The sequence below is a fragment of the Numida meleagris genome, chromosome 1, assembly GCF_002078875.1.
Source record: "Numida meleagris isolate 19003 breed g44 Domestic line chromosome 1, NumMel1.0, whole genome shotgun sequence".
In the NCBI taxonomy this organism is placed as follows: domain Eukaryota; kingdom Metazoa; phylum Chordata; class Aves; order Galliformes; family Numididae; genus Numida; species Numida meleagris.
Genome location: NC_034409.1, coordinates 137,112,953 through 137,257,131, shown reverse-complemented (window position 1 = coordinate 137,257,131; position 144,179 = coordinate 137,112,953). Strand labels below are relative to the sequence as shown.

The 144,179-nt window shown below is 41.2% G+C and overlaps 1 protein-coding gene and 1 long non-coding RNA gene across 7 annotated transcripts in view; both read right to left on the bottom strand.

Moving 5' to 3' along the window:
• ARHGEF7 (Rho guanine nucleotide exchange factor 7) lies at positions 24,023 to 136,324 on the bottom strand. 6 transcript variants are annotated; one of them, XM_021415447.1, is made up of 22 exons: positions 135,999 to 136,324; positions 124,493 to 124,579; positions 92,334 to 92,418; positions 89,068 to 89,198; positions 86,382 to 86,583; positions 80,554 to 80,642; positions 74,068 to 74,162; positions 73,669 to 73,764; positions 65,882 to 66,004; positions 56,203 to 56,341; positions 55,265 to 55,324; positions 53,887 to 54,033; positions 52,452 to 52,538; positions 49,860 to 49,938; positions 48,715 to 48,854; positions 47,856 to 48,080; positions 45,849 to 45,942; positions 42,506 to 42,595; positions 39,103 to 39,279; positions 30,627 to 30,726; positions 29,960 to 30,014; positions 24,023 to 27,540 (listed from the first exon to the last, which is right to left on the bottom strand). In XM_021415447.1, exons 1-22 carry the CDS (start codon positions 136,161 to 136,163, stop codon positions 27,418 to 27,420), a joined length of 2,589 nt encoding a protein of 862 aa, XP_021271122.1. In that variant the 5' UTR covers positions 136,164 to 136,324; the 3' UTR covers positions 24,023 to 27,417. The 6 variants fall into 6 exon arrangements, with proteins under 6 accessions (XP_021271122.1, XP_021271091.1, XP_021271107.1 ...); XM_021415416.1 differs by lacking the exon at positions 39,103 to 39,279 and having other exon boundaries at positions 135,999 to 136,320; XM_021415432.1 differs by lacking the exons at positions 39,103 to 39,279; positions 135,999 to 136,324 and adding an exon at positions 124,652 to 124,778.
• The window catches only part of LOC110407576, a 13,925-nt gene continuing 11,596 nt past the window's right edge, over positions 141,851 to 144,179 (bottom strand). Inside the window, exon 2 of the long non-coding RNA XR_002443940.1 lies at positions 141,851 to 144,179. This exon is cut by the window's right edge and continues 1,055 nt beyond it. This is a non-coding gene — a long non-coding RNA (uncharacterized LOC110407576).

The following is a 144,179-nucleotide window of genomic DNA, read 5'->3' as shown; positions in this document are numbered from 1 at the left end:
AACGATGACAAATAGGAACCTCTGCCTCCCCCACTCACTGTCCCTTGTCTTTCTCAGTGCATCCCTGAAAAGAAAAAAGAAAAGAAGTTAAAATAATTGCAACAGGTTTAAACATTTTGTGCAGCTAGACTTAGAAACTAGCATTGCAAATGTTTCAGTCCATTATCTTATGTAAGGTCAACAATCACCATGCAGTGGTTAAGGACAGGAAGTTCAAAGTACTCATTAGAGAACACATAATTGGACATTTACACTCAAAATTAATGTTTTAATGCTACAGCCACCTTCTGAGTTCACTGCTGTTTGACTCTGGACAAATGCTAGAAACATCCCATTTTCCATGATAAAGCCCCCTGGGAGCCTAGTGTGACAAGCCTGCCCTTATCTGAGAAGCCCTTTCCATGGCAAAATGCTGCAGTCTGAAGCCTAGAGACAGATATCCTCCCTTTGTAACCTTCAAGATTTAGGATATGTCTAAGAAACCCCAACACAGCTGTGCCAAATATTATGTAATTTGTTGCTTTATTTTGAAGTATCTTTAAAAAAAACTTTTGAGGTTAAAGAGCAGCCATCTTCTAAATGTTGATAATAGAGAACAGAATAAGAAAACACAGCTTAGGAACTCGCTTTCATGAATGATGATAGACTAGTTCTCAGCTGGAGAATGCTTCAGAACTAGATGTAGAACAAAGGCTCAACTTGGTAAGCCAACTAAACTCTTCCCTATGTCCTGTGGTAGGCATTTCCGGGGCTGCTCTTTCCTAGAATTATAGAACCATAAAATGGTTTGGGTTTGTAGGGACCTTAAAGATTACCTAGTTCCAACTCCCCTGCCAGACAGGGACACCCCTCATTCAGTCACATTTTCCAACCTGGCCTTGAACACCTCCAGGAGTGGAGCATCCATAACCTTTCTGGGCAGCCTGTGCAAGTGCCTCATCACTCTCCTAGTGAAGAATTTCTTCCCCACAACTATATCTATTCTATTTTAGTTTAAAGCTATTACCCCCTGCCTTGTCTCCACACTTCTTGTTGAAGGATCCTTCCCTGTCTTTCCTGTAGGTCTCTGTAGGTACTGGAGGGATGCCATAAGGTCTCTCTGGAGCCTTCTCTTCTCAAGGCTAAATAACCCCAACTTTCTAAGCCTTTCTTCATAGAAGAGATGCACCAGCCCTTTGATCATTTTTGTGGCCTCCTCTGGGCTTGAATAAAAAGGACATGGACCTATTAAATTCTGGGGATCCTAGAGCTGGATTCAGTACTGCAGGTGGGCCCTCATGAAAGCAGAGTAGAGGGTAAGAGTCACCTCCCTTGACCTGCTCACTCCACTTTGGATGCAACTGAGAATAAAAGTTACCTTTTTGGACCTGCAAGCACACATTTCTGACTAATGTCAAGATTTTCATCCAGAAGTACCTCTAAGTTCTCCACAGGGCTGCTCTCTCTATATATATTCATGTTTAGGATTGCCCTGAATCAGGTGTAGGACTTGCACCTGCCCTTGTTTACATACATGCTGTTCACACAAGCTTACCTCTTGATCCTGCCATGGTCTCTCTGTATGGCATTCTTTCCCTCCAGCGAGTCAACTGCACCACTCAGTTTTGTGTCACCCATTAACTTGCTGAGGGTGCACTCAATCCCACTGTCCATGTCACTAGCAAAGATGTTAAATAGCACTGATCCCAATACATATCCCTGAGAAACCCTAATTATAACTGGTTTCCACATCAAGTAGTCCGTGGTTTGAGTCTCTTCCTGACACACCATCAGATGGACTGCCCTGAAGGGGATTCCTTTCATTTGATCTTGAATATCTAGAAGTGCCATGGCCAAATCTGTGCTAGTCACCTCCAGCTTCCTTTATAACCAATGGAGAGAGCAATTACACACAGAGCAATTCAACTGACTAAAATTTGCCTGCTAGGGTATGCAATAGAAGTTCACACCCACAAAGGATTAAAAAAAGAGAAACAATGGCAAATGAAGACACCCAAATAATACCTTCCCTGGTATGGACCTACCAGAGTTCCATTCTAGGAGACATCAGCACACCAAAGACTGACTTCCACAAACTGTACCTAAATCCAGGTAAACAATATCCACTCCTGCTTCATCTACCAAGCCAGACATGTAATTATAGAAACGTATCAGGTTGGCGAGGCAACAACTTGGTCAACCCATGCTGCCTACTCCTGATGATTTTCTTGCCATTCACGTGCCTGAAAACACCTCTTTCCAGCAGCCCTTGATCCTCAAATAGGTTCCATCATCATAAAAATCCAGTTTCCTTTTATTGTTACCAGCTACAGAACTGGAAGATTCATAAATAGATAGATCTCAGCTGGTTCCCACGTTTGTCAGGACCACTATATAACTCCTAATCTTTCTTTCAGACCTGTTATTAGAAGAGCCCCTTCTCTTCTCAATTCTGTATTAGGGAACAGAAACATATGCTCTCTTTTTCTATCCTACTGCTGATCCTACCTTTATCATTGTGAAGATGTCTTCCTAGGTTTACTTGTCTATATAACAAATTATATCTCCTAGACATGATACAACTCCACAGATAAACATTCTAGGCAGATACTGTGCAACTTTTAGTATAGCTAGAAACAAAATTACAAAAATCTCTCTGATATCTGATACCAATAAATAAATATTTGAAATTTTGGACTTATTGACACGAGTCTCTCTGTTGATATATCACCACCTCTTCCAAGAGTTTCCTAAATAAATAAAACAAAGAAACTCAGGACGTCATCAGGCAGGCAAGCAGTGTGATTGACATAGCTGTTAGCTCATGAATACAAGTTAGTTTTAGCAGCAGTCACATTATTTTCTTTTCCAGCTATCATTTAAGTGACTTTAAAAACAACAATTTATTTGGATAAACAGTTGAAGTCTCTATGCATAATTTAATCAGGCATTAATGACCAGTTTCTAATGAGTACATTTCATGCTCCCAGTGTTACCATGTTAGTTTGATCTGATACAGCTCTAAGACTGTTTGGATTATTTGACTTTTTCAATGTCAGCATACATTTGATTAAAACATATCATTGGAATGCTTGCTAATGCATGCCACTGTGAAATGAATTTTGATTGTGAATTTATGATCATCTATAAAACAGGTTTCAGTAATTTAATTCCCATGCAAAGTTTTTTAACCAAAATACTTCTCCCCCTTCCATAAACCTGTTGAGCAATGCTTCAAAGATACCTTTGTGCTGAAACTAAAAGGACTAAAATTTTCAAAAGTAAAACTTTTGTCAGAAAGGACAAAGTTGAATTCAGTCAATGCAAGAATACCTTCTTTAGAATCCTTCTGAAGTGCCAAGAAATCCTTTCTAGAAATGCTTGAATTTACAGCATCCACAATATCCTAACTTGCATTCATCCTGTAATGACTCTATGCAACTCCTGGTTCTCCAAGCCATTGTACAAATATTAGTGACTTGCAACTTCTGGTAAGAGTTTATTTTTAGGTTGGTATCAATTGTCATCTGTTGTTTTACCTTCACAGTCTCTCCTCCTCTGCCCTGAACCAGTCAGGCTCAGACAGAACATTGCTGAAGTCAGGCTCACAGGTCCAGCCTTTCAGATTGCATAAGCTTCTACTAGCATTGCACTGTCTGCACACACCTGGAGGAGAACTAGTTCTAAACTGAAATCGGTAGATTCAGGTGTCTGTGTGTGCTGCACCTTTACGATACTACTGCACACAAATGAGATCTAGTTAACACAGTCCTAACTACTTACCATGAAGTAGTTGCCTAAATGTGGATAACTAATTAAAAGCCCTAAGTGGAGCAGTCAGTGTCAAACTGACCAAACATAGGTGTCCACATTCAGTAGAATAGTGGTACTGGGGGTCCTGAAATACTTGCAAACACAAGCAACTATGTCCCAGCAAGACTGCCTAAATTGGTACCTCTGTCACTTGTATGACTTCACAGCACTACGCTTAGCGATGTGTCTGGCAGGTCTTCATTAAGGGATACAAAGCGTTCCGGTTTTTCACCCACAAAAACTTAGTGCCATTTGAGGCATCCATACAGAGCAAGCAGGTAGGATGAGACCTGCAGGACATGAGTCCTGCTGCCCACTTCTGAATTGATCAGCAAGGATGTGGAGGGAACTGGGTTAAGCCTTATGTTGACCGTCCCTCAGTGACTAGACAGGGAACTTAGATATAGGCTTATATGGAGAAACCTGTCTGAACACATAGAGAGCGCTGCCCTTGAGCTCAGAAGATGCAGCTTGCCAAGAGCCAGGATGTCACAAGAGAAAGGAAGGGCCTAAATTCTCTGACGACAGATTGAAAGATGACAGATTAGATGACTTTCAGGTTTTTAAAGCTATAAATAGTTATTACAGAGAGTTTTTGTATTCTTTGAAATGTGATAAGAATGGAATTTTAGGAAGCAAAGCCTAAAGTTATCTATCTTTCAGAATTACCATTTATGATTACACAAGGACCAATTTATAAATGCGAAGAAATGCATGATGTCCTAGGGAAGGGGAGATCCCTCTGGACCACAGACTGAGATTTCTGAACCTCACTTATGAGATGGACTTGTGTCCCTTGATGTCTGCTCAAATATTTACACAGACCAGAAGAGTATCCTGGACTGGACTGCAAAGGCACTGACAGAAGATCAGAAACGTTAGGTTTACAGAGCAAGGTTAATTCCAGCCTTCTATCAACAGAAAATCAGCAGATTTCCAGACAAGGGATTGTCAGGCACCTCGCATGTAAAGCGATCTACAAATCAGAAACATGAAAATTCAGTTTCTGCAGTGGTTCATAGAATGAAATTACACAGGAGAATAAAAACATCTTCAGTTGCTCGTGTTTCAATAGCATGCTATGTAAAATAAATGGGAAAAACAATAATATTGAAAACAAGACTATGAACAAAAAGGAGGAACCTTCAGGAGACAAGAGGAAAGTGCCAACATCGGAAACAGCATGGGAGAAGACACCAAAAAGTTCGCCATCCCCAAAACCACATCTGAGATTGCAAGAACCACAAAATTTCACTTCAAAAGAAGAGTTCATGGCCTTCAAAAAGTGAACTCAAGAGGAACAGGAAAGGGGACTGAAGTGCAGCTAAGGCCTTTGTGATTCTTCTCTCCTCATAAAGCATGGGATGCGTTCAATATCATAAAATCCCCATCTTGGTCTACGCAAAAAAGACTGTTTAAACAGAGCAGATGTTCTTCCAGAAAAGAGACAACAGTCAAATCATGACCTGAAGGCTTTACAGATTTTGACAAATGTGGGTTGTCCTCCTTTTTCCTGTATGTATTTGACATTTCATCAAGGTAAGATTTCTGAAGAAAAATATTATCTTTTAGGACATTATCTGAAGTATCTAAAGAAGAAATAGAGTGTTAGAAACCCAAAACCCACTCCAGGTCTGAAGAAGCATCACACCTGAGGCTAAGGACAGAAGGAGCAGAAGGCCTGGGAGCTTAAATTAATTACATTAATTAAATAGTCAGAAACACTTAGCTGGTACCTGTGCAGCAGAGGGAGGCAGCTAGCAAAAGCAATAGCCTAGGGCACAGGGGAAAGTCATGAGGTAAATACTGCCTACAGGAAACAGACCACAAGAGTAGAATAGCTTGGCAAAATTACAATGTTGATAAACGCAGAATCTTTGTCAGTATTTGGCCTAAGCTGTGTACGAGAAGAAATAACTTCAGCTACCACTGAGCCACAACTCAACAGCAGAACACAGTTTTTTCACAGCCCTGTAGTAGCCCACCTCTGAGCTGTTTCAATGCCAGCAGAAGACATAACCAAGTTCACAGCTTTTTCCCTTTCAAGAATACTCCAAAATATTTGCTGAAATAACTATCCATCTCACTTCATATTTTTCATAAATAATAATACAGAAAACCTCTGCACTTATGAGCTCTCAAAAAAGTCCATAAAGTTGATATGTATTCCCACAAGCCCAGTCATTAATATACGTCCTCACAAAACCCAGAGAATTCTATTTAATGGGATCACTTAATAGTGGTGGCCACTAGCGTATAGCCAAATGCCTTTTACAAATGAGTTAGGAAAATTAGAATATTTTTAATAGATCACACTGCTGCTGGGGATACAATGGGAGCTCTGCAGTCAATAAGACTGTCAGAAGATTCAAAATGCTGATGTGTACCTTTGTGCTCTATAGAAATATAGGATTTCATTATCAGTGATTGTTCATTTCTTCTTCTGATTCTTCCTACACTATATTTCTGCTTTCTGCAAATAAACAAAAAATACAACAGCACTGTTAGAGGAGAAAAAGCCTCCTCGCTAAGATTTGCCTTCGTATATTAGTAAACTGAATTGGGCTAGGATGTCAGTCTTTGGACAAGTCCTGGTCTGAAGACTGATTGCACCTGGGCCTCCCCCAGCTGCAATCAAAGGCCTGAGACAGACAGAAATACTCTCCACATCCACATGAGAGGAAATTTTAGGGCAGCAGCTGCATCTGCTACCATGAAACTCTGGCTTCAAGAGCTGGTAACTCTGCCCAGCTCTTGTGCAAGGGTGTACTGGACTGCCCTTGCTCTACATACCTTTGAAATCTAACTCATAACTTATACGAACGTGCACAAGTTTAGCCTACTATAATTTGCATGAAGAGCAGCAAGTCAAGCCACAGCATTGCTAAGTTACTGGGGAACAAGAAGTAGACACTAGGAAAGGAAAGATTAGAAGGGATTCAGTCTTAGAATCGGTGACCTAAATGAGTAACATGAGCTAGGTGCCTAAGATCCCATTACAGACCATGGAAAGATAAGGCTTGGTTCAGTTGCTTACATGTGGATATCCAGTATTGTTTAAGATGAGCTGGGTTTTCTGACCAAACTCCAGCAAAGCAGAGGTACTATAAGACTTCTATACAAGGCTGACAGGCATCTTAATACTCTAGGGCACCAGATTTGGCAAGATATGTTTATATTTAGGCAACTGAATCAAGTCCCACTCATTGACAGAATAACTGGAGCCCAAAGCAAGGTTGAGTTCATCCCCAAAAGCAGACAGCAAATGTCTGCATGCCTGTCTGGGCTCCATAGACCATGTTGAACTGATCCTGGGACAGCTTGGATACTCAGCTCACACAAAGGTGATTTATATGTCTTGACTGTAGCTGACCTTCACAACCAGGGCAGGATCCAGCCGCCTAAGCAAGGATCCTGTCAAGCTCATCCAAAAAGACACAGACAATTTTTCTCAAAACCTCTGTTCAGTGGAATAAAATTACAATCAGGCTGTCACTCTTTTTCTATGGCTGAAAGGAGTTAGTCACATCAAATCACCATCCAAGTTTGCAGAGCAGGACACTCAAAATGGCTTTGTTGTGCTTCACCACACAAATAATTCTCATCCGCTACCTTTCCTTTGTATTCAATGAGCAGGCAGGCAGAGATGTTCCTCAGGAGAAAAAAAAAAGAAGAAAGGAAAGAAGTTCAATACCTGTGAAAGCCCCTCTATACTCAAAACAAAGTTACGGAAAAATATTAATTCAGATTTGTCAAAGCCGATAGAATTAAATTCCCTTAATGAAGTAAAAGCACTCACCTGCTGTACATAAAGGCGATGAAGGCCACCAGCAGAAAAATTATCAACCTGGTGAACACATTCATGTGGGCTGAAAAACAACTGCACTTCGCCATCAGCAGCTCCTCAGCATTATTTCTTCCACTTCCTCTAAACAATGACAGCAGCAGCCCTCAGACTGCATACAAGAGTGGCACAGACAGCAACACACTTCAAGACATGATGAATGTTAGGTATCACTCACAGTGCTGGAAAAGATAGTGGTAGAGTAGACCAGTAGCTGGGACTTCCTTTTAGTTTTCCTTAAAGGAGGAGAGGAGTCTCTACTTTTGACTTGAATCAGTAGAGTTATCAGTAAGTAAACAAAGAGAAATGGGGAAATGCAGAGAAGTAATTTTTACGCAGAGTGAAATAACTCAACAGAAAAGGAAAGAAGAACATGCACATGCATATGAGTGTTTCATGCTTGTATCACATAGAAGAAAGAATTAGAGGGAAGAAAAAAATTATGAGGAGTAGATGAGGGAAGGGAAGCTTGTAACTCTGTGACCTGAACATGAAGACATGACCACACAGTTCACTGTCCACTGTTCCTGGACTATCCTGAAATGTATGTCAGATGCTTTTTTTCCCACTCTGGAATTAAAATCTGTTGAGCAAAGATATTGTTTTCAGACTACAGAGGTGTAAGCCAGTAATTGCCCCCACTTTGGGTTTCATTTATTCATTATCTAACCATTCCCACACTGGTACTACAATTGGCTTTACAACACTTTTTAAAATTCTTCATTATTTTTTTATCCAGGCTTTTCACATTGATCTGATTTAATTTTACCCTGTTCAGTCAGTCCAGCTCACCTTTTCATCTGAAAAACAGATCTTTTCATCCATAACATTTTTAAGAGGACAGCATTCCATTTATCTCTGGATTGCATCAATACACATCCAAATGACACATGTACAACCAATGCAGACAAAGTCAAAGGAAAATCACCTCTCCCACTTCTCTCTGAATGTGCTCTTTCACAGATTTCTCTCTCCCTTACGAAGAGGTATTGCTTGCCTTACATTTATACATGCTTCTTCCATAATTCTTCTGAGTATATTTATTTCTACCCCATTATTCATAAAGATCCTGTTTTCTAATGTGTCTCCTCCTTCTTGCCCTGTGGGAAGCTGAAAACAATCCTATGAAATTCAAGTGCAAGTCAATCTATGAACACTTGCTTGAGTACTTGAGATGCCCTGAGCACCAGCCAATCCTTAGCTGTCTCCAAATAAACTGATTTTTCAAAGATTAACATACTCAGCCCCTCTTGAATATTTTTATAATAAGCTTTCAAACAATTTCAATTTGATATTGAGTATTATTCCTGCAAATTCTCCTCCTACATTAACCACATCATCAAAGACAGCTCTCTTAGTTCATCTAGTATCAACAATGAGATGCCGGTCATCAGAGAAGGGCACGTGGGCAGCAGGGCATTATCCTACTCAGAGAACACACATTTGGCACACTGTTCTGTTTCAGGAGGCACAGACCTGTATCTTCCTGCCTGAGACAGGCGCACTACAAACACAATCCACAAACAGAAGTAAACTCCAACATCAGGAGCAAAGTCTGAGATCCAAGCAATGGTACCCAATGTTTTTTTAAATACTCACGTGGCACATGGTCCAGATGACAAGTTTGCTTGTAGATGGAGCAGTCTATGGTTACATGCACTCCTCTTGGCATGTCATGATATGTTTTGTAAAGATGTATTTCATGAGCCACTAAACAAAAAAAATCAAGCAGGGAATTTTACATTAGCTTTTCATTTAATTCCATTGAAAACAGTTGCATTATTTGAATAATCACTAGAAGCAAACAAAACAAAAGTAGAATTGACTATTCACAGCAACACAGTCCTCAAGTCATAACACACTTCAGTGGAAGACTTTGGGTGATGCCAGTCTGAGAGCCAAGGAGAACACAAGACAGACTGAATACAATAGAAATGGTGAGGTTCCATCTGTAACGTATAATTATTTCATATTCAAATATACAATGAGTTTGAATTATCCACATCAGAACTCAGGATTTCAAGACTGTGTAACGTAACAGAAATTTTTACTCCCAGTTTGACAGGAATAATGGACCACAGAATCATAGAATCAGCTAGGTTGGAAAAGAACTACAAGATCATCCAATCCAACCATCCACCTACCACCAATAACCCCACTAAACCATGTCTCTCAGCACCATATCTAAATGTTTCTTGAACACCTCCAGGGACGGTGACTCAACCACCTCCCTAGGCAGCCCATTCCAGCGCCTGACTACTCTTTCAGAAAAGTAGTACTTCCTAGTGTCCAGCCTAAATCTCCCCTGGCGCAACTTGAAGCCATTCCCCCTCGTCCTGTCACTAGTTACAAGAGAGAAGAGGCTGACCCGCAGCTCACTACAACCTCCCTTCAGGTAGTTATAGAGAGCGATAAGGTCTCCCCTGAGCCTCCTCTTCTCCAGAATGAACAATCCCAGCTCCCTCAGCCACTCCTCATAAGGCCTGTGCTCCAGACCCCTCACCAGCTTCGTCGCCCTCCTCTGAACACGCTCCAGGGCCTCAATGTCTTCCTTGCAGAGAGGGGCCCAAAACTGGACACAGTACTCGAGGTGCGGCCTCACCAGGGCTGAATACAGAGGGACAATGACTTCCTTACTCCTGCTGGCAACACTATTTCTGATACAAGCCAGGATGCCATTGGCCTTCTTGGCCACCTGGGCACACTGCTGGCTCATGCTCAGCTGAGCATCAACCAATACCCCCAGGTCCGTTTCCTCCACACAACCTTCCAGCCACTCTGCCCCAAGCCTGTAGTGTTGCCTGGGGTTGTTGCGGCCAAAGTGCAGGACCCGGCCCTTGGTCTTGTTAAACCTCATCCCATTGGCTTCAGTCCAGAGATCCAGCCTGCCCAGATCTTTCTGTATGGCTTTGCCACCCCCAGGCAGATCGACACTTCCTGCCAGCTTGGTGTCGCCTGCAAACTTACTGAGGGTGCTCTCAATGCCCTCATCCAGGTCATCAATAAAAATATTGAACAAGACAAGCCCCAGCACTCACCCCTGAGGAACACCACTAGTGACCGGTTGCCAGCTGGGTTTAACTCCATTAACCACCACTCTCTGGGCCCGGCCCTCCAGCCAGCTCCTTACCCAGCAAAGGGTGTACCTGTCCAAGCCACAGGCTGCCAGCTTCTCCAGGAGAACACTGTGGGAGACAGTGTCAAAGGCTTTGCTAAAGTCTAGGTAGACCACATCAACAGCCTTTCCCTCATCCACCAGATGGGTCACTTGATCATAGAAGGAGATCAGGTTGGTCAAGCAGGACCTGCCCTTCACAAACCCATGCTGGCTGGCCCCCTGGTTGTCCTGCAAATGCCGCGTGACCTCCCTCAGGACAATCTGCTCCATAACCTTCCCTGGCACCGAGGTCAGGCTGACAGGCCTGTAGTTCCCCATGTCCTCCTTACGACCCTTCTTGTAGATGAGAGTCACACTGGCAAGTCTCCAGTCTTCTGGGACCTCTCCAGTTGACCAGGAACACCAATAGATGATGGAAAGTGGCCTGGCTATCTCCTCCTCCAGCTCCCTCAGTACTCTCAGGTGGATCTTGTCCAGCCCCATGGACTTGTGGCAGTCCAGGTGGAGTAGTAAGTCTCTGACTGTTTCCTCCTGAATCGTGGGGGATTTATTCCGCTCCCCATCCGAGACTTCCAGGTCAGACAGCAGAGTACTCTGAGGATAACTGGCCTGACTTTTAAAGACAGACGTAAAGAAGGCATTGAGAACCTCAGCCTTTTCATTGTCCTCAGTGGCCACATTCCCAGCCGCATCCAGTAAAGAATGGAGATTCTCCTTGGTCCTCCTCTTACTGTTAATATATTTGTAAAATAATTTCTTATTCCCTTTTATCCCAGCAGCCAAGCTGAGTTCGAGCTGGGCCTTTGCCTTTCTAATTTTTTCCCTGCACATCCTAACAACCTCTTTGTACTCTCTCTGAGTTGCCTGTCCCTTCTTCCACAGGAGGTAGATTCTCTTTTTCTCCTGGAGCCTCAGGAAAAGCTCCCTGTTCATCCACCCCGGCCTCCTTCCCCGCCGGCTCATCTTGCGGCTCAGGGGGACAGCCTGTTCCTGCGCCTTCAGGACTTCCTTCTTGAGGAGCGACCAGCCTTCCTGGATCCCTTTACCCTCCAAGACTGAATCCCAAGGGATTCGGATATGTACTGTAGAGGAAGATTAAAGAAAAGCACCAATGCTGTGACTGACCATTTTCAATGCACTTACAGTAAGTAACCCTAAGATTTTCATCAGGCTTTTTATAATGTGAAATGAAAAGGGAAATGCAAAATGATTACAGCTAGAAAAAAGCTGAAAACTGAGAGCAGGCTCTGTGCTGGCACACAGAGTGGCTTACATGGGATGCTGCCTGGAGCCAAAAAGATGTTGAACTTACAGTCGGATGCTTCCCAGATGCAGAGCTGATTTTAATTGAGCACAAACGTTAGAAAGCCAAAATTAAAGGAGCTGTTTCTCATCAGATGTTCTTCAGCAGCTGCTCCTTTGGATGTGCCTGTGGTGCAGAGCCATAGATAGGAGCTGCATACCTGCCTCCCCTACAGTGAGTAAAGGAAGAGACTCAGCAAGCAGTAGTAGAGCCCAAGGGCTCCAGGACAGCTGTTTCCATTAGCCCTGTCTCACACAGCACATACAAAAAGATGTCTATATTAAAGATATCTATATAATCTATATTAAAGAAGTGCAGGCATTGCAGCACACCACTGTCTCAGAGCAATTTTATGCTGCAGTACACAGTGTGGTGGCAGCACAGGAGCATGCCATGGTGCTCAGCCAGCAGTTGGCTGCACAGAGTATCATTTAGTTCTTTGGGCTAGGACCTGCAGCAGCTGCCCTTCAGCCTTGGACACTTGCCCAGGCTACCTCTAACCCAGCAGTGTGCTTAAGCACACTGGGTTCTCTGGTTAGTTTTTCATCCTTGGGGTTTCCAAGACTTGAGCAACCAGATCCGAGCTCAGGAAGGACCCTGCTCACATCAAGGGGTTAAACTAGAGACCTCCCCACATTCCCTCCAGCCTGAACAGTTTTAATCATGTCAGTAGCCCACTCTGAGTCCGTACCACTTTAGCTGACCCCCTACCATCAGTGCTCAGACTGAGATTATAAGATGATTAGCCTCGGGTGTGTTTCTCTTTGCTACATCAAATCCTTAATTCCATATAGGAACATAGGCTCTGAAATGTATTAACTGCGACAAAGCTGAGTAAATACCCATTTAAAAACAAAACAGACAAACAAAAACACATGCAACTGCCCACCCAGAAAAGAACAGCCCATTTCTCCCATCTTTCTCCTCACCATTTTGGAAACTTTCTGAAGGTCCAACAGGGTTCAGGTACCTAGATCTTCTTGAGCAGAAACAGCACCCTGAGCCTGGAAGGACTTATTGCGTTATTATTTTTTTAGAAACATAGAATCATTTGAGTTGGAAGGGACCCTTGAAGGCCAGCCAGTCCAATCCCCCTGCAGTGAACAGGGACACCCACAGCTAGATGAGGTTGCTGAAGGCGTGATCCAATCTGACTTTGAGCATCTCCAGGGATGGGGCATCCACCATCTCTCTGGGCAACCTGTGCCAGTGCCTCACTGCCCTTGCAGTAAAAAGCTTCTTCCTTGTATCCAGTCTAAAACTCCCCTCTTATTTTGAAACCATTTCCCTTTGTCCTGTCACAGCAGACCCTGCTAAAGAGTCTGTCCCCTTCGTTCTTACAGCACGCAGCCAGACATCAGGCTCACAAGGCTTGGACTCATGCGAACAAACAGTTCCCTCCCCGCCTGTGGAGTTTCATTGCTTTGTAAAAAAAATACCGGAGAGAGTAGAAAAAACACCTATGGGAAAAAAAAAAAAAACTGGGGGGGAAGGGGAGGTGGAGGGAAAGAAAGAAGGGGGAAAGGCTCAATCATGCATCGAACCAAAGCCAAGACGGTCCTGGGAAGCAGCGCGGCCGCCGGAGCGGAGGAGGAGCCAGCAGGAGGAGCTCCGCCACCGCTAACGGTGACCCCGCAGCTCCTCGGGACAACGCACCCAGCGAAAAATAGATACATGAACATGAAGCAACGGCGTAAAAGTCCCGCTGCACACCGCAGACTTCGTTCTTTTCCAGGTGACAAAGAGCTCCCCTTTACCAGGAGGGGTAAAATGCCGTGGGAAGTCCCTAGAACCATTCTGCTTGGATGGCTGTGGGTTTCCCCCAAGCAATGCTGCTCTGCCACTGCTGAATGATGATTTATTTTACTCTGTAAGCTACCTTTAATTTATACCTTTTCGTGGCTTCTCCTCTCCCCACCAGCACTCTCACCTGCTCCCATGTGTGCTGTGCTGAAAAGGGTTTATTTCTACAGCAGCCAGTGAGCTTTCATGCTTAGAATCACCTCTTTTACTGCAGGTGATCACAGAGCCAGAGCTACAGAGCATGTTAAGGGACACAGGGAGCCAAGAATACATTCAGCTCTATTCCACCCAGGCTCGGTGCTCTCAGGTGTCAGTACCAAACCCCAAGTTCATCACCTTGGACACAAATAATGTAATGTTGCAATAAATGCAAATGGGAGGAGAGACACTAATAGGCTTCTGGCTCCCCAGTCAGTGCTCCTACATCCCAGCTATAGGCAGCTCTTGCTAGGATTGTGTCTGTTCCAGACATAATACAGTATTTATGGTAAGCTCCTCTGGATCTAGTTTTCTTTTTCTGCAAATTTGCCTGTACTGGATAACGCACTGTATGTGACTACCCATCAAACTACACCATCTTCCTACAATATAAAGCCTCGTATAGCAAAATAAGATAAATTTGAGCTTTGAAACAGAACAGAGCTGACAGCTCTTTAAGGACACCATTCTGAGAGAGAGAAAGAGCACAAGAACTCTCCATCCACCAGCACAGGAAATCAAGCAGAGAAGTCAGGAAACTAGCATGGCTGAGCAAGGACCTGCTGGTCAATCTGAAGGAAAAGAAGGAAGTGTACAGATAGTGGATCAGGGACACGTGGCTTGGGAAAAAAAAAGGGATGCCATTGAGACTTGCAGAGGTGGGATCAGGAAAGCCAAGGCACAGGTGGAACTGAAGTTGGTGAGAGGTATAAAAATAACAAGAAGGATTCTACAGGTACATTGGTCAGAAGAGACAAGCAAAGGAGACTATACACACACGTGTATAGACATGTATACAGACAGAAACCTGTTGTAGGTGTCCAGAGGAGGGCCACAAAAATGATCCAAGGGATGGAACATCTCTCCTATGAGGACAGAGAGCTTGGGCTGTTCAGCCTGGAGAAGATAAGGCTCCAAGGGAGACCTGATAGTGGCCTTTCAGTATCTCCAGGGGAGCTACAGGAAAGAAGGGGACAGACTCTTTAGCAGGGTCTGTGGTGATAGGATGAAGGGAAATGGTTTCAAACATAAAAGGGGAGATTTAGACAGGATGTAAGGAAGAAATTTACTTACAGTAAGGTTGGTGAGGCACTGGCACGGGTTGCCTAGAGAGGTGGTGGATGCCCCATCCCTAGAAACACTGATCAGGCTGGACAGGGCTCTGGGCAACCAAACTGAGCTGTAGGTGTCCCTGTTCATTGCAGGGGGGTTGGACTACATGACCTTTAAAGGTCTCTTCCAACTCAAATGATCCTATGATTCTACATTAGGAAGAAAACCTTCACTCAGAGGGCGGTGAGGCGCTGGCACAGGCTGCCCAGAGAAGCTGTGGTGCCCCATCCCTGGAGGCGCTCAAGGCCAGGTTGGATGGGGCCCTGGGCAGCCTGAGCTGGTGGGGGACAGCCCTGCCCATGGCAGAGGGCTGGAACTAGATGGGCTTTAATATCCCTTCCAATCCAAACCATTCTATGATTAGTGAGGAATTCTGTAAGCACTAGCTTTTAATCATGTTTAAAAATCTAATAAATTGCACCTGATTTGCCAAAACTCTTTTGTATTCTTCTGGTAAGTATGGTACTGAGCTGTGCCTTAACACATCCAAACATTGTTTACTCATTTACCACACTGACGTGACTCATCTACAATATGTACAACTTTGTGGTGAAACGTTACAGCACTTTGTTTATATGGCAGAATTACCTCTAATCAAACATGTTTTTCTAACCCTGAAGTCAGGTTGTTTACTCCCCTGGGACCTCACATAACACAAGTACGCTCTTCATAGCTGTAAGTACATAAATCCAAAGCAAATATTTCCAACTAAAGCACTATGTTTTCTGCATGACAATTTATGGAATAGTAACAACTTGCCCCATCTATCACTATTTCAAAGGTGAGTATTTTGGAATAACTTACCTTGAGTCACTCTCCAAAGTGTGGCAGAAGATACAGTTTATGGGGCCGTCAGCAATGTGTTCTGGTTACCCAATCATCCATTTCCCTTAGCCTCTGTTTTGGCCAAGGAGAGGCAGATGTTGACCAGTCTGACAGTCTCAGCTGTGGCAAATTGCTAGGCTCAGCCAAGCAATTTCTGTCCCCCAAGCACGTTCTTTTTGCAGTTTTTGTCTGTGCAGGCAGCACTGACAGAGGTCAACCCCCCCAACACCCAGAGCTGAGGGCAGAGCTCCGTCAGACAGGGAGTTGTTTTCTCTGTTTCACACAACTTCTCGCTCCCATCTCAGCTTAATATTGATATAGACACAGTCACGTTGATTTCATATCCATACAGTAAACCTCATTGAAAAGATTGACCTTTCTTTCAGGTAGTGGAGCTGCAAATCCAAACAACCCCTTAAGAACAAGAGCTGCAGCCATGGGAGCGCAGCAGGGAGTGCTTGGTTCGGAGCAGCGTGCTCTCATGGGCAGGATGGAAAGAGCTGGGTCTGAGTAGGCCTGACCCGATCAGGGCTGCCTGAGAAATGGCCTTTGCGGAGCCACCATTGGGCTCAAGAACTGATTGGCCATGAGCACACAGCCAGCATGAAGAGCATGAGCTCTACGCGGTCAAGAGCCAGCAATGCGGGCATCAAAGGAAGAAAGGTGTTTGGGAACAGCGACAAACACGTGCCATGAGCAGGAGCAACAAAAGCACTGGAAATAAGAGTGTGTGTCTGGGACAAGATCACAGAGTGGGGTGTTGGCGACAAAGCTCAGTTTTGCTCTAGTCTTCTTTGCTCGGGGTACAGAGGGTGTCTGTAACTCAGTGAGCTTCCCTTTATCAGCGTTCCTCAGATTTTATAGACATACATATCATAAAAATTTAAAATATCCATGACACCACTCCACCAGTGACCAGAACCTAATGGGGTTCAATCATCGAGGGGAGAGATAACAACACAGAGGACAAACAGGGGGACAGCAGTCCAGCAACACTATTCCAAAATTATCAGGCAGCTGTTCTTAAAGCAGAATTTGGCAATTAAACAAGCAAAGCACTATTGGCTTTATAAAGGGATTTTTAGCAAAACTGGCACAACCTGTGGCCATCAGGGGGTTTGGCTGGGCTGGACAGAAGGCACTGGTACACAGGCACGGGGTGCTGAGCTGTGTGCTACTGGGAGTCATTTCTGCTTGCTGACATCCCCAGACAGCACTGCCCTGCTAGGTGCTGCATTAAGTCTTGACTCATTGCTTCTTGGGGAAAAATGACGCTTCAGAACAAAATGTGAGTGAAAATGGCATTTTCAATAAAATACAAAATGGCAATAAAAATGACAACTCTTTCAAACATACAGTTGCCCTCTGCCCCATGAAACAGCTGCGTCTGATGCAGACCAGATCTGTCATATTATTTTTAGTTGTTTCAAGAGCAATGAGCAATTACAGCCTCCATTCCAACTCTGTACACATCATTTCTACACTACCTTCCTGAGGTACCAGGTTTTTGGGTAACGCCCATTTTGTTTCCTTTCCTCTAGCAGCCAACCTGCTCCTCCATCCCAGTGCCCTTCCAGGCAGAGGTCCCACAGCAGCACTGCCTTCTGGGTGGGAACTGCGAAATCCTTTACACTAGCACTGATCACAGCTTTCACTCGTCATTAGCATTGCACCATTGCTGACGCTCTGGCTAAACTCTGTACAACCCTTCTGCAGGTGGTATAGACAGACAGATCCCTATCAGGCTGCTGGTGCAGCTGGGAGCTCTGCCATCAGTCTCTGGCTGCCAAGGGTGGTTCCACCACAGCTATCTGATAACTCACTGTGGTACAATCCATCATCCAGACGGATCACTCTGGTGAGGAAGCAGCTGAGACTTGTGATCTTCTGGCCCTAGAGCCAGGTCAGGTAAGCTGAAGGGATCATATCTCAACGATTAATTGGAAAAAATAAATCAGAAAACTACCACATCCCCTGGCTATTCGAAGTACAGAAGGATATTTCAGCCCTGGGAATGGAAGTTTATGAATGAAACGCCCAATTGGCTTGTTCAAATAAACACCAGAAAGCACTGTCAGAAGATACGATCAGGAAACAAAACTACATAGCAAGGATTAGCAATAAACACTCAAATCTCATTTGCTTTCTGTAACCAGGAAAACCATATTTGAGTGGTCACTTAAAGCACATCTATGCTTGACTGAGGAACACAGCTCTTTACAAATGGAAACCATATGATGAAGCCTTAAAGGAAACATAGAATCAAAGAATGTCCGGAGTTGGAAGGGACCCCCAAGAACCATCGAGTCCAACTCCTTGGCTCCACACAGCACCACACAAAGCAAACACCCATTGAACTCTGGCCCTTGGGGCTGTGCCCACTGCCCTGGGCAGCCTGTTCCATGCCCACCATCCTCTGCTGAAGAATCTTCTCCTAACCCCCAGCCTGAAAGGAGCTTGAGCAGCTAGGTGTGAAAAATACAATCTAGTACTGATGACAGTAAATACCCAGTTTCATTATTTCCAGCAAACAATGCGAGGTCACTCACACTGAGGGCTGTACTGAAGAGATAGATGTTTAGATCACCAAGATGACAAACTATTTTGCTGAGGCAGAGAAGCAACTTGCTTGCAATCGTTTCTGCTGCTAATGAAGTAATAGACAAAAAGTATGTGTTCTCTCACAGAATCCATCCATCATTTAAGTCAAGAAATTGCATGCACCTGGACTGAGATAGAACAGGGCCCTGGAAAACTTCATTCAAAGTTCACAAAAAAAGGTAATGTCTTCCCATTTACAGATGACTACACTGGTCACAAATCCAGCAGAACCTCTGGAAACAAACAGGGAGGGAAACGCACTGGGCAGAACCTGAGCTGAGCATCAAGCCCAGGACATCTTACTGGTTTCTGTAACAAAGGAGTGACCACACTCAGAATGTCAATCTGCACCTCCTGCCTGCAGCTCAGCTCCCATTTGAGAGCAAAGACCAGCTGCTGCCCATTAAATGCCCTTTAAACCTCCACTCCTGTGTGAAGACAGGAGTTGGACTCAATGATCCTCATGGGTCCCTTCCACCTTGGGAAATTCAAAGCTCACGAGCACATGGAAGAACATCATACCATGCAACCTAGTTGTCAGGGCTCAATGCAGCAGCAGGAGGATGTGAAACCTGCCAGCATCATTAGGATATGAATGACAACTGATTTTTACAGGGGAAAGGCTTTGTCAGGCATCACACCTAGAAACATCTCAATGAGCTCTACAGACTGTGTTGGACCAAAGCAATGTATTTCCTACTTAAGCTAAAGGGATCACAGCATGACATAGTGTGACTCAGAAAAAATAAAATATCCTTTGACATAAATCTTTTTAAGACACAGGCAAGAAGGTAGAAAGAAGGAATCGGAGGCTGCAACTCCCTTTTCAGAATTTTGTACATCCTAGTTCTCTGGAAAGCCTGAAGGATGTGCCTTTTTATTCATAATGACAGAAATGTAATGATAGTATCACAGAACGGTTTGGGTTGGAAGACACCACACAGCCCACCCAGCCCCACCCCCTGCCATGGGCAGGGCTGCCCAGGGCCCCATCCAACCTGGCCTTGAGCTCCTCCAGTGATGGGGCACCACAGCTTCTCTGGGCAGCCTGTGCCAGCGCCTCACTGCCCTCTGAGTAAAGAGTTTCTTCCTTATGTCTAAACCTGTCCTTTTTAGTTTAAAACACTACCCTTTGCCATACCACTATACACTCCGGTAGGGACCCTCTCTATCTTACCTGTGGGCCCCCTTTATGCACTGGAAGGCCTCTATGAAGTCTCCTTGACACCTTCTCCTCTCAAGGCTACAGAAACCCCCTTCTCCCAGCTTTTCTTCATAGGAGAGGTGCTCCAGCCGTATGATCATTCTCACGACCCTCCTCTGGACCCACTCCAATAACTCCATGTGTCTCTTGTACTGGGAGCCCCATAGCAGAACACATTACTGCATTCCTGTGACTGTGTGCTTCCCCTTGCCCCCTTGCTCTTTCCAGCCTCTCCATTTCATCATCACTCTTTTTTTGGGCAGGCAGCAACCACAATACTTGTTGCATTCCAGCCCAGGCTAGCTGATGGAGAACGTGACAGCTGAGGACTAGCTGAGCTAGCACCAATCTAACCACAGTGACGAACAGTCCGATATAAGGTAGGTTTCTGAGGAACTAACACCTAGCTCTAAACTGCAAGCAATATCCAACATGAGTGAGACCCCCAGACTTGGAAGCAGTACTCCAGATGGAGCCTAGCAAGGGCAGAGTAGAGGGAGACAGTCACCTCCCTTGCTCTGCTGGCCCCCCCTCTTCTCATGGAGCCCAGGATATGGATAGTTTATATTGTTGGTTTTCTGGACACCTACTGCACATTTTCAGCTTTTCATACACCGACCTCTAAGACCTTCGCCACAGGGCTGCTCCCAAGCCATTCATCCCCCAGTCTATATTTATGTGTGAGATTGCCCAGACCCAGGTGCAGAACCTTGCTCATAGTCTTGTTGGAACATGGTTGCACAGGCCTGCCTCTCAGGCCTGTCCAGGTCCCTCTTGATGGCCTCCGTTCCTTCTGTTGTATCAACTGCACCACTCAGCTTGGTATCACCCACAAACTTGCTGAGGGTGCACTCGATCCCACTGCCTGTGTTACTAACAAAGATGCTCAGTGATAGTGTCAACAAATACATGGAACCAGGTCAGAACACTGAGGCACAAATCCTTCTGAAGTACTGGTGTTCCAGTAGCATCAGTTTCCTGAACCCATAGTTTCACATCCTTAGTGGACAAGCTTCCCTCATTCTACTAGTTAAGACCACCACACAGTGTTTTACCCAGCACAGGTAAAACAGTTCTGTATCTTCAAGTACCAGCAGAAATATCACTTGACAAAGTAGATATCAACAAGAGAGAGTAGTGGATGGAGCAAACATGGCAACAGAGGTCCTTTGGGAATGGATGAGACTTGTCTTACAGCAGTGAATATTTTTCAGTTCCTCTGAAATTCTGCCTGCCTCATAACAAGGTCTGAGATTAAGTGTGCCGCTGATCACAGCACGTTACCTCACCACTGCATTGCCCAAGAGAACCATTATGACACCAGGTGTGCAGATGCTACAATGATTCACATGTGCCCAAAACACAAAAAAACCATAGTCATGGCTAAGTCAAATGTTAAGCGAACAGTTTTAGCCCCGGTGACTGGTAAGTTTTGTCCAATGGGACCAGTAGGCTCATAGAATCATGGAATGGTTTGGGTTGGAAGGAACCTTCAAGATCACCTCGTTCCAACTTCCTGCTCTAGGCAGGGACACCTCTCTCTAGACCAGGTTGCTCAAAGCCCCATCCAGCTTGGCCTTGAATGATTCCAGGGAGGGGGCATCCACAGCTTCTCTGGGCAACCTGTTCCAGTGTCTCACCACCCTCACAGTAAAGAATTTCTTCCTAATATCTAGTCTAAATCTACCCTCTTCCAGTTTAAAACCATCTTCCCTCATCCTGTCACTACCTGCCCTTATAAAAGTCCCTTCCCAGCTTTCCTGTAGGCCCCTTCAGGTACTGGTAGGCCGCTATAAGATCTCCTCAGAGCCTTCTCCTCCTCAGGCAGAAGAGCCCCAGCTCTCTCGGCCTGTCCTCATAGGGGAGGTTCATAGATGATATTATTTCCCTGGAGCTTGAAAAACATATTCCAAAAAATATTCCAAGTAAAGCACACGTGTTAAGGTCTACCATGCACAAAGACAATTAATGAAGAGCTCAGAAAGCTGATTTAGCTCCAAGCTCCAGCTCAACTAGCCTCCCAAAATTATGCTTGGTTCATGCCAGGAGAAAGCTGAAGTGCAGAGCACCCCAGGTGAAACACAGCAAGTCTGCATTCCTTCTCTGAATTGCAGAGCATGCCTTGCAGAGCAAATCCATCTCAAATTTTATCTCAGCATTTCTCCAAAGGGCAGACTCTGCAATTCCATGATGGCTCAGCATCAGCACATGCAAACACATACACATTTCATCTACATCTCCCATTTCACCCAACATCTCCCCCAGTGATTTTAGGCCTCTCACTCCTATAATTAACAGCAGTTCCATGTTTCCTCTTTTCCCATCCCTTGCCCTGTCAGATGGAGCAAAAAGGTCTAAAGCAAGAGGCTTACACCAGGTTCCGCACCTAAATTTCTGAGTCTACTGCATGCAGCAGATCCAACAGGACACAAATCGGATACCCCCTGGACAGACAGCAGCAGATTGGAGAGGCACAGCCTTAAATTAGAAATGCTAGCAGCTGCAGTCATTTGTAGTGAAAAGCATCTCAAGATCTTTTTAGACTTTCCTCAGAAACCCATCACAATGTGAGCAGAAATAACTTTGTGCTGTGCTGGCAGCAGCATATCTTTAATCTGCTGTATTTTCAATCTGCAGCTTCTGCCAATGCAGCCTGCAATATCATTATGATCTTCAGCCCCAGGTTCAGCACTGCCTGAAGGAAGGGCAGCCAGCACGGCCAATGCATTTTCCTCTGCATTTCAAAGCACTGCTGCAGCTCTCCCCTAACACCATTAACATCACTGCTTTATCAAGCTTCACACCCTCCCAAATGCTGAAGACCTTCCACTGACATACTCCCATAGCTGCTAAAGCATACAACACATTGGCAAACACTCCTGATCCCTCTGAGCAGGTAAGTGACAACTACCTGGCAGCAACAGCACAAACATAAAGTAGTTGGTGATGTCTATGGAAAGTTTTGTTTTTTTTTTTTAAACCAATTCTTTAATACAGCAACATCACTGCAATGTCATTGCAAATTTTACCTGTTGGACAACTTACATTGTGACCCTGAGGAAGTTCTGTAGGTGACTAAAAAAAAAAATGGGAGGTAAGGAGCAAGGAAATGTAAACCAAACATCTGACAAAGAGATGAGGGAGAAAATATTTTCTGTTCCTATCAGACTATTACTTCCCATTCACATCTGCCATAAGGAGCACCTACATACCAAACTTGCTTTGGTGTACTATACACAGGTTCCGGGAAGCTTTCCCTATCCCCGTGAACCCACTCACTCCTGGGTGTTACTAAATGCACTGGGTTTACACAGCAAGTTGGTTTCACTGGGGCCTGCAGGGGTGATCTCTGTGTAAGAGGCCAGGGGCTACTCCATGATGGATGGATACAGTCAGTTCTGGCCAGCTCCACAATGGCCCCCCACAGGACACAACGAGCCCGTCAACCACACTGGTAGCACCTCTGGCAGAACATATTTAAGAGTGCAGCAGTGACGAAAAGACTAAGGAAACAACCCTGCAAACATACAGATCAGAGGAGGGAGGGGAAGAGGTGCTCCAAATGCCAGAGTGGAGATGGCCCCACAGGCTGTGAGACCACTGTGGTGAAGCAGGCTGCCTCCCTGCAGCCCATGAAGACAACATCAGAGCAGACCTCCATGCTGCAGTCCATGGAGAATCCCACATTGAAGTAGGTAAAAGCATGAGGAGAAAGAAGTGTGGAAGAAACTGCTATGGACAAACAGCAACTTGCGACTCCCTGCCCAATCTGTGCCAACTAAGGACAGCGGGGGGAAGGTAGAAGAGCCAGGAGCGAAGAAGCAAAGTTGAGCCTGGGAAGAAGGGAGGGCTTGGGGAAAGCTGTTTCAGTTTGTCCTTGTTCCTTATCACCCATCTCTATTTTTAATTGGCAATACATTGATGTTCCTGAAGTGACTGGTAAGCAATCCCACTGTCTTTATCTCAATCCATCAAGCTGCTCCATCTTACCCTCTCCCCCTTCACCTACTGAACAGCAATAAGAGTGACTGAGAGGGGATCTGGCAAAAAAGTAAGGTCAACCCACAACCATAAAAGACACACAAAAAGAGGATGACAGGAGGAACAACACAGTAAGTAAACGTGGATTTCAAATTGTGGTAAAAAAAACATCAACAATCTACTTTTACAATAAAGAACCAAGACAAGAGTTGGAAAAAAAGAAATTTCTTCAACCAGAAGTACAATGCTCCATTTCAAATCCTGTTTATTCTTTAAGTATGCCTTCTTGATCAGCTGAGCTGAAATCAATGTATTATTTCACAAATCTAAGCTCAGTTATTAACCCCTTCAAATGTCTTTTTGAAAGACTGATACTGCTTTCTTAAGCAAATGGCTCACACCCCTCTAAACAACTGTTACTTGGTTTTGTTTTCAAGGCATTGATTTGCTAGTATAAAAGATGATGAAAAGGCCCTTTCATGACAGTATTCCAGCTACCAAATAGCAGTTATTTATATGAAAAGTAACTTAAGAAATCAAAACCAACAAGTATTCCTTCTTAACCTCATAACCCACGCATTAGATGAGATGTAACACTTCATTAGGTGGGGGGAAAAAACATGGTTTAATTACAACAATGTAGCATAAACACTTTAGTAGTCAATACCAGGATATTATTGTGATGTCTAAACTAAACTTGATTTCTCCACAGATACTGTAAACAGACACCCTAAATGCACTAAATAATTGGCATTAAGAAACTTTATACAAAGGCAGACAGTTGTTTAATCTTTAAGATGCCATGACATGGTGAGACAAACACGCACACATCAATAAGTACAGAGAAATGTTATGCTACATTTTGGACAGTTTAGAACTGAAAGTGCTTCACATCTACAGGATAAGAAATGGCTTCATCTCCTCATCCCTAAATGATGAGAGCAAAGAAATAACCCTTTAATAGGTTAAATAAACAGTGCCCCTTTTATCCATGCTTATATAAAGTTTCCAACAATTCAGAAGGTCCATGGTGAAATTTACACTCTATATACAGTATAACAAATTGTAAAAGAAAAAAGTTCAGATATTCCTTGGTTCCCAAAAGCCTGAATCTCACTCTCTCCACTAGAGCTAAGGACAAGAGCTACATACAATATTAGGTGGGGGGTTTTTTGTCTTTTTTTTTTTGTAAAAATTCATCATCCCAATCCACCTCAAATAAAATCAGTCCCCAAGTCCTGGTCATATTTAACAACTGCTTGATCCCAGTGTTTAAGGCATGTTCATTAGATATCAGTATAGGGGTACTGTCAGAAATTATTATAATCACAGGTACTACGTGTCAGCGAATTTACATAGCAATGCTACTCTTTACAATATGATGTAAAACAAAGTCATGTTATGATCGAAGTTGTTCCTGAGTTAAAATTTACTAAATACTGCTAAGATTCATGTTCCCCTTTTGTACTTCCTCTGGAATGTCCTTTCACATATGCTCAATTGAAAGTTAAAATTCAATCTGAGAATGGCCTTAATGTCAGAAGTAAAAGTGTTAGCAAAATTTTAATTATATATATGCCGTTCTCGACCCTAAATTTAGCCAATTTGCCATGAATTTGCAGGGCTTAATATCATTCAGCTTTTAGCAAGACTATTTTCTAAATATGAAGATCACTGTAAATGTCAGCTCACATTTTTGTGCAATGGCGAAGATTTCGCTAGGAAAAGATTTTGCTATCAAGAATTGCCAAAAACCTAAAGTTCACTGAGTATATGTAACTAGATATTGTAGACATTCTTAAGTTTTCTTACCCAGTCTGCTCCTTTAGAACTAAAGGAAGACATTTTTAAAATCAGAGGAACGCAGATGAAAATACTACAAATCTACTCAACTTTTAAAATCAGACAACTAGTTCGGATTAAGTACCCATTCTCACAGAATTCTTTCTGTAGTAATGTAATCATTAATGTTCTCTCCTATTAAAAAAAAAGAAAGCCGTCCACATTTTTCCCACCAACAGCAGCTTTAAAAACATTTTTTCATCAGGTTCACAACGTACACAATTATTTTTACCACCCCAATCATTTTGGCATCAATTCATTACAGTTTATATAAACATTTGCTTACATTTAAAGAGAATTAATGGGCAGTAGAAAATCAAGAGGGCATAGTGTTACCTGGGTCTGCTCTATACCTGAACCTCCGCTGTCAAGTGTAGAAAAACTCCTGAGAAAGTTGTACCACCTACACTTTGATCCACAGTTTGCTGAAATCAAGGGGACTCTTACAATGAGCTTGAATGGGCTTCGTATTTTAAGTGCTCCAAACAAAGCTCAACATCTGCAGTAATGTAGCATCTCCTATTTTAAAGATGGGAAAGGATTGCAGTCGTTGCACCTATCAGACTAGGGAATAAACATTTTCAGTTATGCTCATGATATGTATTTTCCAATCTGTCAGTGATGCAAAACATGGATTACAGTATGATGAAAAAAATCTTATTTCCAGATTGTTTCCATTTAACTCCTAGCAGGACAGAAACCAGCAGTAAGCTGAGAAAACAGGGTGGGAAAGGAATGACTGCTTGCACAGTTTGGGAATTCCAAACCAAGTCTTACGTAGTGGAAAAAAAACAAAGCTCTGAACGAAGTTTGCCCTGGCCCATGCATCTTATGCAAAAAAAAAAAAAAAAAGAAAGGTTAGCTAGATTTTAATTGTTGTGACTGTAAAAAATAAATAGCAACAATTTATTCACAAAATTCTGGATTAGACTGTTTTTTTTTGCTTTAACAAACTGCATGATCCATTAAATTATCAGCCAGCTGTATGCTTAAGCACAACAATAAAAAATGTAGTACATAAACACGTAAAAATCACAGTCAAAAAAGCAGGCAAGTACATCGGTCTTCTGGTGGCCAAAGCACAACAGATTAGTCTGCCAAATAAGAGTACATGAACATAAATTGTGGGCATTAGTATCGTTAAAATTTGTTTCTACTATCAATAAACAATTTTCTGTAGTTTAATACTGTTTCTAAACAACTGTAAACTGTTTCAAATGTATGTGCAGACATAAATAACAGTAAAGGACTTAAATACAGTGGTCAATCGGAAAAACAAGTTTTTAAATTTGCATGTGTGATGAGTGAGTAATTTGGAGCAAATCCATAATTAGCCACAAAGAACTCTGACCCTTCTTAGCTAAGACAGTACTGCCATCATTTCTAACACTTGTGACCATTGTAAGAACAAGAAAAAAAATAACATATCAGCCCTGATATACCAACCACATATGCATTCAAAATTACAGATATTTACAAGAAAAATATATATATTTAATTAAAAAGCCACTGAAAAACATGGACTTTTAGTCAGATGCTGCACTTTCTGCAAAATGAGGTAATTTAGATGCAAACAAATTAAGTTTAGTAGAGTTCAGGATCCACAGTCTCCACACTTAAAGTACAGATTGCTTCAGTGAATGGCTTGACTGTTTCTATGTGTTCAGAGCAAGAAATCACTAGATCCAGTTAAATCCTGTTTTGTAGTGCTCTTGATGCAACACTGACTAATGTCAGAAGGCTTCCCAGCTCAGTTTTACAACTGGTCTTTCAATAGAAAGAAAAAAAAATAGTTATAAATTGGTTTCATCCCAAGATGGATCATTCATGTTCTTTAGAACTTTTCTAACAAGCTTCTCCAAGTCCTTGCGAGCTCTTTGTTCCTCTTCTAATGATTTCTTCATCTTTTTGTTATCCTGTTTAACAGAGACAGAACTATTAGTTTTGGGTTGGTTTTTTTTTGTTGTCAGAAAAGATCTTTTCTGACCACACACACACTATCAATTACAAATTCAGAAGTAAGCCTGTTATTAGCTGTTCACAAGTACAGTCTTTGAATAAAATTTAACACGTTACAGTTACTTCACACAGTGAAACTAAAAATAGCAGAGATCGAGCTATTTCCTATTTATTTGGGCGACTTAGGGGTCCTTCATAATGCAAGCGCCAGTAACAAATGGCCAATAATCTTGAATTCTTCTGGCCGAAGTTTATCAACAAACACCAAAATATCCATTGTCAATGGAGAAGGGAAACAGAACAACAGTAGAATAAGTATCCCTCTAAGAACGTCCTGTAACTATAACTAGCGTTAAAATCCTAGAAAAGCATCTGAAAACTTACTTACAGAAAGAAACTAATATGCAGTAAGTAAATAATTGAAAGAAGTATCTCAAAAACCATTATGCTCTCTGAGAAGTGTTTTGTGACTGAATTTTAACACACACAAATACCAGCAATCTAAGATGATTCCAAATATCAATGAATGCCGGTATCAAGGATATACACTAATGCAGCTCTGGATAATACTGAAATACCACAAACAACAGTACTGTAAGGACATTACTGACCAAACCATAGAAATGCTTACATTTGTTAATCCAGAAGAAGCCAAGCTGATGCTGGCAACAGTGGGGAAACAACCAGAAGATGAGACAAGGCCCTCAAGACAAAGAGTCTATGAGTGTTTAACACAAACAGCTCTGCAATCCAGGGGTCCCACTGGACTCCCATCAGCTGTCATTTACAGAAATTTCTAGAAACAGAACAAGATCAACAGTTGCCTACATTCTCTCCTCAAATCTGTTGAAAACCTCAGAAATTTCAGATAATTTCTCTTTCACTTATTTGTTGCCATTTCAGGAACGTACTACTAAAGTGCTGAACAACAGCAGCGCTTTGTGGTTTACTCTTAGATCTACACTAACTAGTGCACCATGTACTCCTGGACAGCTTTTATCCATGAACTCCTGGGTCATTTAGGACCTTCCCAGCTCAGAGGTTATTTTTGCCACTTCTCCACTTGGCAATATCAGAACAGCAGACCAATACATGCTTCTAAGCTAACGTTCCTGATATTACAAGAAAATGAAGTCAAGTATTAGTAAGTCTTGGCTTTGGAAGATGCCAGAGTACAAAGTGTATTTGGAAAGGAAAAAAAGCAGCAAGCTGTGGCTTCAAGTTCAAGAGAAGGTGACTTTTTTTTCGGGATCACAAAGACATCAGCAGGGCCTCAATGAGGCAGCACTTTCACCCTTTGTACAGAAGCAGCCAGGCCACAGAAATAGTAATGAGTTATTAATGCTACCTGTATTGTATTTCTAAATAGACTGCCAAATTCATAACAAACCTGGAATATGTACATTTCAACACACACTGAAAACAGCAAAAATACATCAACTGTCCTGTTTCAAGCAACAGGCACAACACCCTTAAAAATACTGGGCATGTTTACAGATGTGCAAAGAATTCAGATGCATGTACAGAGCTCAAAAATTGAAGTAATTTGAATACAAACACATTTTACTTTAATGTGGGAGATTTTATCTGGCTTCAGTTAAAATCAGTTTGCAAATTCACACACTGGAGAATGGGGCTAATTCGATTCCTTTTCACCTACATTTTGAGGACTGAATATGTAAAGTAGCATATAAATATGGTTTAAACAGGCTTTGTCCTGTCAAAAGATTTTTAGAAGAACTCATTTAGATATATAAAATACGCTTAGAATATCAGCTGCAATTTCCATACTAGCAACTGAAGTGTAATCTAGTGCAATTTCCCACATGACAAACAAGAACACTAAGCTACCCCTACAGTTAGACCTCATTAAAAAAAGGACATGATAGGCAAAGAAAAGGACTCCAATTCCCGAAATGAGAGGTTTTAGGAAAACAGTTTGTACGAGGTGTTCAAGTTACTGGAAGACTGTAAACCAAGGCCTAAGTAGATCCAAATAATTCTATTACTAAAAATCAAGAACAAATGCAATTTCAATTTCTATATACTTACTTTGCTTGCGGTACACCAGAACTGAATTTAATGCTTTAAACATTTCAAAAGTTGTAACATCCAAAATAAACAAAACATAAGTAAACCCCCTCAGAGACAGGATACATCATGCTCTTCCCAAAGGCTATCAATGACAACCACAAAAGATGATGGTGGCTTTCTCTCAAATTGGTACAGTTTACTTTTAGAAGCAAATCTCAGATATGAATTTAGTCCAAAATTAGAGTTAATCCCTGTCAAACTGAATCAACTTACAACTTGCATTTGTTTTTACAACAAGCCTTTCCATTCTCCATATTGCTATAGATGAAGCAAGTTACCAACCTGTCTTAACTCCTGTACTTCATCCTTTAATGCATATACTGTGTCAACAAGGCTTCTAAAATGAAAAGAGATCATCTGTTACAATGGTTTTCATAATATGTCTTAATCTATTATTAGACAAAACTGTTAAATGAAATCTGTTTAACAAACAGCTATGAGTTAACTTCAAATTCGTGTTAAAATTCTCTTATCCTGATTTATATTCTGTAATAGTAGCAAGGGCCTGCTATCAGCTTCTGTGACAGGTTACACACCTCAAACACATATTGACCTACACTGGTTCCTACATTATACTTTCTTTAACAGAAAGATAACTCATTTCCAAAATACACCTTAACAAAAGAAAACAAACTGACACCACACGCAAACTAGAAAGACAACATCAATTTAATAATGAAATCCTTAAGCACTTGGAAAAAAACTATTTACAAGTGAAGCATACCATTCCCTGGCATAAAAGGAATAAACTGAGTACCATTTGCAGAGAAGCCAGGCAACAAGCATTTAAATGAAGGCCAACTGCACTCACAAGGACTGGCAGCATACTACAAGCACTTACATCCCCTTCTATTTATATACCATGCACACATTGCAGTAAGAGATGGGAGGAGGAAGAGAAGTGCAAAGTTTACTGTTTTAATCCATCATTCATTAAATGTTCTCTTACTTCTCTTCTATAACAGTCTGACCATTACTTTTAGTTTCTTCTACAATGATTTTTTCTTCTTCTGGAAGCAGGACTTGAGGAGCAGATTCTTTGCGGGAACCTGTTGTAAAAATAGATTACAAAATGAGAAACTAGCAAGCAGCGCTGGGGAATGTTAAAGATCATTATTTCATTCACTGCGTGATACACCTGCACGACCAAGGTACATCACTTTCAATTCCCCCCCTTCCCTTCATACACATAGATTACTGACATTTTTTATATTTGAAACCACAGCCTTACAAAAAACTATAGTCTGACATTTCTATCCTGGTGATGACAACTCCTCTGCATTATTGATGGGGATGCTACACAGTTCAATGAACAGGGCACTGATCAACTACCAGTAAGATTTGTACAAATTCACCATAGCTGAGTCAGAGAAAGATAATTATGTTCAAGAAGTAGCAATTTAAGCCTCAAGGACAGATTCTGATCTCACACTGACACAAATCCAAAATGGTACAGCGATAGGAAAGTTAAAAACCTTTCCCTCAGATCACCATAAGCACCACAATTGTGTATGTGCATACACACACATGCACATACACTGTAAGACAGTCTTCTAGTCGCATAAATGAAATACAGTGATCATAAGTGTTTTTAAAAGTAATTAATGGCTTAACAAAAACTCAAAACATTTTAACATCTTCAGAACATTTTTTTTAATAATCGTTACCGTTTTTAACATTAAGCTAATTCATACAAATTCTAACAGCATAGCTCAAAACAGAAGAATCTAACTGCTATGCATCCATTCACAAAGTACGCACTCTAGAAACAATATTTAGTTAGGCTGTAACAAATTTTTTTTAAAGATGGGCTGTAAATAAATTGCCACCTAAACATTTGTCCAGAATTCAAACACTGCAGATAAGACAAAAATCCTTGCACATTTTGACCAAGATACAAGTATTAACAATGTATGCTTGCCTACCAATTCACTGTAATGAGTTTTTACTAACAAGGAACGTCTCCATTCCAGCACTGTTTGCACAGCTCAACAGGTACTGCACGGTTACATGCCTGTCAGAAGATAGCTCCCTCTGAACAGCTGTTTTGTGATAACAGTGCTTCCCTTTTAATATTCATGATAAAATATATGACCTCAGCACACCAAGTTAAGGAAATTCAAGCTCACTGAAAAATCCTGACTTCCCTAACAGCTGCAGTCTTGCATTTTGAACAACGAGCTTGTAGAGAACACAGAACTGCACTACACATTAAGCTCATTAGACTATTTTAGCAACAGTAAACATCTTTAATGCAGAAAATAGTCTCCTTAAACTGAAAGCAAGGATCAAGCGCATCAGTACATGATGGTCAAACTTTATGGAATAAAGATAACAGTGTATTTGAGAGCAGAATCTCGTCCTTGAAAGCTGTAAGTTCTTGATCTTGAGAAGAGAACAAATACTTTCAGAATTAATAACCTGCCTCACTTTGCAGGGAAGGAGCAATCTACAAAATAAGCACAGCAAATCAGGCTCATTGATGTTTGTTTGCACTATCAATCTTCAGTGGCAAAATGTCACCTTATATTTATCTTGTAATTGGTTACCCCTTAGCTTTTTTTTACCCGAGATGTAACACAAAACATTTAGCTAAATGTTATTTTCAGGATGTTAGTTGGTACCAGCTACTACTAAATGTAGATTCTCTGTACCAATCCTTATAATCCAATACAGTTATATATACACACATGCATGTAAATCAAAAGCCTACCCTGGCATATCCTGATCCACATACAGCATAGCACAATAAACAATACTACTGAGACAGAATACACTGTTGCATAAAAATAAAACATTCACCAACATTATACACACAATGAGACCACAGAGTACACATACACACTTACACAAGGTAAACTGCTCATGTGAACACTGGCCTTCCCGTGCCACAAAATATCAACTACTGCAGAATTCAGGACATTGCAAGTGTGACCCTCACCTTCACTGCTCTCATATAAATAGAAAGTTGTTTTTTAAACCCCGTACGCACTTGCTAACTATCAAAGGTACAAGTACATGCACAGAAATGTCAGGTTTGATGTCTCAAGTTCCATTTGATGTGTTAAGTTCAAAAGGCAAAATGAAGGTACTTAATTGTCCTGTTTTTCTGTAATGGTTATGCCAAAGGCCTTTTTTTTTTCTTTTTGAAAAAGATGCATCTCAAATGAACTTCAAACAGAGCATCACTTGGTCACTAGTATTCAGCAATATTCCCTAAACTAACCCTTTGGCCTCCACCAGCTTCTCAGGGACTCCATGTAGCTATTTATCTCCAGAAAGGATTACAAGCTACAGCTTTAGGACTTGAAGAGGGGGCTGAATTCCAGCACAGTGAAGACTGTGCACAGAGCTCTACTAAAAGGAGAGGTCAGGAAGCTGTTACAGCTTAGGTAATCCCAGACACCTCCCTCAAGATGGATTCCACATTTTCACAAAGTAGTGCAGAAGAATCGAGAGTTATCTCAGGTTGCCATATCTGCCCTTCGCCAAGCCTGAACTTGCAAGTTTTGTGCTGAATTGTCTTACATGACACTAGTCAGTCTCATTCTAAGTCAAACAGGCAAAAAGAGTATGTTCAACTGACCACCAAAAACTCTGCTCCTGAATCATCTCAGGGTGATTTAATCAGAAGTCCTAGGTTAAAAATAATGATAGCAGGGAAAAAAATCTCAAGCTTTACAAGACAGGTTTAGTTTTGTTTTAATTTTTGGTGGAGTTGTTAAATGAAGGAAGAGAGAAAAAAAGATGCGTGGCAAACTCAAATAATTACTTGATGATTAGTGAAATATAAAAGCCGAGGAAACTGCCATAACTTTTCAGTAGGGAAACTCATAACTCCCCAGCATCTTGGAAGAATGAGATACCCCATGCTGAGTGTTTTATAATTAAGACAAAGGCAAAATAAGGAACCACTATTACTGAGATTCAACCATCACTTAAATGCCATCAAGTAAGTAAAGGTTCAGTGTTAATATTTCCCAGCTCTAGTGCAGTAAACAAAGGATTACAATGCTTCTTATTAATACTGCACCCTGAATTGGAGATTGAGTTCGCTAAACCAATAGAGTAAAGCAAATAGTAATACAGCCCAGCAGGCCTTGAGGCCTTAGCAGCACACACAACATGCGACATACAGAGCAGGCCTGTCAGTAGCAGATCACTGCTTTTAGTTTCCAGTGTCTGATCCTCATCTCAACCTAATAAGCCACCCTGGCAAGCAGTTCTGATCACATCTAAAAAACGAACCAGTTAAGCCAACAACAATATGGAGGTATTTATTTCACATTCTTTAAGCTGTTAAATTCAGGCCTCATTTCAAAGCCTGCCCCCCTCACAAGTCAGAGAACAGAGCTCCTTCCTCCACTTAGCCATTTTGAGCAGAAGGTGCAACCCGGTTACTTTACATTCACAGTGATATTATGAGTTTGCCTTCTTCCAGCAATTATGAGGCTCTAGTTTAAGCTATCGAAGTTAGATTCACTTTGATAGTGGTTCATTCAAGAAAAACATGCTTGAGAAATTTCAGACCATCAAGCTCTACTGCATAACTTGAAAGAATTGTGATTTTCTTCATTTTTTCATACCCTTATTGTGATTAGGAAAGGAGGTGAATAAAGCATAATAAAAGGCCGAAAATTAGAAATTGTATTTACGAATGTATAGCCCTGTTTTCTACCAACTTTACTAGACTCTCTTCATAACCTAAGTAGTTCTAAATTATTTCCTTGAGTTTCAATGACAGAGTCTGACTTGCCACTGAAAGACAAATATAAGGGCAGCTCAAAGAGTAATGCCTCCTATTTTACTTGTTGGCCCACAGCATCAGAGGCAGATGTTGATGTCATGGCAGTATAGGTTGAACCTTCCCACCAGTATTCCATTACATGCTGTTGCCGTGTGACAGATGGCAGCAGAGGGGCAGTGTGACACAATGGTGTCTGACACAGAAGAGCATATAAAACAAAGGTGTGCAAAGGAATCCCTCCATGCAGGAAAAAACTGCCATTCATAGACACTTGCTGAACATTTATGGATGTGAGCACAGTGAGGCAGTGAGTGGTGCATTTCAGCACTGGCAACAGCAGCATTAAGGACAAGCCACGTTCAAGACAGTCATGCAGACTGTCAAAATCGTTGCACGCAGGCTCTCGTTCATTGCTGGCAAAAGTACATAGCTAATGATGGTGACAGTGTCGAAAAAGTGTTTCGTAGCTGAGAATTTGCTCTATCAAATAGTATTATTGTGCTCTTTGTATATGTTACAGCTTTCATGGAAATCAACAGGAGGCATTACTTTCAGAGTGACCTATGCACGTTCGTACACAATTTTTACACAAATTAGCCACTAGTATATACAGACATGTCATTTTCCTGTGGAAGGAAATGTTGAACAAAAAGTAAGAATTACTTATTTAGAACACAGTTATTCATTGTATTAGTCACATTCAAGATGCTGAACTGCATAAGCAGACCTGTGAAATTCACCTTCTCTTTCTCACTGCATCTGATGTCAAAGCTCCCAAACTGTGTGCGCTGACATTAAAAGTACTGATGAAAAGAAAGGAAATCCTTCATGCTATAGATCTGTCAGAAGTCAAAAGGGAGCCCCTAAACATCTTGTACAAGTAAGAAATTACACCAAAATTGAAAATACTGTATAAAATACACAATTTCTTTGTGAATTCTTGCAAGTAGCAGAAAGTTCTAGCACAAAGATTTTTATTTTTTTTACTGAAAGCAATTCACAACTAGGAAAGAACCCCACAAGACTCAGATGACAGATCTAGGCAGCTTACAACAAACATTTTGATGAATAAAAAGAAAATAATTAGATTAGAACGAAACAAACAGACAAGCCATAGTCACTTAAGAACAGAATGAAGAGTTTGAAAGACAGATACATCATTTGAAGAAATGGCAGATTTTTCAAAGACAATAATTTGAGTTATCCCACAATATTTACTACATTTCACTAAGCAATACAAATAAAAATGCAATCAGAGGGCTGTAGGATAAAACCTAAACTTAAGACATAGCAAAAAAAGTATCATGACCTTTTAACAGAACCAGATTTTGTTTGTTTAACGGAATTTGTTTGATAGAACTATTTTGTTCTATTAGTATGTATATTAGATGATTTTATTTTATGCCACTCAAATATGACTTTCTTAAATAGAAACATAAGATGACTTTCTTTAAAGAGAAAAACATACAATATTAAATCCTGAAAATGTGTGAAGTGGTAGAAACATTGTAGAAATCAATATATTCATGAACTGTATTTCTGGAAACAGGTTCTGCAGTAGCACATTTTAAATTGTTCCAATTATTCAACTGCGCTTTTACTGAAAAAGTATCAACTCAGAAAATGAAAAGGAAAATTAAGGAGTGAGGGAGACTACAAAAAGCATTCTGTGAGTGACAAAATTTCTGAACAGTTATTTAAAGATAAACACCAAGACATATACTTCATATTATATGGAACTTCCTGCTGTTACCAATTACATTAAACAAAGATTATACACAACTCAAAAAAGCTTTTTCACTTCAGCATTTGATTCCTCTGTGGAGAAGGGAGGGAAGAAAAGGAGGTATGAGGAGAAGAGGGAGTAAAGTATTAAGTTACCAGTTATGCTGTACTTTCCCCCTATGTAATAATTAAATATTAAAGTCACAGTCTAGCAAATGCAAAATTTATTTCAACTGTACATAACAGATGTCCTTTTTTATATAAAACAAAACACTTAGTTGATATATGCAACCACAAACAATATGCATACTGTACAGTACAATGCAACATTCAGATATACATCCATTTTGTATTTCCAAAAGGCAGTTACCTACTGAAAATGGCTTGTCCCATTCACAAATGAAGTGCACAATATATATTAATTTTTCTATGTTTTACGTCACTATATACACATTACTGTGTTTTGGCAAGATTATGCAAAACACACAGTTAATATTCGTTGGCTTCAATTTATGGCAAATACCAATTTATGGGAACACTGTGTAAGCCATGTGAGGAGGGGCTGACAATGGCTTGAACCTACCTTCTAACTCAGATTCTCCATCCTTCCAGTATATTAGTAACTGTACACATATATTTTACAGAATTGCATAAACAGAAGGTACTATTATTACGATGACTAAAGTTCCACAAAAATAGAAACACTGAACCTTTGGACTGAATACCACCATTTCCACTTTGCATTTTTTTTTTTAAAGCATGTTGCAGTAATACTCCTGATCAATTCACAATAGTTATTGGTCTGTAACACTGTATGATTTAAATGTGTAATAACATCTAAAGATCATAATTATGATCTTTAAAGTTAACAACTTAAATGCTACAATAATTAATGGTGGTAAACTGTCAAAGCTTTGGTGCATAGAAAGTCAATAAAATCTTCAAATCTTGACAACAAAATATTCTGTGTGATACGGAAATTCAAGTGCAGCAACTGTATTTCCAACTTATTTTACACTGTAACATGAAACAGACACAAAAGAATTATCATTGATCTAATGCAGAAAACATTACTTAACTAGAACACCACAGCTTAACAGCGAAAAAAAAAACAATCCAAACTCTCCATAAATGTAAAACAAAAACTCAAAGGAAAAGGGGAAGTGACGTGGCTTACAGATGCACTGTGGAATGGTATGGAGCACACGTACTTATTTCATTTCTCTAAGCAACACTCCTCCTCCTAGGAAAAAGTTCAACATACACAAGTTCCTGGTCATTAAGTTAATGTATCACTGCTAGTAAGATGTGCCCTGAAAAATTCAGTTTAGTAAGCATTGCTGCTTTTGTTAGTCAAGCCTTCAAATACAAGCAACAGTGATAAAAGATAAAGCAGGTGATCAAACAATGCAAGATGAAATGCAAATCTACAAATATTAAGTGTTTTGAAATAGCTTCTCCATGTTGACCACCTTGTGGAATCATTCATATCTAGCAATTACTAACTTTCTGTTCATGTAACCTGCAGTACGGTATAAATTACTTGCAAACTTTTAAACAGTGCGATCAAATTCCCAGGCAGCAGTTAACGGCATCATAATTACTCAGAATTTGTTCAGAGTAATAGCTGTACACCGGATAACACTTAAAGGAATAAAGGAGTTGCATACAGAGATCCTAACGAAAATGAGAACTATTTCTGTCCTTTTACCATCTGCTTTTATCTAATGCTTATGAAGATTTGGAAAACGCTTTATTTTTGTTTCGATCTCAATTGCATCATCCCCAAGACAGAACACACACTTCACCCCAGCCATGCCCCAGGTACAGGTTCAAGACCACCAGCTGTGTATAAGTTGTCACAGTTCTCTGAAAAGCTAACATGATTGTAGGTGAAGAGCTGTTGCTGAAAACAAACCTGCTCGTGAGAGAAGTTACAAGACAAAATCTGTCACGGACATGCTCCAAACAGTAAAACCAAAAGCCAAGCATTCTGTTTTCAAGAACTTCATACAAGCCAGTTTGATTGCAGTTGTACCTAGAGTTTCAGATGGTGAACACTTGAGCTTTCATCTGGGGAACCATTTTCATCTTGTCTTTTCAGGAAGAATGGTCACTTGAGAGATGTGTATTTTAACAGGCAAGTAAACATCTAAACCCTGTTTTCTGCCACACTACTGCATACATTAAAGTGACAGTATGACCATAGGTAATATGAGATTATCAAAACACTGCATGTAATGAGCATGGACTGCTGGGTTTTCATGACAAGCGCCAGACTGAGGGTGAGGGGAAGAGCAGTGCAATCCTTCATATAGACGTCTAAGCAACGACGAAGAAACAGCAGTATAAAAACAAGTTTTTATGGATTAGCAAATGCTTTTCCAAACAAACGGGCCAGATATGTGAATCTGGATGATTTTACAGCTCTCGTACTGTTAATTTTTAAACCATATTTTTCTTACTGCCAGCTCCATGATTTATTATTAATATGTAGAAAATTCAACAGCTACCACTGAAGTATTTCCATATTGCTGGCACTCCACTCATAAGCCAGTATGGTTTCAGTACAAAATACAAAAGTGTGCTGTATCCAAAAGGAGAAGAAAAGAAAAAAGGACCTGTTGCTACACTGACCAAAACCAAAAGTAAAGACCATTCAGAGCTACAAATTAATATGTCACTTAAAAAACCCTCAAGAAATATCATCCTTGGCAGGAAATACACTTTTTAGAATGACTTGTTTGTATGTGCATTGGCAATAGAGCCTTCCACCAGGTATAACTGAAGTTTCAGAAGCTCCCTCTGAAGTTGTTAAAATATCACATTAAAGAGACAAAGAACAGCAAGAAAACATCTAAGAAAAGCAGGCTGTGATACAACAAGCATTTGTTAAGAAAAAGCTCAGAAGTGCATTAGTTCTGGTGAGAGATATATGAGCAACAGCTCTTACGAGATGTAGACCCCATTCTGTAACTATGGGCTGTCCATATACTGTCATAGTCAGAGTCTTCTGAGAGGTCTGAAGGCTCCAAACGAGAAAGACTACTGCGACGACCCAAGGAGTCTAGACTTGATTGGTCATCATCAGCCAAGACGTGATTATGCATCAGGTCAGTGCCTTGCCATGCTAAGGATGTATAGGTGAAATGAAATGGTGGATGTGGATAGGCAGAGGTGGGATGAGGAGGAGAACGTAAGGAATAGCCACAACCAAACACATGAAATAAAAGCAAAAGGTGATGGGAAGAGAAGGAAAAGAGAAAATATTGTTAAAAAGGCACCAAAGCTTTTTCTTTTTTCATTTTCTTTTTTGTTTGGGATTTAGGTATAAATTACACTCATTGTAATAATTTTTGAACTGTTACAATAAAATTTTTGAAGTGTTTTTTAAGCTCACAAGCAGCCTCAGTTGAGAATTTTGAGTCACCAAAATCTTGTTTGAGGGTAGATTTTTTGGATGAAGGAGTTTGGTTCTTTTCAAGTAAATAATCAGTTCTGGTCTGGGGGCAATCTGATTTGGGACAGAGCAATAAACACAGCAAGCCAGCATGATCCAGTGCTGATGTGAAAAGCAATAGCCCCTTCCCCATTACACATCCGTACCTTCATCCTTTCCCTCCCTTGCAATGACACAGCCACTCCTACAGCTGCTTGGTGAACCAGGTCAGGGAACAGCTTCAAGTGATAATAAACCCTTCAAGTTTATTTTTCAGGTAGATAAATAATTTCCCACCAGCTCACGATACAGCCACATAAGTGCTTGTGTCACTACTACAAAGAGGAAAATGCAGGGGGAAAAAGCAAGGTTCTCATGCAGAGCAGGGCTGCCAACTTTCTACATGTGCAGCACCATCTCATACCCACTCAAAGGGATTGCCAAGCTGAAGCTTCTTTGTGCCTGTAACCCTGTTATTTGTTTAACCAAGTAGAAACTGGACTGATAGAAAAACGGGGCCAAGAGGCTTAACAACAATATAGTCTGGTGCCTCCCATCTCCTCATACAACACTTCTAACTGGTCTCTATCTGAATCTGACTTTGCATTTAAATACTTTAAGATGTCTAGAATAGTACATAAGCATGATTAAAGGCACTTTCTCTTCCTTACTTGCCCTGTTTGAATTTTTTGTTGTTGTTGCACTGTTATTTTGTGGTTTGTTTGTTTTTAATAAAAAAGCCTGGCAATACCTGAAGACTGAAACCATGCAAGTGGCCATGTTACAAGCCACAATCTGCACGACACTGCAAAAGATTTAAGCCCTCATTTGGAGCAGAAATGTGAAGTAAGCTCAATATATAGGCAATAGAGGAAAGTGAAATGTATTTTATTTGCTATGTCTCCCCAAACTAATTCCTACATCTTCCTCACCTTGAGAAAGTTGCTCTGCTACCTCTAAATGTCACTCCCATCCAATGTGCACTGGTGCCATAGCAACACTAAGCTGGCATTGCCAAAGGCAGCACTGCTGGGGTTTTGCATTAAGGTGCAGCTAGCAGAAATGCCAAATCAGTGATGGGAGGGCCAGGCAGAAAACTAACATAGAGGTAAGAAGGTGGTATGTAAAAGTGGCATATTTCACTGATGATAGGCAATTCTTTCATTCTGTTTTTCTATACTGACCACTGCTTCCACAGAAGGAATCCCAGCATTATTTTTCCCCCAGTTTCCAATTCCAGTCTACAAAGGAATCTTCTGAAACTTGAAGTCCTAGATGGCAACACTACTCTTTCCAAACAAAGCAGCAAAATCCTTGTTTCTTGCTGTAATTACGAGCAAATAAAAGCTGCTGACTCCTGATGTATGCAATGATAACAACTGCACTATGTATATTTCTTAAATATACATAGAAAGGAAAAAAACAGCAAGCAAAAAATCATATCCATTAGATATGCCCAACTGTGCAAGTGCAAATGTTTCCCCAACCATTTCTTCTCACAGTATCCTTGAATATAATCAACAAATCCAAGTAAGTACATTTAACAGCAATCATCTCAATTAATTTTGTTGGAACAACAGCACATCTTCCGAATTTTGAACACATCCACTTCCTTTTAACCAATTCAACACACTACAGCAATGACTGTAGGGCTAGAAAACAGGTCAAATATTAATCAAAAATTATGTTATAGTAGCCAATTTACAAAACTGATAATTATCACCTTGGAGATCTACAGTTTGTCAAAATCAGAAATTAAAATGAAGATTTTTGCTGTTACTTTAAGTGTTTTAAAAGTCTAATTCAAGGGCCATATTCCCACTTTTAAAGTACATACGAATACAAAATTTCTCCATTTTTCAAGGTGATAACAATAGGTGAACATGTATTATGTAAATATGCGACCTGTGTCTGCAACTCCACTTTGAGACTTCTCATCTGTCAGCAGAAAGTGCTTCTGCTTGGACACGGGCACAGAGACCTGTGGCTAGCAGTAACAGCGTTTAACACTGTAATTTAAACAATGGACAAGGAGTTATTTGTCATGTGTATTCTTCTAATTCCTGACAATAGCAAAAACAGCCAGGTACTCCAGGATCATTACACAGCGTTCCAAGGACACCTGAATTAAATCCTTCATCATCACTGTGAAAATGGTGTAAATTGGGACAAAGCCAACAGCATTTTCTCCTTTCTTGTGTAAGCAGAACACATGCTGATGGACTCCCCTGCTTTGAGCAACATTTTACTTACAACACAAAGGAACTCCACATGGCAACCTCGATTTGGATTAAATGAAGGAGGACCCCAGAGGCACGTTATGAGTTTTCAATAAGCTAGATATTGATCTGAGAAACTACAAATGGCTTTAAGCGACACACAGATCTGAGAACAGTTTCTCCCGAAATTACAACATGGGATTAAAGCTCGTAATTAATACTAACAACAGCTGCTGGCAATGAAATAAATTTGTACAGGCTCACGTTACTCTTCCAAAACAGAAGTCTTTGCTGAAGCAAACAAGACAGAAGTACACTTCTCCAGAATAGTGATTTACTCTTCATTCCTCACTACTTACCAGCTTCTTGAAATTTATCAAAAAACACATTGAGCAACTGTTATATTCTAGCAATACACCTCAAAATCTCTCATTCATTGAGAATTTTAAATCATGACAAGTAGCCACTTCTAATTTACTTTACATAGGCACTGGAAGAACTATAATCTATAAATATGAACCTCGGCTTCCAATACACAAGCACTCTAGCACTAATACTAAGCCAAAATCAGATTATTAACTTCTTACAGGTCCAGCTTGCTATTTACAAAGTTCTGAGACCACTTACACTACACTTATCTTTTCTGAAAACCATCTGATGTGTGGTTGAGTTAGTCACATCGGTATTTTCTAACTTACTTGAATTTAGTGTTTGACGTGTTTTGGCACTTGTGCAATATGCCTCAATGACTTTAAGAATTTGAGCATCTTCTTCTAAAGCAGCTGTACCTAGAAACAATGGAAAAAAACAAAATTTTAAACACAAGTATGTGTTTCTTAATACAGACAAACCTTTGTAAATCACATTTGTTTAAAGCTGAATTCTACGTATTTGATTTCAGACCAATGTTCAGTCTGATCAAGCCTTTAAAATTCTTAATCATTTCAAAAATCAAACTTCGACAACTGAATGTAACAATGGAAAGAGAAATTACTACAAAAAACATAATGATTTAAACATCAAGATGTAATTGTATCATCTGTGAGCCAGCACATCCAGGTTTACTTTCTTGGAATTTATTATCATGATAGCAAAGTCAACTCTCCAAAATTTTGTCAGGAGTGACTGACAAGCTAACTATTGAAGAAATGATCTTGACTAGGTATAGTTTACCCATGGTTCAAGAGATGCAGATATTCCCAAGTACAGGTTCCTTCTCTTTCAAGGAAAGAAAAATAATTGGATTTTGTTGTAGTTAGAAAGCAGCACTGTATCATTACCACAGCAACACAAATATTTCACTTCTGAAATCAGTACTGTGAGGGCATTCAGCTGAAATGCCTTTCTTTGGTTTGTCTGCTATAAAACTCAATCCTATTTATCAGTAAGCTTTAGTTTTAATAGAAATCCTTCAACAGAAAACTCTTACATCTCCACAAACTGGAACAGGCTGTAGGAGTACTACCATAGAAATGAAGCCTCTGATTACTGATACAAGGGTGAGGGAAAAGATGAACAGCTAGAGTAAGAAACAATAACGTGTTTCTTTAGGTAGCATCCTTTTCCTTAAGCCATCAAATATCCCTTTTATTGAAAGTTAAAACCCATTTTGTATGTGTGAGATAATTTACTAAGTGAAAAAAAAAGTAATTTTCATATACATTAGAGTACAGCTATAAAAATCTCCTTCCCCCTGATCCTATAAGGATGCTCATCTCCTCTCAGTAAATGTGCTTTAATTGTTGTTAAACCTAGAAGTTCATAGCTATAAAGTTGCTAACTACACACTACAGCTACAGCATTTCTACCTTCCAACATCTGATATAACTATGTATTACACTAGTTTCATTTTTCCTAAACATATTTCTCCCTATAAGGATGAAACAGTTTCAACACCATTTTTCAACACTACAGCTAGTACTATCAGAGACAAGAAATGAACTAAAAGCACTACACCATAAGAGTTTCTAGTGACATTAAACTAAACTGCAAATTAAGATTAGCTGTTACTTTCAAAGTCAAGACTTCTTTTCCTTCCGCATGCCATATTTAAATAATGAAACTTTTCAATTCTAACTTCTTCAATTGATTAAGAATAAAAATAAACAATGATATTAAGATCAAAGGTTTATTTTTCCAGAAGTCCATCTATAACTATATTCAACAAGAGTTTCAGAGAAAGTAAATAATTAAGATTATTATAATTAACTAGACATAATCATTAATAAAAATATTTTAATATTGGAGTATTTACTAACTACCCTGTGGCATCTTGCTTCTCTGATCCTTAAACAAACCATCTCAGAAGTCTAAGCTTCAAATTTAGAAGAGCCAAGGAATTCAGTTATGCTATAAACATAATTTTGAATAAATTGTGTAAGAAGTCACTACACAAAAGATTTTAATGCTGTTTCTCCCAAAGGTGGCAAAAAAACTCATTTTAAAGGTAAAGCTTATATTCACACAAGAGGCTGATGAAAACAGCAACTCACCACATGTTATCTTCTACAGTCAGGAATGAGAATGAACTAGAAACAAATGCTCTTTCATATTATGGAGAGCCATAACCACACTGAGCTAGAAAGGTTTCTAAGAGACTGGACAGATTTAAATAAGGATGCTTCTTATTTGGTCAGTTCAGACCAAGTTTTGTTTTTTTTTAAATATCAAAAGGAATCAAGTTTAAATGAAGTGTGAGCCAGATAGCAAACAAATACTTAAGAAGCTTCTAGTAAACCAGAAACTTCATCACCAAGCAAAAACACACCCAGAGATTCATGGAGTAAATGAGGGCCATGACTCACACATACATACCATCCAAGCCCATACACAGATATTTAGTGTCCACATAATGCTGAGTAGAGCTCATTGCTACCTCAGCTCTCACTGATATTTTAAAATCTCAATTAACTTGGGTTTCTATAATCCAGACATATTTCTAATCTAATCTGAACAAACAGAAGCTACTCCACATATTCACTAAAAGACTGTACACATGCTGCACACAGAATGCAATGAGGAAGACCTAAAATATGGTAGCAAGTATCAGGGACATGACTAGAATGGACTCAATACAATGCAGGCAGCAGACAACCAATTTACTGTTGTTTTATAGTTAAATCTGATTTTGTTCCTTATGCCAGTAACAAGATGATAATTAAGGAAATCCTGAAAAGCTGTCTGATAGGACGAGAGACAATGTTAACAATAACATACTGCATGTATTCAACAGTCAAGGTACACAGACTTAAGCTCAGAGCAAAGAGCGGACACAAAAGCAGAAGCTGGAATAAAAGGTTCTGGCCTTCAAGTGTGAACATCAGCTATTTTAAACACCTTATCTTTTACTGACACAAGCAATCAGATCTTTCACTCACACAAATTCACAAGGCACTTCAACAGCCTACATCACCTGACCTAGCTTGCTTGTCTACTTCAGGACCAAGCACCTTTCTCTGACAACAAAGGAGCCTGCATTGACTACATCTCATAGAACATAACTGATCAGAGGATATAAGTGCCATCTAAAGCAAAGGCACCAAAAACAGTTACTTTCTGGTGGGAGCAATAACATTACCCAAGTGGTAGAAGTTAAACAAGAGTTTCTAAACATACCGAGATTAAGTTTGCAAGCTACATAACTGTTAATTAGCAAAAGCAACACGGTACAAGTGCTGCTGACAGACCCATAATTAGAAGTAAATAAATCTCTGTGCATCATCCTTATATTTCTGCCTTCTTCCCCACACTTTTTCCCCCATCTACGTACACACACTAACACTGGAAAGCAGGATGCCTCCCACCCAACCTTGGATAAGTTTCCATATTCTGCAGTCAACTGCCAGACTGCAGAAAGCTACTTATTCTGGTGTGATTTTAAGTGCCTGAGGTAAATAAAAGAAACAGTCCTCCGTAGATACATATCCTCTCTTCCCTGCCAGGGGAGAGGAAACCAGACTGTTTAGACTGCACAACTAACTTTCAAAGAATTTAAACTGATGTTAATTCCAATCTTGGTACTATGCAGACATTAGTTCTTACTTTTTCTCAGTGCAAATTCTTCATCTGATGGCTTCCGCTCTGGCTTGCGTTTGGGAAGCAGCTTTTTCATGGTTTTAGGGCTTTTACTTAGATCCTGTGTGGGAAGAATAAAAATTTTTTTTTAAAAGTAGAGCTTCTCTAAAATATTTTTAAGGTTAGTTTCTAAGACACATACAAGAGTATGATAACTAAAAGATCTGCTAACAGCATCAAAATTCAGTTCACTAATGTTCTCTGGCATATCAGATTTGCCTGAACTGGCTCACTTCCTTTCTATCCCTCCTCCAACTATACACCATATCGGGTATTTTATCTGTTCTGTGAACAGAAATACACAGAAAAGCTTCTGCAAAAGCATGCAGGCTGTTTGGGAACTAGAGCAAAGGAAACACACAGGCATATATTGGCACTTTTTTCCCTTAACCTTTGAAGAAACAGCCCATTTAATTTGTCTACTTAAGTACAGGTTAAGAAAGGACCTAAAAAGGAAGCTTATGTTCTTTGAAGTCAGCATATTTAAACGTTTGGGGCTTTATCAGAACAGACCTATAGCAAAAGAAATGCAGCAACAAACAGCATTTCTGCTCTAAATGCAGTCATGCTAATTTAGAGAAACAATGCTAATTTTACAGGAACAAAAAGGAATATTCTGATCTACCCCTTGCCCTACAGGTATGAGACATCCTCTATAAAAGTACAGAGCGAGAAAGTTTAAATATGAATGAGCAGGACAGACCGAAGATGATGAAGACAGACTGAATGCCGCCATACGCTAAACAACTGATGAGTAAAACTTAACCGTATGGGAGAATGCAGTGCCATACACAAAAGGTATGAAAACAACTTAACTTACAAAGAGATGAATATGTAGTACAGCTAAACAGGAGAACCTCTTGTAGCAACCAAGCCCACATACTAACTTTCTAACTGAAGGCCACCTATTGCTTACTCCCTGTTGCTTACGGGATATACAAAGTGAGGGGAAAAAAAAAGAAAAATCTAAACTGTCACAAATGCACACCCACCACAAACAAAAAAAACAACCACACCACACTGTGTTTAGGCTACACTTTAAGAAACTGTAATTCACGTGCCTACAAAATAACATTGTTCTCTTAAAAAAAGACATTCATATTCATAGCTTTAGCCTGATCTAGTGGGAGGTGCCCCTGCCCACAGGAGGGGTTCATAACTAAACGACCTATAAGGTCTCTTCCAAGCCAAACCATTCTGTGATTCTATGGTTCCAAATGTATTACTCTTTTTAGGTCCTGTTACTTTGTACTAAATTAGAATTATGAGAATACACAACAGAAAAATGCCAGAACAGAAGACATCACCATGACACACAGCATTCAATGTTCTCCTCCTTAGACGCAGACTTTCATACATAAACCTAATGCTTTCTCAGTATTTACAAAGCCATGCACAATGTAATGGAAAGACCAAATTAACCTACCACCATCACTGTATTTCTCTTAGAACAGATTCCTGCTTCAGACCATATGCTAATTAAAAACTACAACATCATCTTAAAATCTAAGCTGTGAACCAAGAGTCCATTATACCACCGCAGCTGTTCAGAATGATTTCATACTGCATTTTCAAGAACCGTAAGATCCCTTATACTAGATACTTCTCAGCATGCTTAGCAAGCAACTTACTTCGCAGTAAGTTTGGATGATCAATTGCTAGTTTTTGTTGGATGGGTTTTAAAAAAAAACTTCTTAACTACACAAAGTATGAAAATAAGTGGAAATACTTGGCAGGGAGGAAAAGGTGTCAACATACTCCCCTAACAAGCCTTTGTATCTTCCGAGCTGCAAGAATAAATGTCTACTTGCAATGAACAGCTTCCACTGTCCGTTACCACTGATTCAGCACTAACTCTTAACGCATCTCTATATAAAAATATGCCCCAAACTGTAAAATGTTGCTATGTAAGGGAGTTAAACTTCTTATCAACATCAGGCTACACAGTAAAATTTTTTGGCTTCTGCACCTCACCTCTTTGTAACAAAGTGCTGCTGAAGGCCGTAGTGGAGGTGCAGGCCGTAAACAGCTCAGACTCCAGGGCTTGGGCGTTTTAGGAGGTTCCAAAGGTCCCCAGTTTATCGTGGTATGTGGAGTCCCATGATGTGACGGGTGAGGGAGAGTGTGGTATGCAGGAGTCAGTGGTATCTGCTTGCTGTCTGAGTGCTTGCTGGAGGGTGTTACTGGATGGGAAGGAAGCTATCAAAGACAATGGTTGTAGGAAGGGAGAGAAAGCATGTCATCATCATAAAGGCAAAATATCATAAAGGACCCATAAAATAATTTCTTATCTAGTCCTTCTGTTTACAACAGAAGAGTTTTTGAAATTTTAACACTGAAAAACTGAGCATAAAAGCATTTTGTCTACCACAGAGAAAGCATGCTCTGAAGAAAGAACAGCTACAAGCAGCCCAGCTCCCACTTCTTTCACCACTAAGGTCAGAGCTAAATTAAGATCCGTTCATATCAAACAACTCCAAGTCAGAATGCAAAGATGGAAATTGTTTCTCCACAGACTCAAGTACATCATCACCAGTTAAAACCTACTGTTCTAAGGGTACTTAAAAGATGATGACATACTACTTAGCGAAAACAGAAGTAATAATTTTCTTTTTTTTAAACTTTGTTAAGGTTAAACTATTATACCACGAACTAAGCATTTTACTCTTCCCCCATGCAATTAAAAACAATATTTTGAAATAAACTATAGTAGTAGCATACGGTTTTGGCTACTAACGGTTAAAGAAAATGCTTAACATAGTAGCTTGTTTGCCAGATAACCTAGTTCTGTACACACTGCTTATTCACTTCAATGTGCAAAGTGTTTTCTTACTGTGTGAGATGGCACAGAATGAGGTTTAATGGTGGGATTCCCAACAGTTGTGACTTTGGTTTGTTTCTGCAGGTGATCCACCCACTCATGCAAATCTTGTTGGTTGTTACATGACACTAGTATCCTTTCAATCATAGTTCCTAGGTGACAAAAAATAAGATGTAGGAAACCACAGAAGAACAACTTAGTCAAACCGACATGATAACAAAGATGCACATTTCGTAAAACATTATATTCCTCAATTACTTTGCAAAAAATTTAACCAGTATTTTTGGAACAACAGCAGCATTTTTCCATGTGATAACATTTCCTCCACATATTTATTCCTCCATGAAGCAAAAGAATTCTACCTATTTTTCTACCTTTGTTAATTAAAAACAAATGTTATTATAAGTAATAGATCTAAGAGCCAGGTTCACCCTTGGCTCCAGAAGGACAATCTAGTGGATTTATACTTCTCCATCTTTCCCAGGAAAGTAAACATATAGCCTACAATGTCACTCTTTAGTCTGTAAGCTTCAGTATAGGAAAAATCATACAGTATTGTTCAGAGAAGGTCATAAGGTCAGTCTGAATCTAATATGAAAGATGAGGCAAGAGTCACTTGGGAACACAGATGGAAGATTTAACCAAGGCTTACTTTAATTTCTACAGTTAACTCCTTTTTAACCCATCACATTCCTCATCCAAGGTCAGCTTCATAGCTATTATCTCAGAAGAACAAGTACCATCAACAGCTTTTTCCCTCCACCTCAAAGCACTGATGCATTACACTGCCTGCCACTTGAGAGCCTTCACTGAAACACAACCTGCTTGGAGGCAGAAACGATCCAGGAAGCAAATGAAGGTAGAAGTCTCCACTGTGTGGATCTTGCTCCGAAAGCATATTCCTAAGATTCTGACTTTACTGGGCCCAGGGAATTAAGTGACCTGCTAAAACAAATACTTAACAGACTGGAAACACCCAAAGCAAGCTCTACTACAATCATGAATAGCAGAGCTACTGGAGGTCTCTCAGTAAAGAGACTGACCGTTTCTAAAGGACAGATCTTGATTAAAGCTCTTCCAGACTGTCAGAAATTCCCTTCCTTCTAGAGAGCAGCACAGTCTAGTAAATAGCAAGTAAAAATATTTATGACTAGTACCTGATATTTCAAATGCATTTTTATGGTTTTCACTGTCTTCCAGCTTTGTGATAGTCATCCCGGTCATTGGTAGCTTCCCCTAAACAAAACAAACAAAAAAAGAACTTAATGCTGAAGTTAAATCCAAAACACACACAAAAAATTACCAAGTAAAATATATCCAATTTCAAGTTCTGAATGAACACAGGTGCAATACAGTAAACTGACAAGCACACAAACACATGCTGATGGATTTAAAATATTTTCAAATCCACACAGACACCTTGTAACAAAAGTTTTTAGGCCGAACACCTGCAAACAACACCTGTGACTTTAATGAGTCTAGTTGATATCTATGCAGGCTACAAATCCATACAAACATAACAGCAATCATCCATCATAGTTTGAAGTTCTGGGAATTGAGACATTCAGAGTCATCCATGTTACAAGAGTAGAAGCAGTGGTGACTGACCTGAAAGCATATTTGTCTGCCAACAAATTTTGTTTGCGGTATATTTAGAAAGGAAGATTTCATTAAACAAATCCATTAATTATCTACTGAAGACATAGACCTATAATATCCCCGCCGCTATCAAATTCATTCAAATACATTAAGAAAACAAACTTACTCATTTTAAGCCCAACCAGTCTGGAAAACAAAAGTCAGTTTGGGATAACTTTTTGTCCCTTTCAAAACACGTAAGAACAGGTAAAATGTAATACTGTCAGGATGAAAGGCTTTACCAAAAGCGCAATGTTATTAGGGAGTTCTTTATGACAGATTCTTTATTCTCTTGCACAGAAGCACTATTCAGCACATGCTGGCAGAAGTGCAAATGCCATGTGGTGAGGAATTTTGGCTCCAATGAAGGGGAATTTTTTTTTTTTTTTTAATGACTGCAGGATGGACAAAGGCTTCTTACAAGTTGAACTGAAATCACTTGGTGTTCCCTATGCACAAAACACGCTCAATCACAAGATGCTGAAGAAAAGATTTTTTGCTACAACTTTTCCAGTGAAGGAAACAAGGTAGCGTTGTACCTTACAATGCAGCCTAAAATCTGTTTTTCAGTTTTTTACTGGTTCCGGAACAACACAGAGCCACACTGAAGTGAGGTGCAAGAATTGATGACATTAAATGAAAAGTGAATCTCGGAACATACCAGGCTAGAGACTGACAACAGAATAACGATCACCTAAGCCACAAGGAAACTAGAAGTACAAAGACAGCAAGATACTGAGAGAATTTGTATTCTCCTTTCTTTCAACAGACAGTTGTGAGGCCCTCTTGTAGAAAGTGCTTTGCACTCCTGTCAACTTCCCTTTACTACCACTAAATACACTCCCTGCCAGCTCACATGGTGAATACCAGCACTGTGACCCACAACACGTGAAGCCTGCTGACATCGAATATCCAGAACTACACAGAGAGTATACTGCAAAGCCAGAGAAGCTGCAGCTTACACCTAAACTTCAAGGATCAGGAACACTCTTTTTTCCTCTGAAGAGGAAAACGCCTAAAGGCGTAAATCAGGTAACGATGCTGCCTTCAAGGACATTGCTCCTTTTGGAACAACTGAGAGAGTTGCATCTTTCGTCTGCTCATGTCCCACTTAGGAGACAAGAACCTGAAAATAGAAATCCGGATGGCACATGCCATGCAATCCTGACACAGCTCCAAGCCACTGTCTCAGGCATGAGTGATTAAACAATTTTGCCTTGCTATGAAAACAGACATTAGGATTTGAGGAGTTCTTAGTGTTGAGGAAAAAAAAATCACATTAGAACTTACGAGAAATTAATAGTTTAGCACTCAACAGAGGATTGGGCAGTAAATACTAAGGAAGGGCTATGAACATACTGAACAAATGCTGAAAATAAGTGCACAGAAAATTTCTTATTTATTGAACAATGCTGGCCACCTGAAGGACAAAATGGGACAGAGAAAGAAGGAAGTGTATGCAATATAAAACAGAAGGGCAGGATCAAGCCCGATGGTTTCATTACTTAATTCTGCATGGTGTGTTTCTTAACACACAAAAATTTACAACCAGTTGCTTCTGTAACCAGTATACAAGCATCTTCCTTCATTGAGAATTCTGGTTGTGCTACTTGAGATCTACCACTCAACTGCCTTTTCTAATACCTCTGTCCATCCACATCAGGATAAAACACTGACCAAAAGTTATTAAGAGCAGCACAAAGCTAGCAGAAGCTTGATTATCTAATTAAACCACCTAACACAACGTAGTCTTAGATAAATTCAGCTACTATTACGAATACAAAAAATGAACTTTGCAATTTAATTGTTCCTAATAAAGTCACACAGTGTGACTGGATGCAGACAACCATGTAGGAATCCCAAATGATAAAGCTTCAGCATTCCTACATGGCAGATGAATCACTACTAATGAAGAAACATTTTTTTTCCTTCACTGCTTTTAGTTGTTTTCTCGTTTTTGTTGTTGTTTTTTTTTTTTTAAATAAATGATCAGTTCCAGTTGCAGAAACAACCCTTCCTCTTTGTAAATGTAGAAGTTTAATATGTTTTCAATGAAACATTTGGCAAAAATACACGCCAGCATTTATATAGATGTAAATGTGTTGCATTACCTGATAGATAAACCCACTCATTCTTGGGCTGGCAGACAGCATTAACAAAATGTTAGGGAAGAGAAGAAGATACCTTTCATTCTTTTCCTTATCAAAAAAAGAAAACGAAAAGTAAATACAACATCACAAGACCACTCTCCCATTTTTATGTTCTGTATTACTTTAAATAATCAGCAACAGTACAATTCTATAGTTACACCACACCTAGGCAAAATTAAACTTCTATAAAGGTAGAATAAGTAAGAATTATTTAATTTTCTACTTGAAAACTGGTAGTAACACACCTATATTCTTTCCTGGAAAGCAAAGCCTTATAATTTAAAGAATTAATTTTACAGCCTGGGTGAAATACTAGCCTTGTTTAATTTGGTAACACCCCTTTTGCTGATTTCATTGAATCCAAAAACATTAAAAAATATATACAATATATAAAACTTGAATGGATACTGTTACTATAATGTCAAGACTTTTGTCGTCTCAAATATAAGATCTGGTTTTTATAAAATATCAGATTACCATCAGAATTAGAAAAAGATTATGAAAGTAATAACACATTCAGAATGGAAAAATCATTGCTTTGTTCTCTTTTAAATTGATGGTTTCACTTAGGAGGTTTAGTTTTGGCTTGGGGGTACTTTTATGCGAAGAAGAGACTATTTACTCAGTCTACTGCTACAAGCACTGAAAGACAAGCATTAACACATAAAGCTTTGATTTTAATGACAAATATATCCATTCTCAAAGTGATTGTTTCAATTTCTAACACCTTTGCTATACCATACAGGTTCTTACCAAGTCAAAACGTTTCTATTTGTTTTTCAGTCCTTACAAATCTGTACTTGATTTAAAAGACAAAAAGCAAATGCTTTGCACAAATTAAACCGTTCTAGATCTAGATCTAGTCAAAAAGCAATTGCTATGCAGAAACTTCTAAGAGTCCGTTACATCTGACCTTTTAATTATAATAAGAGTTTGGTGTGGATTTTCTTCTTTAAAACAAGATGCATTCTGAGCTCTACTGATTTATTTTTTTTTTAACAGCTAACAAAATATCTGATAGAAAGTTATCTGGTGACAAATTCTGAAGAATTCAGTTGCAAAAACACTTTCCTCATACATATGGAAATCTTTGTTCTAAGGGAGGAAACTGATTGAATAAGGTTGCAATACAAAGCACCCAACGCGTTCAGAGCTTTATTGACTATACAGGAGAATAGCTTATCGTTAAACCACATCAGTATCTATTTACAAAGGAGAACACCCATCTTCAAGTAGTTTATTTCCTATTTTATAATAAAAGCCTTAAATCAGTGCAGAAAGACTTTATTCTAGATATATGTATCAAAGCATCTTTATTTCTGCTACAAAAAGATAATTATCAATTTAACTGCAAAAGAGAAAGGAAGACTGACAGTAAAGATGAGAACTACATTACCTCACTTCCAGCACATTGAATCATGACCTGGGACATGTAAATTACATTGCCAAGTGTTTTAATATCTTCTCCCTCCCAACAACGGATTGCTTCTGTTAGTATTTGTAGTTCAAGTTCTTTCCGTTTCCGTACTTCTTGACATTGTGCCTAACAAATGGAGGCAAAAATATTCTCTCTATCAATATGGAACAGGTTCAGGGTAGAAATACCACTATATATTTACTGTTGTCATTGTAGTACACAGAAGACAGTACCTAAATTTGAAGCATGTTTTTAGATTACTATTACCAGCATTTCCCATAAAACTAGTCTTGATAACTTCAATATTATTTCTTTCTTCAATACACTGACTTCAATTACAAATTCATAGTCACATCTTCATTTCTTAAATTTCCCCTTCCTTTACATTTTACTTTTTTGTATATATAACAAAAAACAGCTAGGCTAAGCAGGAAGCAGTAACACAGCTGTCTTGAATACATAAAGCTACACACAAAATATACTTTAATCAGAAGAGACTTGTCAATTGTGGAAATCAAGCGTGTATAACCTTTTACTCCTATTTTTATTACATCTCCTGCCAACCTATTTCACTAACTGTACTCCCAACTTATCTCTCTTGAATTTTTCTCATGAACTGTTTCCTCTCTTTTGTGAAGCACTCAGACTGGGGGATCCCCAAACCTCTTCTAACACAGGCAACAGTAAAATATCTGCTCTAGAGTGTGAAAAAATAGGAAACGCCACCAGGATGCATTGTGAACAGGAAAAAACAAAAGTTAAGCTTATTGTGATTGAGAATGCATTAAATACGTCTGTTGCAGTTGTACTTGTAAATCTGTAGCTGTAAATTCAAGAGTTGCACTCTTCAAATTTAAGATTTAGTGTCCTTTAAATTTAAAGGATGATAACAGCTCGTCTGTTCAAAGCAGGCTTATTGCCTTGATTACTGAAAGTTCCTACATTGAGCTTCATTCGCACTTTCCCCACCATCATTTCTCCCTCAGCTTCAACACTACTCCCCTAGAATGAATGCACTTTTGTAAATCTCAAAAATATACTTGAATGTTGTGGCCCTTCTTTGGGTCCCTAGTTATGTAAGTGCTCATAAAAAGGAAGATGAAGCACAAGTAAGAGGGCAGACAGTTGCAGAATGCTTGCATGGCTCTTCTGCCAGTAGTCTATTTGCTGTAACTCCTCAATAACCTGCAATCCTTAGCACTGCCACAAAGTGCATTGATTTCCAGAATCCCAAAATTTTAACAGAAATTTCTTATACAGAGGTGTACAAAACAGTTTTACATTTTAAAAACAATGGAAATTAAACTGGAAAACATGCTGCTGAAAATATACATTATCTATTTTTCATTCCTCTTACAGAAAGGTTTTTGAAGGCTGTCATGGATTTTTGAATATCTGAACGATCTGGATGATAATCCTGAAAGCAAGGAGAAAAACATACGATAAAATTTTTCGTTTTAGTAAAAATAATAATAAAAATGTTTAGAGGCTTAACTAAAAGCAAATAAACAATCCCATAAAATAAAAGCTTTTAGATCCATCTGTTCTCTTCCCATAGCCTTATCATTCAAAACACAGGTGGTCTTCTGCTCAGTAAAAGTGAAATAGGAATGTTGTAGATGACTCTTATGCCTAAAATAGTCAAGGAAATTTTACATGACCTACCGGACACAAAAAATTGTTCACCAACTTGAACTCCTAATAGGAAGTGTATATTTTGAAGGGTTTTATTTGGCTTGTTGGCTTACATTGTAAATAAATCACATTTTCTACAGACTAGAATGTCATGTTGTCATTGACTGAGAAACCATGTGACTCAAAGGCTAGTATGCTTTCTATTTCTCTTTCACAGCTCACAAATCTAGCCTATAAGATGCAAATACAGAAACAGTTGCTCTTCAAACATCTTCCTACAGTGGAAAGATCATTTTTGGACAGTGTTCAGTAGAGGTCATGATGATGTGTCCAACAGGTTGAGGTCCTAAGATGAAAAGCAGCACTCCTACAAGATAAAGTTGTATGCAGGAGACAAAAAAAAAATCAAGTCAACTGAAGACCCTGCAAGACTGTTCTGCAAGTGAAGGTCAGCTTCTCTGGCTAGTTTTACAGTAAACATTTAGCTTTCTCAGGAAGTCTTACTGCACTATGTTTTGATATACTGCAGCCCATGTTTTAGAAGGCTGAAGGAAGAGGAAACAAAGGTAATTTGGGGTCCCATCATGTTTGACATGTACCTTTAAAATAATTGTTGTCAAATCATCATTAAGCTGGAACATAAATGCTGATAAGATATACCTCCATGTGTCTTTCAAGCTCTTTGAGTAACGTGGGGTATTTATCCAGACGCATAAAAGGTTTGCTGAGGCCTGTGGTCAGTACAAGGATCCCAGGGCTGTTGGCACCTTTCACCTCCATGAATTCTCCTAGCTCCTCACTGCACACACAAGATATTTAAGTAAATTAAGATCAAATTACCAAGAAAATAAAAATTAAATTAGATTCTTCTCTGCAGTCCTTCACATGCAATGAATTCTGCCAGTAAAACATTAATTCAAATAAATAAAAAAATTCCAGAATTCAAGTACAACTTAAAGAGTTGTCATCATTTTGTTCTTGTATTTTGTTTAATGCAGACACATTTGTCAATCTGGGTTCCACCATTAATCTAGGAAGCGCAGACAGGATTGCACCCACCATTCTAGGGGACTGATACTCAGAGATAGCTCTTAAACACTACTACATTCAAGCAAAAGTTGCAGAATAAGCCATTTGCACAGTATTTTATTACTTACCTCTTTATTCTATGAAAATGACATCTGAACTTAGAGGTGGTTTACATACATAATGGCCAAGCATAAGCTAGTCAGTGGCTCCATATTCAATCAAGTGCTGAATCTAACATTGCTGTTTTTAATGCATTAAGCACTAATGTGAAAGCAGAGTTTGAGAACCTTCTTCCTACCACACTTCAGTGTTTAATGACCTATCACGCATCCAAGGTGCTAGTACAATTTTCATCGTTTGATCAACTAACTAGCAGCCATACAATTGGTAGATAGTATCAGATACTGGTGTGCAGTCTATCCTCATGAGCTAGAGTTTCAAGGAGGGTATAATTACTAACACACGTTTTCAACATCAAGGTTAGTTTAAGAAACCAACACTCTTCAAGAATTTGTACTTCCCTTACACATACTTTTTCTTATTTGGATCATTTCTCACAACGAGCTTGCAGCACAGCCCTTCCATTTGTTACATGAATTCTCGTGTTACTTTACTACCTTTAAAAGGAATTAAAGTTCACTTTGCTATCAATGGAGCTTATGTTATCTACATTCTCTGCTTCCTTGTATAACAGATTTCAGAGAAGTAAGGTACAGGATAAGTTGTTGCTGATCATCTAAACTCTTCAAAAATATGAAAGGTACAGCAGCACCTGGGCTTATTTCCAGGCTTGATAAAATACACATTGCAGAAGTACATGTGATTCTGAATATAAAAAAATCTAAGTTAAGAAAATTCAGAAAGCTACTTTTTAAAAAGAAAATCTTTTTTGCATTCAAGCTATGCCATTCTAGTCATGTGCAGATGGAGCTGTTCGCATTTCGAGCAGTTGATATAGTAAATTAACTAGTTCTCAAACAAATCCCTATACTATCATGTGATAATCATTAAAATCTTTTCTACTTTATCCTGAAAATCATTACTTTCAGATCATTAACAGTACTTCCCCATAAGTCAAGCCTTAAAAGACTTATTTGCCTCCCAGGTTATTTGTGTAGTCTGATTTTTCAAAGAAATCCTTTGCCAGCTGTCAGATTCAGTACTTTTGAAAATGGCAAATAAATAAAAAAAGTAACTGTTAAACATCTAGTTGCAATAAAGGAGGAATACTTCCACATTATGATCTCATTGACAAAATTCTTTCACTTAAGCCTAGGTGACAATCTGGGAGGGGCAAGTTCCTCCAAACTTAGGGCACGGTGTTTTTTGAGGTACTGAAATGAAAGCAAATCTTGATCTGTTCAGCTTCCCTAAAAAAATACTGACAAGACACTGCTATAATACATAAAATTACATAGGTTCAAATAACAGCAAGCTGTGCCATACAGAAGCACAGACTAAGACAAAATTGATCCTGTCTACACCCCCATCCCCCATACATCCCTTCCCATTTCAGAAGAACTGACACTTCGTTTATTAGTGTCATTTATCCCAGTAGATAATGAGAGCAAACCAAGAACAGAGGTTTTCTCATTCTCATGCAGACACATCATCCCCACAATCTCTCTCCTTCTGGCTATTAGTTTCTTCAGGTTCAAAGAACAGAAAGTACTTTTCTTATTTGTCTTTAGTTAATTGCTATTTATTTATACCACTTTGTTTAAATACACCAATACTGCTTCTGTATTGCCACCTGGTAGGACACAACCTCGTATGACCTCTTTCAGAGCACACTAGGCCCTGGCACTTCTCAGTGCATATAGGTGTGTTTCTGCAGTTCTAAATCAGAAGAGTCAAGAAAGCAGACAAGGGAGTTTCCCAACACCTACTTTGTACTGTCAAGTTGCATAGGGAAGGGACCAGCACATCAGAGAACCCAGGAGGTAGGCCTCCTTTCTCCATCACTTGCAAGCAGAACACGTTTACAACTCCAGGCCTTCCCAGATCAGCCCACTACATGATCAGGTTTTAGACAAAACTCACCAAAAACCTTCCTACAATAAACTTGAATACTTTTCTGGCTTAAATTGAGATTTAAGAAGTAAAGCTGCCCAAGTGAATATCTTGCTCCTCAAGATCTACTTTGGCTAAAGCTTTTTCAATCACAGCCCTTACTCAGCATAAAAAAAATGTTATCAGCTTCCCAATTTGAATGACTGATTCAGGCGGCACCCTCAAGGTGACTTACGGACTTCTATTCATACTTATGTTGATTTACAGGGTTGCCAGCTACTTGTTCACCCAATATTTAAGGCTGATTCCCTGTAACATTATACTGACTGGCTGTGATGTGGTCGCAAGTCCTCTGCCTCAGACAAAGGGATGTGCAAGGTGACACAGGGGGGACAAATGAGAGAACCACAGCCAAATTCTACACAAAGCTTTACCAAAGCTCACCTGTGAAAGCCCTTCTGTCACAAGATACAGAGTTTTAAATTTCTATTCACTCTGCATATAGCATTAATCACATGCATACCACTGGGCTGACTTGTTTGGTTTTTAATTAATTCTCCCTGTAAGCACCCCATATCCCTTATCTAATATTATTTTGTTTTCCCTCCGGTAATAGATAGATGCTACAGGAACTAACAGGAAATAAACATTTAAACTCATTCTTTGCTTTTTGTTTGGTTCAGTCAGATGCAGCTCCTGCTGCCTAACTTCACAAACTATTTCCATTCTCATCCCTTGTTACTCTTCCCCGCTTCAGACAGATGTACATGTCTATGCAACATTTTTCCTCTCCAAAATACCAGTATATTTTATAGCACAAGCCAACCACTGATTCCTCTCATTCAATATACCATCATTCTTTCATCTTTAGATTGCTGAGACTCAAAAATCCCTACTCCTAATCGTTTTTGGCTACTCCGTGCTGCTGCGTGCACACAAATCCATTATATAATTACATTTGCTGAGCAAGCCCATAACACAATGCTTTTAAAAACAAATAAATATTTCATTATTTAATGCCTCTACAGTAGGAGGAATATGGTGGCTCCCAACTCCATTTCACCCACATTCATATTTCTTTTGTTCGTCACTGTGCCTTTTCTTCCTGACCTCAGTACCGTAACACAGACATGTCAGAAAATGGGGGAAAAAAGCTCACCACAGCCTGAGAGTTGACTACTTTGACACCCAAAATAAAATAAAAACAAACTAATACTATTTTCTCTGCCTACCCTGCAACCCCTGACTTTAACTGAACACACTCTACCCTCAAGCAAGTTTACAGCAGTTGCCACGCTAGCCACTGCTCTATGGCACAGGACACTATTGTTTATTGGCTCGTTTTTTAATCACAGTGCAAGAATCTACAGAGCAAGTTTAAACCTCAGCTCACTTCAAATGTACACAGCGTCCTGAAAAACTCGCTTAACAATTGCATCACCAGGAAGCCTTTTACACAGAGCTGCGTTAAAAGGTGCAATTAAAACTGAATTACGCAGTTTTCAGCTTGACGTTCCCAAGAGGACAATGTTTTCTTTCATTCACTTCTATAGGTCGCTCTGACAAGTTTCGACATGTTCACTTGTTCAAAGTCTAAAATGAACATACACACACACTTAATAACAGGAGCCAAAGCTTTGTTTAAGCAGTGTGCTGGTGCAGACCCTGGTACCACTCCAGCTCTAGCTAAACCAACCTCCTATCTCTACAGGTTGGGGAAAAAAAGTATTGGCAAAAAAGGAAATTATTTTAGCTCAAAGCGACCGTCCTTCATTTACTCACAAAGGACAAATGCAACACTGAAACATAATGGAAAGGTTTGCTTTCAATAAAACATGGGTGGGTTAAAACACTGTTTGAATATGACAACAGTTCACAACTGTTTCTTTAATTAATAGAAGCTTAAAAATATTCATGTTGTTAGCTTAAGTGCACAGCTGCTTTGACGAAGACAATGGCTCTTTCATGTCACAATTCCAGCTGATGCTTACAAGTACCACCTTCCTAGTCAGTATGTACTAAACCAAGCTCTGGCCCACAACTAAGCCATGTTATTTTTGTGGGTTTTGTGTTGTTTTGCTGTTGGTGTTTGTTTTCTAATAGAGAATAAAAAATAAAAATCAATTTAGCTGAACAAGAAAAGCTTTTTAACTGTTAAATCATCAACTGAATCAAAACTGCCTATGCAAGTAACTTTTCAGAAAGAAACAGACAAGATTTCAATTCACAGCCTGCATCACTTTACAGAATAAAAAACGCTGTGCTTCAAACCTCTAGTTGAAGAGCTCTCCCTCCTCTCCAGACTAAAGTTAGCTCAAAGCAAAAGATTTTAGAAGTCCCCATGAGAAGTGTCTTTAAGCCATATTAACATATTCAAATCTTTCTTAGCACAGCTGCCTTTAAAGCCGAAAACCAGACTGAGGGAAGGGAACAAAACAAGTTCATTTGTGCTTACAGTAACAGAAAGAAAAAAAGCCATTTAAACTGGAAAAAAACACATCCAAGAACTAAAATGTAGTTTTAAAATCACAACTTACACTTCCGAAGGAGGTCTCTGTTTGTAATAGATGGAGCACGAGCTATCACTGCTGAGAGGTCTGAGGACTGCACACAGGCACCGCATTTTGAGAGCGTTGTGGCACAGCTCGGCTTAGCAACCCCTCAACTGCTGCTTTCAGTTTCCTAGTGCTAAACTTCTCAGCTGAGCTCCTCACTCAAGGACTGCTGCTCAGCGTATGACATCAGCCTGCACACTTGCAAGCTCAGGGATGCACATAAATGGGGGAGGCACAAAGAGTTTTCTGACTCAAGCTGGTCTGTATTCAATGCTCCAATTACATGGAGTAATTGTGATGTTTCAGCTTCAGAAACTTTCTCCAGACTGCTAGGTCAGTGATGCAAGCACAGAATATACGCGGGACATATTATCTAAGGAAACTGAAGGATCTAACAAAATTAACATTTGAACAAGTGAAGTTTTGCAAATAGCTCCCAGCTATTCTTCCAGCTGAAAACTGACTCAGAACTTATTTTGCAATAAAAGCAACAGACGTTACTGATTTGAAGCTTCTCTTTGAGCAAAATATTTTTCTTTTAGAAACTTTTTTCTTCCACACTGTTTAAACAATGCCGTGTTTTTATTAAGAGTCAAAAAGCTTAAAAACCCCAGTAATTACATACTTACTACTGGTTATATTCTCTCCATACTTATTAAGAAGAGTTTCATTAAGAAGAGTTATAAGGCCCAACCAGTCAGTGAGGCTTTGAGAGTTCCCCCATGCTCCCATTATGTTATTCGCCTTCCAGATAGTTCTATACCTAAATAACTTTTTCCTTGTCATTCTGGATACAGACTACGTACATTCCCAGTCCTAGCTGCTGCCTCCTCTTTTTCCTTGCTGGACTCTCCCTTTGCACTGAACTTCGTGGCTTCTGATCTTCCTCAGGGGTAGGTAACAGCTCAAGTTCTTGGGACTCCTCACTCCTGGGCCATTAATCATTTCTGTATTTTGTATCCAGCTGTTTCAGTTGTGGTTGTTTTTTTTTAATAGGTTTGCGGAAATTCTTTCATGTCTTAGGTCGCTCATCCTCTTTCTTCTCTTACTGGCAGGCAAGCATTTCTCTGATCAGAAGCACAAAAGGCAAATAATGCTACTTTACTAAACACTGCCCTTGAGGCAGTACTGTTTTGACCAATTCTCTCCAAAAATAACATAGTATTACAGTTGATCACATACCCTTGGACTTGAACTGGGACCTTCAAGAAGAACTAAGGGATAGCGAAACTGAAATCTCATGCAGTGCTGCCAAAGAGGTATGACTTAAGGAATGCAGTAAAGAAAACAGAGGTTGTGTACAGTGGCACTACAGCTACTGCTGGAGAATGGAACATGAGCAACACACTATGAGGCAGTGATGGAAACAAAACACCCATCTCAGCAAGGGTCACCACCCAGCTATGCCTGGCAAGCTCCATCTATTAAGCTCTAGCCTGTGGCTTAAGGCACAATTACAAAATCTGGTGACAGATCTAAGGAAAAATTACTCAGTTCTTCATCATTCTTGAGTTTTTAGAGTGAAATAATTTTAATTCTGGGAAAAAAAAATACACAATGGCTCTGAAGCAAGCCCTCAAATGGCACCTACAAAATTTCAAGATTGTATGAATTTGGAAGAAATATTTTGACACTTGGATAACACAAGTGGAACCAGAAACAAGAATTTGCTCGTAACACTCCAACCCTAATAGAAATCACACAGCAGAAGATTGTTGTTTTTATTGTTGTTTAAGGGGCAAATAACTTCAGAAACATTTAGTTCTGGAATTTGAACACCTGTATGGGCTGTATTAGGTTTCATTCCTACGTCTGCATACTCACGCACATGTAAGTCTCTTTCATATTCACTTTAGTAGTTTAACTATTAATAATTAACTGAAGGAAATGAATGATGTTTGCGGCTTTGAAAGTCTGAAGATGAAAAAGCTTTTACACAGTAATACAGTGATTAATCCCTTTCTGTAATCTTACACACATAGGTATGAACACATACGTACACACACGTATACATGCACAAATACCTTATTTCCTACGAAGGAATAAGACTACTCATGCTTGCTTTTAGATATGATCAAGAAGCAAAGACAAAAGAAATAGAAAAAAATCAGGCTGGCATCTACATGGAACAGTGCGGGGGTTTATAAACAGTTGGGTTTATTTTTGTGAGTTTAATAAATCAAATGAATTTAATCAACTGCAGAAGTTACAAACTTTATGATTTAAGAATCTGACTTAAAATTACCTACTAGTTTTTCTGTACAACGTGTTTCAGAAGCAGAGTTAAGGCACGTGGTCCATTTACGAAGCGAACAGCGTTCATGGCAAGAAAAAAAATCTGATGCAGACAATAAGAATTTATGTTCTAAATCAAACTGCTGTAGACTGTTCCTTTTTCCTCACTCTAAAATGCTACTGAAAAGCACAGCTGTTGGAAATATGATACTAAAATCCAAGAATTCAAACATTTCTCTGCTATATTTTTATTAGTATTGAAACACTTAATTGTACCATAGGAAGAGCAAACAAATCATCACCATTTCTTGAAAGTCCAAACCTGTCTGTGAGATCTCTGAAAGATCTCATTTCAATATTAATCAAATATTAAATGCAATGTATCTGTATCATTACTATTACATTCAGAACAAGTCTCAAATCTCACAGTAATTTTTATATTAAAGTTTATGACGGATGTTCTTATATAATACAGTCATTTCAACTAGTTAAACAAGGAGACAGCACTCAACGCTTTCTTTTTCTCCGTGCCTTCAATCAGTTTATTCCAGGCAAAAGTGTCTTCCTTGACTCTACATTTACAATTATGTAATTAAAAGGTTTCTCGTATTGTGAGAAGGAAGAAGTGCAGAACTGTTAAAAACCATTTTCTAATTTCTTCAAGGCAGCTGCCTCAAACAGAAACTTTCATTGAGCTACTTGCTACATACAGCATTGGCATTCAACAAAACTGAAAGGTTTAGAATAATAAAATTGAGATAATTAAAAAAAACAGGATTCACTTCTTTTGACTCATACCTTGTTATGCAGTAGTGTTAAACAAAGCCTTTTATCAAAACTCCTTCCCCCTTGAGCTATCTCCTATGAACAATGCAATTGCTGTGAACCCATTCCCACATCTGATTTATTTAATTACCCCATAGTACCGACTCCATCAGGGCTTGACATGAAGCTGACTTTACAGAATCAGAAGCTATTTTTTGCTTAGGACAATACATGCCCAAAGCAACAAAGAGGAGACTAAATGCTTCTCTTCCCAATTTGGGAAACAATTCACCTACCTCCCTCACGTTTTTATCACTGTTCCTCAAATACAGTTTTTGGAAAACAAAGGAAACAGATTTCTGAAAATTAAAATAATCCTTTACAAATATCTCAACATCTTAAACGTACGTGCTCACTTCACAATCACTTACCACCTCCCACCTACAGATCTCTGTATGAAAAGAGCACAAAGGCACAAACAACAAACATTAAATTTAAGATTATTTTAAAAGAACAAGCTTGAATCACCTAAACACTTTAGCATTTACTGATAATGGTACTGGAAACAAGCCATTTGAAAGCAAATACTCTAGAATTTCATTATTATGTTTTTAATTGTCTTAATTTTCACTCGTGACTGGAAAAAAAACACCTAAACAGCCTAAAAACAGCCTGGATTGCAATGTGAACTTGCAGCTCCATTTTTCAAAGCGAGGTAGAACAAAAGCTTTACTAACATCAGTGACAGGTCACAGCCTTCGGTAGCTGGGAGCTTTTTGACTAGTACTATTATAGGTGTCACAAATATGACACAAACTATGCTGTTAAAATAAAATGTGAGTTCTTGGAAGAACTTGCATCATAGAAAACAAGTCCATTATGCTACTCCTTGTTTACGCAGAGTTAAGAATATTAAAATATTTTTACTTTGCTCCACCACATCAAGACAAAAAAAGAGTAAAAAGCAAAAAGAACAGATAACCTGTCAGTATGTGTACTGTGTCTGACCTTCTTTTGAAGGTCACAGTTCCCTACTGCATCACGAGCAAACAAACAGTATCAAGTTAACAGCTGTTGCAGCATGTGCTCATCAGAAGAATATACATGGAAATTTTGTGAAAGCAGACTTAAAATCAAATTCCGGCCTCAACACTCCATCCTCAATGTGATGTTGGCTATTTTCTATGCAAATTCAAGGTCAGTTCCAAAGCTGTGCAACTTCTACATTGTTAACTCAGCATCCCACATCTTACACATAAGAAATACAAATTATGTGAACCCAAAAAGCTCACAGTCCTCATATTATTCAAAAGTAACCTAAGGGTATATCATTACAAAGTTAAGTACATGCTAACAAATGCACAGACTAAGCCAAGTTACAATTAGCCAACTGCATTAAAAGCCTACAAGAAAACAACAATTTCTCCTTCTTCAGAATACTTGTTTCTTTAAATCTTTACATTCCTAAAAAGAAGATGACAATGAATACAGTTTGTTTCACATATCCAGAGTTCAGCATGTGTTTTGTAAATGGTAAAGTTTTCTCAGTTGATAAGAAGCTGCCGAAAATGACAGGCAGGCCAAGAGGACACAAACCAGCTTTGTGCTGTGGGCTTATTTCTTCTCCCCAAACAAGTTCTACTATACCAAATACATGTCAATAAAAGACAAGGCTTTACAACAGAAGTACATTTTATGCATTTTTCTTGTATAATTCTTTGAAGACCACAAGGGAATCGTACCTGTGTTCTGTGAGAACATTTACTGCTGATGGATGATTGGCACAGTATGCAAGGTATAAGCTTTTCATTTGTGACATCAAATTTAAAAAACATCCTCCAACCCTCTGCTGAGCTTCAGGCAACCTAAAAAAGGAGCAATAAAGATGAAGTTATAGTAATATGAACCAAAGAAAAAAGTTAAACCCAGGCTAAACAGTATATTCTTGTGAATAAAGTCCACCCGGTTCATATGATGTTAACCTCTTTCTACCATTACTTTAAATGAACAGATAGGTTTCCCTGGGCATTGACCAGCAAACAACAGCATCTTCTTTATATCTTCAATCCTGCATCTGCCAGGCCTCGTTACACCCTCAAAGCATAGACATAATACAACATATTTGTAAGACATTCACTTGGCTGGCCTTTTTCAAGACTTAATCGGCATATTTTTTAGGGGCTTGATTTTTACCCAATGTATCTTTTGTTATTATCCATATACACACCATGCCAAGTCTTGAAATGACTATTTCAGCATTTAGGCAAAACTGGATTGAGTAAGCAATAGGTTTCTCTCTCTACCCTCCAACAACAAATATGACATGCTTAAAATCCTCATGAAGGTACCATATTAAGCTCCGATAGCACAAACAGCCAGCTACGGTGCAACTACAGGTAGTTTTCATACAATCATCCCTCATCTTGCTTTCTAAGCACCATAAAACACCTTTACGGTTCATTTGCAACATGGACAAAAATGCTGCTTTACTGCCAATATAGAAATACTTCCTGCAACTCATACTTTGTCTTCCATGCTAGAATGAGCCACATCTGCTAAGCAGTAAATTTTCTCTTAGTCTTTTTGTGCAGAAGAATTCATTTTATTGAATAAATATAACTAACAGCAGCCTTAGTTACTTTAGAGGAAAAAAAAAAAAATAAGTGAAACAGTATTTAGAATAAAAGGTTATTTTCACAGTCTTGGTGAACTTAATCAGTTTTGATCATGTTTTTCAGAAAGATAAGCATCCATTTTTTCCATGCAACTGATGAGAAGGTAAGGATAGGAAAAAGGAACATGAATATGCAGTCTGTTTTTCAAAAGGCTGTAGCAGAAACTGTCATTTCAAATTGCAATAAGAAAACATCTAGAGTATAAATATCCAAAGATGGCTGTATCACAACTGCTTCGAACCTAAACAATCTGCAGGAAGCCTGAACTCTGATTCTGCATCTGTATAAACAGCAAAAACAAGATTGTGAGAGTTGCTTTTATTTAGTATCACCTTACGCCGCACACTTCTTTCACAGGGAAAAACACTCCCATACTTTTAAATAATCTACAGAAATCTTCAAGTTGAACACACACCAATGGAAAGATGTATTAAGCCCGTCTAGTCTTGCTTCCTTACTGGTACTACACCATCATCCTCAGAACTGCTCATTGAAACATCCATACTAGATCACTTATGTCTGGAAGAATCAAGTGGACAACAAGCACGTAGTAAGGATGCTTGAATGGATGAGATTATTATTTTTTTTTAATCACAGAAACCTCCACTTGAAAGACTAAGCATCTTCAAGAGCAGGGTATACGACCAATAGCCGATTGTATAACCCACACTGAATTTACCCAGAAGACAGAGCAAAAGATTTCAGCAATCCTAGATTACACGTTTGTCTGAGACACTTTGTCTAAAATAGTGTTTTAATTTCCTTCATACGTTTCCCTTTCTTGCATAAAGATTGCATTTCTTAACATTAAGATGCCAAGCCCTTGACTCATCCTGCAAACAGGCTGAAGAAAACAGGAATTTTTGTTGCTGTTGTTATCCATCTAACTACTCTTAAATCCAATATTTCACACTGCTTGAAGCTAGTTTAGTCCTCCGCAAATACCCAACAAACTGCTGTTAGTACAGTGGGTGGTTTCACGCTGACATTAGTTTAGACAATTCTCTCAGGTAGAATATATATTTTTTTTTCAAAATCAAAAACATGTCCTGAACATGTTCAGAAAGTTCTAAATATCAATATATAGTGTATTCCTTCTGAAGAAAGACGCTGTTCAGCTCCTCTGCATGACAAGGGAAGGCCTAGTCACTGCAAAAATCAAAATCAACTGTGGAGATGTTCAAAATGTGAGGTAAGGGAAACCTTATGCAACAACACCATTCACTGAAGACATCTGGAAAATGACAACTGAATTCCCTGTTAGCGCACCATACTAGCTGCGTTCTGATCACACTGTCAGTGCTCCTTACATCAAAACCTAGGGCCCATATTTTATTGTCTGTAGCTATTTCTCTTGAAACAAAATTTGAAATTTTACATTAACAGGTAAGCAGCTTCTGCAGGCATTTAGGGGAAACCGGGGGCATTCCTCAGCAGACTGAGCAATGTTATTCACATAGCCATCCTAGCAGGATTTCCCTTCTAGCAGGCAGTCCCCTTTAATAAGTCTAAGCATGAGCTAACAATACATTCTTCAAGCAATAGATGCAGCGAGAATCTCAGACTCTGCGAACATACCCAGGGAATACAGCTCAGCGTTAAATAGTAAGAGGCCCAATGAATAACTGCTAAAAATGGTAAAAATTGTCTCTTCATAATGTATTGCTGGGGGGAGGGGGGAAGTGAATTATGGCTCCTCACATCATGCAGGACATCTGTGTCTCCTCAGCCTGCTGTTCTTTTAGCAGAATGAAAGATCGACATTATTCTCTCTCACATGTTGCATTTGGATTGTAACTTTACACTACATACTCCATGCTGAATTAAGATAATTAACAGACTTCATGAGGGGGTGGCACCTCATTCCATTCAACTTTTCAACTACATACATTACTTGAGAGTGTTCTACTATTTTTACCAGAATAATTAAGTTATCTGCATTTCCTTTAATTGCCTGAAAAACAACAATTTAATGCCTGTCACCGCATCATACAAACTTTCTGGTAATTATTGTGTTCCAATTCAATAAAGACCACAGTTTTATAATTTATTCTGATGCTGGCATCCAAATATTCTCTCATTTAATACCTCAATTAAAAAGGAATCATAAGTATAAAAATATATATAATACAGATACACACGTATACATGCAGATATATTTAAAGAATGAAGAAAGCTTCAGTTATAAGAAAGCCAAAGACACATTTTATTTCATTTACAGAATTAGAGAACATTAACAAAGCCTGTACAGGCACAATCGTCGTACAACAGCATCTAAATTACTGAGTAATCAGCCTTTTTTTGTTATATCTGATAGCTACCAGCTCCACTTCCCCAGATTTAAAGTGGGTTCCTATCACAAAATAATTTGAGAGTGGTAAGAGAGAAGACAACTTTGTTGCTCAGTCACAATTAGTTTTCGAGACCAGTGATCATAACTGGACTAAAGCTTGACTGGCAGCCAACACAGAAATAGTGACATTACAGAATTGTATCCTGTGTATTCTGAAATTTACCTTAGTTTTTGCATGGCTGACCTTTACAATATCACAGTAAAGGTTATTGGAAACTGATGAATCCAGACAAATTAGAACACAGGTTAACAAAGGCAAATTTAAAGAAATGTAGATAACATAATCAGCATTGCATGCTGTCTGTAAGCTTTCTTTTTGGTACGATGAGATTACATCCCTACATCTCACTTTGTTGTGTGATTACGAGAAGATTGTCATGCACTGCCATCTGTATCCCTGTATGTACATTTACAGAGCCTGTCACAAACTGGAGACTACTCATTAGGGAACTTAGGGAGCCTGTTTTAGGAGGGGGTTGGACTAGATGATCTCCTGAGATCCCTTCCAATCCCTACAATTCTGTAATTCTAGGTTATCAGAGCAGCATTTTCTATTCCTCTCCATCTCCTCTTCCCACGTCTGGGAAAGGCCTTGAGTATCAACAGTAACTTCATTACAATTGCAAAAAGACTGAAAACAAGTGAAGGTCTGCAAAGATGATTAAGTGACCAAGGTGGCCAATGACTTCAAAGGTGCAGTTTGTAAAAGGAACATGAAACTGAACGGCAAAGCCTGGGAAGGTGACATGAACAGGGTTGCTGAAATAACGAAGAAGTTTCACAGCTTTCCAAGTTATTATTTTCACAAATTGAGGCACCATTCAACTTGCAATCTATCAATCTAATTTTTAATGTTCTCTTCACAGTTGTACCTTTCATATTTGCCTTGTCTCTCAAATATCAGTGAAGCTGCATGTTTGCTTTGTGCAAGCTGAAGTCAGCGTGTTCAAATTCACTTAACATGGATAGCCTAATTAATAGTCACAGTAACCAAAAGCAAAACGAGGTACCAGAATGAGCCTTTAACAGACGTGACAGACAGACACTCAGAAAAAACTCTGAAAGTCTAACTCTGTTGGCCTTGGTTAACCGATAAGCATTCTCTTGCTCACACCTAGACCTTCCAGCTCCACCCTATCCCCTGTTTTTAATATTAAGTTCACACAGACCAAGATGAAAAATGTAGCAGTGATGAGCAAGAATGAGGACATGAGGGAAACAGAAGCCAAAACTCAGCTATGGGTATGATGGTGCAGGAAGATAAGTATGTTGCTACCGAAAAGGCAGCTGGGCCTTCAGTTTGCTGCAGAGAAGATAATATGTAGGCATTCTGGCACATCTTGGCATCACCAGACCACCTGCCCTGAGACCTGCAGCCACAAACTGACAGCTTGTACTCCCAGGTGAATGGACAATTTGTTTTGAGCAGGAGATATCTGATCAACCACCTGCTCCAGAAACATCTGAAGAGCAGCACTTCAACAGTAGAGATCACTTGGATCAGCCCAGATACGACTAAACACAGACAGGCATTCACTGAGACACTCCTCAGATTTGGCACTGGATCACAGATCTGAAAAGAGCTTTAGAGCACTGGACCACTCCTTTAAGAGACTGGGGCACTCTTACTCTGATTTGCCACCAGAAATCCTCTTCCGTAAGCTGATGACTCCAGCAGCACCTCTCTGCCTTGGCCATTACTGCGCTTCGACATCCATCAAAACTAAGAGCACTTTAAAAAACACGCTTTTGAAGTGATCAGTCAGAAGATTCTCATTCAGTGCTAGTTAGACCCATTTCATATGCAGTTTCTGTTTGCTGAACGACAAAAAGAAAATGCAAAGGCAGAGGTAACCCCCAAGCATCTGCTACATGGTCCCTAGCATGCAGGCAGCCAGACAGAAACACTCCCAAGACTGCAACAGATGGAGCAGTCCACAGGAGCACCGCAGTTGTACTGCAGTGAAGCCAACCTGGACAAGTTCAAAGAGGACAAACCTTCAGCAGTGCACCAGCAGAGCTTTCAAGTTTGGAAAATTAGCCAGGGCAGAAGGAGGGAAGTGGAGCACATAATCAAAATTAAACTGTATCCAAATACCTCTCTCCCTAAAAAACACTACAGCATTATCTGCTGTGAAAGCAACCAATGTTTAATAACACGAAGATCAGAAGAAGTTACGGTGCAGGCAAGAAGAGAAAAAGCACCAGAAAGTTCCACGTTCAAGGATTTATTAAGAGAACTAAAATGACAGGTGACGCAAGCAGAGCGCGGAACTCAACAAACATTCAACTCACAAGCACAAGAGCAGGAATTTGTCGAGCTATGTGGGCTGGCAGCACTACAAGTGGCAGAACATCTGTGTTTGGTCACTCTGACAAGCTTAAGATAAAAAAAATAAACGGAACAACACACCGGATGCTGCAACTTGAAGTGCCTGAATGATGGCACTGTAAGCTCTCTGCCAAAAATAAAATAAAATGATAAATCTATTTTCAGCCTGGGAGTTTAGAGAACAGGTTTACCAGCCAAAAAAAAACATGGCAAAATGACAAAAAAACAGGGCAGCAGGGCAAGCATTCTTCTACATTATGGGAATTATGATGGATTAGATTCAAAACAGGAGGAAGCTGGATGCTCAAGTTGATATGCTATGATGAAAATTGAACTGAAAATATAACTTGGCATGACCAGCATACTTATAAAAAGAAAATAATTAAAAACATTTGTAGTAACCCTCCAGTAATCCCAAAGCATCACTTCCTCTGCCCACCTACTATGATCCATTATGTTTCTTAATTTATTACATAGCAATATTTCACTTACCCAGAAGAAAAACAAAGGACATCACGAAAGAGTGTGCTAATATGATTTAAATCACGGAAAGAACTCTAAAACATTGCTCTTAGCTCAAAGATAAAGTATGGTATCGCATTGATCTACATATCAAGTTAAAATGAAGCTTGCATTAATATTTGTTTAAAGGCACTATTTTTCTTAAAAGCAGTTTAATCAAAAGTTTTGGAAGATGACAGTCTGTTCAGTTTCTTAACTTGTGATTTACAGAAGCTAAATAATGGTAAAAAAAAGAATTCAAAAATAGAAAGTGAAATGATGAAGTGAAAACGACAAAACATCTAGGCACGGGGACATACGGTCATCCTCGGGGTTTTGAGACTTGGTCAGCTAAGTGTTTGAGTTGAACTTGCCAAAAAAGAATACCCTTCTTACTCAAACACAGCATGGAAGAAAGATCATTTTGAGAATGCCTCCCTTCCACCGCTAAAGCATTAGCTCCTTTCCATTCTCACCAGTATAAGCTGCATAGAGAAAGAAGAGAGGAAGAGATGCCAGATGGTAGGAGGACACGAGATCCAAAGTCAGCAACATGCCCAGACAGAAATTAATGTCTAGAGGAGACACAGCTTACACTTTGTCAAAGCTTCCTCTTAACAGACATCAACTCAGATGAACAGAGGAGGAAAGTCAAAACAAAATACACAGAGAACAATCACAGCTGCCAAAATAGGTATTTTCTCCTCCATCCAAAACATTCACTCCTACTCGCAGCCAAGCGCTTCCAGTATTTCCCCGGCACAGACTAAAACTTGTCTCAGCCTTCAGTAGCAATTTAAATGACTAATTTGGCAGAAAACTAGCCAATCTGGATTAGCAGTTACAGTAGCTCACCACGTGGTCAGACAAAACCAGAACACAAGCAAGGAAAAGGACTCAAGCAAGGTTAAGAACAGAAACTACTGTGGAGTTTCAACAGCAGAAAACTGTTGGGAAAATACAAATGTGATGTTCATCTTCTTTCTTATACCTTCAGTACAGAAGCACAAGCTGAAAAATATCCTGCTACAACTCACCTAACTCACCGATCCTATAGAAGGAAAAGAGATGTTTCCATTCTTCATGCTGCTTTTCCTTTCTGCTTCATGATTCTTAGATAACACAGTACAAGCATTAAGACTGATTATTTTTTTTCCACATTTTTCTTTGTCTACTCTATATGCATCTCCCAGCACGCATTGATGACTACCACTGACTGGGACAGAAAAATATTGACCAAAATTCTTTTCAGAGTCCTTCATCCAACTCGCTTCTCCCTCACCTCCACTGATCCATCACAGCGTAATAGCGTAAGAGAGTGAAGGTAGCTTAAGAAAAGATCTAAAAAGTCCTGCCTCCACAAGACGAAATACACCACTTTTTACCACCTCCCCACTAGTATGTAATTGTATTATGGAAATTTATAAATTGTTTCCAAACTATTTCAAAATTCCCACCTCCGCATTTGCATCCCAAGGCCAATATTTATCCATACAAGCAAGCAAGGAATGATTATCCAAACATCTACTACTTTTTTTCCTGTGGCAACTATCATTACAATGAGAGGTATAAAAATTCATCTCAAACATTGATTTACACAACAAGTTAAATAATAATAAAATATTTGCTTGTCAGAATTCCACACCCCCTGGTATGCAAAGTACTTACTTGGTGCATTCTTCTAAAGACTGTACAAGCATCTGCTGGAAAGAACTTATTTCTTCCAGATTTCCCATTAAGTATGAAGTGTTTGTCGAGTTTAACCTGTAGCCAAGGTAAATAAAATGTGTTTATGGCTGTAGTTATTGATTATCTGTTCTTTAATAAAACCTGCAACATTAAAAAGAAAGCTTACTGGTTCTTTGATCAAGAGCCAGAATCAATCTGTCCAAGTCAGCAAGCAAGAAGAATGACAGGAACTTGAGGTAGAAACCCCTGCCTCAAGGATCTCAGTCCACACAAGAAAATGCGCATTAACACTGGAATTGAAGTTTTGATGACATAAACCCTCCCCAGTACCCAAGTGATCTGCAGCATTATTTTAAAAGCTAAAACAAACTCACATACTTTTCACTGGCTTGTAATGGTCGCAGGTAGTTTGAAAGCATTGTCTGTAGCTCCTTAGAATATTCATTTTCTGTTTCTAATATATTTTGTAGCACCTACAATAAATGACAATGGCTAATGGGTAGTTTTCAAAAAACATTCAAACTAATACCAGTCTTAAAACATATTAAAATTTATTTAGCACTGGGAAAATTTAAAAGAATGTTCCTATATTAAGTTTAGCATCAGTAGAAAAGCATTAAATACTATACACTCACAGAACTCACAGAGAAAAAACACACACAAACACACAAGCTACCCTTCAGCCATATACCAGAAGTGCTAACAGTAATTACATTACATTAACTAACTTTTACTGTAAAGAGAGAGCGTCCTTCCAGAGCCAGGAGTAATTATTCCTCCTGTGCACTTCAAAATGGTCAAAGATCAGAGAATGGTAAGGCACAACTGAAGTTTTAAGAGAAACAATGGCAGCTGATTTCTCAGTCTGAGTTACAACACAACTTATCTTACTAGCAAAGTGTTCACTTATTCAGATGCACTGTTCTAGCTAAAAGGTCAGATTTATAAATATCCAATAACTGACGACTTTACTTAGCAATACGATCAGTATTATTGCAATAATCTTTTTACATGAGGGTGCCCAACCTTCCAGCCAGAGTGCAGTAAAATACACCACCACAAGGAAATTTAAAAACATATATAATATACAGTCTACACTTGCTTTTTGGATGAATATAAATCAAACAACTGGAATACTCCCAATTATGTACAAGAAAGCATTTTAATGGGTCATCTCTAAGTAGCCTGCTTTAAGATAACCACATCAAATTGTACAATGCTTCTAGCAGACAAATTATTTTTTGCCTTCAAAAAGTTAGTGCTCTAGCAAGAGATTCACCAGAATTAAATGCCATTCATAAAACACAGTAAGCTTTGAAAACTTCTTGCAAATTATTGCTCATAAGGCACACCACAAACCTCCCCTTCTTGTTACATGCCATTATTTGCCGGGCCTACAGTAATATCTCATTTCAGCATTTATAGTAACGACTGTAATTGAGCGCATTATTCAGCGTTGTGGTCAATACTCTTTCTTAGGAAATAAAAAAGCCATTCATTCCTAAATGCAAACCTGATGAAATAACTTTAAATAGTTCAGTATGTCAATGAAGAATTCACTGTTCTTTTCATTGGTGTCATTGATTCTGCTTATTCCTTGAATGGTTCTATTCATTTGGAGAAAGAGAGAGACCACTTTTGAGTTCATTCTTTTGTTGGAAATCTGAATCCTGAACTGAAGATTAAAACGTCTCCATTCTCTGCTAAACATGATGACAGAAGAATGTCACAAGGAAAGCTGTAGCTATTAAATAGGAATCCACAGCATGAAGTACAACACGGGAGCAAAATTTATTTTAAAAAACCTAAAAACCTTTTTAGTCTTCTCTGGTCTAAATGGTAAAACAAAAACAAGAGAAAAATACATTTCCATTGATCATAAAATAAATTCTGCTTTCTAACACATATATAATACAAAAGTAATCAGTTGTTAACATGAGCGCATAGAAGTGCTTGTGATCCATACGGTTCAAAACCAAATGGAAGATCAATCTTTTCAAATATGGCTTTTCCAACAAAAATCTTCCAGCTGAAGTCATTAGTTGGGAAAAGGAGACAAAGCCAAGGGCAAAAACACAGCATCCTGACGAAGTACTGAACATTATCAGAACACACGAAAAGACAAAAAGACCAACAAGTCTGCTAGAGATATTGAAGGACTGTGCTCCATTTTCTCAGAGTATTTTCCATCCTTTTCTATAATCACCCTTCTGAGAAGGTTGAAATACAATTAGTTTCACGTCTAACAGCTAAATTATTCTCCTGTGCTCATTTGTATTTTTATTCAAGGGTTTTCTTTGGAATATGTAGAAGTAGTTGGAGGAAAAAGATTTAAGGGATGGTGGAAAAAAAAAAAGCAATGAGAAAACTTAAGTAGTGAAACCACCAGCCAGACAATTTACTTGGGAAAAAAAGAGAAAAATAAATGCAACTAAATAAAACAATACTTTGCACAGATTTTCAAGCAGATACTCTCATACTGCCTTACGTTATCCTGCACTATAGTTTAGACATAAACACAGCTTTAAACACCTCTTAAAATACATTCAATCTATTTCCCTTTTTCCCATTCCATACAACATTCTTCTAATTGAATACCTTTTTAAAGAGAATAATCTTGCTCACATCACTCTAAAACATTTGTTCTGTGAACTTCTGCATCCTTCCAGCTTGACTTACCAACCTCACGACGAAGCAATAAGGAAAAAATCCTTGGCTATGCTTTGAAGCACTAAGTGCTTCATATTGTAATTCAGTATTCTGGCACCAGAGCACCCTTATATTCCTCATATCCACATCTTGCCCGTAAGCTGTGATAATCACCTTTCTTCCCTTTCCTGTTTTCTGCGTGTTCTGGCTGCTGCAAGACCCCATGAGACCTCGAAGACCTTGTTTCCACAGCTCCACCACAACATTTGCACAGATAAGTCTGGGTACCAAAAGAGCAGCATTGAAGTGGCAGCTTTTACAATCCGTAACACTGATGAATGGCAGGCACAGAAAACTGAGCTCACAGAGCACAAGCTCTCTCAATCGCAAGGCATGGAAAATTCAAGCTTGGTTAACAATTCTGTCACACAAAACCCCAGTCATCTCCCTAAGGGGAAAGATACCACCCAAAAATGGATTTAAATGACCTACACAAAGCTGATCACCTTCCAACAGAGGGGAAAAAAAGGCAGATTTCATAGCTACACTTGGGCACGATCCTGCAGCACATTCTCATTTTATGCAAGCAGTAAAGCACTCAATTGGAGTATCACATGTTCAGCAAAAGCGGTCGATGTCTAATGTTCCTGGATCAAGAAACCCAGACTATACTCCCTAAAAGTGGTCTCAAGAGAAGCAGTGTAAAGCATCATAAAAGTATCCCATTATCTCCAGGGTCCTCACAAATATTCATGAACTTTGATAAATACAAACACTTGCTCCAACTTGAAAAACAGGGTCTCAAAAGGCCAGTCTTTTTCAATCACTTACCAAAACACTCATACTACAGAAATGGACAGCTTTCTCTATACCAGTTCTTAGAAAAGCTGTTTAGACTCCATATAGTTACCTTCTAATCTGACATAATCTTATTTGGGATACCAAGTTTTAAATTATCGTGGAATTTACAAGTAAAATATAACTCACTCTGTCATCAGAGAATAAAATGCAATAATATAACCACTTCTTCAGCGACAGGCTACTGAATTACTTCTATATGGTCAAGTGCAAAGCACTTTCAAGAAGTCTGGTTCATATTAGATCCTGTTTAGACTTGTACCATTTCACAGAGAAGATGCTGCAGCACTCTGCTATCCCACAGTCTCCAGCTAGGCAAAGTGTAAGAATAAACCAAATGTGTCCCATACTCCTAAGCAACACCAAAGTGCAAGGTGCATGTAATAAAACACAGAGATCAATATGATCTGTGTTATGAACTTCAGCTGGAGCTCTGTGAATCCATAAGCATGTTTACACAGAGGTGAAGAACAGAAGAAAGCAGTGAAAGCAGTCTCATCTTCATTTGAAGCACCTTCATAAGCCTATGCAGTTGTTTTCCCAGAAGGGGAGATAAGCAGAACCTCTCCTACCACTTCCTGAGTTTCCTCTCAACTGTCCTTTGATTCCTTTCCTCAGGCTGACCAACACACTCACAGGTGCTACCTGCACCACAAATCCTTCCCTAGGAAAGACAGTAACAAATAATCATGAGGTTTACAGGGTCTCAGTATGTATGGAGGAATACAGTCACAACTCAGAAGTTGCAAGGAATCCCAGCACACAAGACAATGAAGCACATTCTGGGACAAGTGACAGCAACACAGTTTTCAACGCTTGCTCTAACTCAGGCTATGTCCTTTCATCTACAGTTTATTAGGAGCTACTCTTTTTTGACCCTTAGTATGGCTGTCAAGTGGATTGATGATGAAGTGTCTAGCACAGGGAAGAACAGCATCTGTAACAATGACCGGTTATAAAAAGCAGGAGCTGCAGCTTACGCAGCAAACAGAACAAAAACTCAATTCACAGTTTAAACTGTTTGAATATTAATCCGCCTATAAATCGCTACATATTAATTATTTAAAATAATTATTTTAGTGCTTACTATGGCAATATAACCTAGAATTTTTCAAGAAAATGCAGGTACCAGCTATCCTAATTTTAGTTTTAAGAAGAGCGATAAAGCTTTACCTCTTGGAAACAAAGTACATGCTATAGCACAGCCTGTCATTCTTTAAACAAAAATAATAAGATGAGATTGAAAATTGGAGGTATTTGCTACACTGCAGAAAAAGGTGAAAAGAAAACAATTAACTAATTCACTGCAGACAGACTTAAGAGCAACACTCAAGGGCCAATGCTTTAATTTACCATCTATATTATTATGGATAAGTCACTTTTCACCCTCAGGAAGTGATGTATCCTCACTAGCTAATAAATACCTAGCAGTCAAAACAGTAGGAAACTTATCAGATGAATGCACAAAGGTAGATGCAACTGAGCAAGGTGAAAAATAGCTTGATTCTAAGAGTGTGATGTCACCAGCATCACTATTTATCATTTACAACAGGAATACAGACAACTTTAAAATGCAGCTACGGCTAGCTGTTTCCTAAAGAGGACAGTAACTCAAATGTCTGTGATAATGGCAGTATGTTATCCAGGAAACAAATACAAAAAGAAAACAAAGACACTACTTCAAAACTGTATGGCCTTTTGTAACTTAGGCTCCTTAGCTATGGTTTTAGGCAACTTCAAACATTTACTTTCTTTTACTTTCAATAAAGTACACTGTTACCCCTGAAACTGGCCTACATCATTAAGTAAAATAGGCAAATACAAGATTCGATTTGTTTAGGACACAGTCAAACTCGAGTTTTAACTAAACCTCAACTCAACAGCTGACATATTATCATATTATGTGTATTTATTATTACTTCATCTAACACATGGACCTATCAGAGAAAGTCCAAGATTTAGCAGCCCTCTTTAGGCATGAAAAAAAATAAAACGTCAATTTTGACTAAAATTTCATAAATTTCGTAATGACATAAAATTTAAATAAGAGCACCCTTCTACCTACTGAAACAATTAAATTGCATCTTTGCTGCATTTGTGCGGGGAAAAAAATGTAGATTTTAATGCCAAAACAGCAATTAAATAAAAACAGCTACCACACTACAGCAACTTAAAAAAAACACTCTGAAATGCACTATAAATATATACAGTGAAAAAATAAAAAGGGAAGCAATCTGACATTTTGTTGCTGCATGTAATACAGTACGAGCATTACTTCTGCTTTTCGAAGGAATGTGCCTTCACAGATCTTTTTCATCGTGACGAGCAGGTGTGGAATGCAACAGCCAAAGCATCAGAGCCCACCATTTACCATGGAGTTATGGCTGTTGACAGAGGCATCATGCAAACGAGTGGGGAAGAGCAGGAGGGTGCTTCAATATTTTCAACTAGGGGCCTATATGCAAAGCTGCTCTGTTCTCCAGGTGGCTCATGTTACCCGTGCCACAACCACGAAAGATGAAAGCTTCAAGTGATGTTTATGGTCCTGCTAAACCTGACAAATGAGACGAAGAGAAACAAAGACCAAAGACTGTGGTTCAAATAGGAAAGAATGCTTGTGCTTTCTTCTTACACCACCAGGGAGCAGTGGTTAACAAAAAGCATCATACTGTTTTTGCTTTGTTTACTAACAGGAGATACTTTGGAAAGGTTTTGCAAAATGGTTACAACAGGTTTAAAGATTAAATTTCACATGTTTCTTATGCATATCTACTAAAGAGGTATGAATACTAGATTAAAGAATCCCTGGGTGCATATTAAAGGTGATCCACATTTTCTAGCTATGCGAATTCCGCCATGGAATCCATTTTGTCGGTTATAAGGGAGAAGTTCTGGAAGTTAATAACTAAGTCGATTTATAAGCATGAATACAAAGAAGGTAAATCACTCCAGATGTTCAATGCCTTGTTCAACAAAAGAACAAAATATTCTTAATCATATTCATACATCAGAATTTCCTTAATTTATGGTGTCTGGAGAAGAGTGACTGCATATTAAGGTAAGAGAAATGAAATTAACAACTAGCCAAGCAAGTAAAATGAGCATAATACATTATAGTAATGCATATTATTCACTTACTTCAGACTATAATTTTGAACCATGCTTAGAATCCATATGCATGATATTTCATTAAACTAAAATGAACTTGTTTGTGTGAGAACTCACTAAAATTCCTATCCAGCTTTGGCACTAGGGCTCTGACGAGACTGTTAATGTCTTTGTAGCGACAAGAACATTTAGTCAAATGAGGCTCTACTGTATATAAAAAGTTCACAAGGAGGAAAAAGGATCACTCACCACATTGTAATAGCTTTTGTTGATTGCAGATGTATCAAAGCCTTTCGGTGGACTCTTCAATGTACCTGATTTGGGGGAGACCGGCTTTTCTGAAATAAAAGGTATTTTTGCGTCAGCGGGGTGCAATTTCATAGCTTAACACTAGAGGTCAAACAAACCGCTTTAAAACAGTAAGATGGAAAAATAATGCTTCATTAAGAAACCTACATGCTTATTCTTGGAATTATTGGTAAGGAATCAAAATTGTTCATACGGTCATCATGAATGAAATGTTAATCTCAATGAAGGCAAACAGAACCTTCTCAACTCTTTTTCCTAGAACTAGAAAGTAAGTTAATAAAATCAACTTTTTCCAAATGTATTTATTTAAAGGCAAAACATTATCACAGGCTGCAATTAAAAATAGTAAGTATTTTACACACTACTGGCACTTTCAAACAGAAATTTTGGTATCGCTTTAATGAACTCAGCAAAAACACTTGACCAACTAAAGGTCAAACATATCAGAGGTGGGACATTGCACACAGAATCACCACACTGTACAAGTAATGAAGTGACTTAACAGGTGCCTATCTCAGAAAGCCATTTAAAGAAAGAAACAAATTATGCTTTATTAAGTGTTAAAAAAAAGCATCCATGCTTACATATTTGAGAACAGAATCTACTGTAACAATAAATGCATGCCTTAATATAATCCCATAGGAAATCTACCCTCAGCTACACGTGCTCTTCTGGAAGGAGAGCCTGGTCTTCAAGACCAGAGCTTTTGTCCTGAAAGCTGAGTGCTGGCTCCCAGAATGGAGAGACACATGACACTAAAATCTCCTCTTCCATTTCTACTACTCCTCTAACTCAGTCAAGGATAATGCTGCATGCTGGAGAAACACAAGTTAAGATTTATAGCACCTCACTTTGATCTCTCACATTTGACTTAGCACACCAGCAACTGAGGATGCTCTACAGTGTTTGTCAGGACACTGTAGTGTTTTGGTTTGTTTCAAATAAGCAGGATTGCCTAAACATGCAAACTTCAGATAAGCACTTCAAATCATATTAATCTAAACAATACAAAAAAGCATCGTCAGAGCCACCTACTCAAAGTTTTACCTTTATTTTAACAGCAAGTTTCTGCTTCAAATACATTTTAATAAACACGTAATTTAACTCTAGTTAACTTGATACTGCAAGATCACTGAGAATAAATTATGCAAGTCTCAGACCCAGAACTGCCTTTACAAGAAAAATCCAGTCAGCCACATTATGGGACAGCTAAGGGGAATTCCCACGCCAGAAAAGCTGGATAGGGAGCCAATGCCATCAGCAGAACAGTACACGAGGTACCAGCTTCTGTGGGCCTGTGCCCAGGGTGCAGTGACTCAGTGCTCCTGCGGGCTGCCCAGCAGGCCCCTCAGGCACGCAGCCTGCAGGCCATCCTCCTGCCTCCTGCGTATGCTGGCTAGCCAGAGGGGTTAGCCAGCAAGCCACTCAGTCCCCAGGGGCACTCATAACATCTTGAAGAGGGTTTTCTCTGAATTGCATTGGAATTCTTCTCAGATAAGTTATTCTAAAAACACAGTATGGTCTTAAAGATACCAAACATGGGGAAAAACGTTTCTCCATACCATATCCTGAGATGATATGAGAACCCTTTTGGTAAAGAACCCCCACCTCAAGTCAGCTGTAAGCTGACACAGAGCACAAAATCCCATTAGCTCCCAGCAGTGCAGCTGGGAATACTGATGCTCTCACTAGGTACGCCGTCAGATAATTCCAAATGACACTGCCACTCAAAAACCCAAGCAGATTTGTGATTATACAGTCTATGCAAAAGAAACATTTAAGTTAACACTCTATATACACCTACTTATTTATATATTTATGTAGAATGCTGCTTATTTATGGGACAACTGCAACTTGCTTCATTGTACTGAATGATGAAAGCGTCATTTAAACATACATGATTTACTTTCGTTCTCTGCAGGAGTTCCCAACTGATTCTACAATTTATAGTGACTTTTAGGCTTGCTACAAACCTAAAGGTTTTCCACTTGACAAAGAACATGAAAGGAAGAGCTGATGAAACTGATACGCTTGAGGAAAAAGGTAAGTACTTGTTACTGAACTATGTCAGAATACAGATGTCTGACCCCTGCTACTCTAGAGCAAATTGACAGGTCATAGAATAGTGGCTACTCTGTCACCTTGAAGGGTGTAAAAATACATCTCTTCCCCAACATGATTTTTCTTCTCCTAAGCTGCTGAAGATAGGAAAATTTTTGCTGAAATAGACAGTAATTTATGTTACCAGCTGTTCAGCTGACTCAGTTATCCAGACACAAGATTAAATTCAGGTTTAAAGAGAGGACACGAAAAAAGAATCACACATTAGAATCCTTTTGCTTGAACAGCCATAATCAACATGCAGCTTCTGTAATACAAAGACTGTTTCTATTGTAGAAACAGAATTAGGCACAGTAAATCAGTCTATCTACCACGTCTGGTATCCTGCCTCCAAGCATTGCCTTGCTTCATAAGGAGGAATAAAACAGTCTTGTAGTCATTAGCTCTATTACACAGTGTGTTATAGAGAAGAAAATCCTGATCGTGGACATAAGAGATCACTTTATCAGCATAAACAAAAATAGCTGTCACTTATCCTTTAGGAGAGAACATTAGAGTACTTTCACAAACATACAGAATAATCCAACAAACATTTCAAGCAGGTGTGACCCACATCCATACTGGGAACGTTTAAAGATCTTAACCCATGAAATCCATAGGTTTCAGCAATATTAGTCAAACCCTAGCATCTTGCCCATTCCAACACTTAAGTGCTGCTCCTCAAAGCACTGAAAGCTGCAGCTTTTCAAGCATGTCCTAACCAGGCTTCCCCATACAAAAGGTTCTTTCCTTCTGCCTAATTTTCTTTTAGTCCCAGTGTAAACCTGTTACGTTAGCACTGAAAACAGTATGGACAGCACATGACCAAATTCAAACCAAACAAGCATCTGCTCAAGTATTAGTGTATTCTATTTTTGCTTGTAGAATACCACTTAACAAGAGAAAAAAATATCCCTCTGACCGTGCATGGGTGGGGAGAAGAAAACCAGCATTCTTGTTCTTTTTTTTCCACTAAGCTGCAAGTATATTTGCCCATTCCTCATACACCACAGGATGGGACCACCAGATGCACTTTACTCTTCCATACTGACTTCTCTCACGACAGAAGAACTATTAACACTAATTTGTACTGGGCCTGCTACCAACACTAACTGTCAAGAGAGCATAACTGAAGAGAGGCTAGACAACAATAACACATTAATTTCTTTCAAAAACTAGAAAAATGTTTGTGACATCAAATGCCATTTTTCAAAGCTATATTACTGTTTACATAATCACGCCATTGAACGGGTTACAGTGATAAAATCCAGAAAGTTACCATGCAATTATTATTATTATTTTTTAAACTGATAGGCTAATGACAGTTGCTAAGTAAAGTGCTTCTTGTTCTGGCTAAATGCTATTTTTTCATTGCATGGTAACCCTCAGCTCTCTAAATCTCCTAATCTTTCTCCTATGCAAGACAGAACCAGCTGTGTAAGACACAAGGCTCCACCTAAACCTTCACATTCTCTCCCAGCAATATGCAAGGAAAAAACTCAGCAAGGCCATGCTGTCCAATATCTAATAAACTTCCACAGTAGGAATCTTTCACCCTCTATCACATGCAACACTACAGCATCATGAAAGTAAGTAATCCTCCCATTTTAAGATATTCCTGATTAGCAATCAGAGATCACTAAAAAAGACAAGACGTTAGAGTTTGAAAAGTGAAAACTGAAAGTATGCACAGAGCAGATGAAGAGAAAAAAATGGTCCATCTTTTCTTCCTTACAATGTAGGCATATACCTGGAAAAAAAACTCAGCTACTTCAGTTTCTCTTTGTATGTTTGACGGATGTCTGATCTGAAGTACCAAATTTCAAACAAATCCTCTTTTTCCCATTCTGGGGGAAAAACGCTTTTGAACATGATAGTGTCTTGTTTGCAAAATAAAAACCTTTCCTATCCCAATCAAACTTATTTCCTTACCAAGTCATCATCTAGCATGAGAAAACTGAATATCACGTTTTGCTCAAGAAATCTCATTATCTTCCCTATAACCATTCATTACAAGTATCACACACATATCAGCTAGCATGCTGTGCTAGCACTACTGTAAATGAGCATGTATTCCATTCCAGAGAAGGGAGTCAGTACAGAGTGCTCCAAGAACACAAGCAGTCTTACAGAAATAGGAGATAGCATAGGGAACGTGCCTACAGAGCACAGGGAAAGGAAGAGCTTAGCAGAGAACTCTTCTCTTGGTGAGAAGTGAAAGTTTAAAAGCAATTCATCGTGGCCCCAGGAATCAGGTATCAGGAAGGGCCGCAAGAACTGGCAAGAATTGTACTTGGTACTAACCTCAGCCTCATAGCTTTCCGGCTTTCCTGCTTAGAAAAGTCACTTTACCCATGCAAAGTATTCTTTAAAGACTACACCAACCTTCTTTTCTGTTGCTCGCAGCTTTTGGTTCTCACATACTCACTGCTAAAAGCTATTTCAACTCCAGAGCCTTCTTGCTGACCCAGGTTCCAGCCTCCTGAGTCAGATAACATCAGAACTGATGCGATTCAGACAAGACCTATGCAGCAATATTTTACGTCACTAACAATGGGACAAAATATTCACCATGGCTGAAAGACTGCCACAACACTACAGACAAGGAAAAATATGCTTTGGGAATTGTTTTTTTCAGTCCATGTCCCATCTGAGAGACCTCTTTAGGAAAGCTAAGTCTTTACATCCTGAGCACACCTAGGAGAATCTAGTTGAAAATAAAAACAGATGCAGATATTTAAGACTCCAACATTCTGCAAACAGGGGCTGCAGGAGGAAAAAAAAAAAGTAAGATGGTACAACCAGAAAAGGAAGAACCAGAAGAGGTAGCAACTAAGCACCTGTCTAGCTGCCTAAATGGAAGTCACCCCAATGCTTTAGCATGGCCAGAAATATTTCTTTTGGTTAGAGCTATAACAAGGTTACAGTGGCAAAGCTACAGAGCTTCACTGGGTAGAGCAAAAGGTTTGTTCCCAGTCAACAAAAGTAGAGACAGGGAAGAGGCAAAAAGTAGACCATGCCACCCACATCAATGTCCAGGTAGGTTAAAAAGAAGTTAGTTCTGATATTTAGTCATTAAGATGACATTTACCAAAGGCACCTTCACCACATGATTTTCAGCATTTAAGTTTAGTGTAAGAGCAAGGCTTGCACAAAGAAAAGAGGAAGACGTGGGAACAATGAAGTTAAAAGAATATCACAAATACACTGCCTAGAAAAAAAACTGTCTCTATAGATTTTGGTAGAACTAGGGATTTTTCCTCCACAAATGACATGCTTTTGTTTGCTTCATGCCTAGATTTTTTTTTTTTTTTGAGATTTGTAGGAAATCCCTTACTATTTAAACCCAAAGCATCAATTCAAAGCATATCAACATGAGAGCCAAAGTCTACCATTCTAGAAAGTCAAAGCAACTCAACTGCAAAAGAGAGACAGACAGACAAACAAATGTGGAAATTTTCTGTGTGCTTACTGTTAACTTAAACTCCAAGAGTGCTCTACATAGCAAACTGGGCAAGGAGTATGAGTTCCTAAGCACTGATGAGTTCTATGAATGAATTTCAGTAAATACAGTTAAGCTGAAGCTTAGAACAGTACAGCTTTTAATCAGTTATCCACCTCCGCCCAAAATAAAGAGTCATATAAATACAATCTACTTTAAAACTCACCATTTGATTTTATTTCTCGTACGTAGTTACTTGGAAACCACCCTGTTTTGCCATTTAGAGTTCCTTCCCACCAGCCTCCTTCTTCCACTCTTGTTACATGAATAATATCTCCTTTTGAAAAAGAAAGTTCGTCTTCATTTGTCTGTTGAAAATTAAATTTTGCTCTCACCACCAACTGATGGTTGCTGTTATCTGTCATGTCCTAGTAGGAATACAAAAGGATAACTTTAGATATTTAAACGATTATTTCATTAACAGAAGCATCCATCAAATACAAACAGTTCCTGTACTCCCTCCACTCACCCCCCCCACACATATAGACCTCCTGCACATTTTTATTCTAAGGATTTGCAAGGGATTTCTCACCATTTCTGTTTTCTCATTTATATTTCTTGACCTCACCAAGACCCAAGGGTATATCACCTTATTACAGCCTCTTCAAATCAGAAAAGGTAAGTAAACCGAACTAAAAATGAGACTAATTCCTACTAAAACAACAAAACACAACTCCTTTCTCTACATAACGTAAACTGAAATTGCCTTTTGCAGCTACAAAGATGCAACGGTTTTACATCAGAGAGTTTTCTAACTCATTCCAGATCAGGAGTGGTGGTACTGAGATGGGTTTAACTTAGAACCTTTAGCGCTGGATAACAAATTGTTTATAGCTTAAAGCTTCCCTTCCCTGGAATGTGCAAGTCACCATGGCTTGCCCACTGAGGAAGATTGTGTTCAACCAGAATGTATAAGAATCAGTTATGCAATTGACTTTGAATAAGTACCCACAAAATCATTTGCTGCAAGGTTAGCATCGGTGCTAATGTGATGCACATTCAACTTGCAGCTGCCCATATACAAATATGCTTATTCCTCATAAAAATGAGGAGGTTTATTGTTCTGTAATAACTAAATGCTCACAGCTACTTTCAAATGAACAGTGTTCAAACTTGGCATTTTGTTCTTGGATTTCTGTAGCAATCTAGAATGAGGACAAACTACCATGCTTTTAAAAAGCTAAAAAAGCTAAATACTTGAACAGCTTTAAGTAACCCAAATACAAACCACAGCACTGTGACTGAGAGAACAAGATTACTAAACACACCTGTCTTTACCACAGTGATGCCCACTACCTGTATAACCAAAAAAGGTAACTGACGTGAGAAAACCACTGTGTAAGCAATCCTAATCTGCTCTTCAGGTAACAGAATATCAGTTTCATGTTTGCTGTGCAGTTGAGATTATAAAAATATCGTCCATGTAGATGGTTTTTTTGTTTGTTTTTGTCATTAGAATCACACAACACCTCAGCTTAATTTATATTTGTAGCAACTATGTTACTGTATGACATCTCACTTCAACAATCAGACTTAGTGGCTGAGAAATTGTAGGAAAATGAGGGACAACGCAACACAGAAAACATACAGAAAGCCTCAGGATATTCTAAGCTGCAAAACATCTGATGGTTATACTGCCACGGATTCAAGCAACTGTCTCTGCTCTAGCCCTCTGCTTGTAAGTTATGTGTTTTCACTTGTTAAAATCACTTAACAAGATTAGTAAACAGTAAAAAGCCACAAAATAAGCATCAACACTGCATAGTTACATCAACTACAGCAATTCACCTTATCAGAGTGGCTCTTGAACAGAATCAAATGAGTAACAAATTCGGTGACAACAGTTCCAAACTGATCATCTACAGTAGCAAAACCAAATGACATATGTTCCTCGTTTTGGTGACCAGCTCTCTTCTCATTCTTGTTCTTCTGGTCCCTTTGCAACTGTCTGCACAGCTGTTCAGATCTGATACAAATACTTAAAACTTGTTACTTCAGTTATCCAGCTAACTGCTAGTCCTACAAATGGTTTCATCAGCAAAACAGAGTGGGTGGTGAACAGCACAGCGGGAGCTGGAATTAGTGGCCTAGGGCGAGAACTCGCATGGTCTCTGCTAACAGAGAAAACACATTAAGCCACACCTAGCACTGTGTTAAAGTTCCACATCGCAATCATCACATAGCTCAAAATAGCCTCCTGTAAGCATGAAAAAAAGCAGTTTACAGATTGGAATCCTCCTTACAGAACTTTCAGTTGCTAAAAGTATCTTTCATCACAATTACTGTCAGTGTAGTACCCTACCATGATTTAGGCTGCAGTGCGAAGCAACTGCCCATGCCACTCCGTTACCTGAAGGCTACGTGAAGGATTCATCTTGAAACATAACAGCAAACAGGAATAACTACCAGTACTGCCAACACTAAAAATACCACCCTTTCTGAGTTCTGAATAGCTTTTGTTAATTCTCCCTAAAATCAGAGTGAGTACAGCCAATGACAAACATGGGATTTTGCCTTTTTTAAAGGCTTATACTTAGGAGTATGAAATAAACACTGCAAAACACTCTATGTGCAAACAACATGAAGTGGTAATCAAGAGAAGGAAAAAAAAACAAAGACAAAAAGCGACCAAGAAAAAAAGCACTGCCCTAGAAGATCACAGAAAGCTGCATGTATTTTGGAACATCATAAGAAAAGCTGCAAAAACCAAACTTCACAGGCTTGAAATACAGGGGTGAAAGAGGAAAAACAGTAATCAGTTGTTTGTCACACTATTGTAGATTTATAAATTAAGTAAAAAGGAAAAATAAATTAAAAAGCACACTTCAGCACATTTGAATTCCAGAACTTACCAAACTCCGATACTGTCCCTGAAAGAGCTTTGAAGTTCTACTGTGTAAAGACTGAGATCCCAGAGAATCAAAAGATTTTATCCGATGAGATGAGGGACGCGCACATACAGAGTCACTGCCCAGCCCTATGTCTGGAGAAGGAACAAAAAGCAACAATTAGAATTTGAGAAATCTGCATGTAACTTTCTGCCTTCTTCTGAAAAACTCACATGCTTAAAGCAGGCTCAAGGTATCTGTAGTTGCTCAGTAACTCAAGTTTTAAAAAGTTAAAGCAACAGTATGATCTGAAATCCAGACGCTGTCAGCTTCTTCCACATACAGACAGGAAAACGATTTGAGCTGCTTAGGAAGAGGAGGGTTAGGATTGCATTTCTCCATTCCTACCCACTACCAGTCTTTTTAAAGGTAATTAACCAACATCATTTTAGCTAGTGGCCAAGAAATTAAAATGCATAGAATCTGCTTGAAGTAAAGCCAGCCACATCTGTTTCTTAATTCTTCTCCACCACCACCATCTCCTTCTCAATTAAAGCATTCTTTCCACTGTCTGCCTACGTTCCTCTCCCATCCTTTTTGCCAGATCAGCTATTTCTTCTTCTTTGAGGGCAGGGGGAAATAGAGGAAGAAAGGAAGAAAGCTGCTTGCTTAAAGGAAAGAACACCAGCATCCCCCCACCCCCTCCAAAAAAAAAAAAAAAACCACCCTCAACTTTTCCACTCTTTCACTAGTCTCTCTCTCTCAAAAAAAAAAACAAACCCACATCATTTGATATGTATCCCCCAAAGGGCTGACAGTGAAGGGCAGCAGGGCTGGGCCCATTCCACCACTCTAGTGGGCAGCAGGGCAGTGGGGGGGGGTGGTCAGTTGGGTCCTCCCACCATCAGCCCACCCACAGTGGGGGTAGAGCAGCATATTAACAGGGCAGGGGCTCAGCTCAGGCAGGGCCCTAGCTGTGCAGAAAGCATCTTCTCCATGCCAAGGTCCCACCACAGAGATCCACATGGAGCTCCACCCAGCATTACAGGTAGATGGGGCTGCACTGGGTCACACTAGCTCTCAGCCAGCCCCCAGCCTCCCAGCCAGGCCTTGAGGATGGGGAATGCTCCCACAGCCCTTACACACAGAGGATGTTAAAGTGGGCAAACATTGCCCCTCTGCCTGTATGCCACAACTCATTCTTTTTCCTCATTGTTTTTCATATATAAGGAAACCGAGTGAGCACCTGAGCTTCAAGGAAGCCCTGTAAGCTATGTATCCCAGCCTCAGACATCACTAGGCTGCACGTGTATCCCACCCTACCTGTTCTCCTCATTTTTATGCCTTCTGACCTCTCCTAGCAGTTTGCTGTGCCTCCAACATTTGACCTACATTAGAGGTACACAGACAACCACGTTCTCCTATTTGGTTGCTTTCAGACTAGAGCAAACCATGATTACACAATCCTAGTTATTTTCGGAATAGAAAACTGACACAAGCAGGTTCCGTTCCACATAGAGATACGTGAACAATGTACATCTGCTGTTTCACATCAAATCCAAAGGGACAACTCTATTAATCTCAAAGAGAAAGCCTTTCAACTTCAGCACAGCATCTAACAGCAGCTGAAATGCAGGAGAAGAGGACAAGGGTGAGATGGGCAATGAGGACAGGAGAAAAATGCTGGCAGAGGATGCTCTATGCCGACAATTATTGGAGAAACACCTTCTTTAGGTATATCTTTTTAATTAGTCATTATCTTTAAATGTATAAAAATATAAACTTACTAGTCAAATAGTGCAACACTAGAACTATTCATTTTAACTTGTGTATTTTGTATGGATAGTAACATTACACAGTGAAGTCATAAAAACTTCCCTCTTTGAAGCTGCTTTCTTAAAAGCATTTGAAGGCCACTGTATTAATACAAACAGTGGTGATTATAGTCCATTACAGAAAGATACTCATCTTTGTTTTCATAAACTGCTTGGAGATGAATGGGACAAGATCATGGACTTCATTTCAAAGTCATAACTTTATTGTTAATTCCATGCTTCCAAAAGGATTATCATCCAGGAAAGTGAAAAAAAATGAAAATCAACTCTGCTGCTAAAAATTCAAGAATCTTGTCTGGCAACAGAGTCTGAATGTTAGATAAATATTTAATCCGTTAGTTTTCACAGAATCTTCACACTTCCATCTATTCAAAGATTTCCAGGGTTTGTAACACTTCTTCACAGTTACCTCAACTTCCCTGTACCAGTTCCTCTCCCTTCATCCATCTACAGAATCTAACGGGTTCCTTGAACCTATCCCTCCTGAAGTTCAAGAACCCAACTGAGTGCACGTACTTAGCCTTTCATCAGTTAAGCTTCAGGCTCTCTTCTCACACTCCTGTTCTGGAAAGATCCACCTCAAGATTGTGTATATATCTGAAATTTATGCAGACCCAGATCTGAAAGCCATCTTGCAATACTAGACTAGGGATATTTAGAGTCCAGAAGGCCTTCCACAATTACCAAGAAAATTGTTAGGAGGAATAGTTGGTCAAGAAGATGCATGCAGTTCTGTTTGCTTCTATGAATGAGGCAACAACCAACACAGTTTGCACATGATTCTGATTTCTGGTTTCCATATCAACACTACTACTTCCCCCCTCCCATGCAATGAATCAGTCAGGGTCCCTTCTAAGGCTAGCTGCAATAGTGAGTTTTTGATGTGGATATTACTCTATCAGTGTTTGGACAAGTCACACTTTCCACTCTCCCCTGAAGATTGCTATGGTCAGTGTGCAGCAGCAGCTTTCAAGATGTACTGAAAGCAATTAACGCTTCCACTCAAAGTTAAGATGAGAAGCAGTGGTGTAAGCAGCTCCAAAAGAAGTGAATGATATTACTCCATGCCCATTCACTAGCCCTAATAATTTGTCTGCAGAAGTCACACGTAAAGGGGTGCTTGCTGACGTTAAAAACAAAAAATATCTTTTCTGTAATGGACTAGAGAAGTACTATAAAAGAGACAAGATACTCAACACTATCAAACAAAGGTCCTTGATTTCTAAGAACTATTGCTAGCTAAAAGGCTCAGTCTTAGATTCACTGCAAAACTTGCCGCTGTAGAAGAGACTACAGAACCCACAGAGCCACAGGTAAAGCTTCAACAACAAGATGCAACAATTCTAAAAGGCTGCAGATGCTTATTTTATCCTAAGTATAGCAACAGGCATAAATATACATCGATGCAAGTTGAACACAAGGTAAGAGAGCACCAAAAGAGTAAGCTGCACTTACCTGCAGTCACCTTATTTAAAGCAACCAGAGAGCTGAGAACTTTGCTGAAGTTCTGACCCTGATACAGATCATTTGCATCGAAAGTCTAAAAACAAAAGAACATGCATTAAGTCATGGAAACCAGTCTTTAAACGAAGCATTTCTTTCTTCACGCAAAGCATAACTGGAGGAGCTATTTCCTGTTCAAGGTGATCAGTCTTCAGGTGGCTGTCATGGATCTGCCAAACTGTGCAGTTCTCTTCCCCATTTTTTTTTTTAAAGCTTTGTTTTAAATGGAAATAAAATATAGGAACAGAAGAATTTGAGTCAAAAGAAAGGAAGAAAACATAAGCTAAAGATATCAAGTGTCATTCTGGCCGAAGAAGTTCGGAGTGCTGCATTACCCTCTCAGCATACTCTTCTTTTTCTGTAGTAGCTCACAGGCACTGTACTCAATTGTTCATAAAATACTTTTAAAATATTACAGCAGCATACACACTCCTTTATTCTACAAGACACAGATGAAAACTGCGTTCCTTAAAGTCAATGGATTTTACGTTGCTGGATAGGTTATATAACTAGAACGAGTTTTGGGAAGGAGAGGCCTGAAAGCTGAGGATTATTTTATTTTTTTTAACTGTGGGAAGTAGATTCAAACCTCAAACTATCTTGCAGAAAACACGCTAGTAGTAGCTTTCAAGCACTCAGTGATGACATTAAACATCTGGATTTTCAGGGGGAGAAAAAGAAAAGATTCATAATATTTGCCTGAGGTAATGGAAACACTCATCCAAAATCTCACAAAAACAGCTCTCGCAATTGATTCTGTGTAGATTCAAAGGAGTAACAGTATTCCCTTGTGTAAGATTAGAAAGAGGACAGCAAAAGGCAGCTATTACTGTTGTCCCAACTAATTTAAGAAACAAAAAGATTCAGTTTCCTGCAGTGTCCCAACCGTTATCTCAAAAAGTCAGCAAGAACTTGGCTGTTTTCCTGATAACAGCCACGTCCCACCGGCAGATCTGCAGGTCCACACCCACCCTCCGGCAGCCTGGCCCGCAGGGCTGGAGAGGGGCCCCAGGAGACAGAATGGGGCACAGGGAGGCAGGCTGAAATGGAGCGGTGAAAGTTTTTGTGGAAGCTTTTAAAAGTAGCCACATCAGAGACTGACAAACCGGAGGATCATCTGCTGCCAGCATCTCCTGATCAGGGGACAGCCTGAGGATCCCACAGTCAGAGGCAGAGCTGACAGGCACCAAGCAGTTCCCACTCAAGTTAACTAAGTCAAGTTCCTTCCAAGTCACAACAAGTCACTTCCATCAAGTTCCACTGGGCTACACATAGTTTAAAAGAGTATTCGTATTTATTAGCAGCTCTAAGGAGTAGAGGAACCAGTGAATTGCCTAGAAACCGATTCTGTAGGGTTTTTCCAGAAATACGAAGTGTCTAAAAATCTGTGTGCAAACAAGGTAAGTAATATAAAGCTATCTGATTTTACGCAAGTAGCGAAGATGTGTAAAAGTTCAATTAATAGCATAGTTTATAGTAAGTAGAGATGAGAAAATACAGCAGTAAAGTGACAGCGGGATCAATAAGCCTGACTTAAAAGGAAAAAACAGAATGGAGATCAGCTTCACTGCTCCAAGTGGGGAAAAAAGCTCTTGTGAAACATGAGAGAAAACAGGAGCTTAACATGTTCCTTATTAGCCATATGCTTGCTGGGGCAGGTGTTAAACTAGCAACCTCAAAGTACCAGCAGAATCATGAAACTGTGGCCCTGAGTCTAAAAAAAGGGTAATAGAGAGACACAGGCATCTGTGCAGACATCAGACCAGAAAAGTACTGAAGGGGGGGGGGGGGGGAAGAGAATTATTAGAAAAGCCCATTTAAGAAAACCATTAAGCACTATAGCTTAAACATACAGAAACCTAAGTAATAATAATCACAACTACATTTTTGGCTCACCTTCATTCTGAACTTGGTTTCAGCCAGGGCTCTGCCAGGCCAGCTTACCAGAGCACAGCAGGATGCAAGCGTGCCCTGCTTCCTGTTGTGCTGGGACTATGAGGGATCCAGGAGGAGCTGATTGGGCCTTCCAAAGCGTTCAGGGCCATAAAAAAATGCCTGTATCCAGGGTGTGCATCCAATCTGCCTCACAGGAAGCAGCACAATGAGAGGATAAGAGAAACATTTGCTTCCTTGCCGTTTTATATAGAACCATTCCAACAGGAAGCCTCAGCGCTGTCACAGCCAGTAGGTCTGTTCTTTTTTTAATGAGAGGGCCACAACACCCTCATGCTGTGTTTCATACTGACATAACAAATGTTTAAGAATAAACTCATCTAGACAGATAAAGAGGGATTAAAAAAAGTGCAAGTGCTCTAGTATTGCAAAACTACCTTATTATTGGCACATCAAAACTGAATTCAACTAATTGATCATAAGCATCTTGGCTCCCAAAAGCATAAAATGAAAAAAAAAAAAACCATCCCCCCTTCTATTTTGGTGGAGGTTTGCTGACAGTATACCCAACAAGCCATTCCAACTGAGCAAAATCATCCCAAGATGTTTCATGAGAAGCTTCGTGGAATTTCTCGAGAAAAGGGTTAATTGCAGGTTTTCACCGTAAGTTGGTTGTGCAACAGACTGCCATCTCCATCCTGCTAAGACCCTTTGAAACATCCCATCTGAATTTGAGAGTCCCTCAGCAGCTTCTCCCTTCAGCACAACCAGATGACAGAAGCACATCCACGCAGCACTTCAGTAACTGGCAGAACCAAGGCTGAATTTTGAGATGCAAGTAACGAGCTCAGTTATTTTCACATTGCACACCATTATTAAAACGAAGCCTGCACATTAAATTATTTCCCATGACACCAGTATAACCCACTTTTCAAACTGCAGAAGCACAGCATGAATTCAGACTTGCACATCCTTGCCATAGCTCTTAATACTTAAATATGCAAACAAAATATATTAGCTTGAAAATACTGCCACTGTCTTTTAAACACGATGTGACAGGCATATATAGACACTAAGTAATTCCGTATGGAAAAATACTTCCAGTGCATCCTTCCTTGCTGTACAGGCAAACAACCTTAAACTCTGCAGAAATGCCACCTGCAAGGAAGTTTTATCCTCCCATTCATCCCATTTCTACATTCCCCCATGCCACTTTGGGAATACATTAGTCAGGATGTGACTGTACAACTGCGTAAGTCACATTGCACGAGGACACAGATAAGCCAAATCCTTTCAACAAATGATTTAAATAAAATATCAGCCCTTTGTTTTCACATTCCAAACAATCGACCACACGCAGATAGGCCTTTTAAGTACTAAACATAAAGCATAGCTATTCAATAAAGGTAGAGCAGGACTATACCATGAAACTCTTTACAGTTTATAAATAGTTAGCTGGGAATCAATGAACTTCAGAAGGCGAGCAGACTGATTCCCCTTACGCCTCTTGTTCAGGAACAGGAAGACAGGCCAATAACATCATTCTCATGTTTTTCTCTCCTCTCCTGTGTTTCAGCATCTCACCTATCAATCTCTTGGACACATGCTATATTCTAAAGCTGACCAAACTGCCTTGCATGATCCACAGCACTACGTACATCCCCAGGAGCACAGCGGCCCTTTTGGTCACAGACAGAAGATTTCCAGCTACTAAAATTTCAATGGGAGGCAAACTTTACTGGCAATAATATTAGGGTCTCTCCTGAGTGATTAACAAAACATTAAACAACATGAGCAGGTATCAATAGAGCAAATACCCTATAGAAAGATGTACCTTAGATGGCAATTCTTCGTTTATAATTGTATTACAGGCTATTAATTAGACAGTTCTTAAACTCATTTCATAGGAGCTATATTGATTTTCCCATTAGTGATGTTTCCTAAACATCAAGCTAAATGCCTCGGAGATCCATTTCATCCGTGTAATGGTTTTCAGCTACCAAATCCATACTCTCATTTCACAGCACAACTGATGTCTGTACCCATCCGCTTAAACTCCAACACATAAAAAATGGCCACAGTAATGCACGCAGGTCATTCCAAGCCAGTTGAGCTGTCACCCCCTGTGGGTGGAGATCTCTGCTTAAAAGGAGTTTACGATCTAGTATTAATGAAATGAAACCAACACAGCAGTACTCATCCCTCATATCCCTGAGGAGCAGTACCCACTGAAGTCACAAACACACTGACAGAGGAATAAGCAAAAGAAAAAGAAGAAAATAAGGTCAGGACTATATCTGGTGAGAGCAAACTAAGCATTACCAAAAACATGCAGCAATGACTTGTCTTCAGATTAGCCACTTCCAAGGCCTGCTGATGATACAAAGCTGGGAGGATTGGCTAACACACCTGAAGGCTGTACTACATTCAACAAGATCTGGACAGACTGGGGAGTTGGGCAGGGAGGAACCTGATGAGGTTTAACAAAAGCAAGTGTACAGTCTTGCACCTGGGGAGGAATAACCGCATGCATCAGTACAGGCTAGGGGATGTTCTACCGGAGAAAAGCTCTGCAGAGAAGGACCTGGGAGTCCCGGTGGACAACAGGTTGGCCATGAGCCAGCAGTGTGCCCTTGTGGCCAACAAGGCCAATGGGATCCTGGGATGCATTAGAAAGAGTGTGGCCAGCAGGTTGAGGGAGGCAATCCTCCCCCTCTACTCTGCCCTGGTGAGGCCACATCTGGAGCACTATGTTCTGCTTTGAGCTCCCCAGTTCAAAAAATACAAGGATCTCCTAGAAGGAGTCCTGCAGAGGGCCACAAAGATGATTAAGGACCTGGAGCATCTCCCATACGAGGAAAGGCTGAGTAACCTGGGTCTGTTCAGCCTGGGGAGAAGACTGAGAGGCCATCTGATAAACATTTAGATATTTATAAAGGGAGGCAGGAGGCAAATGGATGAGGCCAGGCTCTTCTCACTGGTGTGTAGTGATAGGACAAAGAGCAATGATCTAAAACTCGAACATAAGAAATTCCATACAAACATGTGGAAGATCTTCTTTACAGTAAGGGTGGTGGAGCACTGGAACACGTTGTCCAGAGAGGTTGTGGAGTCTCCTTCTACGGAGATATTCAAGACCCATCTGGACGTCTACCTGTGCAACCTATTACAGGGTACCTGCTTTAGCAGGGAGGTTGGACTCAATGATCTCCTGAGGTCCCTACCAACCCCCGTGATTCTGTGAGACAGGAAAAACTGGGGGTGGTTGAACAAGCTTCCAGGCTTCTTCAAGTAAGTTTCTATCAATCTTTACTTGTTTAAATTATCGTGGCATCAGTAAAGCCATATCTCACAGTGAAATAAGCTCATGTACTGGTTAAGACAAAAAGGCTTTTTTTTAAAATATATATTTCCTTGATAGACTAGTGCTTCAAACTTACATGTATAGTGTTCTCAGCAGATATTAACATTTCAAGCATCTGACAAAGATAGATGACAGCTTTCTTTAAAGCCCAGCACTGTGAGCAACAGCAGCTAACTTAGGGACAGCTCTGCTATCTGTGAATCACAGACAAGGCTGCTGCTGCCCCACAACAAGCTGTGACCCCCCAGGCTGTGTGTTCCAAACCAGCAGGACACTTCCTAGCTCAGCTCGGTGGCCTAGGGCCCCCTATGTAAAAGATTAAAAGAACATTGGCTTGCTCCCCCGGAGGAAATGGAAGGAAATGAGCAGGGTCTCTGCATCACCTGCAGGGTTTGGCAGCAAGCAGCATGACCACATGCAATGCGTCATCCCACCTGCTCCTGGCAGACAGACCGCAGTGCTTTTGGCCATGGGAGCATGGAGAAATGAACAGCGGGGAAAAAGAAAAAAAAAAAAAACAACCTTTCCATGAGGAAAAAATGACCTTCACAATCACAAAGAACCTCCAACAACTCCTTTTAGTTCCATCACTACCCCAGTGTGTTCCTGCCCACAGCAGCTGGCAAGGGGCTGGCTAAAGCCACCACTGTGTTCCACCTCCCCGTGATTAACACTCACACACCCAAAGCACATAGGTAAGCCTGCAGGCAAAGCACCCAGTCTCAGCCTCACTCAGCTGTTATGCAGCAGCTGGTTGGGAGCAGGGAATTATCATCTGAAAGCTGCGGCAGTAGAAGGGGAGATAAGGAAAGCAGGGAGCTATGACAACAGAGAGGAAGAGAAGGGGAGGGGGAGAAGGGAAGAAGATTACAGCATTCTGGAAATTTGTATGAAGCATACAGTTGCCCAAACTGTAATGCACAGCACAGGGGAAAGCTAAGTAAATCAAATTGTTTGACAAATTAAGAGCAAGACAAATAACTGGGAGAACAGATCCACAGTGTGGAGTTTCTGGGCTATTTGTAACAGTTCACGGGGGAAATTAAAACTCAGTGGTAAAGAACATAAAGATTCAGATCTGAAATAAAATGTATTCCTCATATAGATGTATTCCTCAAAACCAAAAGAGCTTAACTGTACTAAGAACACTACATCGCCTAAATAGCTTTAACCTCTATAATGAGTAATACTTTTAAAACCTTACATATTATCTACGAAAGCAGACACAATCAGTAAAAGCATATAGAAGTTTGTAGTATGCACACCTGTGTGTACAGATGTGTGCATGCATCTGAATACACAAATCTGAAAAGGATAAAGGTTAAAGAAATCTTGTTTAGAGTTCCTGAAGATGTACTAAAGCTTTCCATCTCCATCACTGTTTTGTCCCAAAGCCAGCTGCAAAGCACTAATGATTCTGCAGAGCATTCACTTCAAACACCATACAACATTCCATCTAAGCCATTGCTTCAAAGGCAGCATCTAAACATTACCAGAACTAAGCATATTTTTAAAGAAACCCAGAAAAAACTACATGGCAAAAAATCTATACGGAAATACTACATTCCTTTCTGGAGATGGGATATACAATTCCTGAGATTATCTGAATTTTGTATGGTTTTAACACATGACACAGCAATTTAGCATCTTCAAACGACCTCCAGAAGGAATTTTCAGTAAGAAAGTTACAGAACCTTGTACTTTAAAGTATAGGCTTTTAGTAGTAGCCAGAAATATGTAATTTAAAAATAAATACAGAAGGGTTAGCAACACCTGCATTACTTTTTTTTTCCCCATTTACAAGAAGAGCTTGTTCCAAATTTCTACCTGCACAGCAAAACGAGAACTACAGCTACCATAACCCATCCTAACTCACTTTCAAATCACAGAATGTCAGGGATTGGAAGGGATCTCGAAAGATCACCTAGTCCAGTCCCCCTGCCAGAGCAGGAACACCAAAATGATTCTGTACATTTTGAATCTTAAAAAATACTAGACATTGATAAACTCTGTTGTCACCGGGGGACAGAGGACGAAAGGAGGGACATCTAGTGACATGTAATACTAGAAAATGATTGAGTCATGGGGACTTGAAGTTTCCACTCTTGGAACCACAGGTTAAAGTTGTTGGAATGAAACTACTGAACAAAATTTGATCATGACACCAAAGCTGAGATTTCTTGGTGATTGCCAACACAACACATTAGAAGGTGCTTATGCAACTGTTCTGTTTCAGCTAAACAAGATACAGTGCCCACGAAGAGAGGTATCTTAACAGGGAAGGAAACTCAGACAGAAGCATTCCTTAAGAAAGACCCAGCCTGGTAAAGCTCACTTTTATTTCTCATATATAGAGACAAGAACTATGTAAACCTCTTTCCTAAATCAGGAAACACAGCTGTGGACATCCAGGTCAAAATGCATGAGGAATACTATCTAAACAACCTAAGAAAAAAGAACCCTACAAATTACACACTTGGAAATACAGACAGCACTGCTATGAAGTTTCACCATTGCTTTCACATGAGGAAGAGTGATTAACTTTCAAGGCACTGTTCAGTCCCTCTTCCTGCAGCATTCTGGTAAGCACTCAGTGGTAAAACAACTTGTGTATTTACTAGCCAGAAATCCAGCACAGGCTGCTCACATGTCTGACACTGTCACATAGTTACACGCACTGGGGGAAAACCACAAGAGAAAGGTAGAGGTTATTTACTGGACTCTAAGTTGTTTTTCTTTCTATAACTAAGAACTAAAAAATCCACTCTATCCATTTACCAATTTCTAACAACAAAAACACTAAAGATGTTTGAATGAACTTAGGAGTAAAAACTGCACTTTACGCCAAGTGAGGGGTTCGAGCATGTGCATATGTAATGAAAAACCACTGTTCAGAATAACAACAATTTCTGATGCCTGAGATCAGGTGCTCAGTTAGCCAAATTACATTCATTTCCTCAATTTGAGGATGTCAGTGAGCTTGCAGAGCTGCCTCACAAGAATGCAGCAAGTTTCTCAAGAACGCCAAAGAATTTTTCTTCTTGAGAAGTAATATCTTGCCCTGCAACAGCAGAATGCAAGTGTTTCTGAAGTCTCTATCAGCATAGGTATTGGTATAAACAAATTGCAGTGTATCAGCAATATTTAGCTTAAAAAAAAAAAGGCTTCTAAACTCAGTGTTTTAGACACCACAGATGACAAACTTACACAGCACGGAAGGATGTGAGAGGACCAGAAGCCAAAGCTGTAAATGGGACTGGATATAGTGCCATAACTAAGAAGTCCAGGCCAAATTTTAGAAACACACAGACTAAGCAAACAACAAACCACACAGAACTATCCGGAGACAGCCTCAAAATAAATAGGCTGCAGGAAAAGAAGGCAGCTTCCAGTTCCTGCTTTTCTGAAGACAATTCTAGCATCTACTTGAAGATTGTTCCTTTCATTCTGAGAATAGCTGCCTATACTTAAAACCATTTTTTCTTCCCTTCATACAAATATTTGCAAATCAATGTAGCAAGATAAAGCTGGTCAAGTCAGTTGTGTTTTTAGGCCTTTGTATGAGACAAGGGGTTTGAATTAGTTTGTAAATAACTAGTAATTATTTTAAAAAATTAAATGGTAGAATTGGGTCTTCTACATTCCTGGGATGCCTATACCAATACTGACCGGTGCAACTCTGTAAACCTTGTTAGATGGATGGATACATGTCACTGGAGTGGCTGAGGTTTCTTCCTTTTCAAAAACCACAGTAGTAGATCAGTTTTGGGAAGCTAATCCCTCTTTCCATAGCTTCTGCTATTTCAGATCCTAGCTGAGCACCTATTTTCACACCAATTCTACTCAACATCCCCATGAAGAAACAGCAAGAACACAAGCAGCCTTGTGTTAAAGTTTAGAGGAAATAATGTCATACCCTGAAGTATTATGTAAAGCTTACAGGCAGATCCACACCTTCTCACCCCTGACAAGAAGTAAGCGTCATATTTTCACATAAAGTCACCGTAAGAGAATCTGCAAACTGTTTCCTGTCTTGAGATATAAACGAGTGAATGAATCTAGTATTATTTAGTAATCCATGCATCATGGCTGCATACCATTTCATGTACCTACAACTTCTTGGTTTTTTTCTTTAAGTTATTTGAATAGTAAGTTAGAAAGAAACAAGTTAGGAAAAAACTTCAAAGGAAAAAGAATGCAAGAAATGGCTCTTCACATTCAAACACTGAGCCAACACTTCACGCTAACTGAAAACTGAAAATATCAAGAGCAGCGAAAATGAAGGCTGACCCCAGCAGGATTACACGCAATCACTGCAGAAACTAAGATGACTGGACAGCAACAAATGAGAGTCACTTAAGACTTCAGAAGCCAACTGTCCAATTGGGCTGAAGAACAGAGGAAACTCAGCCCTCCAAATAGGTTCTGAAGACTGATCTTCAGCATAAACATTCCACAGAGAGAATTCAATTTTGAAGAGTGTAACAAGCCACTGTTTGCCAATGCCTGAACTCCATAGTGACTGAATTTTATCCTTTAAGGCTCCAAATCAACCAAGTACTGAAGAAGGAGATGATATAATCAGGAAAGCTGAAGCTAGGGACTTCAAATATTAGGAACTGAGATGTCTCATTTAGGGACATTTTAAAATTTACTTTATAAAACCAAGAACGCATCAGCTAAATTGCAAACATTTCCATTCTCTTACTGAAAAACACAGGAAGGATGGCTTGCCACAACTGATCTCAGATGCCTTCTGTCTAGATACATATTCTGCCAACAATTCTCAAATGATTTCTTCAGTATCAGCACAGTATCAAAAGCCATAGTGTATGGAGTGGGAAGAGTGCTATGTAATGAAGCCAAGTACTTTGTTTATGTCATGAGAAATCTGAAGAAAAGGTAAGAAAAAGTTTATTTGGATTCAAAACGTGTAGCATTACCTGTCCTATCTGTAATCCAGCCCTCCCACTTGCAAAACAGAGATAACAGGAGCTAAATACCAGATTAAGTCACTACCATAATGCGTAGTGAGACCGCAGAGACTTCCAGCACCCATGTTTATACACAGAGCAGGGCAGAAGGTAAGAGCTAGAAGGTGGGGGGGAGGTGTTACAGAAGAGTCATTTTACTGCAAAAGATTTTGTACTCCATGAGGTTATCACCCGCCCTCTTAAAATAGTCTGCTGTTTTACTACAGTACCACATGCTCTAACCACAGCTTAGACGCCACCACGTGCTCACGTGTCATCAGGAACAAAGGCACACAGCCAAGCAATCAGATGATGCACAGATTCAGTATCAGTGGTGAAGGAGCTACAGACAAGGCATGAGCCACAAGAACAGTCCCACTGACCTTAAACTAGCATCACATTTGGCTTACTGCTCATCAGCATGCAGAAGCACGCCACATACACACTTGTTTTGTTTTTTACATAAAGGTATTAACTGACAAAACAGGAAAATGCTTGTACAATTAAGCGTGTACTGGTAGCTAGAGGAGGCAGACTGAAGGGGAATTGATTTTGAGATTTCTGGCATGGGTCAGACTTTGATTAAACATGACTAGAATGCACAAGTTTGGGGGAAAAAAAGTGAAAAGGAAAAGGAAAGGCAGCCTACAAATTCAAGAACAGTGAAAAACAAGGGAGTGTTACATCCTTCTGCTCCGAGGGAATTTATCAGAAATCTCAATTGCTTCCTGAATATACCATGGTAAGTGCCAAGATAAAGAATAAGGGCTTACTGAATTTCCATAGGGCCTGTTGAAGCCTCCATTTATAATCAATGAAAGAAAAACAGTAACGCTTCAACATTTAGCTGAAATGAGCTAGCCCAAAAAAAACCCTGAGAATTCAAGTTTAAACTGGATCCAAGTTAACTCATTTTGACACTTCCATTTCAAAATCCACTAACTGCTCTGAACCATGCACACGCTCTGAGCTACAGCTCCTCTGAAGTGGGCCCTTTTCTAGTCACAGCCTGCAATTCTGATTTCAGCAAGCAGAAATACTGTTAACAAAGACCAGGGCTGGATCTCTCCCTCTCTTCCAGGCACCTGCAATAACATGATCCAGGATCACCCACCACTTCTAAAACACAGGACTTCATTTGGGAGCCAGGGACAAGTTCCTCCACCTTTGCTCTCCCTCAGTCACCACTCCAGATACAAAGCTGGGTTAGCTGCCTAAGCAGCAGCTGGGCAGCTAGAGGGCCCAGCATCTTCATGCAAAGAACATCAAAAACCAAAGCCTATTAACTGCAACAGACTGCACCTTGAGGCCATCCAGCAGCAGCCAGGAAAGACCAATCATCCCTACCTGGGGTAACGCAGATACCTAGGGGCAAGAAACACAGCACAACTCCAAATAAATCTTTCTGGCTCAGGTTCAAAAGCCTACAGATCAGAGCATAGTTTAAAATAGGGAATCTCCCTTACTCTCATCTCCCACAACTTCACATCCATTTAACATGGGCTTAATTAGACTCTCACAACAATCTCATTCTAACAGCTGACATGGCAAAAAAATAAAACGCACCCAGCAGGAAGTAGGTAGCTTGCTGCAAGTATCATGAGCTAAACCAGCCCAAAACAGGACCAGATTAGCACCCAAGCTAATGTGTGGGAGGGAAACATTTAACCATTTTGTCTGTCAAAGGAAGAAGACTCACCTGAGGCACTGGGAAGCATCACAGGTCAGGTATTTTCCAACAGGGAAAAAGTTAGCTACAACCTCCCTTAGTCCAATTATCCAACACCATGCTGATGTTGGGCAACAGATTTCTCTATGGAATTCACACTTGCAGTCTATGGAATTTGGAATTTTTTAACATGTATTTACAAATATCCATAAAAGATGGCCTCTGGCAGACTGCAAACAACAAAAACAAAATCCACATCAATTCTGCTTATTCGTAGTAATGTCTGGGGATGCAAGCTGAAAGAAATAAAGAGAACTTTTCTGAGAAACTAGCTACTGGAGGAGTTGTACACTTCTGACTCATCAGCTGATGGGCTCAGGTACCCCAACTGGCAGGGAGAACTGAAGGCATTACTGTGAGCAAACAGTCTCAGCAGTATGACCTCCAGTACTCCTTTCACCCAACAACACAACCACTCTCATTCAGACCTTCACAAAGCAGAGTCCTACACCCAGCCGCCCACTTACCCACACCCTACCTCGCATCCTGAGCCACATGGCAGAGCCGGGCTTCCTCAGCAGACAGAACAGAGCAAAGTTCGGCCACCACCTGGTTACAGTTTGGTTACAGTGCGACAAAGCCTTTGCTACAACCTTGCCAGTTTACCCCGGCATCAGGGTAGCAGCTCTGCTCCACCCAGCCCTCCACTTGCAGTCCCCAGGTGCAATAAGGGAGAGAGAGGCTGGGAAACAAAACACAGCTGGTGGGTTCACCTGAAAACTATTTATTAAGACAGAAGAGGAAAATGGAAACAAAACTACGAAGCTGACAATACATACAGCCTCAATGCAATTACTCACCACCACCAGACCTGCCAGCAGAGCAAGGTCTCACTGCCCTGACCAACCCCCGGCAGCTCCATGGCACCACAGCAGCAGCTCTGTGCAGAGCAGCCCAGCCCAGCCCCAGGTGCACTCCCACTACTCAGCAACAACCAAGCATCCCTCCGCAGGTGACGCTGTTTCAGCCGAAACCAGGACACCAACTACTCGCCTCTTCCCAGTAATCCTTAGCTCCTGTGCCAGGTGAAACAGGAAAGAAGGCTTCCTGCCTCTGTGCTGCCTGTGACTGAGGCCCTACAGATCTCAGATACTCATCTCTTCTTTAGACAAAAGGAAGAGTCAACACATCCACTAGCAACTCACGTAGATTCCAACCCTTACTTTTTCTTGCAAAAAACTGTGTTAAGTCTCCAAATGGCAGACTGTTTCCTTTAAATACAACACTTCTCCCAGGAATTACCATAAATCTGATTATCTCCATGCCAGAATTCACAGGAGAGGCAGCATGACTGATCAAATGGATCTCTGTGACTTACTGGCCCCAAACGATACCCGTCAGTTCTAAGAGAAGCCAGGCACCAAATTGAAACGTTAAGGATAGCACATAGTATTGTATTTGACACAGCCACAGAAGCAGGAATGGAAGGCAGCAAACACAGCCAGGCTTTTCGAGATCCAGAAGAAGGGAAGGTAGTCAAGAGAAGTGCAAACCAATAAAGCAAATGCCTAAGCCTGGGAAATTTGCAAGAGCTCTAACAAAGAGCATGGAGTTATAGATAGAATCATTTGAGTTGGAAGGGATCTTTAAAGGTCCTCTAGTCCAACCCTCAACCCCCCCGCAATGTACAGAGATACCCACAGCTGGATCACATTGCTCAGAGCCACATCCAGCCCGATCTTGAGTGTCTCCATGGACAGAGCATCCACCACCTCCCAGGCAACCTGTGCCAGTGCTTGACCACTCTTATCACAAAAAGCTCTTCCCTTATATCCAGTCTAAATCTCCCCTCTTTTAGTTTGAAACCATTTCCCTTTGTCCTATCAGACCCTGCTGAAGTGTCTGTCCCCTTCTTTCTTGTCCCCTTTACATGTTGAAAAGGAACAGAATTGAAGGAGTTTTTATAAATATGGAAACAGAGAAGAATTAACTTCTTTCTACAGCAGCACTATTATCTTTCAAAAATACATCATCATCCCTTAGAACAATGATCAGTAAACATAGGTTAGTCCCATCAACATACCATATCTAAACAACCTTTGAAAAAGCACCTCAGCAAGGGTTGGTTTTCTTTTCAAACAAACATTATTGAGAAAAAAAAATACTCCTTGTGAAGACTCAGAAACACTCAAGAAGAAATGACAGCTATTCACAAACAATTGGTTTTCGCTATGAAGAGATCATCTAGGAAGTGTCCCAGAAGGATCCAATCTAGGACCCACAGCACTCAACACACTGTATACATCATTCCACCAAAGGCCTAGAGAGTGAACATTGCTGAGGGTATCCCATCATTCAAGTTAATCACAACTTGTATTCATAACAAATAGCTACCATAGGATCTTGTAGATGACCAAATGTTACACTGGCAAGTGAAATCCAGTGCTAACAAAAGACCCCACTCAAAGGAGGGTGGAGGAACCTTCGTTATTGAAAAAAAGTGTTCTGTATTAGCTATTCCCATTGACAAATACTCGAGGACAGTCAGTTAACAACTCCAGATGACAGATCAGTCAAATTATGAAGTTCAAAAGAAACAATACTGGAAATAATTAAGAAAGATTGAAGCAACAAATTGATGGCTTCTGTTATTTCCATACTACCTCCACAGTTTAAAAAAACATTCTGGTCCATCATCATATGGCAAACTGCAACAGGCCACAGAGATGCAGCAAGGTTTGTTACTGCGCCATTTGAAGTCACATATACAGCATGGAGAAGGTCATCCATAACGCACCTGTTGCCATCAGCTGCAGCAGCTGAACAAACAAAAGGAATTTTTTATAAAATGCATTATTAAACCATGGAACTCATTGCCATAGGATGTTGAGGTAAAAAAAAAAAAGCTCAAAATAGCTTCAGAAAGCTTAGAAAAAAAGCTATGAAGTCCATCAAGCTATTAAAAACACAGTGATACATCATCTCTGTCTCTTCAAGAAACTCCTCAGCTATGGACTGTAAGGAGCTGGATAGATTAAACAGAGAAAGGGTCATGCTGTATTTCCATCATTTCTTACGCTTCTTCTCCCAGGAACTTATTACAAGCCATCATCTCACAGGATAATAAGCTAAACAGATCTTTTATCTGAACTTGTACACTCACCCTTACGTTAGAACAGACAGTAAAATAATCTCCAACGTCAAGTTAGGAAAAAGAAGTTTGTTTTGCTTAGTCACTCCAGAAACCTCTCAGTAAAACAGTGCTGAAACAACAACAGCCTTACCTTTGTGAATTCTCAGAACCATGTACAAGACTTGGCTTCGTGATTTAAAAGCAGAGGAAAGTGATTGAGTAGTCAATACTGGAAGAAACAGCATCAGAAGTTACCTGCCAGGAATCTGGGGACAGATTTTCCCTAAGCCAGTGCAACTGCCCCCTGCCACCCAAAGGTGCGATCCTGACTCAGGGCACCCCATGGCTGTACCCTACGTGCCTCCACACTTTCCACACAATCAGCTCACTGAAGCATTCAGATTTGAAGTAATAAGGAGACAGGCAAGAAGAAACAACTTCACGTATCACTGTGTCAATATGGTGAAACTATGGTAAAGAATACCAGTGATAGTAGCTTGTTATTAAAAGAGGTGTCGTGTGGTACATTAACACATTTTGGGCGTTTTGTTTTCCCCCCATTTAATCTTTGCTATTTAAATACCACAGAATCTCAGTCTGCACAGCCAATAGCATTGAGTTGAAGCAGTTGGTTCAAGTGAGACTTCTGCTGGCAGCTCACCACTTTCTCTCATACATCAATGTGAAGTACGGTGAGTTAAGGATGTGGCTGCTAGAGCAAATGAAACCCCTGCAGGGAAGTACTTAAAATTGAAGCTGTCATTCACATAACGCTTTAAGAAGAAAAGATACCAATTGAATTGCATAAAGTTACAGCATTCTCAGAAGCATTACATCAGAAGTCACTGTAAAGTCATAAATGGCTATAATACTCTGTCATTTAGCATGAATCAAAATCAGCCAAAATAAGAGAACTCATAATCCTTACGTAGGCTGCAACCTCCATTACAATGTGGCCAAAAACCATGTGAAACTCCCACTGAGGACAGCAATGTGACTGACACCAATCAGCCCTAAGACTTCCCCACCTTTTGTCTTTGAGATCACAGAAGGTCCCGGTGATCTCCAGAGAGCCACGCTGCACCGCAAAGAATCCAGCCTCACAGGAGTTCAACACAAGAGTGAGCAAGATGCTCTGCACACAGCAAAAGCAGGCATCACGTCAAGCAATGCCCAAGGTGATGTCCTCTCACGTTCCTTGCTTCTTCAGGCAGAGGAGGTATCAGCTGTTAACATCTAGCTTAGTTACAGAAAGGGCAAAAGCTTTTCAGTGTCTAAGCGCACACAAAAATACAGCCCATGACGTAAAGATGTTACCAGAACTGCAACTTATGCTGTGTTTAGAGACTACTGCAGATTCTGCCTCAAACTGCTCAAACACAACAGCAAATGCTTCTCTGTTACCTATAAATGAGCCAAACAGGGAAAGCAGGCTGAAGGCACAAAGCTGAGGCACTGTAGGGTTGCTCCTGGAGGTGGGGACAGTTTTTATTTGCAGGAATTTTTAATCCAGATTCGGACTGCAACAATGCAAGGCAACATGACACAGAAAGCAATGACAGCGTGACTTTGAATCCTTGGCACATTCGGCAATTAAAAGTATTCAGAAGCACAAAGTTTCCACGTGCAGTACAGGGTTTGCTGCACATACCTGGAACAGTGATGCTCACTTTCTGGGGAGTATCTTATTTACCTGTGTTTAAATCCAAATCTCACTTGAACAGTCACTGCAAATCTTCCTCTTTCCCCATCAAAAGCAACAAACGCTTGCAAACTGACAACTTTCCCAAGTCCCACTGTTTTCTCTCAAATGAATGAGATGTGACACCAGATACTGCAAGCAGGAAGAAATGAAGCAATATGATAATGCAGCTAAGTAAAATATGCAGTTCCAGGTTGAAGAACTAAGCAAATCTTTCCAATATGATGTTCCAGAAACATTAGAAAACAAGCTATTTTGCTTTGTTGGAACCGCATCTTTAACAGTCTCCAGCAACATTATCTCAAAAAGCTGTTGTCTCAGACATGTTATGCATAGAAGACAACACCAAAAAGTTGACTCACATTCAGAGGAATACATTTAAGTTCTTTCAAAGGTGAGAAATCTTTTCACATACAGTGCAAAAAACAGAATGCGTGGCTAAACAAGCTAGGACAATATTGAGTTCTCTAACACAGCTCAGCTCCTAGTGAACAATTCCAAGAGAATACACTGTTTTTATCCTCCTAGAAGTAACACTGCATGTTTGAAAGCATACACTATTTTAGACAAATCTGACCTATAGTTATAAAAAGCACTTTTCTTTCCATTGAAAAACAGACTGAAAATGCTTATTTTTGTCTAAGTCAGTCAAGCCACCTTGCTTTTAACACCAGCCTTTGCCAGGCTTTTAAAATAGCCTGCTTTATTTTGTACAAAATTGGCATGTTGTAGAATACTGTACACCTGAGAAAATCACACACAGTACACGCTCCTTACATTTAGCGCTTTGGAACATAATTAGTTTCAGAGTGCCCAGACAATAAATCCAGCTATGAAGATTGCTCTTCAAGCATGCAGCAATCGCTTCCATTATACCTTCTGGCAGCTGTGAAAGCAGTTTCTTCCAGACAGAGGCATTCAGACTACAACCTATACCTTCCTTTTAAAAATTGAATTACTACTTTTCGAGATTGAGTTACTACAACTTGCTTCAAGGGAAGCTGTAGCTGTGATGTGATGTCTGGATGGTACCAAAGCCATAGAAGTTCTACTTTGTGACAACTCATCACCCTAACTACACAGTCAGCCACCTTGTGTTTTCTGAGCAGTTTAATCTGTTAAGTCCTACATAAAACCTTTGTACCTTTCAGCAGAAGGGCGTCTCTTTCCCAGTGCTATCCTGCTGACCAAAGAATTCAGCCCCAAACTTTTCCAACTCAGAAAGCGGGTGAGCAGCTGCACTCTGCAAGTTGCTTGAGCAGAAAGTACTTCAACAATCAAAACAGCCAGCTCATCAACTCCAAAGGCAGGCTGCATCTGCTTGCAGAAATCCCCTCGGACAGACTCCTTTAAAAAGCCAGGAAAACAAAGGAGAGGAGTTTAATGTTATAAGGGGGATTTCACATCCTTCATTAACATGCAGGGAGAGCACCTGAGGCTTCTTCTTTAGGACTGCAAAGCTTCCATATTCTAAAACAGCTGAGAGATGTACAAAGACAGAAAAAAATGTTGAAGTCAGGATTATTTCAAACAAATCTCGGTATACCTCAACTCAAGCATCACCAAGGAAACCCGATGGTAGACACTGCCACAAAGGTACAATTATTCCACTTGGGTAGTTTTATCTAGTGAAACTACTAGAATTCAGCTAGCAGCAAGGCTGCTCCCTGATGAGACCTGCATTAACCACTATCAAGAACAAACCCAGACTTCAGGGCAATTACAGACAGCAATTAGGTGAAATTCGGTCCGGCTCCAGGACTCTCAGTAGCAAAGCAAAAACACAAAGACCCTATTTGAAATGCTGAGCACTGCGGTACCAGCGCACTACCAGATGTCTGACAGGCCTCGCTGCATACCAGCAACCTTTCTGCAATCAGCACATTTTGGTTACTTTGCTGCAGCACATGCTTTGTATACTTTAACAAATACATATGGCCGATTTGGGCCAATTCTGCGCTGCCGAAGCACAGATTCTCTCATTACGAGTCTGACTTAAGGCCAGCTTACGCAGCCTCTGCGCAAGAGAAGTTTCATCTTCAAGTCGTGTGCACCACATAAGGGTATAAAATCCTGCCATGAATACACAAGTGAAGTGTCAAGGCCAGCAGCCCCAGCAATGCTAACACTTCCCAGTAATTAGATTTGTTTTCTATTACGCTTTCTTAAAGTTCAAACATTCACAGCATTTTTCATGTAGTGCATTTGCCTCGTGCTTTACCTTATTAACAGTATTTTGTACAGAAGGTCCCAACTCCATCTTCACCAGAAATGGGACCAAGAAAACAATGCTTGCCAAGACTTAGTTTGTAGAAATCCAAACTTTGAAACACTTAGCTATTCTGGCTTTGCAGCACAGTTTTTAAAGGCTCTCAATCCTGACATTTTATTTCTAAGATGTACCAGATACTGTCCCCAAGAAAAAAAACATCTAATTTTGATCAGCTTAAGACACTCTGGCTTCACTTTATTTTTCTTTAAACTGGTCTATACACATGCACAGAAAAGACTGAGCCTGCCAGAGATTCACAGAGGACCCCACCTACAAAGAATGGGTCAGATGCCAATGCCAGAACAAGGAGCCTCTATGAGAAAGCAACTGTCCAACTCAAACATCAGCACACAAGAGCTAGACTCAGAATGGAGGAGGCATGATATGGAAGAACAACAAAGCCAAGACTGTGCTTCACTTCATTTTAGGGAACAGGTTTTCAGTTGTCTGTGCTGTCTCCCTTTCCAGCCACACCTAGAAGGACATACATCCCATGCAGCTCATGGGAGGTGCTTCTTTTGTTGACTATACAAGGAAGGCTGCATGACTAACTTCAGCTGCAGTCCAAGAGACAGAGCTGGAAGCAATGGAAGGAAAGTATTATAGAAGGTAGCCTTAGCAAACCCCACACATCCCTTGATTGCTCTCAGCAACACAGCTGCCTGACCTCCCCACCCCACCTCCCTATCAGTTTTTGAGCTCATCACTCCTTTCTTCACTGTAAGTGCCTGAAGGGGCTCAGCTAAGACAATCTTTCTTTTTTTTTGCTGGGATAGAATAGGATAGATCAGTTGGAAGGGACCTAAAAAGATTGAGTCCAGCTGACTGACCACTTCAGAGCTAACCAAAGTTCAAGCATGATAGTGGGGACATTATTCAACAGTCTCTTGGACGCTGACAGGCATGGAGCATCAACCGTGTGACCAGGAAGCCATAAGTTTGACCATACTCATGGTAAAGAATTTTTTCCTAACCACTCTTTGCTTTTGACACTACAATTTTAGGTAGGGGTAGTTCTTTGCTGCTTCAGGGAACTGACCAGCACCAGAGCTACCCCACAAGCAGCAGCAGAAAGAGATGGAAAAGCACCTTTCTCTTGAGCAGAGATGACACTGCCCCAGGCACCTGGAAAGTCAGGAATGAGACAGCTGATGCTAGGCTAACAATGACAGGAAAAAGGAAACAGCAGGGTAAACCACTAGTGAGAACATACAGAACGAAAGATCAGGACTGTAAGCCCCCAGACAAGTGGGACAACAAAGCCAACAAGAAAGAGAGAATGGAAAAGTTGAAACAGAAACAGCTGTCAAGAGTTTAATGTATAAACCAAGCCATGTCACCCCTCTACTTCAATAACACAGCAGCTGAGCATGTGCACACCTCTTCCAGCAGCCCAGCACACAGAAGAAACATGAGCTTTCCAACTGAAACTAGGACAGTTTCCTACAGAAAGCCGAGCAATGACATATGATCACAAAGCACATACAGAGGTATGCCAAACCTAAAAGCTTCTCTTCAGTTTTCTCAACGCCTCAGTAGCATTCACAGCTATGTCAGATTTGAGGGAAGCCTGGTATGCAAAAATCATGTTATGGGCTTGAGATACTCTCACAACAAAAAGGTAAGCAGCCAACCCACCTACTTTTAAGCTTAAAGCGTTTTTTTTTCTTTTTAACATCTGGGCAAAATAAGCCCCAGCTAAATGCCCAAGAGCTTCACTTTAGAAAAAAACTGACTGGATGAACTACGATAAACATTCCCACTCACCTCTGTATCAAAGACTATTTCCTGAGATCAGAGATACCCCTAAAAGGCACATCTACATTTTCTTCCTCAGTTGCTGACAGCAGCTACAAATAAAACTGCAGTCATTCATTTAATTCTGAAAGACAGACTGACATTTGAAAATGGGATACTTCTAGCAAGCAGTAATAACGAAAACGTAAAACATAAGCCATCTTAACAAGCAAGTATAGGCAGGAAAGAAATGAACAAGCTGACAGGCGTCTTCAAAACCAGAGCCCTCTAAGCTAAATAATTAACTTAGGCCATAAATAATACCTAGATGTGGTCAATTCAACTATCAGTAGTTTACAATATCAAAGTCAGCTAATTACAACAACTTTCTATCTTAACAATGAAGAATTGCTCCATCACTTTTACTGCCGAGTACCAAAAATGCTTTAGCTGTATTTATATATGAAAATTCCCTTTTGCAAAGTGTTCGTGTGACACAAGATCTAGCCTACAGCAAAGAGTATGAAAATGCATTCTCTTGTAATTTCCTTTATACTCTGCTCACACGCCTGTGGGGTGGATAGATTTACATGGCCTACTCTAATGATGATTGTATTAGTATAGATTAATATCCTGTTCCACATTTGTAGCATAAGCACTTTCCTAAACATTGGGTATCAATCTTGGAATAACATCCCACTTCTTTATCTCCACACACTTAAAATGCTTTACCACACAGAACAAAGAACCTGATGTGGTGACAGGAAGCGATGAACTACAATGTGATTCCTCCACTTCAGCTGCTTTTAGACTGAACATGGCAACCAGTTAAGGTCAACACTTCCAAAGGCGCTCTATAGAGCTAATAAACACACAGAACATGCAAGAAAAATGTTTCAACATGTTTTGTATGTAAAACCACTTAAATACTTCTACTCCTGTTTGTTGTCTCTGCTGATCTAAATAAAACTGCTTCTAGGCACTGCCTGCTGACAGACTTTTAGAATTAGAAGCTCTGGTGTTTGTTTTTTTTTTCCCCTAAACCTCATTTCTATTCATTACTTGAGAGAATACGTGAGAGTGCTGGAGGTAGGGGGCTGATGAATCTTCTTGCTTCATTGCCTCATATCAACTGAATGAACTGAGAACACCTGAAGAACAAACTAACACAGCTGAAAAGTTATACTTATTTTAGGTTGAGGCTGTTTCCCTGTTGTTCACAAACTAGCCCCATAAACTCTTGTGCTGACACGCTCGGTAAAGAAGAGGAATGAGCAACAGCAGTGTCTTAGGCCAGCAGTCCCCAATACTTTAGGTGCTATTTATCACACAGCTAAGCCATGCCAAAAGCCCACTGCTGCCAAAAGAGGAGGCCCCAGTCCACTTATTCCTCTGCCATGTCTTTTGTGCCAGTTACTCAGCCACTCCACTCTGGTTCAGTTTGGGAGGGGGGGGGGGAGGAGAGGACAGTCATGATGGAAGGAAGAAAAAAAAAAAAAATCAAATCCACCAGAAACTGGTAAGGAAGCACCAAACAGTTAAAAGCGAGCCTGGCAGTTCATCTAAAAATAAAGCAAGGGGTGTTTCTGCTCACACTTTACAAGAAATAAACATGAAACACAAGCTAAACACAACTAAATGAAGTAAAAATAGCACTCGGGCAATGCATGCTTGCTGCCAGAGTTGTAAGGAAAGTCAAACCGGTGGATGCCTGCCTGGCCAAGGCTGTTTCCATAGCAGCTTGCACTCATCTAAACCAGGGTGCTGTCCTGGTGTGACACTCCCTTTCTCTCCAGCCTCCCATTACACAGACAGGGATTGCCCAGCAATGGGATTACCAAAAAAAAAGTTTGAAGATTAGAGCAGGATTTCAAATTTCATCCAGACAAACGCTGAAATACATAGCCTTAACTCACGTCCCTAATTCCTCCAAACCTGGCACTCAGACCCGACGTTGAGGAAACCAGGCTCGCTATATCAGCAGCTGGGGGCTTGGTGGAAGCAGATTTTCTCTTGTTGGCAGTTTTGTTCCATTTCCTTTTTAGGGGATGGGGAGGGAACAGGTCAGATTTCTGTGGATTTACTTGGCCAGCTGGCTCCAGAAGGCAGCTGGCACGCACCAAAAGTGGCACAGCATAGAACAGCCAAGCAGGGATGTTCCCAGAAAACAAAGGCAGGGACAGACCTCCTGTTGTGGCAGCAGCGACCTCTCAGATGGGCAGATCACTTCATGGAGATTTACCACCAGCAATACCATACCAAACCAACAACAATCCCATTACCAAATATTTTAGCACTACGGCGATTCAGCTTCAGGTTTCTGGTTTTAAAGGATGCTGCCTGGTGCACAGCCACAGGGAGGCATATGGAAGCCCTGCTCTGCCATGCCCCATCACTGCTGGAGCAGGCAGCATGTTTAGCAGCACGCAGATAGTACTGGGATGCCCGCAGTCCCTGCTCTGGGTGCTCTGTAGGGGGAACTTGGTGCCAAAGAACAAAACAGAGTTATAGCACTTTCAGCCCAGAGACTAGAGTGCTATTCAGACAAATTTCAGTATGCTTAAGTTACCCCACAAATTGAGGAACACTTAATTTTTCTCCAGCACTGCAAATACCATTAAAGAAAAGATGTAATGATATCCCCCTCACCCCTCCCATCCACCAGTTCAGCAGTCTACACACAGGAGGCCAACCAGTTAAACCCCCTTTCTAGAGAGATAGGAGGAGAAGGAAAGAAGAGGGACAATCTAATTAAAACTAGAGCACTGGCTTGTTTTGCAGCAGCATTGACAACAACAGGATCTACTACTTTCACTGGCTCTTGCAGCTGATGATCCCCTAAACTGATCAAGCAAAGCAGCCTAGAGTGGGCACAGGATGGAAAGGACTTCAACAGGCACGAATTTCACAGGATACCTAACAAGTACCTATGTAATAAAACTGTTAAGCACATCACTGTGGTGTCATCACTAACCACACCACTTGTTCTCTCTCTGCTAACCACTCTAATGCCGCACTCCCAAAGTAAAATAAGCAAAGGGGTGAAGAAAATAAAGGGTGGGAGTGTAAAAATTTAAGTACATGAAAATCACCTAAAATCACCCAAGGCTACCAGACCAGGATCTGTCCTTTACAAACAGTACAGCAGCTAGTAACGCCTCCTATTTGTTTGCTTGGTTCTCTCCCTAGTTTTTTTCCTTTATTTGACCACCTGAGGCAGTTCCCACTATGTTGTGCTTTCTGTAGGGCTGGCAAAGCAAGCAGCACTGAGGATTTGCACTGGAGCAGGGGCTTGACTCAGCTGTTGACATTTTGTTTCTAAATCAGACTCAAAAGCAATGGCAAGTTAATTATTTCTAAATACTCCACTCAAAGCACAGCAAACTTGATGATGAAATAGAGCAGTGGTCATATGCTACATGAAAACACAAGTCAAAAGAAAGTGAAAAGGTTGGTGCTTTGGTGGGGTTTCAGGGTTTTACTTTTGGAGGTCTTTTTATTTTGTTGTTTGGTTGTTTTTTTCTGCGTGTGTTTTTTTGTTTATTTGTTCTCAACTCCAGCTACAGCTTACAGGGAAAGAAGGATTAATCAGGATTAATCAAAAACATCATCCATTAGATATGAGCCTTCAGCTCAACTTCTTCAGGAAACAATTTACTGTGACAGCCCCTCACCCCCAGTCCTCCACTGATCCCATAAGCCAGAGGTGTATGAGCAGCCTGCACGCTTCTCCCAGGGGCACAGCAGCTCACCACACTGAAGCAGGGCAATGACAAAAGGCAGCTGTCGGGCTGCTCACTCTCCCCACAGCAAAGGCTGCAGTGGGAGGCAGAAACACCTGAGGAAGCCACTCAGGGCATCCCTGCAGTGGAAGGATTTCCCCACTTCGTTGTAAGTCACTAGACTCCAGCTTCATGCCTGGCCCACGAGATGGCACTGACAGAAAGATGTTGCTCCCTCTTTTCCCCTCTCCCACACCGGGCTGCACCACCGGCTCTGCAGTGATCCAGAGAAGACTGCCACCTACTGAAACATCACCTCATCTTCCCACATCACTGGCACCCTCTGGACCTGCCATCGGACCGGAGAGGTTGACAGAACAAGGCAACACAGCTGAAGACATCTTATTTTCAGTAAATGACTCCGAGGTTATCAGCACCACAGTTTGCTCCACTATCTAGAATTCTTTTCAATGTTTCCTGATATAAAGATCTAGAAAAAGCAAGTAATATCGGAAGAATTATGCTTCCCACAGGTTAGCTCTCAGTAACAGGGCTACAAGCAGCCCAGCAACCGGTGAAATGCCTAAATACAGTCAGCAACAGTGAAATAGAAGGCACAAGCAAAAATGTGTAAGAGCTACAACTATCTGGATATTCAGCTCAACACAGTAAGATTAATTCCCCCAAAGGAGAGGGGAAAATCACCACTTCTAAATATGCCTTTTCCTTTTAATTAGAGGAAGCGTGCAAGGTACTTTCTCCTCTCATCAAGACAATCTTATAAAAATCAAGCCTGCAAAACCTCCTCTTCTCAACAGGGCGTACATCTTTCCCACACACGCCAAGAAATTTGCATGCAAGCAGAAGTCAGGAATAGTAGCAATGCTGGAAGCATTTAAGAAATTACATCAGGTCCTAAGATGACCTGGATTTGATATTCCATCATTGTAACACACAAGAATCAACATCAAGTGCTCCTAAATAGAAATCAGAGAAATATTATGCTGAAACCAGCAAACAAAAGCAATAGCCTGCATTATGGAGCCAGACTTCCTTCCATGTAGTCCCCATCTCAAGTAATCTTCAAAGCAACTGTTCTACTGGAATTGTTCTTCAGCTCTTGTGCAGCTTGGAGGAGGCTGAGGGGAGGCCTCATGGCGGCTGCAGCTCCTCACAGGGAGCGGAGGGGCAGCGCTGAGCTCTGCTCTCTGGGACAGCGACAGGGCCCGAGGAAACGGCATGGAGCTGTCAGGGGAGGGGCAGCTGGGGGTTAGGGAAAGGTTCTGCACCAGAGGGTGGTGGGCATGGAACAGCCTGCCCAGGGCAGTGGGCATGGTCCTGAGCTGCTGGAGTTCAAGGAGTGTTAGGACAGCGCTCTCAAGCATGGGGTTTGAATGCTGGGTGGTACTGTGTGGAGCCAGGAGTTGAACTCCATGATTCCTGCAGGTCCCTTCCAATTCAGGATATTCTATGGTAAAACTTTGCTTTCAAAAATAGGATGCAACCAGAGGAAAGTTTCCTAGGTTCCTGCAGAGACCAACCAATGCCACTTGCTATACTGCAGGATGCGCTACAGATGTAACAACTCTTTTGGTAGCTTGAGTCCAAAAACACAGCATTATGTGCCTTTAAAGTGTAACTCAAGCTGCTGGTATTCAAGTTTTCAACACACAGAATACACTATCTATAACACAGATTGTATGTAAGGAGGAGAAAAGATCAACTTGTGTCACAGACAGGCTTGGGAAATTTAGCTGATGCCTAATAAGGTGATTGTGTTCAGTACTGCGGTTGTAGAGTGAAAGCTGCGTTCACATTTTTATTTTCAGTACATCTGCCAGTTAAACCTCTTACAGGTCTTCAAAATAATTTAAGAGAAGGGAGGTAGCAAGACCTCTGAAGCCCAGCTTCAGAAGTTATCTGTAAAAACCAGAAGAGCAACCCACATGACCATAGCCATTCTCTGTGAGGGAAAAACAACCGAACAGGCAGGCTCTGAGATGCACCCAGAACTGCCTCCTGAAATGCACCCCACCATGCAGCACCCACCACATAGCAGGTGCCACCTTCCCCCTGCCACCATGCCTGCTACAGTTCACCTCTTCTGTCCAGGAGCTGCCTTCACACATTGCTTGCTCCTTGTTCAGAATTAAGCAGAAGAGAAGTCCCTCCTCCGCCCACAGGGCAAGCAGAGCAGCCCTTCCTTGCTGAAATTCACACCAAAGAGCTGGAAGGCAGGAGAGGGCTAAAGAAATCAGAGCAAGAACTCCTCCGACAAGCCAGGAGAAGAGCACAAGCCAGCAAACCATTCTCTTTTTTTTTCTTTCCTTGGGCACCCTGATGCTCTGCCCAAAAGCCCCTCCTCCTCTGGCTCTCTATACCAACCTGCTTCTCCTGATTCTCCTAGCTTCCACACTTCTATCAAAAAAAAGCACTGAAACCCTTTTGTGAAAACTATTTGCTGTACATGAGCACAAGAGCGCATTGCTGAAGTCTGCTGTGCATTCTAGATTAATTGTGCAATTTACTTTTGTTTTAATTACTGTGCAAGGGTTTATTCAGATCTTCGGAATAAAATGAACCGCAGAAATGAAGCAGCTACACAGAAGCCTCTCCCGAACCACAGAGCAACTCATCCCAGCTGTTGCAAAACCGCTCTGAGCAGATACATACTAGATAACAGTTACAGCAAAGAAGCACAGTGTATGCACCTCCGCACCTCCCCCTGCATGCAGTGACAACTGAAATCTTCTAGATGCACACCTCTCATACATGGTCCATGAAGTCAAGACAAATGGATCAGTGCCCATGGTACATTCACCATGCCATACGTACTCCACATGCATGCTGGCTTACATGCGTGCTCAAAGTACTAGGTCAGCACGCAATACAGAAGAATTTGCAGGTATACAAACATTTAAAATCTAAATTAGAAGTCATAATATTGGCCTAAAGCTCTTCTATGCTAGGAACCTTAGCCATTCCTAATTCACTAGCAGAAGTCAAGTAACTCCATTCATGACAGCAACTTGCTCTACAGTTTCCTTGTACAAATAGATCTTCAAATGTTGTCATGCAGAATACCTTACGAAGGCAGCAGGGCTGTAGCCATCATTATCTTGGGAAATACACAAGGCTCAGAGAGAAAAAGCAGCATCACCTTATAGATGAACTGCTATGGTTGTTGAGGGGGTGGAGCAGAGAGGAAGAGAGAAAGGCACATAATCCCGCCCCCAAAAGATTAGCTGGTCTAACAGAACAACACTGGCACCCCTTGCAAACTTCTCCCCAGGGCTACAGCTGCATCACAGACACATTTGCGTATCTTGATATAATTCATAGCTCTCAAGATTTCATTTCCCAAATTTGCATGCAGTGTTTGGAACCTTAAGGGCAAATCCTTCTTGCAAGAGAGATTTACCAATGAACAGAGGATCTTAGATTCCACAGCATTGCCAGGTTTGTTTTATTTCTTCTTTAGTTACCTCACTGTAGCAGTAAAATCCTGATTTTGGCATCGCTTCCTCTGTAATAAACTGACTATCCTGAACACCAGAAGTAAGGAGGTCTCTTGACAGGTAGGGAAACGATTCTCAAGTCCACAGCTCACCTTATTTTTCCATTAGCCAGCTTTTCCACCACTGTAACAGTCAGAAATACAAAGTATTTTTGAGCTCAAGACACACTTGCAGTTAAGCAGACAATTCTTTATTCAATGAAAGCCAGCAGGAAAACATGGCAAGATACTACTCTGGGAATATGATAAAGTAGGACTTTGGTAGCGTTCAAAGGATACATCAAGTGTTCAGTCCTTTAAACAACAAGCACTATAATGTAGTTTTATACTTCTCTTAAGATATTACTTACTATTATCCTACATTTAACTGCTCCCTAAACACACTCCTCCACTGCTGATGTTGACAAAGCTCTTCAGAGCTTCTTTTTGGCCCCACAGACTGTAACACATCTCTGGCCAAAGACAGACTGCAAATCCCCAGGAAACTAAGACTCCTTAGAAAAAAAAACACTGGAGTAACCCAATACAGGGACAAGACAATCATCACAGACAAACTCACAAGGGCCCAGGAAGGAACAAATACTCTACGAGCTCTTTTTTGTTTCCATCTTTCCTGCCAGTGTTCAGTGGAAGATACTGCATATCTGCAGCGAGTTCCATATCAAGTACATCTATCCAATAATCCTCTTCTAGAACTGAGTCCACTATGCAAAATCACTGTTGTAGCTCTTCTCTGGTAACCTATTTTGACAAAGAGGTCATTCTTCCTAAAAGGGAACATCATTAAGCATCTTTTTCCCAAAGATCGAACTGTGTGGAAAAACAGCCCTTAAAGCAAAATTGGTAAGAACAATATATAGCAAATTGGCTCCCCACCTAAGGAAGATGCACACTAAGTTGTGAACTTGCAATGCAGACAGCTGTTCCTACAGTCTGTTCCATCTATGTAGACATTTGTCAAATCCGGTGAAGCTTCAAAGCCTCAAACCTCTTGACACTACAATTATTCTAAGCAAACACTAACAGCTTACAGAAGGGAAAAATAATACGGAGTTGAAAATTCAGTCCTTCAACTCCAGTTGAGATGCCAGGAACATTTGTTGTTGTTGTTAACAGGTCTTAGATTTTTTTAATCTATACATCAGTATTTTAAGAAGTATTACAAAAACACCTGTAGAACAATCTTACAGTTATTAATTGAAACTATTTCTGCTTTGCCAACCCAGATTTCAACTTCCAAAGGCTTATTGCAAGCCCCAAATTAAGCACTCATTTTGTTTTAGAACACTTACACATCAAATACTGCGGAGGGAAGGAATGGGTCCATTGGTTTCCCCTGAGGAACAGCAATTCTTCTCATTAGAATTTGAGCTATGCTTTCTAAATATGTTAGCTAACAGTTTAAACATATTCAGGAAAGGAAGAAAATAAGGATAACTTTCAGACATCAGAACATTCCCAAAGCAACACAGCCTCTCACCTCTGCCCTTATCTTTACGGTACGGAGACAGCAGTCATCACATCCTCCAACAAACAGAAACCATAGAGGAAAATATCTGAAAGAAACCGGCCACTGAGGCACATCTTTCTGTTAACCGTGGCAGTTCATCAAGTTCTCAGGCATGCACCTAAGTTCCAAAGCTAGAACCATACAGCATAAAAAGCAAAGTGCTCTGACACAGTTCTGTAAAGCCACAATTTTACTTTATCCACAACAACTTCAGATCTAGGAACAAAAAGAGGTTGTGCAATGCTGAACCTAGGCTAAGCAAACCAGTGCAGTGCTCTTACCACACTCTAAAAATCATAGAGAGGAATCACCCAACCTGACTACATACAACTCAATGCCATTTTAAAGTCAACTTGTAAAGCCATGCAAAACTGTAGGTAGAATACTTACATTACAAAAGTCACCACATTCATGCACAGAAGGCAAGATGTCCCCGCTCCAATCTAGAGCCTCCTGTTACCCATACTATTCAAACATTTATTCTATTTAAAATATCACAACCACAGCCACTAGTTTGACAAATGTTTATACTCACCATTAACTCATTATCTAATCTACTGTCCCCTGAAAAATCTCTGCCACTGTTTTCAGAGACGCTCTTCACTCAATGCAAAAACAGAAGGCAGTCTTCAAAGCAAGCAGTCACCCTGTTTCTAAATCCAACCACAAGTAAGGAAGCATTATATCAATGCTGCACAGAGAAGCTATGGCACCTCCCCAGTTCCCACAGCAAGTGAGGCAGAGATCCACGAGGGCTGACTCACACCTTGTTACAGCAGAGAGGAGAAAGAGCCCAGGGTTAGCAGGCGGCCGAGAGGCCTCTGCCAGATACTCACTTGTTGAATCTGGGCTGTCCTTCCTCATCTCTGGCCACAGCCAGGGGGTTGGAAAAATTAATGAGAAAACAACAGGGAACGGACAACCTCCAAGCATAACCAAAGATCCTAAGACAAACATAGAAGGTTCTGTAAGCCTAAGCATTTGTGCCCCTTCCTGCTGGGCTCTCACCTCTGCTGGTAGCTTGGGATAATTCCTGTTCCAACATGCTGGGCTGGAAGCTGCTGCAGCCAAGTGCCTCCACGTAAGAAAGGAGTTTCCGGCAACCTTGCTGAGAAGCCCCTGAAGCCACGCTAACACTTTGGTTATGCTCAGAAATATTCAGGCTCCAAGCATAAGACAAAAATTATCTTTCCTTAAAGTCATTGTTCTTCGCTTTCTTGCCACTTTGACCAAAAGACCTGACAAAAGCTTTCCGCAAACCACGGCTGAAAAAGCTCCAAGCTCAGTGAGAGACCTACTAAGGGAAAGAATACAAAGAGATGGATGCCCACTACATTTTTCTTTCGCTTTCATATTTGCAATTTATTTCTGAACTGAGACTTGAAGTGTCTCCCTCACCAACTCTCTCTAGCGCATGTATCTCCACTACTTGCATTTTAGGTCCGTTCTCACACAGGGAGGTATAAATATGGAAAACTTAACACAGACATAAAATAAAAAACAAATGGGAAGTCAGCTAATATAAGACAAAACCAAACACTTAAGAGAATGCAAAGCTCACCCCAGAGCCTGATTTCTGAATTTCATAGAAACTGTTTTTTTCTCCCAGCAAATTGCAGATTTTCTTTGAAGGTGGAAGGCAGCTAGAATAATTAAGTCTTATTTCACAAGGAACAGCACTAAAAACTTCTTTTTTTTAATCTTCTCCCAGGACAGAACACAGGATTAAGTGCAAGTCCTGCATCACTAATTTCAGTAATGATAGCTCACCGCACAGAGCCTCAGGAAAGCACAGCCTGCTTATAATGATATTCTGTTACTGCCCCACAATATTACAGGCAGGACCAGAGGCATTGCAAGAACCTGAGAACTTATTAAGGCAACACGGAGCTAGTTCACATTCAGAAGCACCAGAAACCACCTTTTCCACCCCCCAAAAAAACCCTCTAAGAGCCGAGATTACAATGCCTCTCCCTTTCCAATGCGGAGAAGTTGGGAGCTGCTTTGGATTACATCAGTTCCCTCTCCCACACACCCATCAAGGAAGCGAGGCAGCAGCACGTCCCTCTCACAGCTAAATATAAAAGGAACGTGGGACTCGCTAATGTGCAACCCTGCGAACACATGTTTGGGAAATATGGCAGTTCGCTGCGTTTTTATGCAACCCGAAGGATGCTCGGGAGAAACTACATCTACCATTTTCCCTAATTAGAGCTTCCCCGGGCTGTGAGCGGCTACATTTCCACAAGCCGACTCCAGCGCTGCGCAAACCGAGCGGAAACGACGCTAAGACCCCGCTGCAGGAGAAAGGCAGAGCCGCACCGGCACCACCGCGCTGCCGCAAGCCGAGCAGCGCTACGGGCACGGCGAGCGCACCGGCGCGCCGCAACCCGGCTTCTCCACGCCCAGCCCCGCAGGGCCGGGAGCCGAGCGGAGCCGCAGCGCTCCCCCCGACCCCGCAGCCCCCGGCCCGCAGCGCGGCGCGGCGAGGGAGGGGCGGCCGCCACCATCTTGTCCGCCGCCCCCGCGCCCCGGCACAAAGGCACAAAGGCGGCAGCGCCGCTCCTCCCGGGCACCGCGCCGGGCGGCCCCGGCCCCCGGCCCCGCCGCCCCACTCACCTCCAGGCGGAGCGAGGCGCCGCAGCCCCGCAGGAACTCGCGGATGTTGCTCAGGCACTCGCCCTCCGTGCGCGGCTCCGGGTACACCTGGAAGAGAAGAGGCGGCGGCTCAGCGCGGACCCGGCCCCGCGGGGCGCGGCCCGGCCCCCGCTCCCTCACCTCCCGCTCCCTCCGCTCCTGCCTGGGAAGGAGTTGAACCGGGAAGTAAACACGGAGCGCAGGAAATGGCGTGCGAGGGCGGAGGGCACAGCGCGCAGCCCGGCTGCCGCGGCCCCGGCGGCTCAGAGCGGCACGGCCGGCGCGGGGCGGGAGCGGGAGGGGCGGAGCGCAGCCTCCGCCTGGCACCGGGCCCCGCCGCTCGGAGAGCGGAATCCTGGGGGGATTTTAGACGTCATTGAGAGAAAAGCCTGGGAAGAGCTCGGTGGGAAATGTGCCGGTACCCAGTTAATAATCCACCAGCTGCAGGGCCAGTATTGACTAGCTCTGTTTGTCTGTGGTTTGATAGTCAGCCACAGCCCCTTCCTACCTCGGGAAAGGGGGAACCCCACAGAGGAAAGCCGTGACTGCACCTCAGAAACCTGCCTGGGAGTGTGCTCACAAGTAGCCACGTTCACACTGGGTGCAGCTCAGCCTCTATCCGGAATCTTTACAGTAGAACCTCCCAGGGAAAAGGAGCCATACTTAGCTCACCTAATTGCACACACAAGTATTGTTTCACACACACACCAAAAAAAATATATATATATATATTTTTAAGCAAGTCCACCAAACAAAATATTGCTCAAACCAAGAGGTAAACAGACCTCCAGCTCTGAGCACATCGTTCTGCATGAGCTGGAAAGCCCAACAAAGTGCTCTGGAAGCCACTAGGCACTGTGCCCTTTGCCTGTACGTTACACTAGAGAGGCAGGTTTGTTGCACATGCACTGATGTAAACCCACATGCATAATCCACCTCCAAAACACATGGAGCTCAGCATAAGGCTGACTCCAAACATCAAGCTGGAACCAAGGCAGGGCCGTCCTGCAGAGTTTGTACAGAATATTCTGGCCCCATAGTACCACAAGCATCAACAAACACCACTTAGAACAAAGAAATGTAAAACATGGGTTGCTATTGCTTCCTCAAGACAAAATTCAGATTAATTTCACACCAACGCCACAATTGCACAGTACAATTTGGAAGCAATACGAACAGAAGAAGTTCTACTTTTTTCAAGTAAGCACACACAAATGGCAACAGACCCCGCTGGGAACATCGTGAGTGTCATCCCTCCTGCATTGTTTTTTTTTTTTTTTTCTAGTTTTGCATTTATTGTTTGCTATATGTTTTGATTCTTCTGATTCATTTACTTCTCAATTCTAGTAGGAATCCTCAAGCTTAGCCTAACACCCACTGTTAGAAACATTTCTGGAGAGTTCTGTCAGTATTTCCATGTTCATGCTTCTAGTTTGCTCCTACCTCATATTCCTGTCTAACATGGGATACACAATAACTACACAGTTGTACTTTAACTTTTTTTTCTTAGACTATTTGCATAACAACTGCTTTTAATCACCCTTTAAAGCTCACACTTCCTCATCCCTTTTTTGCACCTATCATTTCTTGGTTGCTTCCACTTCATCAAACCTCTTCATTCTGAGAAAGCTTAAAATCACCTCCTCAGGTAAGAAGCCACTGTAAATCTAGATTTCTCTCAAAGGAAATAAGCTTGTTGTCTCATAAAATAGCCAGGTGTATCACCTAAATGTACTTTATCCTCAAAGTCCCTAGCAAGTTATGCGCTGAACACAATAATTGCAAGGTACTCAGATACGTGAAGTACAACCTCATAAAAGACAGCACAATACCTGAGAATAGGGGAGGAGAGAAGGAAAAAAGAAGAGAGGTAAGAAAGACAGCTGACGTAGAGGGCAAAAACTTCCAATTAAAGACTAAGCATACAAAAAGCAAAAATATATATATTTTAAAAGTAAAATAAAATACAATCCAGCCAAGCTAAATATGCCTGCAGAATCTCAGCCCCACCAGAACTGAAATGCATGTTTCCAGTTAAAAATCATCTCTCATAATAATAAAACAAGTTACAGCAGATCTTTAAAAAAAAAAAAAGCTTTTTTTTCCCCTCTCAAAAACAAGTGAGGGTAATGGACTTCAGTAGTGCAGGAAGATGACATGAGCAGGCTGCATTTTCTCAGCTCTGTGGGTACAGTGGCATTTTCATCCAAAAGGAAACAGAAACATATATGTAGAAAATCTGAAAATATCTTAGCACATATATCCTGCTGGAAATGTGAAGTGTTAAGGAATCCACAAAAAGAAGTAAATCCATTATGCTATTTACCTGGAAAACTTCAATATGACTCCAAAAATTTTCTTCCACAGAGCAGCACAATGACCTGGGCAGCACACTCAGAACCTCTGATCAAATCTCAAAGTTCAGTGAGGAGGGCCAAGCCAGTGTTAAACTCCCACCTGTGGTATCAGGCATTTGGTGCCTCTACAGACAGCTGCATCGAGCTCAGAGGGGTCATCTCTCACAGGAACCATCTACAGCCTCCCTTTGCACGTTGTAACAGAAATGTGTGCAGAGTGAAGGCAGGTAAGTACTGAGTCCGCTCAGAAGACAGTAAATGCATTCAGAAAGCAAGGATAAACAACAAAATTTTTTTTTTAAAAATCAACAACTGAAGTAGGGTCATGCTCCAGAATTACTTAGCTTAACAGAAAGTAGATGGCACGTATGTAAAGGCAATGAAAAGGAGAAAATATCTGTTTTCCTATCCAGTATTTGTTTCCTCCCCTGGCTGTCAGAGACCCACGCTGTCAGTTCATTAGCAGGGGCTGCCCTCTTATTACAAGCCTGTAGCACCCGTAGCACAAAGGGGCCTCAGTGTTGAACTGGAACCTCTACGCGCTACAGTCATACAAATAAAAAGGAATAAATGTAATTAGAAAAGACAGCACTTCCAGAGGGACCTGATAGATTCTTAATTAAGGATCGGGGCTCCACAGGGGAATTCAGAGAGACAAGGGAAGGTAATACACAGAGCAGGAGCAACAGCCTGCACCACTTCTTTGTGGTTCACGGACAGGCTCTGATTGAGGCTTAATCTCTCAGGGAGCAGTTCTAGAAGTTAGGAATAGCTCAGCAAGGACACATACGCTATGTAGCACAACTGCAAAGAAGTGGACTACACTTTTTCTGCCACCCAGAAAAGGTAGAGAACAATGTGTGATGCAAATGGATGGCACCCAGCTAAAATTACATCTATTTTGATCAACTCTGTGGCTTCAACCAATACAGCAAATGCACTTTTAAAAGGACAAAACAGAGACAGGCAGTATTGAACAAAGCCATGACAGAAGATAACTTTAGAAAAAAAAAAAAAAAGGCTACCTTTTGGGCAGGGAAAGTATGCAAAGAAAATAAGCAAGGAATGTGTAACATAATGAATGAGTTTAAAAGACAGAAAGATAGCTCCTTGATTGTAATAAGTAAACTATAAATTAATAAGAAGGCGACATCATCGGGTTTATATATGGAAAACCAGCTGCTCGCTTGCATTCGTACAATGAGCAAAATGGGCCAAAGTAAGAAATCTTTCAAAAAAAAAAAAAGGAATGAAGGCAATAGTAAAAGAAATTTAAAAAAATTAATCTGTATAGTAACTCTGTTGCCATTCATTCATTTATGTAGTGTGACCTACAGTAGGCACAACATGGTTTAGTATGAAGGGAGACCACCCCGGTTATGAGACAGCAGAAACCAGCAGCAAACAGAACAGGTACTGCCAAGCAGCGACTGTGTCCAGCACACCCTGAGCAGTGCTCTGCGCAGGAGCACGGCTGCCTGAGTGCAGTTCAAACATCCAGTCTTCAGGCAGGCACACCGGGGGAAAAACCCCACAAAGGGCCAATCTTGTGCTTTAAAGAGTGTTATAGAAGAATAAAATCATAAGGGAATGTGTTTTGTCCTGTAAGTACCAGAAGGATAGCGTCTCATGTTACAGTGTGTCACTGGATCATTTTTCCCATATAGTATTAATGTTGATATGAAGTGACAGCAGCAGGATTCGATAGTTAAACTAAAAACACGGGGCAGGATTCTTAGAAAGACACAGCCTGGGCTTTAGGCTCAATGGAGCACTGTACCCTACTGTTTCTGCTGTACTGTAGCTCTTTGGTACTGACATTTCCCAACCTATAAAGCCTGTTGCCACACCGACACATCAGCTGCAGCTCCCTGCTCCCCTGGCTTCTACCTAGTCAAGACACCTGGCATCAAGAACATTTTGGGTGATGGAAGGCTTACTCCAGCTCTGAGCTCTTCTTCTGCACATGTCCCAGAACACTGCTGTGCCTGGTCAGCCTTCATTAACAGTGACCTGCACTCAAACGCACTAATGTTCTGCTTTAGCTGCTTCTCTCCCTTATTGCAAACAGCCCTCAGCTAGTACTGTCAAGATTGGGAAGGAAATGTACAGTTTTCTTAAAATGTCAATCAGTCCTGTGGCAGCCTTAATAAGCTGGCTCTTTAAGTCCTACGCATCACTTAGAGCCACTTTTTTTTTTTTTTTAAATCTGCCCCCTGAAAATAATACTGTGGGACTGATGTAGCTGTTGGAGCTCATCCTTTCCAATCTGCACCTGTATTAAACAACATTCAGGAAAACAGGATATTCTTTGCAGTGGAAGTACTGTACTTTTGTTGCTTCCCTTGGACCCTGATCAAATTCCCATCAACGTTTATAAACTAGCTCCCATGAAACAGATATTTGATTAAGGCTAAGACATAAGCATATTAAGTTAAGGGCATCATGGTATCCCAAATGATAGTTTTGTTTTCACAACTTTCCATTACATTTTTATATCCCCACACACACTTAAAAAAAAAAAAAAAAGAACACCTACATTAAGACAGCACTAAGAAACTGAGAATGCCAAGCATGGAAAGCTGAGGACTGCAAGTTGTTCTTGCAACTGCAGCTCTAAGCCACCTGTAGGCCCACCTTGTGATCTGAACCAGGTGGGACTCTACTGATGCACAAAGTATTGCATATATGCACACAGAGGTCTAGTTACAGCTGGATGAGTAATTTTTCCAGCATTTCCAAATATTTCTAAATCCTTTATTTTTTTACTGTTTTAAAGAAAAAGATGGTAGTGGCTGGCACGCAGACGTACCAAGCCCTGTACTGTATTACCAGCCCCACTGAACTGCAGGAACGAAGCACACAGTGCCTACAGGAAGAAGAGCACTTCCATGGAGCTGCTCGGTAAAGAAACACGAAGAAATTCTCCTCCAGGGCTGGGGCAGAGGCTGCTGGAAACCCACTGCAGCAGATAACTGGGGAGCACCCTGCAGGCAGGTGGGGGCTTCACACCCTCCCACAGCCCTGGCAGCCCCGCCTGCGCATCACGCGCTGGGGCGGTGGGAGCCCAATCACTCAGGGTTTGTTTACACTGGGAGAGCTCTGCTGCTAGCAGCGCTGGCACCAGTCCTCCGTGTGGATGTAACATATGCCAGAGAGGGAATTCCTCTGCCAGCCGCACTGTACCACTTCCCCCAGTGGCACTGATGGAGCCAACTAAAGCACTGCTCTGTCAGCACAGCTGCATCGGCCAGAGGTGTAGGATTTGATGGCTTTTACACCTCAGCATGTGAGAAAGTATTCCACAGGCCTACCAAAATCCCACAGCAGAGACCCTGCTCCGGGCAGGCTGCCAACATTTTCCTATGGCACTCACTGCAGAGCAGGAAAATGGAGACCTGAATGACATTCTCCTAGACTGGAATAGCCCTTCGTGTGTCAGGAGGGTCTCTGCCTGCTGGGGTCCACAGGGAGGAATAGGGCCACAGAAACTTCTCTGCTCATCACCTGCACCAGAGGTGGCTGGCAGCTGCAACCTCACATCTGTGATGCTGTGGAGAGAGAGCATTGCTTTGCTCCACACCGGGGGCTCACATCAGCTAGAGATGGGGCAGAAAGGCTCAGCCATCCAGGGCAGAATCCAGGCAGGGCACATGCTGGTGTTCCTGCTACACTGCCAGCTCACAACATCTCTGTAAGCCCTGTTGTGCCTGAAACTTTACAAAGTTTCATCTTCACAGACACTGGGTAGTAACAAATGAAAAGTCTTATTTATGAAACGTGTATATTCAACACCCCTCCCCCCCCCCATGGTACAAAGGCAGATTTTACATACATATATGTATGCATATAAATTATACATATATAGAATCCGTAAACTTCCAATTTTAAGGCCACAGTTGCAGTTTTTCTAAGGTTTGAGTTACAGCCATAGGCATCTTCCCTTGAAAGATGTGGAGCATTCTGCCCCCTAGCACGCTGTGTGCTGCTGGCACCCCAGAGCTCTTCCTCTTAGCCACAGACATGCAGTGTTTGGAGGATGGTCTAGGTAACAGCAGGGCACCCAAGGGCTAAGGCATTGCCACCTCTGTTGTAAGTGTTACACACAAACCTAGAAAGCACGTATCTTCTAGGAACTGTGGAAAGGACATTAAAGAGAACAAGATCAGCAAAACTAAACTTCCTCCATATTTTTTCCTCATTAAAACAATTCCCTCATCAATAGCTTCACTAATTACCCTTTCTTCTGCGGGTCTGGCATATCGAAAAGTCTGTCTAGACCTTTCAGCATTAACGAGGTCTGATTTTGAGGGAAAAGGGACAGAAAATGCAGATACTGGTCCCCCGCTTCCTTGGCACACTGTCATTCTCTGGACATCAGAGCCACCAGAATTACAGAGCCAGCAAGTAAGTGCAAAAAGCAGCAGCATTTTCCACCAGTGCTTGCAAGGCAATGTGGTCAATGACAACTCCATAAGGAGACCAAACAGTCCCATGAGGAAGCTCACAGGAACACTTCTGAGAATCAAACCTCCTTAGAAAAAGAAAAAAAAAAAAAAAGCATTTTTACAGTTTTAACAATCTCACTTGGGGTAGCTTTCCCCAGAGCTGGGCTCACTCTCCCTGCACCAACACCAGTCTCCCTGTGCAGGCAGCCACAGCTGCCCAGCAGGGATTACTCTTGCCAGAGGCACAAATAATCTCCCCAGGAGGCTCCATGCAAGGACTGCTGCTAAGTGGAGAGAGCACACATACATCAAATGCAGGTTTTGCTTCTTGCCTCCTTGGCCTAGTCCTCAGATGACCTGCTGCTGCAACACCTCCCATGGGTCTTGGCAAGCGCTGACAGGGCAGTCCGTTGGTTTGGCCAGGTGTACCTTGGCAGCCCCACAAGTACCAGAGCTACTTCTCAAATTCAGACTGCTCAGGCGGCTGGCCACTGCCACTTGATGGGTGGCACTGCTCACAGGGTACTCACATTGCCTCACAAGCATCTGATTTCAGTCTCTATGACCCTGGTTGCAGCTCATCCTGCACTCTTGCAAAGGCCTCTGGCTGCAACATTCACTGCTTGTGATCAGTGTTGACTCCCAGGCACCTGCCCTTTCTTTGCAAAGTCTGAAACATCACAGCCAGGTCACTCTTTGTCAACAGAAGTACTTGGCTAAGAGGAATCAGAGAAAAGGGAATGGGCTGCCAAGAGAAGCAGTGGATGCCTCATCCCTGGAGGTGTTCAAGGCCAGGTTGGATGGGGCCTTGGGCAAACTGACCAAAGGACTGATTGAGTGGTTGACAACCCTGTCTAAGGCAGGGAGTTGGAACTGGATGATCCTTAAGGATTCTTCCAACCCAAATCATACTATGATTCTATGACTCCATGAACACAGTGCTCACCTGGTCAAAGCAAAGGGCTTTTACACTTACCATAAGGCAAGGTTGCGGAGATAATCACCGCAGATGGCAGCCTGTATCCTCCTTCTGGGGACTCTGACTCCAACTGCTTGTGCTCACATAGAGCAATCCATTTGCCTTTGGACTCTCACACAGCTCATTTCTTCCCAAATTAAAGTTCAGAATGCCTCTTTCCACCAGAGACCTCAACCATTAGGTCAAACCTCCCATCAGTACTGACCCAAGCACCAACATATAACCACAAACACTGATCACAGTGCCCAGTCCTCCACAGGGAGAGCCAAATTTTGTCTTGACTATATGCTGAGCCTCCATCGGCAAGGAAACATGTTACCCATCTGCCCCAGCCAGCCTCCTATCACTCCTCTTGCATGCCTGCACCACCAGAGCAGCCCCCAGGAGGCCAGGCCCCACAGGCGCAGCAGTCAAGGCTGTCCTCAGTCCCTGGGATGTACCCCTAGGGCTCCACAGAAAAGGGGACACAGAAGTCCCCAGCAGAGAGCTGGTACTCCTTCCTCCCCAAGTGCATCTCCCCTGTTTTCTCCAAAGCCAAGGAAGCTGTCCTCAAAGTAATACATTTCAGTCGAGCAATCGGCCAAAAAATGAAAGTACAAACAAAACTTAATGGAGCGCGAAGCGAAGGATGACAAGGAAAATTCTCGCTCCAGTTTTAATCTCTATTTACAATGCCAGAAGTGGGTCAAATAGGTCTGCGATGGAGGGATTCGTCTGAAGAATGATCTCTGCAGCAAAAGGCATGCATGCAGTGAACAACTGCATGGCAGTACGGCTGCAGCAGCCTCTCCCTGACCCCAGGGCCACTCAGCCTTACAGAAGCTGTAACACAAAACCTTGGCTTCTCATTCAAATGACTTTTAGCACAGCTCTCCATCCCCTAGCAAGATCCACAGACCAGTGCGATGCAGCACAAGTCTGAGCTTTAAAGAGTTGAGGCATCGCTGGGTTTGGGCAAAGGGAAGTGGCAGTCATTGGTTTTGCACTGTTTGTTGCAGGCAACTGTTCTGCCTTCTGCTCCTTTCCCCTGTTACGAGGCTGCTCAACAGGACTATTACTCTGCCCAAATCCTGCCTTGTTTTACCTCCTCATGGCCACTCTTCAAAAGCAACGCAACTGCAGCAATGTCCAGCAGCAGCCCAAAAGCAAGAGATGCAATGCATAGTAATACTGCCTTCCAGCACGCTCCCACTCACAGTTCCTGGAATCAGATGAATTGAATACCTGTCTGCTGCTCAAGACAGGCAACCGTTCTGTAAACAAATGCAGCCAATGCTCCCTGACAAGGAGTTACTCTGCACAAAGACAGCACACAAACACAATGCAATCTACAGGAAGAACACCGACCAGCCCTCAAACCCACCAATTCATTTTATCGACTGAAGAACAATCTACTATCTGACCTTCAGGTGCTTTACTCCTTCTATGGGCAGGCAACCCTTATTTACTAAAATTGTTCTACTAATTACTCACAGGGTACCCGGAGGCTTTCAAAGCACAAAATGCCAAAAATATATCATTACATTCCGGTGAGCATTGAGTGCTCTTCCTAAGCTGTTTTTGAAAGAATGAAAGGAACGCTTTTAGAGCATTTGCTAGAAAACATCTTCAAGACACTGGTAAGCAGTTCTTCTAATTTGTATTTTTCATGTTCTTTTTGGTTTTAGTAGCTACTTTGTTTTAACAGGAAGATAAGCTCCACCAGTCCTCAAAGTTCTTGCTTATGTCAGGTATGCATAGAAAGTTGTGATCTTAAATGATACTGAGAGGTGAACCAGTCTAGATCTGTGGCCCAAACCAGGTATTGGTGAGACCTCAGACAAGTCTGGTCTGAACTGAAGGATTTCAGGATAAATAGGGAATAAAGGGGCTCATATTTAAAACCTGCTCAGTATAAGAAAATTCTCCATAAATGAACAGTAGTAGAAAAAAAAGACATGGGGGGGGGGGGGAATCACCAGGATACAAGGATGTAGGGATGTAGATGTTATATGTTCCATCGGCAAACCACGGGAAATAAAAGAAAAAAAAGAGAACAGTATTATGCAAATGGCTCAGACATACTCCTTTCATGCTCCTAGCTACCACTGTGAGGTACGCTCTGAAACTACAGAGAAAGCATATTCACAAAGTCAGACTGGAACATGAGTTCATGAGTCCTTCAAAGGCATCTATGGGCTAGAAAGCACAGTGTGAAAGGCCAAAAACTATGTGTAGGTCCACACACAAAACAAAGGAATTAGTAAATACACAGAGAGCTCTAGCAGAGAGCCAGACGTGTTGGCTGGGGCAAGTGGCAGGCCGAGAGCCCTCCTCCCCTTTGCCAGCTGTCCCAGCCCACCACCATGAGCTGCACATCCCCACACCACCAGGCTCATCCCAGTGTGGCAGAATGGATAGCAGCACCCCACTGACAGCTCCCGTGGGAAGCTGTGCCCCTGCACAGCCTCCTCTAGCTCTGGGGTCAGGAAGGAACCCCCAGCATCAGAGATGTTGGCTCCTCTGTCATGATAACAAGAGCAAGCCTCTCCTTCACATCAAAGCCACTCCTAGCTGTACTGTACACAGAAGCACGTGAAGTTGGGAAACACTCTCGTAGCACTTATTTCCATCTCACTCATATCTGTTTTGGTGTGCCTGCAGCAGAGCCTGTTCCCTACTAAATCTCAGGACCCCATCCTCCCAGGCTTGCCAGGATTGCGGGGATAGTCCTACGCTGCCCTAATGCTCAGCACCCAACTCCACGGGGCTCTGGAGACCGGAGGCAGGGAGGCACAGCAGGACGGGCTGGGGAACCACCACAGCTGTCATGCAGATGGAAGGATGCACCAACAGACCATTCCTGAGGGGATCTGCACCCCACTGTGCAACTGGTGCCAAGGAGTGGACACGCATTACTTCCAGCTGCATCACACACACAGAATAACAGAACCGTAGGGGTTGGGAGGGACCTCTGGAGATCATCTAGTCCAACCCCACTGCTAAAGCTGGATCCCTACAGTAGATTGCATGGGAAAGCGTCCAGGCGGGTTTTGAGTCTCTCAAGAGAAGGGGACTCCACAGCCTCTCTGGGCAGCTTGCTCCAGGCCACGGCTGTCCCAGCCAGCTGTCCCCGGGGTGGACCCTGCGTTACTCATGCTCCTGTGTCATTTCAATAACACCTGTGGGCTCCGGGATCATTTCCACATCCCCATTTGTTTGGAGTCCATGAGGACAGCACCGAGCCAGCAAACCTAGCAGGGTGGACAACAGCACAAAGCAGCAACAACCACAATCTGTGGGGAACTGAGGAGTCTGCTCCGAACCCAGCACCCTACGGAGCCCAAAGGTTTCCAACTCTGAGGCTCGAGAAAGCCACACACCAGGTGACCACAGCCACCTGCCAGGTGACCTTCAGTAGCCACCAGCAAGAGGGGGAAAGTTAGCTCCGTGAGGTGTGCCAGCACACGGAGGCCCCCAGAAAGGCAAAATAAAGAGAGAGAAAGAAAACAAGCAGGACAACAGCCTGCATTATACAGCGGCTCAGGGAAATTAAATTGGGAAATTTTAATGTTAGGAGCGGACACGGGGCTAGGGGAGCGCTTTTTGTTCCCTCCCGCCCGCTCCATCCTCCCCGGGGAGAACTCGGCACCAAACCTCCGGGGTCCCCAAGGCGGAGGCCGCCGCCGCCCCCGGCCTGACAAAGCCCGCTCCCCCCGACTCACTTTCTCGATGGATCCCGGCAGCAGGCGCTCGAGCAGGCGGCACAGCACCACGCCGTCCTTCAGGGAGGACTGCAGGAAGCCCTCTGGGTCGGCGATGCTCTTCTTGGGCGACTCCAGCACGCCCAGGGCGATCAGCCACGTAACGGTCTGCTCGGCCGAAGTCATGGCCGCGCGGAGCTGGGTTGGAGGGGGGGGGGGCGGCTTTATGGGATCGCTGTCTCCCCTCCCCGGGCGGGGGTTTCAGGCCGAGGCCCCCGCCTCCCCCATGTGAATGCGGATGACGACGCCCCGCCACACACACACACACACATACACACACACATGCAGCCGCAGAGCCGCCTCCTCCCCGCCCCGTGACGGCACGGGGCTTGCGCGCCCGCGGAGCCCCCCCCCGCCCCCGCGCCCGCGGAGCCGGACCGGGCGGCGGCTGCCCCCCGGCGGCCCGAGCGGCGCGGGGCTTCCGCGGCTGCGGAGCGCTGGGGGAGCCGCCCGCCTCCGCAGGCTGCTTGCGGCGGGGCCTGTGCGGCACGGGGACAGCGGGCTGCAGCGGGAGGGTGCTCGGGATCAATCCGTTACTGTGAGCGCGGTGAGGCGCTGGCACGGGCTGCCCAGAGAGGGTGTGTGCGCCCCATCCCTGGAGGGATCCAAGGCCAGGTTGGACGGGGCTTTTATGGCTGTTTTTGCCTCGTCTGTCAGCCCCTGGAGCAGCGAGGAGATGGTCTAGATAGATGTACGGTTCTACCTGTGCCAAACCAAGGTCGGGATTTTAATGGGGTGGAGACCGGTTAAACATCAGTTTGATCAGAAACCCACACAGCAGGTGACTCTGACCGTAGATTTGCCCTATAGAAGTTTACATCCTCCTGAGAAAAAGCGTCATCCCTACAAAGCAATGCTTTGCATTAAACACAGAGATCATAGAATCACAGAATGGCTTGGGTTGGAAGAGTCCTTAAAGATTACCTCATTCCAACCCTCTGCCATGGGCAGGGCTGCCCCCCACCAGGTCAGGCTGCCCAGGGCCCCATCCAACCTGGCCATGAGCGCCTCCAGGGATGGGGCACCACAGCTTCTCTGGGCAGCCTGTGCCAGTGCCTCACCGCCCTCTGAGTAAAGAATTTCTACCTAACATCTAAACAATATTTCTCCTCTTCTAGTTTAAAGCCATTCCCGCCTTGTCCTATCAATATCAGGATGTGTAAAAAGTCAGTCCCCCTCCCGCTTGTAAGATCTCTTTGAGTGCTGGAAGATAACAATGAGGTCTCTCAGTAGCTTTCTCCAGGCTGAAGAAGCTCTTTGATCATCTTCATGGCCCTCCTCTAGACCCACTCCAGCAGCTTTGCAGCCTCATACATTTCCACATCTAGTTAAACAACCAACAGACAAAAAAAAAAGAGAGATGTATTTCTAAAACACGTTTACAGGAGGCAGAGAGCCCTCCCCTCACAGAGGAGCACCCCTGGAGGCAAGATCCCATGGCTGGTGCTGCAAGTCACACCCAGCCAGCCAGACATGCTCTGGGGACAGTGGGCACTCTCCTCCAAAACACTCAAACCTGCCCCAGCTACAATTTCGTAGAACCATAGAATCATTGAGGTCAGAAAAGACCACTGAAATCATTTAGTCTAACCACCAACCCATCCCCACCATGCCCACTGACCAGGTCCCTCAGTGTCACACCCACACGGTTCTTGGACATCTCCAGGGACGGTGACTGCACCACCTCCCTGGGCAGCCTGTGCCAGTGCCTCATCACTCTTTCAGAGACTACATTTTTCCTAATACCCAACCTGAACCTCCCCTGGCACAACTTAAAGCCCTCAGGCTTCCAGCCCACCCACTGTGCTTCCTCACAGCAGGTGCTATTAGGGCCGTGCCAAAGCAGAAATGCTCTCACCAGGTCATATCACTGCGGCTTGTGCTGTGATAGAACTCAGGGTGCTGCAAGATCCTGAGCAAACTTCATCTTAACTTTTGAAAGTTCTGTTAACATCTGCTTCATTTTATAGGGCAGTGAAGACAGCTCTCAGTGTTACATCCTTGGAGCTTTTGTAGCTTTTACCCTGGCTGTGTTCTTTGGATGGAAGTGCCCTCAGAGCCCTCTGGCAGGTCTGCCACAGCCCCAAATGTAGCCCTGCTTCTGTACTCCTGAGACCATCAGTGCAACAGCTGCACCACCTTTGTTTTCTAAGTGCAGCTTGGGATAATGGCATTGATCCGTTGTGTTCTTTATTCTCCCAGAAACCAATAATGAGCATTCTGCTTGAGGCAGAGATGAATATAGAAGCACGATCCTTGCCTGGTCTACATCACGTGTGATAGATGAAGGGTAGAGCTGAGGAAGAAAGAAATGGAGAAGGACAACAGTCAGCAGTGCAGTCACACGGGGCTCTCTCTGCGGAAAGAAATCTATTTTCATTACCGTTTTGGAAGTATTTTGTTCACACTTAACGAAGATCAGGAAAGAAATGAAGAACAAGAACAGGACAGCTAGGAATCAAAATGGCTACAAATGATTTAAAAGGTCCTGAATTCAAACTAAACAGGATTCAAGATTTTCAGATTATTTTTAATGTGTGTTTACTAGAATTTACCCGGTGTTCTGTTAGCGCGGGATGCAATAAGCACCTTCATAATGCAGACTGGGCAGCAGTGAATTTGTGGTTCCCCTGTGGAAGGTCCTGGGGGCAGGGAAGTTGGCAGTGCCTCCAGGTCCCAGCATGGTCTGCGTCCTGTGGGCTGCAGGGGCAGGTCTTGGCTGGGAGCAGCTGTCACTGCTCCATCGAGATGATGAATCTGTGACATCGGTAAGGAACAAGCCCTAAAACTTTGGCTGTGAACACTGATTACAGAGCACTGATGTGACCATCCACAAAAAGAGGATTCTAAGATTTGCCTGATAGGGAACTAGGGCAGAGTAAGGCTAAGTGTTTTGCAGAGTCATTGGTAAAATCTCACATAGACTGCAGCGTAGAGACTTGGACAGCTGTGTTCAGGAAAACTGAAATCACACTGGAACAGAGTCCTTAGAAGCATGGCAGTGATCTGAGAGCTTGGCTCATTCCACCTGGCAAAACAAAGCCCGGGGAAGCGGATAGGACCACTGTGAGTAAATACCACAGAAAGATAAGAGCCATGTAAGTGTAAGGACGATGCTAACACAAAAATAAATGGATATAAGCAGGTTCTGATACATTAATGTTGGAAATCAGAAAAAAGAAAAATTGATTCTCCTGTCTGTAAAATCCTTCAACGCTGATAAGAAACAGTGGAGAATGTAGCCCAGCTGTTTTTAGAAGGGCATATGAGGAGTGGTTAAAGCAGATCCGTGACATGGCTGCAGCAGGGATCGGGCTCACCCAGCCCTGTCCCTACCAGAATCAGACTGGGCCAAGCATTCATCATGGTGGGTAGTGTTCCGTGCAAGTGAAGCACGCAGAACTACAGTCAAAGCCCTTCCTCCTCTCAGAGGGAATGGTAATGACATTCGTTTAGCACAGCACGGAAAATTCACTTAGCAAACTGGGTTAATGGAAGAAAATCTTCTCTGAGCTATAGGACCTCTGGGCCGGAAGCTACACACAGTGGCCCTTGCATGTCTTTTGAGGCGTCCTTTTCTACAAATGCTTTTCAGTCTTATGGGAGTTTGCCACAGATCTCTGCCAGCTTGTGATTGTTCGTGGAATGGTAACTCTTCCACGCTTTGATCGCAGTGCAAACAGCAAGTAGAGAGAAAGAAGATGAAACCAGGTCATTTGGTGGAGTTGACTAGCTGGAGAGGTTTGGAAAGGATTCTTATTTACAACTGTGCGAGGCCTCAACACACCGGGAACACTTGATACAGCCATAAATTTGGATCAGTCCCCATTTGCATGGCAAATCACCATCTCTATCTGGCAGTGCAAGTGTTACCCTCTGCCGATCCCTCTCGCTGTTTTTGGGTGCAGGGGTTGTGCTGCTGGCCCCACACAGCACAGCTCAGCGTGAGCAGCTGTCGGCTTCACCAGGCTTGTAAGAGCTCCCTGGGCTATTTTTGTAGCACACCACGTGAGCTTATGGGGTTTTTATTTTTAGTCCTACAGTATGATTTGTTGATGGCGTGTATTTTGCATGCAGTTGGTATCGAAGCGCCAAGGTGATGGAGGCCATTTAATGATCTGCCAATATATGTTGCAATCAATAAATGTTACAGTCAATAAATGTCACCATTTGCCTTACGGTCAGCATCTGCACCCTTTCAGCCCTCATGATCACATATTTATATTATATCCATTTAGGCTGTAGACTGCTGGTTCACCTCAGCCTTGCTCCTGCCACTCAGCCAGCAGCAGCAAGTTCCCCAAGTGCTCCTTTGGAAAGAAACACCATAGAAAATGAACCATTCCTGCAGAATTCTTGCTGAAGATCTACCTACTTAGCTTAGTGAAGTTTCACCCACCCAGATTAAAAGGTTTGCTCTAGTGCTGGTATCTGGCACCAGGAGAGGAGTGGAGGGCCACCTTTTTTGCAGATTAAAACTGCAGTCACCTGCTGGAGATGGGCTGTGGAGATGGTTATTTGGCTCAGCACTTTGCCTTTCTCTCTGTGAGCTCCCAGTGTTCAATGAATTGTGCATTTTTCCTTGGCTTTTGTAGTCTTGTTTGCAGCAATTACCATTCTTCGTGCTTTTCATTTTAGCCAAATAAAACTGTAAAGTATGCTCTGATGAACTGGCAGTCAGACGACAAGTAGCTTAGCAAACAGGACCTTCCAGAGGCCTTGAATCCTGATGATGTAGAAACGTATAAAAGCCATGGTATATACCCAGAGTCACAACACAGCTGCTTGGAGGGGAGAAACAAGAGAGTTGCTGGCAAGCTGGATTTCATAGAATTCTCATGGCTGGGTACTGCTGTCATTTAGCATCTTTTGGGCTAGACCTCCCTTAATTTCTCCTGCAATATCTCAGAGTCCTACGTGAAAATGACCCTTGTCAGCAGAGGCCAGGCCTCCATTACTGAGTAGCCTTGCGATAAATCCCATGCTTCCAACAAAGCAATGGGATATTCTTGCTTTTAAGCATGGTAACTAGATCATAAAACATTATAAGAACCCTGGGCTGAGGACTGCTTGATGTTTTTGTCTACCTTTTCTGTGTTGATATTACCTAAGCTCCCAATGGAGAGTTTCTGCGTTTGTGACAAGTATATTATGAAAGAGCACTACAATCACTGCTTCAGCATCATTCAGCTAGTTTCCAGCAGGCATATTCCAGCTCCTTATCAGATATAGCTACAAAAGGGAAATGGCATAGGTAAGATAAAATTGCTTTTTAAATTAAGCAAAATAAGCTTTTCATTGTTTGGCTTGGATTTTCTAGGGCACTTCCAAAACACTGAAGATCTCTATTTATTTCCAGCATGTTACCTGCTGTCCAGTGATGAGTGGACGTGAAGGTATTTTCAAGCTTATATTGCAGTAATCAGTGGTTACTGCGATGGATTGGCTCTATATTTGCTTTCTGATCTGAGGAGTGTTCAGTCCTTTCTCTGCTCACAGAGCTGATCAGTGAAACAGGCCATGATAAAAGCTGTGTGAGAAAGCTTCCTTCTGTACTAATTGGATGAAACTTGGAAACCAGAGGCTTTACTGGGAGCGCTGCCTATTTTCCTCATAATTATTTGCATATTCAGTTTAACAGCAAAACAAGCCTATAATTGTTCTGTTCAGAAATGAAAAGCTTCTCACCACGTACGGCGGTCAGAAAAAACATGTGCGACTACTACATCAACACTGAATAGCGCTAAATCAGCACTACCTGCACTAATTTGGGATGGGGAAGTGTATGAAACAATAACTTCAGAAGCAAAGGATATTAAGGGAAGGAAACCGGCAAGAGCCATGTTTAATGTATGCTTGTTAGTACAAGGAAGAACTTCTCTGCTGTTCAGCACGTAAATTACACTCACCGTCTAATCACACCGCAACGATCTGAGGTGGTTTAACATTCAGATATGTTTTGTAAACAATTTACAGTTGATGCGTGACTCACAACAGCATTGCCACTGCCTTTAAATTTGATCCTAAGGGTGAGGTGAGACCTAAATGCGAGCCTCTCGCTTTGATGTCTGACATAAATAATGTACGCAGAGATCCTCCAGCGCTATTTGGCTCCACTGCTGTGGATTGAATGTCACAGCTTCATGCTGCTGTGAAGAAGTAACACCACCAAAATAACTTGCTCTGGCTATTTAACCTTGCAAATATATACTAGGAAATGAGACAAAGCCTGCAAAAAATAAGGGGGGGTGGGGAGGGACAGGGAGCAGAAAGCATTAAAAAAAAAGTTGAAATCGAGTGTTACAATTCAAACCCATATGTTTTTTTCTCATCATTTTGTTCCATCCAACCCCATACAACTGTCTGGACCAGTGATGGTTATCATAGCATCATTACACTCCAGCACATACATTTATATCTTCTGGTGACTTACTTCTTGGAAATAGGATAGTTGAATTAGTTGACACAGAGTCAAACACTGAAGAACATTCTCAAGCAAATTCTCACAAATTAACTCAAAGTTTTACGTGAGAAAGGACTGACAAAACATTCAAAAGCCACCCAGGATCTGGCTGTTCTCCCACTTTTCAGTGCAAAGGAAAGGAAAAGTAATGTTTTAAACATAAAGTATGAAATTTCATATTATCCTTTTTTCAAAAGACATCACAGCAGATCAATTTCATCTGTAGCAACTTCTGCCTGCAAATTCTACTGACAGGAATAATCCCTTCCATCAAACTGGATAGTATTTAAAAGGTAGCATCATATTTTCTTCGGTGCAACTTCCTATGTTATGTAGATCGTGGAAATCTGTATAGCAAGAATGCACACCCAGGGGACAGACAGACTTCCACTAGGACTGCTCCACCTGAGATTTCAAGCTCAGACAAGTCAACCGGTACAAAACAGATGAGGCTGAGCCAGGAGAAAGCAGATCTTTCACGGATGGGGTCCCCTGCACCAATTCCGGCTTGTTATTGACACTAAAGCTGCTCAGTTTAGCTTAAAGCTTGGCTTGTTTTCTAAACCAGCTAGGAGAAAAATGCCATCAGCCACTGTCATGCCTCTACGGCCGCACTCCTATTTGCTCAAACCAGCTTAAAAATAAGTCTTTCGAACATCTTCCATCTTGAAATATTTCAGGAAAAAAAGGCAAGGATCGCTGTTTCCTGTCATTAATAACTTTCTGAAATAACAAATGGAAACCTGGAGACATCATCCACTGCTGCTATTTCCTTAAAAGTGGAATTGGACCATTTACCAGCTCCAGCAAGGGAGCATCCTTTGGAGTCTGTATCCTTCTGGAAAAGATGTTTCTCTTTTGCTGCAGAAGATGGATCATACACCACCACGCACCACTGCACGTGTAGAGAACAGATCCAACTGGCTACGAAGGAACTGCAAAGCAACTGGAGGAGCACTGGCACAAGAAGATCATATGTTTTCCAGGCTCCTTCCTTCACTAAGCAGAATACAAACTTCTTTTTTTCCCAAACTGTAAGTTCTCCAGGGGGAATTTTATAGGGATTTTTCTTCCTTGCTCTCTCTTCTTGATATTAATGCATGAAGAAATAATTTATGTCCAGGGAAAATTGTTCTGAATCTCACAGGATTTTGAATATTGATCTAAACAAAGTTTGTTTTTTATACAGAAGCTGTAACAAGCAATATGTTCAACAAATGCAACACTGTGATTGGAACAGAGCTAAAAAGTTTGCATACATAGAAAATAAATAAAAATAATAAGCAATGAGTTCTGCAGTCACTTGAGATCTTTATGTTTTTCCAGCTAGTATCACAGTTATCAAAGGCTTAACTGGTGAGAATTATGGATCAAGTATTCAGTACCACATAAGCATTACACAAAAACGTCTCATTGCACATTTGGCTTCTTAGCAGCTACAGTCCAACCCTACAATTTTTATTCAGTCTCTACTCGCTAACATAGGATCTTTGCCTAAACTACTATAAGAAGAGATCTTCTATAGCTGTAATTAAACATAATTAAATATTGTGTGACAAAGTCTTATTAGCAAGGAAGAGGCCATAACTCCTCAAAAAGACACAGCAGGACTATTTGAGGAAGAGCTGCTGTTCTGTACAATAGGAAGATAAAAGTTTGTGCTCCTGGCATTTTTGTTT

Coding starts and splice junctions, on each gene's coding strand:
- ARHGEF7 (XM_021415447.1), bottom strand. CDS start 136,163: ATGACTTCGGCCGAGCAGACCGTTACGTGGCTGATCGCCCTGGGCGTG. Junction 92,419..124,492: donor GCGCCTCGCTCCGCCTGGAG/GTGAGTGGGGCG, acceptor TTTTGTTTTTAG/ACTTTCGATGCAAATGATCT. Junction 55,325..56,202: donor AGCTTGAAAGACACATGGAG/GTATATCTTATC, acceptor CCTTGCTTTCAG/GATTATCATCCAGATCGTTC.